The following is a 141317-nucleotide window of genomic DNA, read 5'->3' on the forward strand; positions in this document are numbered from 1 at the left end:
GACTGCGCCCCGGGCCTGAGCGCCGCCGTCCCCGCCTGGCCTGCGCGGCCAGCCCGGCGGGCTCGCCTCCGAGGGGCACTTGCCGCTGAGGTGGAGCCGTTCGCACCAGCCGCTCTTGCTCCTGCCCCCTCCCTCCCCCTCCCCTCCCCTCCCCCGCCCTCCTCCCCTCCGGTCCTGTCTCCAGCGGGAGCGCGAGACGCTGGTCAGGCTCCGCGGCGCAGCTCGAAAATGAATAATCGCCCCCAATTGACTTGAATTCCTCCGAAGCCGACGCCGCGGCCGTCCGCCGCCCGGGATCTGTTCGCTGTGTTTTTTGCTTTCTCCATTCTTCCTTAAAAAAAAAAAAAAAAAAGCAAAACAAAACCAGCCAGCCAGCCAACCAAGACTCCGGTTTGTTGATCGCCTTTTTTTTTTTTTTTTCACCGTTTGCGGGATTTGCAAACCGAGTTACATGCATGTCCAGTGGGGGCAGGTTTAATTTTGACGATGGAGGGTCCTACTGTGGAGGCTGGGAGGACGGCAAGGCGCACGGCCATGGCGTCTGCACCGGCCCCAAGGGCCAAGGCGAATACACCGGCTCGTGGAGCCACGGCTTCGAGGTACTGGGCGTCTACACCTGGCCCAGCGGCAACACGTACCAGGGCACTTGGGCGCAGGGCAAGCGCCACGGCATCGGCCTGGAGAGCAAGGGGAAGTGGGTGTACAAGGGCGAGTGGACGCACGGATTTAAGGGGCGCTACGGGGTGCGGGAGTGCACGGGCAACGGGGCCAAGTACGAAGGGACCTGGAGCAACGGGCTGCAGGACGGCTACGGCACGGAGACCTACTCCGATGGAGGTAGGTGCGCCCGGCGCGCGGGGGCTGGCGGAGGAGGGACCTTCTTCTCTCGCTTCTTCTGTTTTATCTCTGGGGAAGTCGAGCTTCTCCCTCCAGAGGACCGTGGGCACCTGGGGCATTTCCTGGGGCTCCCTGGAGGCCACAGCGGCCTTGGCTACAGGTTGCCTCACTGCCTGGTGGGGGACAGCGCCCCTGTGCCAGCGGAAGGGTGTTGGGGGCTTTCTGGGAGCAGTGCCAGGCCCGGGAGCCTCGGAGCTGAGCCGGGTGTTAGTGCATCGTCCAAGAGCAGGCCGGAAAGGCCAGGCTGGGCCCGCGGCCTCCTCTGGGACCCAGCAAGGGCGCAGGGGGGCTGGGAGAGGGGCCCCCCCCCCCTTGCTGGCCCAGCTCCCTGGGTGTCGGCCTCTGGGAGTCAGGCCCCTGCTCTGCTGCTTGTTTTTCCTGCGGTGCCTCCGGGCCTCTCTTAGTCCTGATCAGCCCAAGCCAATGGAGAGAGAGCGGCTGGGAGGGCTAGAGGCGGGGGACGCGCACCCAAACCGTCACAACAAGGCAATAAACTTCTAGGTGGTTGGACGCGGGGCTAGCGCTGTTGGAGCAGGCTGCTGGCGGGAGGGAGGCAGGGAGGCCCATCTGTTTAGCGTGAGCCCGGGAGTCTCGCCTTCAGCGGCTGAATCATTTTCACCGGTAGTTCAGGGATGCTCCGTGCCTTCATTCCAAGATGCCGCCACATTCCCGGCTGAGCCGGCGCCGGAAGCCAGCGTGCTGCCCGCCCTCCGCGGCTCTAAGATGGTTTCTGTGCAGGGAGCCCTGGCTGTCCCAGACACTCCAGTGTCCACTCCTCGGGGCATCTGAGAGGTGTGGGGCACTTCTGTTCCTGGAAGCCAGACCCCAAGCAAGCCTGCTCCCCGGAGGCCCCCTCCCCCATCTGGGAGCTTATCCTGATGAGTGGCTCCCTCTTGGCGGCTGGCTAATTTTTCAGGCTCGGATGCCTGGGAAAGGAGTGGGGACTGGAGGGGACTTGTGTGCTTCTGCTGGGCACAAGAGTCACAAACATATGTGCGGTCCCCTGCTCGCTCTCTGAGGCTCCTGAAGCTTGTGCTAAACACCTGCTCCCCGGCCACATCCAGGAGTGTCAGAGGGCTGGAGAGTAATTATTATTTTGGCTTATGCAACTGAGAGGCAGGGTTCGTTATTCCTGCGAGGGGAGGAGGCGTGGGGGCAGTTAATTATATAACGCTCCTGCCTGTCAGAGCCATGGCGCCCCGTCCCAAGCGGCCTCTTCTGTGCTGTTGTTCTCCTGGAGTGGGCTGGAGAGTTGCCTTGACCCTGGGGTGCCCGGGGCAGGCCGAACAGACAGCCCTCCTTGGGTTCTAGGCTGTGGGCGTGTGTGTGTGTGTGTGTGTGTGTGTGTGTGTGTGTGTGTGTGTGCAGGCACGGCAAGGCCCAGGCAGCAGATGTGGGTGGCTGAAGTGGGCGGCCAAGCAGCCTGGCGCTCCCAGCTGGGCACTTTGGGAGCCCAGGGCAGCCGTCACCCGCGGCTCTGGTCTGGCTGCTCTGCAGATCCCTCCCTCCGGAGGTTCTGCCAGCTGTGTCTGTGCCTGGAGACTGGAGCCTGGGAGGAGAGGGGCTGGGCCGGTCCCCAGTGGGACTCGGCAGGGTGTCTGCGAGGGAGGTCCAGCACCGTGGTCGGCCCCCCTTCCCCAGAGATCTTCAGTGGCCCATGGAATTCTAGCCTCTGTTCATCAGACACCTCCCAAGTGCCTACCATGAGCAGGTGCTCGGGACCCTGCTGGATGGAAATCTGTGCCCTCACGGAGCTTCCATTTTAGAGGGAAGGGTGGTGGTTTCCCTGGGAGGAGAGGATCCGATCCTGTGGGGGCCACGGGTGTAGGATGGGCTGTGTTGTTGTGAGAAGCGCTGCTGTCATTGGGTGGACGTCCTTGGGTCTCCGTCGGCTACCAACCAGCTCCACTGTGTCCACCCCCTAAAACGCTTTCCTCCACATCATCTTGCTTGAGTCTCACAGGTTGCAGGGGAGGGAGTCATGTCCACCACCTACCGAGCCAAGGGAGGCCCTGGAGCCCATGGGACAGGACTGAGCCCCCAACCTTTGGTGGCAGAGGCGAGGGTTTGAACCCCTAGTCTGTCCAGGGTGGGACCCCCCCCATCCTCACTCACATCCCATCACCTGTGTGCCAGCCAAGGCAGGCACAAGGATGCAGGGTGCCAGGCCAACTTGCTGCCTTTTGGTTGGCGACAAGGCAGCACAGAAAGTCGAACCGACCTTTGTGGCCTGGAATAATCAGGCCAGACGTCTGGGGCTACTGGAACCCAGTCCCCACCCCTCACTAGGAAGGGGGTGGCTGTTGTGAATGTTTGCCCTCAAGCAGTGCGCGGGGCGAGCAGAGTTGACATGATGTTTCGTAATCCACCAGAACTGAGTGATGGTCTCCACGCCTGCTCCCAAGTCAACTGGTGGGCAGCGTGGGTCATGCTTGGAGAGGGCCAGCAGAGTCTTAACGAGCTCATGGTCCTGCCTCCAACCCTGCTTTCCTCTGCACACGGGATGGGGATGTGGGGCGGGCAGCCGCCCAGCTCCCAGTGCTGACTTGGGGAAACGGCGATTTTCATGAATAATGCACCAACGGCAAATGTATTCTACATTTAGCTGGAATTGGTATGGAATCCATTTCAACTGGGGACACTTCTGCCAACTCCTCCTCCTCCAGGTTCATCCTCCCCCAGGCACAAGGCCGGCATTGCTCACTCAACTGAGCTGAGTGTCTTCCACTCTCTGTCGGGTGACCCTGAAGAGATGGTGAGGCCTGAGGGCACAAGGGTGTCAGGAGCACACGCTGTAGGGTCGACACCCATTGGGCTTGAATCCCGGTTGTGCCTTTGTTCTTCTCTGTGACCTTGGGGTGAGTTACTTAACATCTCTGAGCTTCTGTTTCTGAAGCCATACAAAGGGCCAATAGCAACGACTGTGAAGTAGGTGGGGCTTAATTGAGGTGGTATACATGGCAGTGCCAGGAATAGAGTAAGCATTCATTATTATTTAGCACTGTTTTATTGTTAGAGTTCACATGCAATGAATGTCACTTACAATGATCGTTATTAGAACCAAAAGCCAGACATGACGATAATGATCATGAAAATGTTAATAAACGGCCATGCTCAACACTTACTGTGTGCCGGGCATGTGGCGAGTGTCTGCATGACCACAGCACTCAGTCCCTGTTCGTTTCCGGGCTTGGTTTTCTCCTTCCTCCCATTTCCCACTTTGGGAAGCAGAGGCTCAGAGGAGCCCGGTGACTTGATGCTGCACACTGGGCGGCACCTAGAGTCACACTCAGGGCGGCGGTTCCCAAGCTCTTGCTTCTGTGCGGAACACCTCTCCCTGAACTCCCTTGTGCAAAGCTCCATGCTGGTTCTTCCTCTCCCTCCACACCCTCCTTCTCCTCTGGGCGCGCAGAGGAGTTGCAGGCAGGAGCACACGGCCAGATACCCGACCCGGGCCCTCTTCTCCGCTTGATGGACCCCTGCTTTGCTGCACAGGTAAATATTTCCTGTCGGGTGCCATGTGCACAGGATCCCTTGGACCAAAAGTTACCCCCCGCAAATAAAACCCTCCCACAGCCCGAAAGATGTGAGTCATTGCACACACCCGGCCGCTCCCCCTCACATACAGATTCCGTTCACTGGCCCAGATCCCTCGGCCCACACAAATCACACACGCCCACAGTCAAAATTCAGACCCCCTGCGCCTGCGTGCGCGCACACAGTACACCTGTCACTGGAGACGGTTTCCACCCTGTCCCCCAAAACACAGCCACGTGCGCCCTCCAGCTCTGTTCGCTTGCCAGGTACTCCAGGTCCCCCCACCTCCGCTCCTCCCGAGAAGCGGCACTCCCCGTAAAGAGAGGGTGCCAGCCACAGAGCAGGGCTTGGGTACTTATATGGGTCTGCGGCTTTGTTTCCACTTTAAATACACATTTAGGCAGTCAGTACCCCTCCCCCTTTAAGTGGGGGAAACCCTCTATCAAAATAAATGACTTTTGGTGCTTGGAATATGTGAAAAGTGAACTTTTTTTTTTTAATCCAAATGCTTAATTTAGGAGGAAGCAGGTCCTTGGACAGGGATATTGAGCCAGTAGGAAATCATTTCAGAAACAAAAGGCAATTGGAGATGAAAGTGTGTCTTCAGAGAGTCTTTCAGCCCCTTTGGGGAGGGAGAAGGCTCCGTGAGGTGAAAGGAGAAGGGAAAGCAAATAACTAGTTCTTTGTTGCCAGTAATAGCTGAGAGAGGAGTGTTACTGAAAAGTCCCCTCACCCAGCACAGCCCTGGAGCAATTTGACGGGCTTTATATTAGGAAGCCTAACTGAACTGGTGAAGATCAGCACCCTCCGAAAATAGCCATCCACTGGGTAGCTAGTGAGTGGCCCTCGCTGACGCTAACAGTTCATGCAACGAACCCAAGGACAGGGGACTGTGGGTCCATCTTCTGAGGATGCCTGTGGAGAGAGGAAGCCCCCGGGAAAAGGTGGTGATGGTGGCAAGAGGGCAGGGCCAGGAGTGTCTGCCATTTTTCCTCTTCCTCATCTTCCGCCAGGTCTCCACAGCTCTAAAGACAGCTAGCTATCAACCCTGAGCTGATAAGTCTGTATAAAACACTCCTCAGGTCCTTCAATGTCAGTACAGTATTAGATTTGTGAGCCCTGGAAGGACGGGTGATGTTTGAATTTTCTGCAGTGATTCGTCTCCTCTTGGATCAACTGCTCCCCAGATTGTAGTTTCCTGGCTTGGGAAAGGGCACGTGGTTGATGAAAGTGGTGTTATGTGGGGTCCTGGCTTTGCCAAACAGGCTCTGTGGACTAGCGCAAGGGGCCGGCTCACCAGTTGTTCCAGAGACGGGAGCGGCCCCTTCAGCACCATGGAGAGCGCTCCCCTGTTCTGCCTGAGCTGCTGGGAGAGACTGCCTTGCTCCGATTCCCTCTGGGCACTTCGTCCACTAAGACCTTGTCTACTGGCCAGTTGAATGCCTTCTCGGTGTCTCCTTGTGAGCCAAGGGGGCATTTCCCAGCTAGGGTGGGCAGGGTTGGAATGGGGTCCTTTAGTAGAACTCATGCAAATCAAACCTGAGGTTTACTTCTGCCTTGGGTTGTGTGTGTTCAGTTCCCATGGGGTGTACAAGGGTTACAAGTGCACACCAGGGGCTTCCCTGGTCATCCAGTGGCTAAGACTCTGAGCTTTCACTGCAGAGAGTGTGGGTTCAATCCCTGGTCAGGGAACTAAGACCCCACATGCCACGTGGCACGGCCAAATAAAGAGAAAACGTGCACACCAGGAAGTGCACACACGGCAGCAAAGGAAGGATTTTGTCTGTTGCAGACAATGAAAGATGGTCTTGCCTCCGTTCTGTTTAAATCAGCATCAATGGATTAGTCATCTGAAGCAATTCTGCCCAATCTGCATGTGGCCATTTGAATTTAAATTTGAATTAATTGCAATTAAATGAAATTTAGAAACTCAGTGCCTCTGCCATGCTAGCTGCATTCCACACGCTTAAATGCTGCTTGTGACTTGAGGCCACCACCTTGGACAGTGCAGAGACAGAACATTTCTGTCATCGCAGAAAGTCGTCTTGTACAGCACCAGTGTGGAGCATAAGAGTCGTGCAGGAAGGGCTGTGTGTCCCGTCACTAAAGTAGTGCCCACATACAGTGGTCACTCAGTAAATATGTGTGGGATGAATCCATTGGGCAAAGGAAGCAGTATTTGGTAATTTCATTCACTGTCATCATTTCACACATCCATCCTGTTGCAAGAGCTTAGAACTGGATGTAGACAGTTAAAGGGAAATTTAAAAACCCTCTAAAGCATCACTGTTAAAATTCCCTGATTGGTTTTGTTTTGTTATCAGCTCTGTTGTTGCTCATAGACCTGCCAGCGTTTTCCATGAGTAAGATGGATGGTGTTGAATACAGTGAATAATAGAGAAGATGTTCTAATGCTGTGAGGCAGTCATGGCCAGGAGACATTGTTGGAATACTGTCTAATGAACAGCATTCATTGTAAAGTGCTAGGCAAGGGACTTTTCTGGTGGTCCAGGAAAGCCTGGACCCTGGTTGGAGAAATAAGATCCCATGTGCCATGGGGCAAGGAAGTCCATGTGCTGCAACTACTGAGCTCACGCACTCTGGAGCCCGTGTGCCACAACCAAAGAAGCCTGCACGGCACAACAGAGAGCTTGTGTGCTGCAACTGAGACCCAGTGCAGCCAAATAAATAAATATTTTTTTAAGTGCTAGGAAACACAAGCAGAAAAATAAGTACCCTTTCATCTGTCCACTTTCTAATGGTCCCTTTTCCTCAGCTTGATTCGTTCAATAATGGAGCATTTACCAAGTTCCTACTATGCTCACAGCGTAAAGACTAAAACCTCATTTTCAGTGGGTCCACCTGGCAGTATCTGCTGCGCCTGACTCTGTGTCTTTGTCCCATTGGGCTGCTGCAGCGGAAAACCATAGACCAGGTGGGGGATGGGGAGGTTATAAACAACAGCATTCGTTTCTCATGCTTCTGGAAGCTGAGAAGTCCCAGATCAGGGCACTGGCAGATTCAGTGTTTGGTGAGGACCTTCTGGGTTGCAGACCGCTGGCTTCTCTGTGTCCTCACATGGGGGGAGGACAGAGGAGTTCTGTGGGGTCTCCTTCATAAGGGCACCAGTCCCATGATGGTGGGCCCCATCCTCATGACCTCATCACCTCCCAAAGCCCGTACGGTTCTGGGGGTACACAAGCCTAGTCCATAGCACTATGTATACAGTACATAGTTTGAAGTAATGTAGGCTGTTGGAAAAGAAATAAGCAAATAAAATCTAAAACACGAGAAACAGCATGACATGACTTTTACAGAAAAATATGTAGTCTGGGTACAAAACTATAATATGTAAAATAATTAGGAGTTTCTCATGCCAGACTTCGGCATCTCAAAAGGAGATTCCACAGGTGAGGGTTCTGTGAAGGGAAGGGAGAGCCATGTCCGTCCTTAAGTGAGCCCCAGAGGCATCCTCGGAGGGGCACCTGAGCCGAGTCTGAATGGCGGGGGGTAGTGCGGTCGTTACACCAGGACTGAAGTTGCTGGCCTTGAAGGAGGCTTGTCCTCAGCGTCGGTTTTCTCATCTCCATGATGAAAGTGTTCGTCACTTCAGTCGTGTCCGACTCTTTGTGATCCCGTGGCCTGTAGCCTGCCGGGCTCCTCTGTCCTTGGGATTCTCTAGGCAAGAATACTGGAGTGGGCAGCCATTCCCTTCTCCAGGGGATCTTTCCGACCCAGGGATCTCCTGCATTGCAGGCAGATTCTTTGCCATTTGAGCTACCATAGCAATTTTTTCCATGTGTGTCATCTCACGAATTCCCTGGAATGTCAAAGTTATTGATTCGGACACAGGGAGGGCTCCCTGGTGCTTTTGGAGACCTCCGGTTGAATCAGGGCTCAGTCTTGCTGCTGGTGCTGGCCTGTCACTGTCTCTTACCCCAGGCCAGGGTGTCCTCCACCTGACTGTGTGTGAGTCGCCTGGGAGGTGTGTTAAGATAGGTTGCTGACCTCCTGGGTCTGAGAGGTACCCCCAGGAATTTACATTTCTTACAAGTTTCAGTTGATGCTAATGCTACTGGTCCGAGGACCCCACCTCTAGAACCACGGTGCTAGGCAGCCCTTCTCATCCCCAGCCGCACGGTAGCTCCACCAAGGATGGTGTCCGGGGAGACTGTTAGAAATGCAGGCCTCCCATAGACCTGCAGGATCAGAATCGTCGTGCTTGCAAGATGCCCAGGAGGTTCACATGTGGGCAGCTCCATTCAAGTTCCTACCTTGGCTGCATGCAGAGTCATCTGGGCACTATGAAAAATACGTGGTGCCTGGCCCCACCCAGAGATGCTGACGGGGTGATCTGTGTGTGGCCTGGGTATTTGAGTCCTTTTTCAAGCTGCCCAGGTGATTCTGATGTGTGGTTTGGTCAATGGCCTTGCGTCCAGAGCAGCCTCAGCCACACGTTGGGATCACTAGGATGGTTTGAGGGAGGGACGTGTCTGGGCTCCATGCGGCACCTCTCCAGCCAGGATCTCGGATGGTGGCATCCGGCTTGGGTGTGTGACAAAGGAGGCAGGGCTGAGAGTCACCGCTCTGGACAGTGTTTTAAACTCCGGGTCACATGGCTCACGACAATGAAATAGACTAGCATTCCCCAGCACCACATCCATGAGGGTAAGCGATTTTCACTTCTGCCCCATCACCAGCAGCCTCCTTCTCTGTGTCTCCCCTTTGTTTCTTGAAAGGATGCCTCTCATTAGATTTAGGGCTCAGCCAAAGTCCAGGATGATCTCATCTCAAGGACTTTATGTTCGCTGCATCTGCAGAGACCCTTTTTCTAAATAAGAGCACACAGGGGATGTCCCTGACGGTCCAGTGGCTAAGCCTCCATGCTTCCACTGCAGAGGGCATGGGTTTGAGCCCTAGTTGGGGAACTGATATCCCACATGCCACCTGGCCCAGCCCAAAATAAATTAAGATGTTTAAATAAGGGCACATTCCCAGGTATCAGGGTTTAGGACTTGGACATCTCTTAGGGGACATTTTTCAACCCACTGCAATGTCATACCAGTTTTGGTTTGAAAGAGCTCCAAGGTGAATACGTGCTAACTGGAATCCTGAAGCCAGGAGATTCCTTTGGAAGAAAGGTACTCACTGTCTTCACATCCACTTTGTTCCAGGGGCTGAGCTGTGCACTTACCACAAGTGTTATTTCTTTTAGTCCTTTGCTGCTTGTTCAGTCGCTAGCTCACGTCCGACTCTTTGCAGCCCCATGGACTGCAGCACGCCAGGCTTCCCTGTCCTTCACTGTCTCTCAGAGTTTGCTCAAACTCATGTCGATTGAGTTGGTGATGCCATCCAACCATCTCATCCTCTGTCACCCCCTTGCCCTCCTTCTCTCAGTCTTTCCCAGCATCAGGGTCTTTTCCAGTGAGTTGGCTCTTCACATCAGGTGGCCAAATATTGGAGCTTCAGCTTTGGCATCATTCCTTCCAATGAATATTTGGGGTTGGTTTCCTTTAGGATTGACTTATTTGATCTCCTTGCAGTCCAAGGGACTCTCAACAGTCTTCTCTAGTACCACAGTTTGCAAGCATCAATTGTAGTCCTTAAATCAGTGGTTTGAGGTAAGGTGTGCATGCTCAGTTGCTTCAGTCATGCCCGATTTTTTTCAACCCCATGAACTGTAGCCCACCAGGCTCCTCTATCCATGGGATTCCCTCAGGCAGGAATACTTCCATTTCCTTCTCCAGGGGATCTTCCTAACCCAAGGATCAAACCCAAGTCTCCTGTACTGAAGGTGGACTCTTTACCATTGAGCCACCAGGGAAGCCCTTGGGGTAAGGCATGGGGTCTCATTTAGGGGATGAGAAGGTGAAGTGTGCAGTTTCCGTGGCTTTAGGAGGTTGCATGACTGTTGGGTGTTGGGCTCAGCTGGCCCAGAGCCGCCCACAGTCCCAAGCGATGGTGTTCCCCAGTGGAGCCATCATTTCATCTCCCCTTCCTTACAGCTGAGGAAGCTGGGGCCAGAGGAGCCCATATCTCACCGTGAAGCAGAGGCCGGAGAGGGTGACACCATCTTTTGAGCCTGGACCTCCAGTGGGCCTTCGTCCACATTTGTAAACACGTGGGTTCTCCCAGGCCCCGAGAACTCTGGCCCTCTCCCAGGGGCAGGCAAGTCCTGTGACATTTTGTGGGCACCTCTGGGGGTTGCAGACTCCCTGAGGCTTCTCCGTAGACCCCAAATGAGAACCCCGCCATTCTCCATGGGTGTCCGTAGATTTCACAGCTGAGATTTCACAGCCAGTGGGAAGTGGACAGAGGACCTGCAGACTCCTACGGGTCTGAGTCCGAGGCATAGGGCAGGAGTGGGCACTGGGCCTCCCCTGCCACTCCATCCCTCCTTCCTTCTCAGGATGCTCCACTCCAAAGGCCCACAGCCCGAGGCTTCTCCTGGAGGACTCCAGGGCCCACGCTTGCAGCCAGCCTCTGACGCCCTGACCTTACTCCCACCCTGCTCCCTGCAGCTGCCCTCTGTCAGCTACCCTCACTCCCATGCCTGGTGAGTGTCTGGCCTTTTGAGCTGGGGGTGAGCCAGACTCCTTCTTCCTTTTTATAAAAGTTTTGGCTGTGCTGGGTCTTCCCTGCTGCGTGTGGGCTCTTCATTGCGGTGCGGGCTCAGTAGTTGAGGCGCGCAGGCTTAGTTGCCCCTTAGCACGTAGGATCTTAGTTCCCCGACCAGGGATTGAACCCCGCATTGGAAGTGCGGATTCTTAACCACTGAGCCACCAGGGAAGTCCCTGCCCAGGCTTCTTCCCTGTGGTCCTCTTGTGAGATAAGCGTGACCCCTCCATTTTACAGATGGGGGGTGGCCCGAGGCTCAGGGAGATAGGGGAGATGGGAAATGCTGAAACAGGCACTGAACTGCCTGTGGTCTGACCAGGGCCGCCTGGATGGGCTCTCAGAGGAGAGCACAGGGGCCTGCAGGGGGACTGCCTGATGCGGGTGGTCGTGAGGAGCGTGCTGAGAAGACCTGATGCCCACCCCAGCGGGTCTTTGCATCGGGGCTGAGGACGGCTAATGGGGACAGGAGGTGTTTCCATGTGGGCCGGGCGGCACCTGCACTGTGGGAAGCCCTGGAGGGGTTTTCAGTGGGAGGGTTTCAGGGACTAAGGGGGCTTGGGGGGGCCCTGCCAGGAGTGCCAGGTGAGACCCTACGTGCCCGGCCGCTGTCACAAGCCACGCAGGCTTTCTCGGAGACTGGTTGTAGGAGGAAAGTCGGGGCATGAGCTGGGGCCCCACTGCCTACCTGGAGATGTTCAGCCAATGCGTGTGCGTTTCGGGGCCCTGCCCCCAAGCATTGGGTTGTTACTGGTGAGTTTGGAGACCTGGCTGCTCGTGGGTCGCTCTGAGATAAAAAGCAGCAGTTGAAATGCACTTTGGTGAGGACAGTGAGGGTGGTCTGTGGCTTTGCAGGGGTGGCACCCCCTCCCCACCGCTGGCCCCTCGGTGCCCCTGGGCCCTCCCTGTGTACCCGTGCTTGTGCACTGGCTCCTGTGGCATCTTCTGTCCTTGGACTGGAAGCTCCAGAAGGGCAGAGGCCCATCTGTGGTCCTGACTGTGACCCCCAGTCCAGCCACAGCGCCTGCAGCAGGGGGACCTCGGGGGACCATGGTTGGATGGTGAATGAATGACCCCTTAGCAGGGAGCTGGCAATGTGAGAGGGCAGCCCTGTGGAGAGCGAGAGAAGGTGCTGGCGGGGAGGACAGCACGTGCAAAGGCCGGAGGCAGGGCTTGGTCTGCAGCAGAGGGGGCAGAGGGGAACAGTGTCGGGGCTCAGCTTCCGGGCTGTGGGAAGGATGCTGGATTTTGTCCAGAGGCCAGGGAAGGGCTCTGAACGATTTAAGCAGGGCAGCGTGCGATCTGGTGTTTGTGCTTTCGTAATTAAATGTTTGTTTCCAGATAATTGTAGATTCACACGCACTTGTGAGAATGATACAGGGACATCCCCTGAACCTTCCACCACATGCCCCCAGCGGTAACATTTTGCAAAACTCTAGTACAGCGTTACAGTCCGAATGCCAGCCTGGGTACTATCTCAGACAGAGTATCTCGTCACCACCCGGACCCTCCGTCCTCCTTTAGGGCCACATCCGTCCCTCCTCCCCGCTCCCCCTGTACCGGTCTCCTCGGCCTCTGGGACCATAGACCTGCTCTCCACTTCTGTCATTTCTCATTTCAAGAATATTCTACAGATGGAGCCCTTGGGAGCTGCCTTTGTCGCTCGCTGTGGTTCCCTGGAGACCATCCAGGCCATTGTTCGCACCAACAGCTGGTTCCTTTCACTGCCCACTGTGCTTCTCCATGAATGGAGAGGCGCCCTGTCCCTGTTGAGGGGCGTCTAGGGTGTTCCCACGGGGGGCTGCTATGAATACCACCGCTGCACTCTTCCATGCAGAGGCTTTGTGCAAACCTAAGCCTCCATTTCTCTGGGATAAATGCCCAGGTGTGCGCTTGCTGGGCCGTGCAGCAGCTGTCTGGCTGTGTTTGGATGATCACTCTGGCTGCTGGGTGGGGAAGGAAAAGGAGGGGCTAGAGAGGAAGCTGGGGGCTCCCAGGAGGGGTGCAGGTGTCCAGGAGGGAGGGGATGATGGTCTGGGTCTGGGTGGGTACAGTGCACAGGGGAGAACCAGAGGCCTGAGGATTTGGAAGTGGGCAGAGCAGGGGGGTGGAGTGCAGACAGTGCCCAGGAACTGGGGGCTGAGGGGACCCTGGGGAGGAGTGGATGTGGGGTCGGAGGAGGACAGGGTGTGGTGAGGGTTGTGAGTCTGGGTCTCAAGGGACATCGTCCTGTGGGAGGTGATGCTGAAAGTCAGGGGAGGCGTCTTCCCAGAGGGGCCCTAGGACTCAGAATTGGAGGAGGAGGAGGAGGAGGGTGGGGGATGAAGACAGACCGAGGGGGCAGCAGGACAGAGGCGGGCCAGGGACTCGGTCCTCTCTTGTCCCGTCCACATGGCCACCACTTTCCTCCATTAGGCCATCTGATCACTCCCACATAGTGTGCCCATTTACAGACCAGGAAAGCAGGGACAGAGGATAGAGTGACCTGCCCAAGTCATGAGGGAGAGCTGGGTTCCAGAAGCCATGGAATCACAGAGCACAGGGCTGAGTTCAGACCACAGGCCACTGGTTACAAGCCTGCGCGGGCCTTCCTGAAGGTCCATGAGCTCAGGCGACGATTTCCAAGCTCGCACCTGGTACCCACAGATGCTCCATGAATAAACTGCTATTACTGCTGTTGTGGATCCTTCACAAACCCCAAGGGTGGATGGTAGCCTCCATTCTGTGCTTCACATCCTCCCCACTTATCCTATTATATCCCATAGGTGGTCCCAGGTCACGCCTGCGCCCTGAGAGAAGACAAATCGTACTGTTTATTGAGATATAATTTACATAAAATCCACTTTTTTAAAGTGCATAACTCGGTGCTCTTTAGAACGTTCACAAGGTTGTGCAGCTGTCACCACCGCCTAATTCTAGAACATTTTTATCACCCACAAAAGAAACCCTGTTCTGCATTAAGCAGTGACTCCCCACTGCCCCCCGCCCCCCAGCCCTTGACAAGCCCTGTTCTGCTGTCTGTGGACCTGCCTGTTCCGGACATCTCATGTGGATGGAATCCTACACTCTGCATGTGGTTTTCTGGGTTTGGCTTATTTCACTCAGCACCCAGGTCCATCCACATGCCATGTATCAGAAGTTCATTCCTTTTTTTTTGGCTTAAAATTTTTTTTAATTTTATTTTTGGCTGTGCTGGGTCTTCACTGCTACGTGGGCTTTCCTCTAGTTGTGGTGAGCAGCGGCTACTCCTAGCTGTGCTCCACGGGTTTCTCATTGGGATGGCTTCTCTCGTTGCAGAGCACGGGCTCTAGGCATGTGGGCTTCAGTAGTCGCAGCCCATGGGCTCTAAAGCACGGGCTCAGCTGCACAGCATGTGGGATCAGGGATTAAACTCGCGTCTCCTCCATTGGCAAGTGGATTCTTTACCACTGAGCCACCAGGGAAGCCGCTTCTTTCCTTTTTAAGACTGAATAGCAGTCTATATGGATAGACCTCGGTTTGTTTATCCATCCATCCGTCGATGGACGTTTGTATTGGTTCCACCCTTGGACTGCTGTGAATATTGCTGCTGTGAACATTTGTGGACACAGTTTCATGTGGAAATGTTTTCCGTTCTCTTGGGTAAATACCAACAAGTGGAACTGCGAGGTCTGATGGTAGCCGTGTTTCACCTTTTGAGGAGCTGGGGGACTCTTCCAAAGCAGCTGCGTGGTTTTGCAGTCCCATCAGCAGGGGTCTGAGGGTTCCAATCCCTCCACATCCTCTCGAACACCTGTTACGTCTGTCTTTTTGATTATGGCCATCCTGGTGGGTGTGAAGTGGTGTCTCACTGTGGTTTTGATTTGTATTTCCCTGATAACCAGTGAAGGTGGACATCCTTTCACGTGCTTCTTGGCCATTTGTGAGACTTCAGAGAAATGTCTGTCCAGATCCTTGCCCACTTTAAGATGGGGTTATTTGTCTTTATATTATTCGGTTCTAAAGCTTTTTTTATGTATTGTAGATACCACAGTGACTTAAACTGAAGCACCTGACTCTTAGCCACCCCCAGGGTGCCCACTGGCATGCTGCCGCCCCCTTGGGTGACAGATTCCTTGAAATACATTGTGGGTGCCTTTCTCTTGGCCCGAATTCCTAGCACAGTGCCAGGCACACAGCAGGGGCTCAGTAAACATTGGGACCTCAGCACACCAGCTAAGGGGCCAGGCGGTCCTGTCTACCTCAGTGAGGTGGCTGTGATGGGTTCCATTTAGGCTCTGTGTTACCAGCCAAGAGAGCACGGCAGTGGTGTCTGTGGGGAAGCGGGGACCCACGCAGGTATTTACTGAGCACTGACTGTACTGGGCAGTGAGCTAGGCCTGGGGGAGAGAGGGATCCGAGAGCCCCAGGGCAGGGTGTGCGTTTGCACAGGCTGGGGACCTGTGTCAGCAAATCCTGGACAGGACCGGCAGATGTCTGGGCATCTGGGAACACCTTCTAGGGCAGCGCTTTTCCACAGAGACCTGAGAGTTTCAGGAGAGAGGCAGGTGTCAGAGGTGCACAAGGAGGAGATGTTTAATCACCCCCAGAGGCAGAGAGAACAAGGCAGCCCCGGGAAGTACGGATGAGGGGTGGGGGACCAGTGTGGCTATGTCTGGCTGGGCACAACGGGCCGTGCCTAGGGGCCAGACCCCCCGCCCGGTGCATGGGGACCATGGCCTGACCCTTCTGTCTGCACAGAATCAACTCGATGGTCAGGAGAAACGAGCCAGGAGGTAACCCGCTGGGGCCCAAGGTCCTAGTCCACAGCCGGGCCGGATTCTCCCAGCATCCCGCGCTGCCCAGACAGACTGGGGACCCGCGCATCCTGCGTGGGGGCCTGAGCAGCTGTGTCCACAGGGCCGGGCCCAAACGTGGAGGAAATGAATTGAGTCCCCAGCAGAAGTCAGGGTTTTCTTGGGGCTGGAGGCTGCCGTGTTAGTGACTGTATTAGTGGAGAGACAGGAAAGAGGAAGGGAGGAGAGCAGGGGAGAGAGACAGAAGGAAGGAGAGACAGGAAGGGCAGAGAGAGATGGAGGGCAGAGAGGTAGGGTTCAGGGGGAAGAGCCAGGGAGTTGGGGGCGGGCTGCGGGGGCGGCAAGGGAGAATGAGCCCTTCCGCCCCTCCAAGGGCACACATGTTATTTCTCAGTCCCCCCTTGTTCAGAAGCCCAGCGCCCAGCCCCTCCCACGCACCTTCCCGTAAAGCCCCAGCAGCTGTCCCCTGAGGCTGGCTGTCTTGAAGCTCAGAGTAGCCTGAGCAGGGCCGGGGGCGATCGGGGGTGGGTGGTCTGTCCCACTGCCGGCGGCCAGGCTGCTCCCGTGTCCCAGGCAGGCACCTGCCTCAGTGTTCAGCCCTGCGCCCCCTTCTCTGGACAGTGAGGGGCCCTCGGTACAACTGGGTCCCCATCCCCCAAGCAGCCCACGGCCTGATCCCACTTGAGTTGCTGTCAGTTTGGTCCAAAGTCCTGGGGTGAAAACTCAGGGCCGCCTCACCCACCTGTGGAGCAGAACCCCCCGACCTGGGGACACCCCCTCTTTCTGCCCGGAGCCACTCCCTGGGCTATCCTGTAGGAGAACCCCAGGCCTGGACCCCTGCCCAGCAAGCTGCCTGAGGGTCATCGGGGGTGATTCTGAGCCTGGGCCAGTCAGGCTGCAGGGGGCAGCGCTGGGGGCTCCTGGGTCCTCCCAGCGCCCTTGCCTCTCCAGAAGGTCCCCAGGCCCCTTGGGCGTTGAGTTGGAGGGGCGGTGGAGGTGGGGGGTCTGCTGGCCCGTGGACACCATGTGGGCCTCTCCTGCCCCTCCCTCTGCCCTTGGGGTCCACGGGGCGGGTTCAGGGCAGTGGTGCCGCGTGTCCCGGGCCCAGGCCCAGCATCCGGCACGGTGGGCGTGTGAGCCTTGTGTTCAGCTCTCCGGCCGGCGGGCCTGGGTGTAACGCTCTTCCAGGGTGTTTGCAGCCACCCACACTGGACCTGCCATTTCCGGGGGTGACAGAGTCCCGGGTTTGGCGACCACCACCACAGTTTGCTGCCAGTGAAATAAGGATACAGTTTCTTCCCCCACAATCCCCAATGCCTCCCTCCCGCTGGGAGCCCACCGATCCTGGGGTGGGGGGTCCCTGCCCCAGCACCCCCCCACCTCGGGAGCAGATGTATGGCCTGAAATCAGAGAGCCCACCTCCGTGTCCCGTGGGAAGTCCTGATTGGAGCCTTCTCCACACCACTTGCTGCCAGGGCCTCTGGGTTTGGGGGTGTTCTGTGGGAGCTCAGGGCACCGCTTGGAAATACTCCTCAGCTGTGGGCCCCCCCTGGGCTGCAGAGCAGGCTTTCTGGGAGTCTTCATCTGTGGGAGCCCCCATGGAACCCAGTAATCAGAGGGTTTTTTCCTGGCCTTGACAGGAAGTGGTCATGTCCCCACTGGGGTGGTCAGGGTAGCTGTGATGCCTGTCAGTGGTGGTGGGGGGATGTACAGAGACCCCCAGGGCCCTCCCCAAGGCAGAGGAAGGGCGGGGCCAGCTCCCCCCGCCCGGGGCCCACCCTGCTCAGACTGCAGAGGCTCTGCGGAATGAGGCTCTGTTTTTTATAGTTTGAGCTACAGTTTATACAACATACAGTTCCCCCATTTAAGGCGTGTGATCGCGTGACCTCTAGTATATTTGGAGTTGTGTAGCCATCACCAGGCAATTTTAGAGCATTTTCATCACCTCCAAAAGAAGCCCTGTGCACAGCTGTCATCACCCCCTGCTCATCCCCTAGCCCCCGGCAACCAGGAGTCTGCTCTCTGTCTCTGCAGATCTGTCCACCGTGGACAATTCATGGAGCTGGAACCCTGTGCTGTCTGGCTTCTTTCTCTCCCTGTACCGTTTGCGAGGTCCATCCATGTCAGAGCTTGACTACAGGCCACGTGGGTATTAAGACTGGGTAATATTCCAGCGTGTGGAAGGACCACATTCAGTTTATCCAGTCGTCCAGTGAGGGAGCTCCGGGTTGTCTTACACAGTACTGCTGTGTGAACGTTCTTGTACAGGTTTGTGTGTCGACGTGTGTTTTATTCATTTCATTCTTGGGTATCAAGCCAGGAATGAAATTGCTGGGTCAGGCTGGACCTCTCCGCTTAAGAGAAACTGCCAGACTGTTTTCCACAGAGTCTGAACCCTTTTACATTTCAGCTTCTTTTTAAAAGAGTTTCCTGGGAGCTGAGACATCTTTACGAAGCCCCCCACCCCTCACCCAAACCTGAAAATCTGTTCCTGGACATGGTGAAGTTTGTGTTTGGAGAAAATCATTTCTTGAGCACACGGTCTGTGCCGAGCGTGGAGAACGCTCAGTGTCGCCCCCTGCAGGTGGCTGCACCCATGTTCCTCCCCGCCACCCCCAACCCCCGCTGCCCTGCTCTAGCTTTCTTCAGGGTGCGGTTCACCTAGTGTCTCTAAATCTGTCCCCCTAAATCTTAGGTCCGTGAAGTTCTTTGTTCTCTATACCCTCAGCCCCTGGCACTCTGAAGATGTCTGGTGGTTATGGGTTGGGATAACCTGTCATTTAGAGGAGGGGCTGTCCCCAAGCCACAGGAAGCCGGGGAGGGGACAGGGAGGGACCCTGGGGAGGCTCTCACACTGAGCGTGACCAGCAAGCCTGTTCTCCACGTTTGAGGGCTTTGGAAAAAGCCCTGCACACTAGGGCCCAGGCTGGCGGGGGTGTGGGAGCCCCTGCTTTTGGTGGTGGGCTTGGCTGTTTTCCTGTGACAATGGCTCAGAACTCGAGTCACATCTCAGAGGGATCTGACCTGCCTGAGCCCCAATCCTCCATCCTTCCCCGGGTGCTCAGCCTGCAGCCTGGGCCCAGGCCATGGTCCTGGGGTGTCTGGTGTGTGTGTGTAGCACTTGTCCCTGAGAAGAACCGGCAGGGCTCCCCAGAAAGTGTGAAACAGAGGCTGCGGCCTCGGGGGAAGCTGGGAGCTTGACCTCTGGCAGCTCTTCAGCAAAATCTTGGTCCTCAAAAAACGTAACAAAGAAAACAGTTATTGGTCCTGAAATAAGAATCACACGCCAGCTTTTTTTTTTTTTTTTAATGGTTATTTATTTATTTGGCGGCTCTGAGTCTCAGTCATAGCACCATCTTCATTGCGGCATGTGGGATCTAGTTCCCTGACCAGGGATCGAACCCAGGCCCCTTGCATTGGGAATGTGGAGTTCTGGCCACTGGACCTCTAGGGAAGTCCCCCTTGAGTTTTTTAAAACCCACCTCTGCTCAGGCCTTGCCTCTGACCGCTGAATCAGCGTCTCTGGGTGGATGGGGCATCGGTCATTAGTTTAAGGTCCTGCAGGGGTTCTAACAGGACAACCCGGGATCTTGACCTCAAGTGCTGAGAAACCCAGAGGGTGTTATAGCCCTGGTGGTCTGCCCACCCCCACAGTTTCTGCTTTGAGGGGCCCAGGGGAGCCCGAGAATCTGCATTTCATCAAGGTTGTGGATGCTGTTGGAGACCCCAGCCCAGAGCAGCCACGGCCACCACTGTCCTTCACAGCCCCCAAGGCCTCTGCCTGGTCACGTGCTAGACAATCGTGGCTTCTGATGTGATGTACTTAATGCAGAACCTGCCACGCACCATCTTGAGGCGCTTTGCAAGTACAAATCCACTTTCTCCCCTTGAGTGTCCCACAAGGTGGACACTGTTGCTGTCACCTCCACAGAAGGGGACACAGAGTCACAGCCATGTCAGGTGTCTCAGGGCAGCTCTGGAGGCATTGAGTGTCGGTCTGGCTCCAGCTCCTCTCTCCTCCCCCCTTTCTTTAGCCTGAGGGGAAATAATTTTACCCCCATTTTGCAGATAGAGGCCCAGGTCGGGTCATCCTTCCAGGATCTGTGCTCAGACCTGCCTGACTTCCAGCCACTCTGGTGAAGGGCCCTCCCCGAGGAGGGGGCTCCCTTGCTTCCTCCTCCCACTCCTGCCCAATGGCCCCCGCTGCCACACCTCACAATTGCTTCCATGAACCCCTCACTTCTAAGAGGCCAGCCCTGCCAGCCTCTGCAATTGAATCATGATATCCCCTGGGTGACCAGAGAGGGAGGCATGGGCCCAGAAGGAGGCTTCCTGGGTGGCGGGATTGGGAGCCCTGCCTTCTATTCCTGTCTCCCCTGTTCAGGCCCAGGGGGAGGGGCAGGAGAGGTGGGCAGGGGTGGTCCCTGCTCACTGAGGCCCGAGAGGAGGTGGGGCTATGGGAGGGATGCCCAGCTCTCCCCAGCCTGTGCCTTGAAACCGTTGCCCCTAGAGAGGAGGCTGACTTGACATGACTGGGTCAGAAGCAGCAACTGCTGCTGCTGAGCGAAGCCTGGGGCCCTCCCGCCGCCCGGGGCCAGCACCTTAATGCCGGGCGCAGAGCTGCATCCTACAGGGACCTCCTATGGGGTGAGTCGTCCTGCCACCCTGAGTGAGGACCGCTGGGCCAGGGGGCCTGGTGTGGGGGGAGCTGGAGGCTGTGTACTTCGATGCAGACCGCTCTCAGAGTTTCCCGGTGGGCAGTGGAGAAAGGTCGCAGGCCTGAGAATCCGGCACATGTGGCAGGGGTCCTAAGCTGAGCCGCTTCCATCTGGACTCTGGGCAAGAGCCTTAACCTCATCACGCCTCAGTTTTTCTGTCTGTAAAATGGGCAGTGTCTCCCTCGTGGCTCCCTGGGGCCCGCTGTGAGCACTTTGCAGGGAGGTCAGAAGCCCCGCCCTCCCTGGGAGGTCAGAGTGACTGACAGGCGAGCAGAGGGGCTCTCCCCAGGGAGTGCAGCCCAGAGAGAAGCAAGCTCAGGGAAGGGACCGCTGACTGGGGTCTACAGACCAGCCGCTCCTTAGACTCGCCCCAGAGGTGCACGCGTCAGCTGGTGGTGCCGGGGGTGGGCCGGCCCCTCTTCCCCACAGCCCCTTCCAGCTCTGCAGACAGCAGAGGAGGGAGGTTCAGATCTTCACCCCTGCCTGCTGAGTGGCCTCAGACAAGTCACCCCACCGCTCTGAGCTCCCTGATGTGATGGCAGGTCCTGGCCCTCCGTAGATGGTAAGAGCTCAGCAGATGTCAGCGGATGGTGTCCCTGGACGCTGTGGCTGTGGTTCCCGACCTGAGTGCCCTGGAGGGTTTTCTTGGTGCCTCCAACTGAGAAGGCAGCCAGTGCAAGGAAGTTCAGTAGAACCCTGGCTTGACAGTGCTCAGCTGTAAAGAATCCCCCTGCAATGTGGGAGACCTGGGTTCAATCCCTGGGTTGGGAAGATCCCCTGGAGAAGGGAAGGCTACCCACTCCCGAATTCTGGCCTGGAGAATTCCATGGACTGTATGGTCCATGGGGTCGCAAAGAGTCAGACACGACTGAGCCGACTTTCACTTCACTTAACAGTGTTCGTTTATCTGAAGTTAGACCCATCTCTTGTTTTTCTGATGTGGAAAAGACCTTCCATTTATTCGTAATCACCAAAACTTAAGCAGCAAAGGTACTCCTGAGTTGGAGTGGAGGACACAGTATGGTTCAGGCCCACAAAAGGCGCGGAGGTCTGAAGTGCGTGTTGCAACGTGAAAGAAGCCAGTCTGAAAAGGCTTCATACTGAGTCCAACCCCACAACTTTCTGGAAAGGCAGAACGGTGGAGACAGTAAAAACTGGGCGGTGGCCAGGCGCTGGGGGAGGGAGGGTGAGCAGGCCGAGTGGAGAGGGCTTTTAGGGCATGGAGACACTGCATGTCTCGGTAACAGCGGATACAGTTTGCATTTATCCAGAGTCAGGGGATGGGCCACACCAGGGGTGATGAGATGTGTCAGTACTGGCTCGCTGACTGTAATACATGCGCCACACTCGTGTGGGTCTGTACTTGCACTCGCTTTTCTGTAGACTTTATAGTTCAGTTCCGTTGCTCAGTTGCGTCTGACTTTTTGCGACCCCCTGCACTACAGCACACCAGGCCTCCCTGTCCATCACCAACCCCCAAAGCTTGCTCAAACTCAGTTCCATCAAGTCGGTGATGCCATCCATCCTCTGTCATCCCCTCTTGACATTTAATCTTTTTTTAAGCTTTTTCTATTTTAATCCGTAAGAAATATCTTTATTCATCTTAAAAAATAAAAAAAACCCTAAACCTTCCCAGGATGAGTGGATAAGGAGACAGTAAAAGATGAGTGGTGCAGAAGGAGCAATGCTGGTGTGCAGTTGGTCGAGTGGGCACGACCTAGAATGCCGGCTGAGGCTGGCTCTGAGCCTGGTCCTCCCCCAGCCTTTGAGGACCCTGCCCCCCACCGTGGCGGTGGGCCTCCCTGGGTGGCTTCCTGGTCCAAGGCCAGCAGGCCTAAATCCCCTGCCCTCTGGGCAGCACGAGGGCCCATACTCGCTGGTCTCCACGGGCTCTGCTTTTGCTCTCAGCCCCTCCCAGCCTTGGGGTGGCTTCCTGGCTGGTGTCCTGTCCTCAGCGTGGGAATGGCCTTCACCTGCACCCGATGCTCATGGCCTCTGAGGTCACTGACCTTTCCTGCCTCTCATCTGACATATCTGATGCCTTCTCAGGGAGTTTTGTCCCCTCCATCCCTCCAAGACCTCCACCGACCTGCCGCCTGGGCTTCCTCTATGACTTCCTCTACCCACCTGCTAAATACTGGGCTGGGCATCCTCCCGGTCAGCGTCCTCTGTGAGGAGCAGGGCTTAGCTCGACATCCAGGTTCACCTTTGGGCCCCCACGAGACACAGATCCCGAGGCTTAGTTTCTGCAGCTGGGAAACAGGCATAAGACCACTATTGTGAGAATTTTCTCGTCAAAGTCTCATCCCCCTTGAAACATTTAATCTTTGTCACGATGATGTGCCCAGAGTTTAAGACGTCAGTGGGCGCTGCAAACAGTAGCACTTAGAACAAAATCAGCAGGATCCCGACCCCTACTGCGCCCCAGAGCTACAGCTTTAAACTCCTGCAGCCGTGTCTTCAGAGACCCACCTCCGAGTTTCTACATCTGTGTGCTGACTGCTTCTTGGCTCATCGTCTCTTAGCTGTTAGGTACTGACTTCCTAAGGGGCTACAGTCCATTAGGTCGCAAAGAAATCAGACACAACTGAGCGACTGAACACGCGCGCACTGACTTCCTCAGAGTCAGCATGGGACTCTTAGGTGAAGATTCTTAGTCTTGGGACTGGCCTGGTGGTCCAGTGGTTAAGAATCCACCTGCCAGTGCCGGGGACATAGGTTCTATCCCTGATCCGGGAACTAAGATTCCGCGTGCCTGGGGCAGCTAGGGCCACGACCACAGCTACTGAGCCCGTGTGCTGCAACTACTGAAGCCTGCTTGCCCTAGAGCCCGTGCTGTGCAACAAAGAAGCCCCCACGATCAGAAGCCACACCCCACAGCTGGGGAAAGTCTATGTGCAGCAACAAAGAACCACATGGCCTATGTATATTTATGTGTATACTTGAGTCGGACTTAAATAAAAGCTTCTCAGTCTTTTAGAACCACCTTCCTCTTCCCTTTAACTGTTTCAGCATGGTTACAATTCTTCTGTTAAATTCGTTGTGAGTTGTCATTATTACGAGACTATTAAGCATTACTTATTCCTGGGGCGAGCAATGCACTGATTCTGTATACACTCAAGTACTTCTCCTGTGCAGCATAAGTTAGTAACTGCCTCATTTTTCAAATGTATGAAGTGAAAGTCGCTCAGTTGTGTCCAATTCTTTGCAACCCCATCGACTGTAGCCCGCCAGGCTCCTCTGTCCTTGGAATTCTCCGGGCAAGAATATTGGAGTGGGTAGCCATTCCCTTCTCCAGCAGATCTTCCCAACCCAGGGATTGAACCCAGGTCTCCCACACTGCAGGTAGATTCTTTACCACCTAAGCCACCAGGGAAACTCAAGAATACTGGAATGGGTAGCCTATCCCTTTTCCAAAGGATCTTCCTGACCCAGGAATCGAAACGGGGTCTGCTGCCTTACAGACAGATTCTTTACCAGCTGAGCTACTAGGGAAGTCCTGATTCCCCCGTCAGGGAATCAAACCCCTGTCTCCCACATGACAGGCAGGAATACTCACCACTATGCTGGTCATTTCTTTCCCCACCTTCCAAATGCTCAATAAAATACTACTCCATACAGCTTTTTGTCTGAACAAATCCACCAAATTCTCTACATATATACAGTATACACACATTTCATTTTGTATATTTTCTTTCATTGCTTGCTATAAGTTATGTACAGTTGACCCTTGGACAGTGTCAGGATGAGGAGCTCCGCCCCTCCATGAATTTGAAAATCTATGTATAATTGATAGTCAACCTCAGTGTATGTAGTTCTACAGTATATGCAGTTCTGCATCTGGGAATTCGACCACTGTAGGCTTTACCATTGGGAAAAAATCAGTATAACTGGACTCTCAAACCCATGGTATTTTTGTGCGCATATGTAAAACCGCTTCCCCTCATGTTTGTTGGATCCCCCGTGCCCTCCCTCTTCTGTGGTTTGCTTCCTCGTTTTGGTGGAGTACATCGTGCAGTAGCTTCCTAAGAAAGGATGCATGGAAGATAGTTGTGGCTTGATTACTTGATCGATTGGCTGTATATGTAGTTTTAGATTGAAAGTCATTTTTGTTCCGAGTTTAAGTGGGAGAAATTCCCCACCAACGTCTCGGTCTCGGTGTTGCCACAGAAAGGTCTCATGCCATGCTCTCAGCCCTTTGTGTGAAGTCTCTTTTTCTTCTCTGGAAGCGCTTGGGGTCTTCCTTTGCCCACCGAGGTTCTGAAGTTTCACTGGGCTTGGCCTGTGTCTCTCTCCTTGGTCGTGCAGGGTGTCTTGAGCCCTTTCAGCCTGGACTCTCACATCCTTCAATTCTGGGACACTTTCCCATTTTACATATTTGGTAATTTTCCTTCCTTGCTTTCTGGAACTCCTAGTATATAGATTTGAAGCCATCTACATGACTCATGGATGGCTCTAAATTTCTTCTATCTCTCACTACTTTGCCTACTTCTTTTTGTTCTAGTTTCTGAAAGATTTCCTTGACTTTATCATCCAACTCACATCAAAATTTTTATTTTGGCCATTACACTTTTAATTTCCAGGAACTCTTTTTCTCTGATTTCCTTTTCCTTTTTTTAAAAATTGCATTTGATTCTCATTTTGAAGGTGTAGCATCTTATCTCTATGAGGATTTCCTATTTGGTGTCCACACCCTGCATTTCCCATGATTCCCTCCAGTTTTCCCCTAGGTGGGGCTCTTTCTTGCCCCCTCACCGTCAGGTGCCATGGGTGAGCATCCTTCCAGGATGGGGCCCTGGCCTGAGCACCCCCACCGCCCCCCATCTGCTGTGGGCTCCATGCCCTTCCCAGGAAGAACAGTCCCCGTCCTGCCCAGGGCTTGCTCTTGGAGGACACAGCATCTGGCTGGACTGACCTGTCTTGTCCCCAGACTGGTCCCTGAAACTATCACAACATTAACAGTTGAACACGTTGTGTCTGTGATGAACGTGTTGGAAGAACTTCAGTGGATGAGGCTGGGGAGGGGTAAGAAAATACAAGTGTGTGAGAGACGCGAGGGCTCTGGGGAGACCTGAATAAGTCAGCAAGAGCAGACTGTGCACAGTACCCAAGAGGCTGGCAGCGGGGGTGAGGCCTGGATCTCCGCTGGCTGAGGGCCGTGGGGCAGAGCCAGCTTTTGAATTTGGACCTGGTGGTGTTCAGAACCAGACGGCGCCAGTGTCCATGGTGTGCCCAGAGCAACGGTCACAGTGGCGCTCGAGTGGGTCCCTGGGCACAGTGTTGGCCTTCCCGGAAGGCTTGTCAGGAACGCAGGGGCTGTGGCCAGGAGCTCGGGGGATGTTGGACAGCCCCGCAAGCCTGAGACCCGCTGGTGTTCACACCCTATTGGCTTTTCTCTGCAGGCCTGGGTCACTCCAGTTGGCATCTCCCAGGCCGCGTTTGGGAGGTTTGTTTCCTTACCTGAGGTCCACTGAGATCTGGTTCTGAGTTCTGGGTGACGGGGGTCATCCCTTATCTTCATTGCAATGTGCAGAGTCCCTGAGTGGGTCGCCTGTGTGCCACCCTACCCACCCTGAGGTTACCTGCCCCCCCACCCCCAGCTGCCCCCTGGATGATTCATCTTCATCTGGGTGTCTCCCTGTGAGGGGCAGACACAGGGCTTGCAGGGCCCCGGGTCAAGGTACAGAGTGCAAACAGGAAGTTGCCCCTGCCCTGGGGTCTGCGCCACCCAGACTGACCCTGCAGCATCGCAAGGGTGCCCATGCAGGGCCACAAGCGGTCTTCTGTCTGCACTGGGCTGGCTTCTGTCTCTCCACATGCAGGCTGCTTGGCATATAAAACAAAACGGCGGACTTAGTCTTTTTCAAGAACCGACCACATTCAGTGAAACAGCCATGGAGAACCAGGGGTTTGATTTCAACCCGTCCTCTACTGGCCCCAAACAAGAAAGGGAGATGGGAGGAGAAGAAAGGACCTGGCCCTGCGGGGGCCAGCCCAGAGCCCCAGCTTTGGGAGAAGCTGGCTCCTGGCTGAAGGCCTGTCTTCTTTCTCCTGATCTGGACCAGCCTCGAAACTGGGCCCAGCTATCCCAGCAGGTCACAGCAGAGCTGATCAAGAGCGTAATATCGAAATTCATTTTTCTTACTGACATCAGGTGTAAATTCGGAAATGTGTTCCGACTGGGAACGAAAGTGCAAATACAATAAAGCTGCATGCCCTGAGCACGGAAGGCTCAGCTGCCCGCATCACACCGTGTGCAGGAGGCCACACCCAGGGCTCCATGTGTCTAGAGGATGCTCATGGTTGTCACCCCCATGTCACAGGTGAATTAGGAGATCTGAGAGGTGGAGTGAGGTCCCCGGGTCTGGGGTAAGTGGAAAGCCCCAGCTCTGAACTCGGGGCTCCTGACTCCTGGTGCCCACGCCCCAGGCTCCAGCACCGCTGGGCAGGCTGGCCCAGCAGGGCCCCAGCAACCACAGGCATTTGTTTCAAAGCCCCGAGGCCCTCATTCTGCTTAAATCACCTAGAATGTGACCAGTTCATCTTCTGTCTTGATGTTTCTCACTGTGCATGCAAAGTTGTTTCAGTCGTGTCTAACTCTTTGCGACCCTGTGGACGGTAGCCCGCCAGGCTCCTCTGTCCATGGGATTCTGTAGGCCCGAATACTGGAGTGGGTTGCCATGTCCTCCTGTCGGGGATTTTCCCGATCCAGGGATCGAACCAGCGTCTCTTACGTCTCCTGCATTGGCAGGAGGGTTTTCTACCCCTAGCACCACCTGGGAAGCCTGTTTCTCTGCTTGTGCTCATTTTTCTGCTACCAGCTATTACCATGTATCTAATTCCAGACTGTCTTCATCACCCCAAAAGGAACCCTGACCCTGATAGCCATCACTCTCGTCCTCCCTCCCCCAGCCCCTGGCGACCACCAACCTGCTATCTCCCTGGACTGTCCGTTGAGGCTGTGTATTTTAAAGCGGAGGCTGGCTGTGCGGAGCCTTCTCTTTAGCATTTGCTCCTGTCTGGGCACACCCTCTGGACACATCTCTGACCCTCTCCAGCCTCAGCTCACCTGTCCAGGGACCCCTGGAATCATGGAATTCAGGCATAGTATGCCGAGCAGCTTTTTCGCTGATGTGAAAACAGACTCACCTCTGCAGAGCTGCGTGGCTTGTGGAAAGCCAGGGCAGCAGGACTCAGGAACTCAGAGTGGGAGGGAGGCTCGAATCCCTACCTGGGACCCTTGCTTTGCCTGCGCCGATGCTCAGAGCAAGCTGCAGCTTGCCTTTGCCTCCGTGTATGCGATGGACTCCGCGTCCACGTCTGGAAGGTGGAACCACGCCCTCCAGCCTGTGGGGACGTCGTTCAGACTCCAAGATAGACACAGGGAGGCCCACTCCCCGATGCCTCCCTGTTATTACCCTTTTATCTGAGGGAGGGAGTGTGGGCAATCATTTTCTCAGGGATGGAAGTGGCCCGCACCTCACAGGATGCCAGGTGTGGCTTCCAGCCTGGTGCCCTCTGGACGAGGGTAGGCAGGACCTCACTGCGTGCAGAGCCCTGGCAGGGGGAGGATGCGAACCCTGGGGTTGAATCCTGTCCCTCTTTGAGCCTCAGTTTCCTCACCTGCCAGGTAAAGTGCTGTTTATCCCTGAGGTTTTCTTCCTTAACCAACTTTTCTTTCATTTTGTAAACTTTTTGTTTTATATTGGAGTATAGTTGATTTACAGTCTTGTGACAGGTTCAAGTGTACAGCAAAGGGATTCAGTTTTACGTATCCCTAAGGTTTTAATGACGGTGATGAACAATAGTTGCTGATTACTGAGCGTTAACAACCTTTCCACACTTTACATGGATTACCGCATTTAATCGCACAGCCATCTTCCCTGTTTTACAGGTGAGGAAACTGAGGCATGGGAACTTAAAGCAGACATTCCCAAGGTCACAGATGCAGAAAGAATGGAGCTGGGAACTCGATCCCGTGTCTGTCCCCCTCCTAATTCCTCCCTCTACCCCCATACCCACCTCCTCCACAAGGCTGGGTGTGCAGCCCCCATGTGTCCTCAGCTATATGTTCAGCCTGCCTTGAGGGGGTGCAGGGGTGTTGGTGGGGAGGTGGGCTGAGTCTCTTCATGCAAGGGCATCCTCAGCTTTGTGGAGGGCTGCCAGAGAAACCTGGGGTGACATCTTGGGAGACCCCAGCGGGGGCGACTGGATTCAGCAAATAAACACGTGGGACATTTAGTTAACCCTGAATTTCAGGTCATCAGTCTGATCATTTCTGGCCTAAGTATGTCCCATGTAACATTCCCTAAAAATTATTTGTCCATGTGGAATTCAGATTTAACTCGGGGCCCTGTGTTTTATCTGTCCCCAACCCACAAGTGGAAGTGGCAGGAAGCTGGGAGTGAGAGATCCCTGCAACAGCTGCTGGCTCCCAGCTTGAACTGGCCACAGGAAGGCTGCTGTCTGGTGGAAGGGTCTGGCCTTAAAGGGCCAGCTTCACACAGCCACCCACCCAGGAGGGGAGGAGCCATCCAGGACCGAGAGGCTAGTCCAGCGTCCCTCTCACAACCCAGGGTGCGAGTCCTGGCTCTCTGCCCCAGCATGGGCAGCTGTGGCCCGAGGCAGGAAAAGCTGTTGATATTGGGGGGGTGGGAGGATGGAAGAAAGGATGGAGAGCCCCGCCCTGCTGTGTGTGGAGTGTCATTTAATTTGCATAACTACCTAATGCAGGAGAAATGGAGACTCGTCCTGTTAAGAGTCACACAGCCAATAAGCAGAGCAAGAATATGAGCCCAGTGCTGTGATGTTTTAGCTTGATTGTGGTAAGATATATAGATAACATAAAACTCGCCACTTGAACCATTTCTAAGTGCACAGTTCAGTGGCGTCAGTCACTCTTACAGCGTCACACAGCCATCACCTCTGTCTGCTTTCAGGACTACCGTCCCCCCAAACAGTAACTCTGTACCCAATAAGCAATAATTGCCCATTCCCTGCCCCAGCCCCGGCCCCACCATCTACTTTCAGGCTGTCTGGTTTGACTCCTGGATATCTCCTGTGAGAGGAATCAAATAGCGAGTGTCCCTTGTGACATGTTTATTTCACCGAACATGGTATCCTCAGGGTTCATCCATGTTGTAGCAAATGGCAGGATGGCCTTCCTCTTGAAGGCTGCATGAACAATGTTTCATTGTTGGATGGACCACATCTTCTCTGGCTTTAGTGAGTAATGCTGCTGGGCTCGTGCAGGTACGAGTGAGTCTCCACTTTGGATTCTTTTTTTTTTTTTTTTTTAAACTTTACAAATTGTATTAGTTTTGCCAAATATCAAAATGAATCCGCCACAGGTATACATGTGTTCCCCATCCTGAACCCTCCTCCCTCCTCCCTCCCCATACCATCCCTCTGGGTCGTCCCAGTGCACTAGCCCCAAGCATCCAGTATCGTGCATCGAACCTGGACTGGCGACTCGTTTCATACACGATATTTTACATGTTTCAATGCCATTCTTCCAAATCTTCCCACCCTCTCCCTCTCCCACAGAGTCCATAAGACTGTTCTATCACTTTGGATTCTTTTGGAGACATCAGGTCTGCCAGTTCTCATGGCCTTCAGGTGTGGTGGTCTTCCCAACTCTTCTTGGATGCCTCCAGCAATGGAGAACTCACTACCTTCCAAGACTGTCTCGTCAGTACTCAGTCTGTAGCCTGGCTCTGTGTCCTTATATCTGTCACTCATGGGCCCCACGAGGCCAGTGTGGAGCCACTCACCTAGGGTGTGCTTCTTTGTCTCTCCCACACCCTTGTGCCCATGTGCCTGAGGAGCTCTGCGGTTCACTCCTGACGGCATCGGACTCTTACTCCTCTCTCCCTCACCCCAAGCCCTAAGGGAGCAGAATTCAGCTTCGAGAAACAGGAGGGAAGGGTCTTTAAAAATGACCACCTGTGAGTAACATGGAAAATTACTTTACCATATGTAAAATAGATAGCCAACGGAGAAATAGCTGTAAGGCTCAGGAAATTCAAACGGGGCTCTGTATCAACCTAGAAGGGTAAGATGGGGAGGGAGATGAGAAGGAGGATCAAAAGAAAGGGGACATATGTATACCTATGGGTGATTCATGTTGAGTTTTGACAGAAAACACCAAAATTCTGTAAAGGAATTCAGTTCAGTTCAGTTCAGTCGCTCAGTCGTGTCCGACTCTTTGTGACCCCATGAATTGCAGCACGCCAGGCCTCCCTGTGCATCACCAACTCCCAGAGTTCACCCAGACTCACATCCATCGAGTTGGTGGTGCCATCCAGCCATTTCATCCTCTGTCGTCCCCTTCTCCTCCTGCTCCCAATCCCTCCCAGCATCACAGTCTTTTCCAATGAGTCAACTCTTCACGTGAGGTGGCCAAAGTACTGGAGTTTCAGCCTCAGCATCAGTTCTTGCAAAGAAATCCCAGGGCTGGTCTCCTTCAGAATGGACTGGTTGGATCTCCTTGCAGTCCAAGGGACTCTCAAGAGTCTTCTCCAACACCACAGTTCAAAAGCATCAATTCTTCGGCGCTCAGCTTTCTTCACAGTCCAACTCTCACATCCATAGCAATTATCCTTTAATAAAAAATAAACACATTTTAAAAATAAATTTAAAAAAAAGAATGGTATACTTTAGACAGCACTCAAAAAAATGACCACCCCTGATAGAAATCGTCACACCACCTGGGGGCTGACAGTCTGACTGCCTCGATGTAAACCTGGCCGAGTTGCCCCAGGACGGGGTGAACCGTGGCGGCCGTGTCACCCCTCCCGCCCGCAAGCCTCACCCTCTCGTTTGTCTCCGCAGGGACCTACCAGGGCCAGTGGGTCGGCGGCATGCGCCAGGGCTACGGCGTGCGGCAGAGTGTCCCCTACGGCATGGCGGCGGTCATCCGCTCGCCCCTGAGGACCTCCATCAACTCCCTGCGCAGCGAGCACACCAATGGCGCAGCGCTCCACCCCGACGCCTCCCCTGCCGTGGCCGGCAGCCCGGCCGTGTCCCGCGGAGGCTTCGTGCTGGTGGCGCACAGCGACTCTGAGATCCTCAAGAGCAAGAAGAAGGGGCTGTTCCGGCGCTCGCTGCTGAGCGGGCTGAAGCTGCGCAAGTCGGAGTCCAAGAGCAGCCTGGCCAGCCAGCGCAGCAAGCAGAGCTCCTTCCGCAGCGAGGCCGGCATGAGCTCGGTCAGCTCCACGGCCAGCGACATCCACTCCACCATCAGCCTGGGCGAGGGCGAGGCCGAGCTGTCGGCCATCGAGGACGACATCGACGCCACCACCACCGAGACGTACGTGGGCGAGTGGAAGAGCGACAAGCGCTCGGGCTTCGGCGTGAGCCAGCGCTCGGACGGGCTCAAGTACGAGGGCGAGTGGGCGGGCAACCGGCGGCATGGCTACGGCTGCATGACCTTCCCCGACGGCACGAAGGAGGAGGGCAAGTACAAGCAGAACATCCTCGTGAGCGGCAAGCGCAAGAACCTCATCCCGCTGCGCGCCAGCAAGATCCGCGAGAAGGTGGACCGGGCCGTGGAGGCGGCCGAGCGGGCGGCCACCATAGCCAAGCAGAAGGCGGAGATCGCGGCCTCCAGGTAGGCGGGTGAGGGGCGACGTGATGGGGGGTGGGGCACAGGGCGGTTCTGGGTCGCTGGACCTGGTCTGGTTGGTTGTGCTGCCTGGTTCGATGCCTACGTGTGTGTTTCTCAAACTATGCCCTGTGGAACCCTGGGGTTCCTCAGAGGTGGTGCAAGGAGATGGTTGATCTGAGGAGGCCCTGGGTCTTACAACCTCCCCTCAAATGGAGCAAACCTCCCTTCCCCTCTCTTCCTTGTTTTATATGCTGGTGTTTGATGGAGAACAATGTTGGCCATTCTCTTAGGATGCATAGCACAGCTGCTGGCTGAGAGGAAGGTGTGTGCCTCCACGGCCTCATTCCCAGGTGGGCATGGAGTGCTGGGTGCTGCAGGGATGTGGGAGGCTGGGGGTAGCTGTCCCGGCCACCCCAGCCTGAGGCAGATTCTCCACAGGCCCTGGAGATGGCACCAAGTGAACAGGGCTGGGCTGTGGGCGCTCGCCCAGGAGTCACTCACAACTTGGTGCTGTCGGCCATCAGCTGTTCATGGGACACGGGGCTCACTGTGTGGGTTCAGCAGCCTCCAGACCCTAAGCAGGTTCCAGAGTTGACTGTAGGCGGGCGCTGTGTTGGCTACTGAGGTGGCTTTGTATTGGTGCAAGGGTGAGAACTTCAGAACTGGTAGAAGGGGTCCCTGGGTCCTCCCGGGAAGTGCAGATGAAAGTGTGTGAGCCTGGCTCTGCCCCGCGCTGCTGTGGGAGGCCATGGACAGCAGGAACTGCCAGCCCCAGGTTGAAGGGAGCCACCCAGTTGAAAACCAGGGCCCCCAGGTGGCCACGCTCCTGGATTCTCAGGAAACCATTCCCGACTTGAGTGTGTCGAGAGCTTCCTGCCATCTGTGTACTTTCCTGGGTCAGGGTAGGGCCCTGGGGTCAGCCCCGAGGGTCATGGGGCCTGGGACAGGAGTCTGGGGCCCTTTAGATGCCTCAGGCTGCCCAGACAGGAGGTGTCCAGGAGGATAGACACTGAGTCTTTCTGGATGATTCTGAATTCCCGGCCAGGGCAGGCCTGGGATTATTCCAGGGAGACACCCAGCTCAGTTACGGCTCAGGCCTTCCCAACCTCATTGCTAATAAAACTTTAGCCCATTTGGTTCTGGTTTTCAGCGACCTTCCATCCATATTGGAAGAACAAAAAAAGGTGGCTGTGGTTTGTTGGCAGGATATCTGCCACTCACATCCAAGGTCTTAGAGGGGAACAAAACCCATTCCAAGAAGCCAAGGGGAAAAAGGAATTACTGCCTGAATGTCGGGGTCCAGCCCTGCTCTGTTCACCCCTGCCAGTTCCCCCAGAAGTGTTCAACGATAAATAGGAGCAGCGTTTATCACTGCTCCTCTGGTGTTTTACAATCGAATTTGGTTCCCTAGTTATTTTTTCCTTTATGAATATATAACCCTTGCTCCACATAGAAAAACTGGATGATGGAACATGAAGGCAGGGAGCAGCCTAAGGCGGGTCTCGTGCATCACCCAGAGACCCTGCTGGCGTTGGGCATTTTTCTTTCCTTCCAATAGTTCATCTATTTTTTACCTTTTGTGTTTGTTTGTCTTGTTGACCTTAGTGGATACGAGGCACTCTACAGGGCAGGGGGTCAGTGTCGTCAGAGATTTAGGGGCTTGTGAGGCAGAAGCACAAAGGTTTCATGGACAGCATTCCCCGGAATTGGCTATCTTATTTTTGCTAATATTTATTTATCCGCTGCGCCGGGTCTTGGTGGTAGTAACGGGATCTTCAGTCTTTGTTGCGGCTGCAGGGTCTTTAGTTGTGGTGCGCGAACTCTTAGTTGTGGCCTATGTGGGCTCTAGTTCCCTGACCAGGGATTGAACCGGGCCCCCTGCGTTGGAAGTGTGGCGTCTTAGCCTTTGGACCACCAGGGAAGTTCTGATTTTATTTGAAAGTCTGTCACTCAAGTGAACCTCTTGGGACTGGGGACATGGGATGCGGGGCAGTTTTCTGACATACCCCAGAACCTGGGGCTGCTGGTCTCTAAGAAGGAGTACATGGAGGTGGTGGTGTGGGCGGAGCTCAGAGCCAGCTCCCCGAGGACCCCTACCTGGATCCCCGTGTAGCTGCCTGCCTGCTGCAAAGGCCTGAGGGTGGCTCCGTGTATTGCGTGCTGGCTCGCTGAACGTCCAGCCTGGCCCACCACTGCTGAGCAGCCTGGGGAGGGCGCTCACCCTCTGTGGGCCGGGTCCTTGTGGACAGATGGCATGGAGCAGCATGCAGTGCCCTCGGCAAGTGTGGGGCCTGGCTACCCTCCCAGGTGACCCCTGAACCAGGTCGGCCCCTCCCCTCGTGCCCCGGCCTTGCAGGGAGGTGGGTGTGAATGCACACCCTGACGTGGTCTCAGCCTGGCAACCTCGTAGTGCCCTAGGCCACCGTCAGAGGTGGGAGGGGACAGTGTCCTCGGTCCCCAGACACGGTGAGGACGAGCCTCCATTCCAGGCTGCTGCAGGAGCTGCACTTGCCTGCGTTTTCTCAATGGGCTTAGATTAAAAAAAAAAAGAGAGAAGCCAGAGGCTGCCGTCCTGGAGAGCGAAGCCAGTGGACGCCCCGGAGCCCCAAGGCCCGCCCTCCACCGGAGCGTGAAGGCAGCCGCAGCAGCCGCGTGGGGCCGCGGAGTGCCTGGCCCCGGGCAGGCTGTGGTCACTGTCACAGCCAGCAGCCGGCCTGGCGTCAGCAAGCCGTGTCCTCAGGCCTAGGAGGGCGCAGTCGCTGAGCCGAGCCAGCCAGAAACGGTTGTGTGTATGTGCCCTCTCTCCCAGTGCGGGGACCTCCCTGAGGGCGGCTGCCGTGAGGACGGGCACGGGCCTTCCTGGGGAGGGGGGCGGCACGGAGCTTCGGGTCCCAGACGGGGTCCTGCTCCCTCTGTTTCAGGGTGAACCGCACCCACCCTGGCTTCTAGGGCCAGGGCCGGGCCACATGGCTGAGATGGGGAGCTCGGGTTCCTCCTGAGCACCGGGTCTGCAGGCTGGTCCCCATCATCGCTACCCGTCATGCAGGCTGGCATCACCAGGGACACACAGGCAGCCCGCCCAGAGATGCCAAGCTCCTCGACAGGGGTGCCACCTGGGCTCCAGAGCCCTGCCCCAGCCCCCTCAGGACGTGTGTAAAATGCAGATGCCCCCCACCCCCAGAGCTTCTGCCTCAGCAGATCCGGGTGGGGCTTGAGAACCTGCATTCCTGGGGAGCCCCTGGCATGCTGGTGCTGGCTGGGCCCCCATGGGGGGAGCAGACATGCCTGCGGCCGAGGTGAGAGGTGGAGGAGCTTCCTGCCCAGTCAGGTAACGTGGAGCCGGGGCTGAGGGAAAGGTGTGCCAGGCCAGTCGGTCTGCAGAGATAGGCGGGCTCAGAGGCCCCGCCGGCCTACGCTGGGGACTTCTCAGCAATGTCTTGTCTGCACAGAAGCTGGTTCTGAACGAATGAATGAAGATGCTCAGCCCCGCCCCTCCTCATCGTCAGGGGCCTGGCCACCTCCTTCGGTTCTGTGACCTGGAATCAAGGCCGTGGCTACCGTGGGGCTGGGCCAGGTTCCCCAGGAGCCACAGCCACATCGTTCATCCCAGGAGGATCACAGGTCCCCTCTTGCTCCTGGGTGCCCGCAGACTCTCCAGGGCGAGAGACGGACCCGCCGCAGTCCAGCGGGGCAGCGTCCTCGGCAAAGCCCACAGGGTAGAACTGCAAGTTCCCGCGGGCTTGGTCGTCCCTGGCCCGACCTCCCGGAGACGTGGTCAGTCCTGTGGGGCCTGGTGGGTCAGCTGGCTCCATGGGGGAGGAGAGGTAAATTTCCCCCAAGGTCCTGGATTGTAGGGGTTACACCAGAGCCTGAATCTGATGAATGTAACAGCTCGCTGTCCTCACCCCGAGACCCTGCAGGGGCCAGAGAGGGAGGGGCTGGAGGGTGGAACAGTCACTCCTGTCCCCGCCGCCTCTTCTTGGCCAGGCTGCCCTCTGGCGCTAAACCCGCAGCCTGGAGCATGGGGCCAGCTCTGCTTCCTGGGAGTGACTGCTGTGCTCGGGGTTGAGAGGGGAGGAGGTGTGGGCAGGGCGGCCTCACGGTTCCAGGCTGCAGGGTCCCCACGGGGCAGGGGTGTGGGGGCAGGAGGTGCGCCAAGGCTGCCGGTGGTCGTGGTGGTCGGCAGGGCTATGGCCACAGGCCCGCGTGCTGCCCATCAGCTGATACCTCTGTCTCCTGATGCTTTGCTGAGTGAGCAGTTGTGGGCAGGTGGAGCTAGGAGGGACCTTGACCTGACGTTTAGGTGGAAGATGACAAGTTCCTGGCAGGGGGCAGCCATTCCTCCCTCCTGCACCCGTGGGGGGCTGTACACCACATCCTCGCGCCAGGCCGGCCGGCCCTTCTGAAGGACGGGGGTGGTCCCCGCCAGGGAGGTGGGAAAGCGGGCTCCGAGGGCAGCCTGGCTGAGAGTCAGGCCCCCGTGCCGGCAGGGCGGAGCCAGTCTCAGAGTCAGGCGGTGGCCCAGGCAGGACTAGAACTCACATCTCGGCGGTGCCTGCTGCCCTGCACCTGCTCTCAGCCCCTTCAGACCTGGACCCAGACTGGGGGCTCTGTGAATAGAGGGGTGCTGGCTGCCTTCCGTGAAGTGCTCTCGAAATCCAGCCCTGCCCCTGGACAGGAGGGCTTCACGCGTGAAACCTCGGTGAGGTCTGCTCAGGGACAGGCGCCTACCTCCCCAGTCACCTTTTTATGTCGATCCTGGGCTGGCGTCTGTCTGGGCCCCGGGGATACCTGTTTGCTTTAAGCTTTCTGCTGCGGCTTCTCTCTCTCTTTCTTTTTTTTTGCTGTGCGGGCTTCTCTCTAGTTGCCGCGAGCAGGGGCTGCTCTCTAGTTGCGGTGTGCAGGCTTCTCATTGCGGTGGTTTCTCTTGTTGCAGAGAACAGGTTCTAGGGCGTACGGGCTTCAGGAGTTGTGGCTCCTGGGCTCTAGATCGCAGGCTCAATAGTTGTGGCTCACAGGCTTAGTTGCTCCACGACATGTGTGATCTCCCCGGACCAGGGATCGAACCCATGTCTCCTGCTTCCTCAGGTGGATTCTTTACCACTGAGCCACCAGGGAAGCCCTGCTGTGGCTTCTCTGCTCCTGTCAGTTACGTGTCTTCAGCAGGTCATCCCCAGAGCCCTGGGGGCAGGGGGACAGTGCATGAGCCCCATGTGGGTCAAGACAGGGAGGGCGCATTATCTGCAGGGGAGACTGCCTGGGGCTGTCTCACTGGGGCATCTTTCCATCCTAAAGAAAACAAAATATTTAAGGACCTGAAATCAGAGTGGGGGTTGTGGTTTATTATGGGTTTAAAATATGTTCATATCATTTCTTGTTAAAGTATAATACATCCTTATGAAAATACTAAAGCAATAAGGGGGATGGCTTCGCAGGTGACACTAGTGGTAAAGAATCTGCCTGCCAATGCAAGGGATGAGGGTTCAATCCCAGGGTCGGGACGATCCCCTGGAGAAGGAAATGGCAGCCCACTCCAGTGTTCTTGCTGGGAGAATCCCAGGGACGGAGGAGCCTGGTGGGCTACAGTCCCTGGGGTTGTAAAGAGCTGGACACAGCTGAGTAATGGAGCACTCACACGATAAGGCAGACAGTATTGAGCAGCCGTGTCCCACATGGGCTCTCCGTCTCCTTAGAGGAAATCACAGTTTTTTCCACATGTGCGCAGATAACCATATCACACCTACAGGATCCTGGGTCACGGTGAAGGAATTGTACTGTCGACTTGTTCTGTAGCTTGGTTCCCTTTTCCCATCACTTATGTCAGAGACCTCTTTCCTTGTCAGGGTTTTGCCCTGGCATCTGCGTCATGATCTGTGTTACGGGTGCACCACCGTCCAGCTGTTACGTGTGTGCTAAGTCTCTTCAGTCGTGTCTGATTCTTTGCCACCCCAGGGACTGTAGCCCACCAGACTCCTCTGTCCATGGGAATCTCCAGGCAAGAATACTGGAGTGGGTTGCCACGCCCTCCCCCAGGGGATCTTCCCAACCCAGGGATCGGCCCCTCATCTCTTATGTCTCCTGCATTGGCAGGCGGTTCTTTACCATTAGCGCCGCCTGGGAAGCCTGGTCCAAGTCTGCATCCCATCCTGCAGTCTTACAAGGCAGCTAAGACTGTTCTTGTCTGCCTGGCTCCGCGGCTGGCACAGGTCTTTCCCACCACGACCCCCTAGAGCAAGTGTGCGTGGCTGAGTGACGTGTGCAAGGTGCTGCCTCATTGCCTGGCACCAGGCTCCATCACCTTACCTTGGCTGGGAGGGAGGGCTGCAAGAGGAGGCGGTGGGGCGGCCTTGAGTGACTGCTCTGTCGTTGAGGCGTTTCTCCCTGCAGTCAGCCAGTAACAGCCCCCTGCCCCCGACCAAGAAGCCTACATCCTAACCATCCCTGGAACCTGCAGATGTGTGACCTTCCTTGGGAAAAGGGACTTGGCGGATGTGATTACATTCGGCGCTACTCAGGATTGCCTGGGTGGGTGCCCAGTGTCATCACAAGGGTCTTTGTTGGAGGGAGGCGAGAGGGCAGAGTAAGTGATGTTGCAAGTGGAGGTCAGGAAGACGTGGCCACAAGCCAGGGGGTGCTGGTGCCTCCAGACGCTGGAAGAGGGGAGGAGATGGATCTCCCTGGAGCCTCCATCGGGAACCAGCCCCAGTTCAGCCTGTAAGACAGATTCGTTCTGGACTTCTGACTTCTGGAACCGTAGAATAATAAATGTGTGCTGTTCTGGGTTGCTGCAGCTCCGTAGGGAGCCCATGAGCCCCCAGCTCTGGCACTGGGTGGGCTGTGTCACCTGGTGTCCCCCTTCTAGAGGGGGCAGGCCCGGCCCCTTCCCGCCCCCGGCAGGAGACCTGCTCTGCAGCCGTGCTTCCAGGCCCTGCGGAGATGGACTCTCGGTGAGGAGTACGTGCGGCTTCCTGCCTCCGGGGGAGGGCCGGCCACACGCCAGGAGAGGCCTTCTGGTGGGCGACAGCCATCTGTTCCGGCTCTGGCCTCCCAACATTAAAAAAAAAAGGAAGGAGAAGAAGAGGCTGGGGAGTGGGGTGCCAGGTCCTGGAAATGCCCGGGTGAGGGGTCAGCCTGAGGGCTCCTGGGGGTGCAAGGCCACGGAGCCCCCAGACCTGGCTCCACCCCAGAGACCCAGGAGCACTTGGCCTTGGGCCTGCGTGTCGCGTCTGTGAGCCGCTTCCCGGGGCTGGAGGGTGTCGGCTTGGGGTGCCAGCCTGTGCCCACACCTCTGTCACCTCCGGTCCTTGCGCGTGGGGTCGGGGATTCAGGCTGTCAGATGGGATTAGGATCGCTGCCCACTTTGCTCTGGGCCACTTGTCAGACAGACGCGCGGAGCTCTGACTCACCCACGGGCAGCTTTCCCACCTGGCATCAGAAGGCGCCTGGGGTGACCTGGGCCCTGTGTTGGCCGTGTCCAGGAGAGCCCTGGCCCAGGGTTCTGGGCTGGGGGGCTGTTGAACTCGCCCCTTCACAGAGAAGCTGTGGCCTTTTCCACGGCCTGGAGGACGGGCCTCCCTCGTGGCCTTGGTGACCTGTCCCCAGACTTGGTGGCGCAGGGATTTTTCATCCTAATCTAAACCCAAGCCCTCCTGTTACTGCCCGAGCCTGTTTCTTTCCCGTCGTTGAGGGAAATAGTAAACTGATCTGCTGTTAGTAGGTCTGTGGCCTCAGGCAAGGGACAGAAACTCCCTGGGTCTCCAATTTCAACCCTCTGAAATGGGTTGAAGAGGTGATGTGCCCAGTGGGGTCTTTGTGAAGAGTGACATGTCACCGGGAAAGACAGGACCGCAGCTGCCTTCCCTGTGAAGTGTTAGAGCAGGCAAGAGGGGTGAGGGGGTGTAGAGGAGACTCCCCTGCCCTTGACCCCTTTACCCCTGGGCAGCCACGGAGCCTCAGTCTCCCCACCCGAGTGCCTACCTCCCTAGATGTGGAAACGACCATATCCACACTCGTCAGATCCGAGTTTAATTTGAGTTTAAACTGAGGAGTTTCATCAAACCAAAGTTCGCTTCAGTGCAGCCTGGAACAGCCAGGCATGTGTGTAGATTGCATGTTTGTTCCTCACCCCCAGGCCCTTGGCCCTGTGACTGTGGTCCGCCCCCTGGAGGCTCGGCCACGGGCTTTGCCTGGTCCGAGGGACCAGCCTGGAGTGATGGAGGGCCCCGTCCCAGGCTGAGGCCCTGGGAAGCTCTCTGTGTTTCTGCTCACTCTCCTTGTACTTCTGCCGTCGCCGTGACAACACGCCCTGGGAGCCCCCATCCCTGGGGGTGGGGGAGAGGGACACTTGGGGACACCTGGATGCATAAGCAAGAATAATGATTATTTTAAATCACCTCCTTTTGGGGATGGGGGATTGTTGAAAAGCGTTGTTTGGCATCACTGACTGCTACGGCCCTCGTGGGTGATCCTGGATAAAAGGATCACTGTGCTTATTGCACACAGTGTGGGTCCGGCCACGCTAGACCATTAGTCCTCTGGGGGAACATTCCTGATCCTTTGTGTGAGTGTCCTGGGGCTGCCATATCAAAGTGCCACAAATGGGGTGGGCTTAAACAACGGGAATGTTCTCTCACAGTCCTGGAGCCAGAAGCCCACCATCAGGCTGTGGGCAGCATTACCGTCTCTCTGGATTCTCTAGTGGGTGGGGGAGCGGTCCTTCCTGTCTCTGCCAGTTCCTGGGTGTCCAGGCATCCTTGTGGGGTGGCCACATCCGTCCAACCTCTGCTGGTGTCTGTCCTTCCTTCTTATGAGGACATGTCATTGGACTTAGGGCCGCCACCATCCAGTGTCACCTTATTACATCTGCAAAGACCCTGTTCCAAAGAAGGCCCCACTCTGAGATCCCCAGTGGATGTGAGCTTGGGGTCTGCACTCTGCACGGCTGCTGCACGGCCACGGCTCCTGCAGATGTGAATGCCTTCTTCCACTGCCTCACTTTAACTCCTGTGATCACAGCTCCTGCCTCGGAGTTAGGCTGGCCTCCGGAGGGCTTGGAACAAAACTTACTACTCTCTTGGGGAGCTCCCTGCTTCCCTACAAAGTGTCTTTGGGTCTCAGGGTCTTATGTGCTCTGGGTCTTCGTGTCCCAAGCTCTGAGGGGCCACTTTAGCTTTCCCGTGCTTTTTCTAACCTTGAATATCTTCCATAAGAAGCTGCCTTATCCTCATTTAAGGGGTATGTGTTTGAGGGGTGCAGCTTGCAGATGGCTTGGGGAGATAGAAGGGGTTTCCTCGGTCACTGCTTGCTGACCACCCTGTTCTCACAATGCCCAGCCTCTGCTCCAATATGAGCTTCAGGCTTTGTCTGCCAACAGCACCCCCACCTACCCCCGCTGCCACCCCAGACTCTGCCCCAGGCTCCCCTCTGCCTCTCGAAAGATCCACTTATAGGCTCTGCCAGGGCGGAGGGGTCATCTTCTCCCAGCCTGTCTGGTATCCGGAGGTGTCATAAACCGTGTGAGCACTGAAGTTACAGATTTGGAAATTCCCTGGTGGTCCAGTGGTTAAGACCTCATGCTTCCGTTGCAGGGAGACCCAGATTTGATCCCTGCTTGGGGAACTAAGATCCCACATGCTGCATGACACAGGCCAAACAAGTTATGGATTCAGCCTTACCAGCGACAAGGCAGGAAGGAGAAACAGAAGCTGGGAAGAACAGAACATCCGGTGTGTAAGCGCCTCTGAACTTACTGGTGTCTGCTGTTTAAAGACCTATATATTCTGCTCAGTAGAGCCGCTCAGTGTATATACTTTGGGGGATCTTGAAGAGTCATTGTGACCACTTGAAGTTTTCTCTAAACCTAAAGTCTTGTAGAATGTGACTTGGTTCCATTAATCAGGACTCTGTTGCAAGCAGTAGCATCATCATTCAAAGTAGCTCAAGCAGAGAGGCCCTGTGTTGGCTCCCAGTCTCTGGGTTGGCTTCAGGCACAGCTGGATCCAGGGATTCCGATAATGTCAGGGCTCTGTCATTCTCTCCCTTTCTTGGTTCTGCTTTCCTCTGTGTGTTGATTCCACTCTCCAGCAGGTTCTCTGCATGCGGTGGGAAAGGCCACCAGGTCTGCATTCACATACTCCTTAGAGTTCTCGGTCCTGGCGGGGAGGCGAGATGGTTTTCTCCCGGGCCCGTATAGTTATGGTCTGGAAAGGCTCAGCTTGGCTTTGCAGGAGTCACCTGCCTGCTAATTGCCCTTGATGATGGAATTTGCTGATTGGCCACACTGGGTCATGTGCCCACCTGAGATGTGAGGGGTGTGGTCAGAGGATGGACATCCTGACACCCCATCAGGAGTGCAGTGGAGGAGGGAAGGTCCCTGATGAGGGGCACTGGGCAAGCAAACCTCTGTCCAGCTCCAGAAGGGAGCACTCTCAGATCATGTTCTCCCGTCCATGTGGAAGGTTAGAGGTGCCTCAGCCGCGCTTCTTCCCATGAAGACACATTCACATACCATCAGGTCACTCTTTAAAGGGCACGACTCAGTGGTCTCTAGAGTGTTCAGAGTGGTGCAGCTGTCCTTGCTGCTTTCAGAACATTTCCACCACCCCAAAAGAAACCCTTAGCAGCCTCCCCGAGCCCCTGGCAGCCACAGATCTAATTCTTTCTGTTTGCCTGTTCAGGACAGTATGTGGTGCGGCTTGTCTGGCTTCTTCGTTAAGTGCAGTGTTGTCATGCTGTCAGCGTTCAGCCCCGCTGCAGCCTGTGTCTGAGCTTCATCCCTCTCCACCCGAGTGACAGCCCGCCGTGCGCATGGGTCTTGTGTTGTCGATCCCCTCCCCAGCTGATGAGCAGCTGGGTGGTCTCTGCTTCTGTCTGTTATGAATAGTGCCGCTGTGAGCGTTCGTGTAGGAATCTTCGGGTGGGTGTCCATTTTCCGTTCCCCTGGGTGGGTACCTGGGAGAGGAATTGCTGGGCCGAATGGCGACTCCGGGTTTAACGTTCAGAGGTGCTGCCCCGCTGTTTCCCACAGTCTGCTCCTCTGACTTCCCTGTCAGCACTGGGTCCCGTGTCTCAGCATCCTCCCTGACTTGTTCCCGTGCGTCTCTGATTTTAGCCACCCCCGTGGGTGTGGAGTGAATTTCCTTGCATGGTAGTTTTTTCTTAATATTTATTTTATTTGACTCTGCCAGACCTTAGTTGTGGCATGCAGGATCTTCAGTTGCAGCACGTGGGATCTAGTTCCCTGACCAGGGATTGAACCCTGGCCCCTTGCAATTGGAAGCATGGAGTCTTAGCCACTGGACCACCAGGGAAGTCCCTCCTTGTGGTTTCAATTGACATTTCGAGCATCTTTCCCTGCGCTTCTTGGCCATCTGGGCATCTTCTTGGGAGATCTGTCGGCAGCTTGGGTTTTAGTGAATGTTCGTGTCTCTCCCCTGTGGGCTCTGTGTGTTGGTTGGAGGCACCTGCCCCGGAAAGCAGAGCTGCCCCGTGCTCTAGGGTGGGCCTCCCCGGGGTGGTGCCCGGGAGAGCTCTGGGCTGGGTTTGGCGGGCACCAAGGGAGGGACCTCCTCCCCAGCAGGGCTGTGCAGCTGTCTGCACTGACCTGCCTGACTCGGAGCCCTCGGCCACAGTGCTGTCCTGGGGGAGCAGGAGGGCCCTGCTGGGGACAGAACTGACTCGACTCTAGCTGTCACCAGGGAGACCCGGTCCCTCCAGCCCTGAGGCCCCGGTGAGCTCATCTTCCAGAGGGGTTACTGCAGAGCCCTCCCCGGCTGGGGTCCCTCGGGGAAGAGACTGAAGCTGCCCAGGACCCTGACCCCTCCCCGAACCTCAGCTGCCACTGGGCTTCCAGGACCTTGCCGTGTCAGGAATGCTGGCCGCTCTCCCATCCCACCTTGGCTTCTCTGGCTTCTCTCCCTTGAGCTCCTAGCCCTGCCCTGGGCTTCTGGGCTCGGGGGAGGGACGGTGTAGGCAGTAGAGTTCCAGCTGTGAGTCTCAGGTCTCAGTGCTGCCACCCACCGGTGAGGGGCTGGTGAGAGACTGCGTACATCTCTGCAGTGGATAGACGGGCGCATCTGCAGCCGTAGGGTCAGCAGTCTGTTATGCTCTGTCCCAGTGCTTCCAGGCCTCAGGATAAAGTCCAGATCCCCGGCTGGACGGCTGCCCTTGTGTTCTGGCCCTCTGTCCCACACACCCACCCCAACACCCTCTGGGCAGCCTCTTCTTTGCACACGTTGTTCCCTGTGCTCGGAACGCCTCAGCTCCACCAGCCAACTCCTGTGCACCCCTTAAGACCCAGTTCAGATATACCTTTCCAAACTCATCCCTGATTGAGGCAGGGATCAGCTGCTCCCTTTCTGTGATCCCAAAGCACTTTCTCTTCCCCTCTGTGTTGGCGTCTGTCTGGCGGTGCAGTTTTTGTCTGTTTGTTGGGTTATGAGTTCCCTGAAGTTAGGACTGTTTCCTTCTCAGCACCCAGTAGGTAAAGGAGTGAGAAAGGGAAGGAGGGGGCCTCGCTAATAAAGAGAAACATGTCTGAGTAGTAAGGGTTAGGGGCTGTAGGGTCAGGCCAGCCGTGGTGGGCTCTCACGTGAGCTTTCACTGAGCCTTGGTTTCCCTGTCAGTATGTCAGGTGTGATAATAGACCCACTCTTGGGGGCAGTTGGGATGGACCGGGAGAATGCTCAGCATGTCCCTGCCTCCAGGAAACCCTCAGGAATTATATTTCCACCTTGGGATCTTCAGGGTGGTGGGAGCTCACAAGAGGCTACCTAAACACTAACTCAGGAATCAGAAGGATTCTCCTGCCAGACTCTGGTCCTCTCGCTGCCCACAGACACTGTCCTTCAGGTTCTGGTCACCAGTCCACCGTCTTCTTGTGGAAGGGTGACCGCACACATGGACTGGTCACCTGGCACCTCCCAACAAGGACTCAAAATAAATCCCTGCCCTGGTTTGGCTCCAGGAAAACATTGTCACTGCAGACAAGCTGCTGTTTGTTGCCAAGCACCCGAAGGGCGTGGCTACGCGGGCTCCCGTGGCCCACTGTGGACAAGGGCCGTGTGCCACCATTTCCCTCGGGGGTCAGGGGGTGGCACTCCGGGGCTAGAAAGAGCCGTGGCTCATGTCTCCAGCCTCGTCATGGCCCTGGTCTTCCTGCTTCAAAGTCTTGCTGGTGTGTATTCGGCAAGAGGTGGGGACCTCCATCAACAACAGCCCCTCCCGCCAACCCCTGTGAGCACAGAATCCTGCACACGAGGTGCAGAGCTGGCCTCTGGCCAGTGGCCACCTTGGCAGTGTTGCCTCTCCTTGCTGAGCTGGTTTCTCTGTCTGTAGGACAGGATCATTTTCTGTTTTGGTTTTGATTTTCATTTCCTCTTTCCCCTCAACAATCATGACTATTCCCAGGAGTGGCAGTTAGACTACTTACTGCCGATCAGCACAGCATCAGCCGGCGTCCCTACCAGTACGTGGAGAACCGAGCACCTGTCTCCATCCGTGCCTCTGCCCGGCCCGCCTCCTGGGGAGTCGGGGTTAAATGAGGCGGGAGGCAAGTGCGCACAGCACAGGGCCCGAGCACACCTGGAATCTCGGCTGCTCCACTGCCGTCACGGCCCCACCACTGCCCGGCCACCCTCTGCAAGCTGACCTGAGTGGGGCCGCCAAAGGCGGGGCCGTGACAGTGGGGCTTGGATGAGTAGGTCTCTCCAGGGTTGCCGGCAACCCCCAAAGTTAACTCGTCAGTGCCCCGACCGTAAACTGGCCTCCCCGAGCTGGTCAGACGAGCAGGATGCCACTGGTCACGCTGAGGCCTCCGTGTCCCATCTTCACTGGCCCTCAGGGCAGCACAGGAGCCTGTGTGCCTGCTTCACAACTGAGGAAACACAGCACCTTCCTCAGCCTAACCCACTCCTGGCATCCTTGTCCTGCTCCGTCCCTGGTGTCTTAGACATGTGACAAAATCTCGCAGACACAGGCCTTACACGAGACGTGGTCTCTCCCAGGTCTGGAGTCTGCAGTGTTTGAGGTCAGGGTGCCTGTGGGGTCGGCTCTGGCCTCTCTCCCTGGGGGCAGGCAGCACCATCTCTGTGTCCTCACGTGGCATGTCCTCTGTGTATACGGAGAGCTCTCTTCCCCTTCTTATAAGGACACCAGTCCTGCTGGATGGGGACCCCACTTTTATGACCTCATTTATCCATAAGGACCTCCTATAAGTGCTCTCACCAAATATAGTCACATTGCAGTGGTAGGGCTTCACATAAAAATTTCAGGGGGCACAAAACTCAGTCCACAGCACCTGGTGTATTAGGAAGGAGGCAGATTGACAAGACCTAAAATAGCATCGGTTTTAAGGTCTGATACAGGCTGTAACGTGGATGAACCCCGGGGACGTGGTGCTGAGTGACAGAAGCCAGACACAAAAGGACAAGTCCTGTCTGACTCCATTCAAGTGAAATACCTAGAAGAGGAGAAAGGAGAGCAGAGGTTCCCAGGGCTGTGCAGGGGAGGGCAGAGAGTCCCTGGGACTGGTACTGGGATTCTGTTTGGGGCACTGGAAATGGGTTTGAAATAGATTGTGCTGATGGTCACACGACACTGTGGATGTCACCCCTGCTGCCGAATTGCACGCTCCAGAGGGTTAACTCCATATCGTTTGCCACAATAAGAAGCTCATAGCGGTGCAAAGGAGTTGCTTATGTCTTGCATGGAACATCCACACTGTCCCCTCCAAGGTGCACAGGACACTGAGCTCACACCCCATTGGCCAGAACGGAGTCACATGGCCACCCAGCTTCAAGGGAGGCTGGGAAATGTAGTCTTTATTCTGGGCAGCCATGTGCTGCTATGCAGGAGTGGGGCCAGGGTTCCTGGGTGGGCAGCAGCCGTTCCAGGCACACCTGGTCACAGGGCGGTCATTCTTGAGGACCTAGCTTCCACTCTTCTGTGCAGCCTCCCCTGAGCCCCAGGATTCGGGCATTGTGTTGCCCACATTAGGGAGGTGGAACCTGGCTTCCTCCACCCCACCTGCCCCAGACTCTTGCTCTTTGGGTGCAGGGTGCTGCCTGTTTGTTGACTGGCATCTCCAAGGCCAGGTGAGAACCTGGCACTGAGGAGATACTCAGCAAATACTTCACGAGTGAGCAAGAGTGGGTGAAAGTCCCCTCCTGGGGGTCACAGCTATTCAACAGCAGGGCCATGATTTGAACCCCAAACGTGACATCTGGCTGGAGCGTTCTGTGTTTGCCGTTTGCCTTTTTCCCAAAAGCACTGGGACAGGGGTTCCATCTCTGTGTCTCCTTCTGCCTCTGTCTCTCCCTGTGGGTTCTGACACAGACCCTGGGCACAGGGAGGACAGTGAGAAGGGGACTTGCCCTTGACCCCAAATGGTGGGCGCTGGTGGCAGTGAGGTAGGGTGCAGCAGGGCTGTGCTCCCTGTTTCCACTGTGGGGAAGCTGGACAAGCTGCTGGGCGGCTGCTGGCAGAGTCTATGGGAGTCTGAACCCCAGCCTGGTGGGCGGGCAGCTGGGAGCCCTGCTGGCTGCCGGCCTGGAGTGCGGCATCTGCCCCCCCACAGCCCGGCTCCTGCCCTTTCCGACTGAACGTGCCCTTGTTAGCTGTCTGCCCGGCAGGAGACTTGACAGGCCCAGTAACTGTGTGAAGTAGCTGAACAAGGGCGCGATCACAGGCAGGGTGCCACCGTGGCCGTGACCTCGATCATCACTGGCTCTGGAGGAGGCATCTGGCCAGCCAGGGGGCCCAGCCAAGGCCTGAGATGGCCTGCCCTGCGTCTGGGGCCTCGTGCTGGACTGCATGAGTTGTGAGGCCCTGGGGTGAGCACCACCCCCTACCTTGTCTGATGGGCAGAAGCCACCTTGGGCTCCGGGTTGAGAAGGATTCTGAGGCCAAGTCTGGGCTCAATGGAAGGGCCTTGTTAGTGATCCAGACCGTCTGTTGTGGGTTTGGGCAGGGGCTGGGAGGAACACCAGGAGGGGCTGTGGGAGCGGACCGGGGCTCCCACTTGTGGACATGAAGCTCTCCAGAGTGAGCTGCTCACCCTCTCTGGCCCTTGGTGCCTGCAGCACTTTTTTTTTTTTTAATGTAAAAAATTTTTGTAAAACATACATAACATGCTGTGCTTAGGTCACTTAGTCGTGTCCAACTCTCTGTGGCCCATGGACTGTAGTCTGCCGGGCTCCTTTGTCCATGGGATTTCCCAGGCAAGAACAATGGAGTGGGTTGCCATCTCCTACTCTAGGGGATCTTCCCGACCCAGGGATCGAACCCGCGTCTCTTGCATCTCCTGCGTTGGCAAACAGATTCTTGACCAGTAGCACCACCATATGTATGGGCTTCCCCAGTAGTGATAGTGGTAAAGAATCCACCTGCCAATGCAGGAGACGAAAGAGTTGGATCCCCAGTCCTTCCCCAGCCCCTTCCCAATCCCCTCTCCAGCCCCAGCCCCCTCCCCAGCTCCCAGCCACAGCCCTTCTACTCTCTGTGTGAGCCTGGTGGTTCTCGGAACCTCACGAAAGTGGAGTTGTACAGTTGCATCCAGCTTATTTTACTGAGCCTAAGGTCAGGGTACATCCGCGTGGTGATGTGTGTCAGAATCCTCCTTTCTGATGTTGAATGATACTCCGCTGTGTGGATGAACCACGTTTTGTTTATCCACGAGTCTATTGATGGACATGTGGGTCACTTCACGTTTTGGCTGTTGTGAATAATCCTGGAGTGAATGTGGGTGTGCAGATATCCTTTTGAGACCCTGTTTTCAGTTCTTTTGGGTCTATACCCACAAGGGGCAGGTGCCGACAGGCATTGTCTTCAGTGGGAGGTAAGGGGCTCACTGCGAGTGGTCAGACTAGACCCTTCTTCCCCAGGGAGTTCTCAGGGAACCCCGCCATGGACCGTGGGCCTGCCTGGAACCTCCTGTCTCACCTCAGGGGCTGGTCCAAGAAGCCAGGTCAGGGCTGGCAAGGGCTGTGGTCTCTCCCACCTGCTGGTTGGGGTAGAGACCCCTTCCTCCCTGGGCCTTGAGCTTGGGCCTTGCTGTGAGGTTGTGTCCATGATAATGACCATAGGCTGATCCCTGACCGCTGTGGGAATGGTCTCCTGTGAGCCCCTGACGCTAAGCTCTCACCACGCCTTCACCTGTGGCTCCAAGCTGGGAGCAGAGGGGATGGGATACAGGCTGGTCCACTCACCAGCCTCTAAAACTGTCCCCTACCTGCACCTGCCTGCCCGAGTCCGGTTTCTGCCGCATCCCGCCCGGCCCAGCTCACCCTGGCGACCACATCCACACTCCTCCATTTCCTGAGGCTGTTCAAAGTACTTTGTCTCTTGTCCAGAGTGTTCCGTCCCCAGTTGGCAGGTGGGTCATCGTGTCTCCGTCCTCGGCTTTGAGGTTAGATCTAACGGTTGGCCCTGACCCCAGGCAGCCCATGAACCACTACCCCCACACCTGCGTGGAGAACCCGCTCCTGGTCCTGGGTGGTGACAGCTGGGCTCCTGAGCCAGGCACCTCCATCTCAGGGCCTCGGAGCTGGAGTGGTGTGAGTCCTTGGCCTGCGAAGTTCCCCTCCATCAGTGTCGACATGCTTTTCCGTAAAGGATGAGACAGTAAATATCTTAGGCTTTGGTGGCCCTGAGCTCCCTGTCATAGAATCATCTCTCTTTTTTTTTATTTCTTTAAAAAAAAATATTTATTTATTTTTATCTTATTTATTTGGCTGCTCTGGGTTTGGGTTTCGGCACGTGGAATCTAGCTTCCTGACCAGGGATGGGACCCGGGCCTCCTCCGTCGGAGCTTGGAGTGTTAGCACTGGACCGCCGTTGTTGCTGTTCGGTTGCTCAGTCGTGTCCCACTCTTTCCGACCGCGTGGACTGCAGTGTGCCAGGCTTCCCTGTCTTTCACCATCTTTCAGAGTTTGTTCAGACTCATGTCCGTTGAGGCAGTGATGCCATCCAACCAGCTCATCCTCTGATGTCCCCTTCTCCTCCCGCCTTCAATCTTTCCCAGCATCAGGGTCTTTTCTAACGAGTCAGTTCTTCGCATCAGGTGGCCAAAGTATTGGAGATTCAGCTTCAGCATCAGCCCTTCCAATGAATATTCAGGACTGATTTCCTTTAGGATGGACTGGTTGGATCCTCATGCAGTCCAAGGGACTCTCAAGAGTCTTCTTCAACACCATAGTTCAAAAGCATCATTTTTTTGGTGTTCAGCCTTCTTTATGGTCCAACTCTCACATCCATACATGACTACTGGGAAAACCATAGCTTTGACTGTATGGATCTTTGTCGACAAAGTAACATCTCTGCTTTTTAATACACTGTCTAGGTTTGTCATAGCTTTTCTTCCAAGGAGCAAGCGAGGAAGTCATTTTTCCTAAAATCATTGAAAACGCAAAACCCACTCTCAGCTCCAAGCATCAGCTGGATTTGGCTGGTGGGCTGTGAGTGGCAGTGCCCGCCCTAAGAGGGGCCTCTGACTCTGTGTCCAAGTGTCACACCACCCTCTGGCTCCACAGGCACTGGCCCACCAGGGGAGTGTTCAGGCTCTGTCCATCCTGCTTTGGGTGTTTCTTTTCTTTGGCTGTGCATCGGTGAGCGGAGCATGCTGGCCCCCATTTCCTCCAGTGTTTGTTCCTTGTCCTCCCTCTGACTGCTCCAGGTCCTCTGCCTGCAGTGGCACTTCCTCCAGGAAGTCCTGGTCTCCACCCAGACTCCCCACATTTGCTGCCTGAACGCCTGAGAGCTGGGCCTTGGCCGGGGCTGACCTGGCACTTGGGGGCAGCCTTGCTCCAGCACCATGCTGCATTCTCTGATGTGGACACCAGGATTTGGGGTCCCATCAAGCCCCACCCCTCCTACAGGTGTTTGGAGGTGAGGTGCCTGCTCACACCCTTTCTGGTCCATCTCAAATCCGGGCCCCACTGGTGGGACTTGGGTGGGGAGCTGGTGAGCACAGCTGAGCCTTCATTCTGCTTAATTTCATAGAGGAGGTGATAACTTCTCCCTTTCTGTTGTGTGAGGGCTGGGGGTTTCATTTCACGAACAGTGACCTGTCAGACTGGCCCTGCCCAGTATCCAGGGAGAGTCGGAAGAGCCGATGGAGGGGGCAAGGTCTTGTCCTTCCCTCCCTGGCAGTGACTGGGGCTCAATCTCTAAAGAGATCTTTCGTGGCCAGTGCTGAGCCCCTTGTGCCCTCAGATTACCGACTTAAGAGCTAGACGCCAGTGCCATCTCCTCCCCTTCCTCCCCTGGGACCAGGCCTCCGAGCCCCCACCCCCTTGGGCCACCCCGCTGGGCAGGGTTCCTCCTGCCTGCTTCTAGCACTCGCCGGGGATCTGGCCTCCAGGGAGCTCCAGAGTTTTTACAAACATCTCATTAATCCTCTGTGAGGTCCCGCGAGCTTAAGCCCGCGCAGCTGTGCCTTTGGAGAACTGATGATTAGTTATGAAATCTCCCCCAGATTCTCCAGCTGGACGCAGAGCCTTGAGGTGCTGCTGGCGTCTACCGCCTCATGTCCCATAGGACGAGGGACGTCTGCAGTCCAGGGTCGGGGTCCACCCTGGGTCCTCCCTGGTGGAATTGGCTGAAAGCCCCTGGTCCCCCCTGTACACCTGCAGGAAATGTCAGGTCAGTGAGTAGATTCCTGATCCAGGATGCTCACCTGCAGGGTGGGGCTCCGAGCCCAGACCAGGTGTCTTGTTCCACCCACACCTGACTTGGGAGATGCTGAAAAAAGAAAAGGAGAGACTGGTTACTGTTAGACAGAAGCCTGTGCCCAGACTGGAGCTTCATCAGAGTGGGAGGAGCGGGCACCTGAGCTCAGCGGGCAGGATCTTACCCTCTGCCCCGTCTGTCACCTGAAGCAGCTTATCAACCTCCCCTGGGCCACAGCGTCCTCCTCTGTAAAGCGGGGTGATCCTCACACCAGCCACTGGGATGGATGCCACATGGAAAGTGCAGGGCGTCGGGTTGCTGGGACCGGTAGGCCGGATGCCTGAGAGCTGCCAGCCCAGGGGAGGGGGGCAGGCTGGATGGCGCAGAGGGAGGAGGATTAATGACGTTCGTGGCAAGACCGGCAGCTGATCCAGGGCACGACCGTGTGCCCGGCCCTGCAGGGGCCTTCGTGTGCTCACTCTGGCTGAGGAGCTTATGTTTAGGGGCTCTGGGGCTCAGAGAAGCTGGTGGAGACCTGGAGGACTTCCTGAAGGAAGTGCCACTGCAGGCAGAGGACCTGGAGCAGTCGGAGGGAGGACAAGGAACAAACATCAGAGGAAATGGGGGGCCAGCATCACACAGCAAGAATCCAGCTACATGTGGAGCCCAGCCCTGTGTCTAGGAGGCTGTGGGAGTTGTTCCTTTAGCTCTGCCTCCAGCACAGCTCCCTGGTGCCTCAGACGGTTAAGAATCCGCCTGCAATGCAGGAGACCTGGGTTTGATCCCTGCGTGAGGAAGATCCCTTGGAGAAGAAAATGGCTACCCACTCCAGCATTCTTGCCTGGAGAATCCCATGGACAGAGGAGCTTGGTGGGTTACAGTCTGTGGGGTCATAAAGATTTGGACACGACTGAGCGACTGACTTTTTCACCAGCATAGCTCAGCCCTTCCTGGACTGTGGGGGCTTCCTACAGCAAGTCAGGGACTGAACGAGGCCCATCCCACCACTGGCAGCCAGTTCCTACAAGCCTGCGGCCCTGATCGAGCTCGCTGTCACTCTGCAGGAGCAAAAGCAGTGATGGGGTCACCAGTGGCGGTTCCGAATGGGCACGGGTGGGTGATTGCTGCACCCACGGGGGCCCAGGTAGAGGGACCTGGCAGAAAGTTGGCACCACCTCTGAGCGGCCTTTGTCTCCACTCCTCATGGAACTGAGGCCTGGAGGAGGGAGCCCACAGGTTCCACCCACAGGATCTCAGTGCAGGGCCGGCCCGCAGGCCTGGGCACACGTGGCCCACCTGGCCTGGTTTTTGTTTATCAACCAGCCAGCAGCGCCCGTGGGTTCTGCTGTGTGAATGGCCAGGTGCTGGATCCGTGGGTGGACCCTGGACGAAGGCCCACCCCTCACCCACAGCGCCATCCCCCGACTGGCCATGCCGTTACACCCTCTTTTCCATCCGCTCATTCAGCAGGAGAGTGTCTCCTGAGATACCTCTGTGCCCCAGACGGACGCCGGAGACGGGCACAGCCATTCTCAAGGGACTGGGATGGGGCAGGGTTGGGGAGCCAGTGTTCCTGGAGAATCACTCACCTGCACCATCCATCCACCATCTGTTCAGTCCCCGGATGCCTGGTGGGGCCGGTCTGGCCCCTGCCGCTGTCCTTGGTACTTGGCAGGAAGAAGGAAGATGCTGCTCACGGAGCATCCGCGCTGAGGCAGGAACAGGATCTGGTCCCTGAGTGCCAAGGGGAAAGGGTGGGGGGTGCAGGAAGGACTTCCCCACAGAAGTGACTTTGATCAAGAGATCCTAGGGCCAGTGGGATCGGGTCCTGGCCCTCCTGGAGTCAGGACGCAGTCTTGCCATCACAGAGGGGGCCGCGGGGGTAAGCAGGGCACTGGGTGGGCTGTAGGTAGAGTGGTCATCTGGGTCCCCGACCCCAAAGGGCCCTGATGCTCAGCGTCACCATCTTGACATGCCTGATCCTTGGCATCTGTGTTAACTCCGTGCAGTTCGATGGGACAGTGTGTAGGTCTTGTCCTTTATCCCAGGGGCAAGTTTGCGGCCGCTTGCCCCCTGACCTCTCCGGGCCCTGCCTGCCCTTCCAGTCCCACAGTGTGGCCAGTGTTGTTAAGGGGCCCATGTCCCGCCACTGCTTGCTGCTCCGTGGGACCGGGGATGTCGGGCTGGGCACACAGGCCACGCTGAGCTAAGCCGGGTCACAGAAATTTGGTGGGCGACGGGGCGGGCTGCCTCAGGGTTCTTGGAGAGCCATGGGGGCCAGAGTCCTGGGCCCAGTCCAGATGTGGACAGTCTGGTGCCTTGTGAAACTGAACACAACTGAGTTATTTCAAGTTTCAAGCAGTAAGTAGGCAAACCAAAGAGGGCAGGGACCTGCTTCCTTTTAAACTGGTTTTTAAAAAAAAAAAAATTTTTTTTTTTAACTGGGTTTTAAGTGACTGTGGATTCCATGGGGCCTTACCCTGGTCCCCTTCCCTCTGTCCCACCCCTGCCCAGCCCTCTCCCTGGCCCCCACCCTGTCTGGGCACACAGACAACCCCTGGCAGATGCGGCCTGCCCGCTGGAAGGTAGTGCTGGCATCAGCCGTCTCCCCCTCGCTGGGTGGGAATATAGGCTACTCATGGGGCGGCAGCTCGCCTGCTATTCCTGGTGTGCGGGGGCTTGGGGTGCGGGGTGCGGGAGGAGAAGGGGGGTGCTCGCTCTAAACATAGACTGCAGCCTGGAGGGAGGTGGCGGGAAGGAGGGAGAGATGATGGTGGAAAATCAACTCTTCAAGAGACGAGTTTCTAATGAGTGGCAGAGCCTGTGGGTTGCCGTGGCAACTAGGGTGTGCCTCTCCCCACCTCCAGCCCCACCCCCACCCCCTTGATCATGGCCCTTCTCTCTGGGCTTGCCCAGCTCAGGCCACAGGTGGGCTTGTCAACGCACCAGCAGTACCAGCAGGGCCCTACCTGCAGAGGCCTTGGTGTTCTCACCTGTTAAATGGGGAGAGGGGATGGTGCTGGCAGCCTCAACATATCTTTACAAACGGTCCTGAATGAACAACAAACCCACCCTCACTGTTAATAACCAAAGTGCAGGTTCAAACTACAAGGGTATAATATTGTTTCATCTGTCAGCTTGGGAAGGAAAAAAAAAAGTGTCCCACTGAATTGGAGATGTGGGAAATGGGCAGCCACACTTCTGGAAACGTGTCCTGAAGGTGGATTTGTGTGTCAGTACCAAAGGCACAAGGATGTCACTGGCCCTTGATTTGTAAAAAAAAAAAAAACAACTGAGTAGAGAGCAGCCTACCCATCTGTCCGTGGGGCAGGCCCAGTGTGTTTGGCTCAAAAACCACGAAAGAGAACAAGAAAGGCCTGCGTTTGCTGGTGTGGAACAATGTCCAAGACACAGTGGAAGGCAGAGAACAGAAGAGGCGAGAGGCAGAACCAGGTCGGGGGCAGGGCTGGTGCCGGCGTCCAGACTTCCTAGCGTGGGAGCCTGTACAGGCTTCAGAAACAGTGTGGAAAACCACGGGGAACTCATTCGTCGAAATGTGTGTGACATGCGACAGGCAAAAGCAAGTCTCAGGAAATAGTACGTGGAGTGTGACCCCAGTTGTATTCAAACGAGCGTGCCTGTACGTGTGGGTTTCCCCCGCTATCCAAAAGCAGAGCACATGTATGAACTCTCTCCTGAGCTGGAATGATGTGAAGCAAAGAAGTAGGACTTCAGTCCGTGGGGTCACAAAGAGGTGGACACGACTGAGCGACTGAACTACAAGGACCTCGGGGCACATCTGGCTCTCAGATGCACAAGAAAGTCCAGGCAAAGCACAGGGGCTTCCCGGGCAGCTCAGTGGTAGAGAATCTGCCTGCCAGTGCAGGAGACACGGGATCGACCCCTGTTCCAGAAGATCCCATGCGCCACGGAGCAACTAAGCCCGTGAGCCACAACTACTGAAGCCCGAGTGCCTAGACCTGTGCTTCACCGCAGGAGAAGCCGCCGCAGTGAGAAGCCCTCCCACCCCAACTCGACAGTGGCCCCTGCTCGCCGCAACTAGAGAAAAGCCCATGCAGCAAAGACCCAGCACAGCCAAAACAAATAAATAAATCCAATTATATTTTTTAAGAAAACCCCACAGATTCCGATGGAGGTCACAGTGCCAGCGGCTGATGCTGAGACTCTGGCTGTGGCTCCCTGGGAAGGGGCTTGGCCCCTCTCGCCGCACAGCCAGCCCTGAACTCTGTTTTCAGTTTTCCTCTCTTCTCATATGAATGATGGAAAACAGGGATGAATGTAGGTTTTTCTGAAAAACAAAGTGGCATAAAGTGAACTTTGGAGAAGCAAGGGATCCCTTTATGTAGAAGGAGAGCTGGAAGGGCGTCGGCCAGAGTTAATAGTAGTTACTGTGGGGCTGGGGGCTTCCCTGGTGGCTCAGGTGCTAAAGAATCTGCCTGTAACGCAGGAGACTTGAGTTCCATCCCTTGGTTGGGAAGATCCCTTGGAGAAGGGAATGGCTACCCACTCCGGTATTCTTACCTGAAGAATCTAATGGGCAGAGGAGTCTGGTGGGCTACAGTCCATGGGGTCGCAAAGAGTCAGACACAACAGAGCCGCTGTCTACTCAGCACCGTGGAGCTGAGTAGATGGGGAGGGTGGAAGGGGAATTCACACTCATTGTCCACAGTTTTTATTTAAACCTTTTTTAAAAAAAGAACTCACATTTCTATATATACACACATATGTGTGTGTGTGTTTGTGTATGTATATATTGTGTTTTGTTTTTTTTTTTTTAAAGAGAGAGCATCCAGCCACAATAGCCGGGCACTGGAAGATTTTTAAACCTACATCTTCCGGGCTGGTCCCACTGCCCCACTATGAGGCAGACACCCACATCAGCCTCCCCAGCTTCTCCAGCACACGGCATGCTCCCCTGCCCCGGGCCTTGAACACCGCTGCCACTTCATCCCAGGACTGTTTGCCTGGCCAGCTCCTTCCTCTCAGGCTTCGGGAAGACCCATGTCCACTCCAGAGTACGGCCAGCGCACACTGCTCCGTGGTCGTGTCCAAACCAGCCTCCCCATCAGGCCGCCCACTTCCTCAGGGCGGGTCCTCCCCCTGTGCTCGGAGTCCCTGGTGCCCCCACGTGTCCAGCGCGTGGCTGTCAGCCCACCTGGATCGAGGGGACGAGCGAGCCCTGCTCTCCCAGGGGGTGTCTGGCGGTGACGGGGCCCTGCCGTGGGAGGGCGTGTCTGTGTCTGGGTTGAGTTTTATACCTCCTCTCTGCCGTTTCCTCTTTTGATCCAGGAGGGTGGTTTTCTAGAGTTTGGTGTATTTTTTTTATGTATTTATTTTTAATTGGAAGATAATTGCTTTACAGTATTGCATTGGTTTCTGCCATCCACAGAGTTTGTTGTATTTTCTAACTCAGAAAGGAACTGTCCAAAACAAAGGAAGTTCAGAAGTGGCCAGGCACCATGAAGAGCAGGAAGAGGGTTGCAGCGAGGCCCTGCCCCCGGTCTCCCACCCCCTCAGCTGCACCCAGTCAAACACAGCCACCCTTCCCCTGCCAGTGCCGGCCCTTAATTCCTCCCCAGAGAAATACTTCCATCAAAACAACAACAGAACAGCAGACTGGCTGCTGCCGTGAGCCCGGGAACGGCCGTGAGCGCTAATGGGCATGAGATTTCTTAGTGGTGCTGAAAATGCAAAATCCGGTTATGGTGACAGTTACAGGACTAAGTACCCTGAATATCATTGAACTGCACCGTTAAATAGGAGAAGTTATTATGTCATAATTATGATATGTAAATTACCCACCATGCAAACCTCGTCTATGAAATACCCACTAAAAAGGAAAACTGAGCTGTGTGCCATCTACGCCCTGTCTCAGGAACCTTTACTGAGACCCCACAGGATCCTTGTTACTGTACCTTTTTCAGTTGAGACCCAGAGAGGCATAACATGCCCCAGATGGAGAAGGAGGTGGATGGAGACTGGATGCCAACACTCACCCCCATCATACCTTCTTGGGAATTGATGAGGGTCCTGGGAAACTTGGGTTGCTCTCAGAGGGGCAAGTTGTGGGGGCGGGGGTCACTTTCTGGGAGTTATTTTGGCCTGAGATCAAAGGTTTCAGAGAAGTGGAGAATTAATACCCTATAGTGACTACAGGACTATACTCATCTGTAGCATGGTGACTGCAGCCACAAAATTGAAAGACGCCTCGTGGAAGAAAAGCTTTGTAAAACCTAGATAGCATATTAAAAAGCAGAGCCATTACTTTGCTGACAAAGGTCTGTATAGTCAGAGCTGTGGTTTCTCCAGTAGTCACGTATGGATGTGAGAGTTGGACTATAAGGAAGGCTGAGTGTCGAATAATTGATGCTTTCAAATTGTGGTGTCAGAGAAGATTCTTGAGAATCTCTTGGACAACAAGGCAATCCAACTAGTCAATCCTAAAGGAAATCAATCCTGAATATTCATTGGAAGGACTGATGCTGAAGCTGAAGTTGCAATACTTCAGCCACGTGATGTGAAGAGCCAACTCATTGGAGAAGACTCTAATGCTGGGAAAGACTGAAGACAGGAGGAGAAGGAGGTGACAGAGGATGAGATGGTTGGATGGCATCACCAACTGGATGGGCATGAGTTTGAACAAACTCCAGGAGATAGTGACGGACAGGGAAACCTGGCGTGCTGCAGCCCATGGTATCACAGAGAGTCGGACATGACTGAACAGTGACAGCAGTACCTTTCAGTAGGTTAGATGGTGGACCCCAGAAGACTTGTCCAGCTGGAACCTTAGACCATGCCCTTATTGGGAAGAAGGGTTTTTGTAGATGTAATTAAAGATTTTGGCACGGGATCATTCTGGCTTAGGGTGGCCCAAATCCAATGATGAGTGTCTTTATAAGAGGCAGACAAGGAGAGACACAGACACGGGAAGAGGCCACGGGAAGATGGAGGCAGAGACCGGCGCAGCCCCATGACAAGGACTGCCAGGGACCACCAGCCCTGCAGGAACCGGGAGGGAGGCCTGGAACAGCTCTCCAGGGCTTCGGGGTGTGAACTTCCGGCCTCTGGAACTGGGAGAGAATAGGTTTCTCTTTTAAGCCCCCAGTTGGTGGTCACTTGTTACTGCAGCCCCAGGATCTCCTACAGACCCCAAGGCTGCTCACCGGGTGGGGTCTCAGCGTCAGACCCGTGACCTCAGGGCCTCCCCCGCCCCCTCTCGTCTCAGCGCTGGGGCCGGACGTCCCTCTGTGCGGCATCTTGACCCCCGTCTGCTCTGTGCTTTGTGAGTCAGCCTCGCTGGACCTGCTGGGGCACTGGACGGCAGTTCCTTCATCACTTTGAGTTCTCTTTTCTCTTCCTTTGAAGGTTTTTTTAATAGAAAAAAAAGAGGTGGAGGGGGAAGTGGGGAAATATGACAGGAGGAAGAGAGGCCAGCTGTCGCAGTTTGATCCAGAATGTTCCCTGGTTTTCTGGGCTGCTCATCTTAGATGCTCTAACTGGGTCTGACCAGATGAAAGACCCTTTTCAGGGCCTCAGGTGGGATTCAGGCAGTACAGACCCTTACCAGTTTCCTGGCTTCAGTAGAAAATGCCATTAAAATAGCTGCAATAAGGGCCTTGTTTTATTCTGGCTTGTTTTTTGTTTGTTTGCTTTTTTGGCTGCACTGAGCCATAAATGTGCAGCATCTTCAGTTGCGGCCTGTGGGACCTAGTTCCCCAGCCAGGAATTGAACCCAGGCCCCTCATATTGGGAGCGTGGAGTCCTAACCACTGCACCACCAAGGAAGTCCCAGCTACTGTCCTTTTTTGACTTGAGTCATCTTTGAAGATCCTGCCAGCCCCCTGCCTTACTTGTCTGGATGGACTGAGGCAGTGGATGGGGGCTCAAATGGCAGGTTTATTCCTTCCCAGTCCTGGAGGCCGGACGTCTGGCATCGAGTTCTGGGCAGGCTGGTTTGGGGGCGTCTCTCCCTGGCGTGTAGACCCTCCCCCCTCCCTGCGTCCTCACGTGGCCTTCCCTCTTTGTGTGTGTGCTGGTCTCTCTTCTTAAACCGGTCATCAGGGTTTAAGGGTTTAAACTGGATCAGGGCCACCCAAGTGACCTCATTTTAACTCGATGACCTCAGTAAAGACTCGAGGGTGCCCGGGTTAGGGCTTCAGCGTGTATATTTGGGGGAACACAAGTCAGCACACACGTGTTCTCAATGTCTACAACATACGAGTATTCTCTGTAACACACCTGGCCGTGGGGGCTGAGAGCCACGCTTGCCCTGAGGGTGATGCTGGGTCTCCTTTGCCTCGGTTCTCTCCCTTGTGAACTGGGTCATGTGGGGATTTGATGCCCCCCCAATGGTGCTTGCCACAGCCTGGCTCCTGGCTGGCACCGTCGGAGTCCCCATCAGCCAGCAGGCTCTGGTCGGCGCCTCTCCTAGTGAAAAAGCCTCCATTCTCCATTTTCTGCCCCGTCTCTGCTCTCCTCTGTGGCCCGAAGGTGTGGACAGGGAGAGATGACATGAGGGCAGTCCTGAATGGGGAGCCAGCGAGCAGCTGATGGGGCCACATGAGGCCCTGGATGCGGCTTCTGTTCAGAGGGGTTGGGAGTCTGGTCCTCCCCTGGCCTATCCCACGCACCCTGGGCTCTGTACCACCCCTGTGGACCCCAAGCAAGCCTCTCCACCCCTGGGGCCCCAAGTTGTCTTGTCTGTGAGATGGGGGCTTTGCCGACTTCAAGGGGCCATGGGGCTGAAGGGAGGGTGGCCACAGCTTGCAGCGGCTTGAAGTGGGATCTGAGTTCCCTGACGGGGAATTGAACCCGAGCCCTGGAGGTGAGCGCACCGAATCCTAGCCACTAGACCACCAGAGACTGGCAGCTAGAAGTGGGTCTCCAGGTCTTCTCTTCTTTGAAGAAAATGTTCAGCAAAGAGAAGGAAAGTTTGTGAAACAGGTAGAATGTTTATTATAAGTAAAACATGAAGAAGGATATGTGGGCAGGCTCAGGGAGTCTTGCACTTTGGGAGATGGTTTAAATGCTCACATGGCGGGCAGTTTCCAGGTGTTCTCTGGCCAGTCATCTCGCATTGTCTGGCTTCGTGTCCATATTCGATCTGACCCAGGGCCCTCCCAGATACGTGCATCTTTTACCCAAGATGGATTCCAGCACGAGGGTTTTGGGAGGTTGGTGGGACATATTATGGTCTGACACTCCTCCCTCCTCTGATTTCCGCACATGTGTAGTCTGGGAGATCTCCTTGACCCTGGGAATGAGAAATATATGGCCTCCTTACCTTTACTCAAACAGGGCCCAGCTCCTCCCTTCCACCTTACCGTTACCTTGAAGTGTCAGAAGGAGACGAAGCCCAGCTGCTCAGGGGCCTGACTGCCCCACCCTGTCTCCTGGCGACGCAGTGCGGGGGGCCCCTCTGCTGTGTCTGCCCACTCGGGGCTCAGGGCTCAGCCACCTGCCTTTAGCCCAGTCGTCCTGGGGGAGCATCCATGCCTGGGACTGCACTCTCACTGGTGTACACACAGCCTTGCATATTTCCATCTATAGGGATGCACTGCTCCTTGGCTGGAAGCCCTAGCAAGGACCTAACGATGCGAAGGCAAAGGGTTACTGCACGGGCCCTGCCTATGAAAGGAAGGCTTGTGCGCCTCTGTCTCCCCTTCTTTCTCCCCTCGACTCTGGCTTGCCTACCAGCCTCTCTTCAAGGGAACTAAGCCCTGGATTCTGCCCTTAGAGATGCCCACACTCCTCAGGCCACGTGCAGGTGGGGACAGATACAGGTCTGGCTCTGCCCTCCTCCAGGCAGGGGGCGGCCTTGCTCACAACAGTTAGAAAGAAGAGATCCTGTGGCCGGGGTGGGGGCTGGTGGGGCTGGGGCTGGAGGGACAGTGGGGCACCTGCCCTTCCTCCGCCCCGTGTCCCCAGCCTGACATCCCACCCACCAGGGTGGGCTGAGTGGTACCCCTGAGAAGTCACCTCCACCTGCAGACACCCTGGAGACCCAGCGCAGCCCTCTTTGGGGAACAGATCAACCAGAGTGAGGGTCTGGAGACGTAGTCATCCTAGATAGGGGTGGTCTGAGTCCAAGGACAGCGCCCTTACAGAGGTTCGGGGAGGGGATGCCATACATGAGAAGACAGCTCTTGAAGGCAGTCATGGAGGGACATGGATCGACCTCAGTTAAACCGTTATAAAACCAGAGGGAGGAGGTGGTGGTGACGAGGTCAGGTGCCGTCTGCAGGGAGACCTGCTGGGAGGACAGTATAAGGCCAGAGGGCAGGGGCCGTGGGGATGAGAGATGGACGTGGAGCTTGGTCGTGGCCTTGGGCAGCGAGGGCAGGGCCCCAGGTTGTCAGGCGGGCAGGGCCACGATCCTTCTTCCTTGGGCCAAGAACACCTCTTCCTGGACCCGTGGAGGAGCCCTTGGCACCGAGGGCCTCATGCTCAGCTTGGCCATCCCGGCTGGAATCACATGTGGGTGGGCTCCAGAGGCTCCTGGGGGCCCTCAAGAAGGCCGTCAGGAGGAGGAGTGGGGTGGGTGGGAGCCCTAACACCTGGCTTCTGTTTGGCGCCTTCCCCCTGAAGGTGCTCAAGGCACATCTCCACCTCTGAAAGACGGTCCTTCACTGGCTGGAGAAGCGTGTGTACCTGTCCCCTGCCCTGAGCCCCAGAGCGCGCCAGATCCCGGTGCCTCAGTCTCCTGACTGGTCATTGAGGAGTGACCCACACACCGACCTCAGGGTCATCACAGGTGTGGAAACCAGCCAGCTTCCAGGGTCAACAAGGCCCACGACAGTGTGTAGAGGACCCTTGAACCCTGGGCATCCCCACACGCACACAGCAGGCGCTCAACAAGTGCTGAATTGAATCCGGGCATGAGAAGGTCAAGCCTGGACTTGGGGAGGGGGGCTGGTGGCCACGAGTGGGACCACACACCTCCTCCTGAGCAGACAGTGAGCTGGGCGGCCAGGGGCAGCCCTGGGGGTGGGCACGCCTCAGTCTGGGGTGTGGGAACACGTCGAACCAGTTCACTGCAGTGTCAGCTGGGGGCAGAGGGCTGGCTGCAGACAAGCTCAGGTTCCCAGGCCCGCCCAGACCTGCTGAGTCAGACACTTGGAGGGGCTTGGCCATTTGGGGTTTTATCACACACACCCCACCCTCAAATAAGGTGACATTGCCAGTTCCCAGATGGACAGAGCTCGAGGGGACCCAGGCAGGTCACTGCACGCCCCACCCATCTGTCCATCCGTCTGATGCACCTTTGGCCTTGTTTTGTGCAGCCCTGTGTCTGGGAGGTGGTGTCCCCCTGGTTGGCGGGAATGCCCAGCCCTCCTCTCTGGGAGCTGGGGTACAGGGGGCAGAGGTGCAGGGCACCAGGTGGACCTGCCAGGTGGTGGGGACCCAGCACTCCCCAGCCGGCTCACAGTGCCAGCCCGACCCCTGCTCAGCATCCCAGCGGGCAGGTCCCCATGGGGGCCATCACCTCACTGCCAGCCGAGAGCCCTGAATGTCTCACTTCCGGGGAACCTTCGCGATGCCTTGGGAGGTTTCTTCTCTATTAAATGCAGTTGCTTGATTTAATTTTATTTTAGGGTTGCCGCAGCGTGTTCTTTTTATATATGTGTGAACGTATATGTGTAAATATACGTATGATGTTGGGGGATTAATGTCCGTGTGTTTTTACTAAGCAAAGCTGCAGGAACCAGACCGCGGCCCCTCTGGGATGTCTCTCATCCCTCCCTCTCGGGGGGAGGGTGTGTGTGTGTGTGTTCCCGAGCAGGTGGGAACAGCAGGACCTCCTCTCTGGGAGCCTCCGGTCGAGGGGGTGTTCACCAAATAGACCATGAAGGGGGCTGGATATGGGGGTCGGGGTTCAGCCATACCCACCACGCTGGCTTTGAGGCCAGGCCAAGGTGGCTGTCTGAGGATGGGGACCCAGCTCCCGCCGTCCAGCCGGGCCTCCCAGGAGGGTGGGCAGGAGGTGCTTATTCTTAGTTCCATGGGCTCAGAATAAACAGGGAAACAGCCCATCACGCTGGGCCTGATGAAAGCTGGGCCTCCATCAGCCTCTTGGATGAGCCCATCCCCAGAGCTGCTGTCATGTCTGAGCCACGTCTCCCTTGGGACAGAGGGGATGGCACACGCATGTTTACACAGGATGTGTGTGCAGAGATGCGCTAGGTGACGCCTGTTGGCCTGACCTCTGGGGGGATTTGCACTGAGTTCTTCGAGGTGAGCGCTGATACAGTAAGGTTCACGTCGTTCCTCTAATGACGGACCAGCAGCCCCACTAGTTCACAGCGCACAAACCTTCCTTGTGCCACATCCCCCATGGCCCGCAGTCTGGCCCTGCCTCTGCCCCAGGGGCCTGCCCTGCCCACGCTCCCCTGCGGCCCTCTTCCTGCCGCCCCATCCCTGGGCTCCAGCATCGGCATTTGTCACAGTGAGTGTGGGGACCTACCGTTAGCGGGCATCAGGGGATGCTCCCTGGAGGTGGGGGAGGGGTGTCGACATGGAGTCACCAAACCTACTCGGACGTGCACTGTCCCCTCCGGGCCCACAGTGCTGGTCTCTGGGTCATTCCAGCCTTCCACACTTAGTACTGGACTCAGCCTGTGTGGCTCCCCATCCTGCATTGAGGAAGCCTGGAAGCCAAGATGCTTCCTCCAGGCCCAGAGCCCAGGCTGGCCACCTCTCTCTGAGCCGAGGCTTTGATTCTGTCCGGCAAACCCCCTGAATGGGATCGATGCTGTTTCAAGCCTGCCTTGGGCCCCGGGGAGCTCAGAGTCCTTCCCTGGCCCGGGCCCTCCAGCACCCTCTCTGTGCTCAGCCCGCATCCTTCCTTCTTCCTGACCCTAGAATACCCCACTGTCTGTTCATGCATCAGCCTGCTCAGCATGGAAAGAAGTTAGCAAGAGGCAAAGTCATAGATAGGGCTTCCCAGGGGGCACTAGTGGTAAAGAACCCACCTGACAATGTAGGAGACACAAGAGATTCGGGTTCCATCCCTGGATCAAGAAGATCCCCTGGAGGAGGGCCTGGCAACCCACTCCAGCGTTCTTGCCCGGAGAATCCCCATGGACAGGGGAGCCTGGTGGGCTACGGTCCATGGGGTCGCAAAGGGCCAGACACGACTGAAGCAACTTAGCACCCGCGCACGAGCACACAACGTCATAGATAAGAAGCCGCTTATTAGAACAGGAAGCTTGTGAGGCTTACAGGTGGGTGGACGAGAAGGTGGGCTACAGCTCTATAATCAAAGGAAAACTGGGGAGGAGAAAAAGACCACCTTCTTCCTCATTCTTGAGTAGGCGTCAGGCTTCCATCATCAGCTTCTCCTCCAGGTTGGGCAGGGGAGTCTTCTTGGCCCTGCTTGGTCAATCCAGGACTGTTGTGAGGCATTGGAAATGAGCGAAAAAGTGGTAACATATGCTAAAAATGGGACATCATCCCAGGCTTCAGTATCATGTCGCGTTTTCCTTATAGCTTTAATGAACACGTCCTAGGAATCAGTAACTGCCTGAGCCCCCTGGGCAGGGAGCGGGTCTCGTGCCACCACCGTTCTTCTGTTTTAGGGTATGTCTCCTGCTCCTATTGCATTGTTTTGGGGATAAGCAAACCTGGTTTCTGGAGTGACGTGAACATACAGGGTCTCCCATACTTTTTTCTTTGCTTCCAACCCCCAGTGGGAGTAACGATTTAATCACCTACCTTGTCCCTGGAACTCTTAGGGCTTCGAGGCACCCGCTCCAATGACAGGCACACCTGGAGACACACGAGCCCTGTCCCCACCCTCCTGTCCTTGCAGCCTCCTCGCTTGAGGCGCTTCCACTGCTCGGCTCACAACCCGGACACGTTTACTTCTCAGGGTTCCATTGTCTATGACAGGAGCACACTCAACTTGGGGGCCAGGCCCGTCCCGACGTCACGTCTGAGGGCCTTCAGGAGGCTCAGCGTGGACGTCACCGGCTTGGGGGACACTCGTTAGCCAGGTGACGGCCCCGGGTCCCCGGGAGTAGGGACAGCACAGGGTGGTGGCGGCACGCCACTCAGACCCCAGGAGCAGCCCTGGGACTCCCCCCGCCACTCCACCCAGGAGGGGGTCACCGTCTCCATGCAGCGATGGGAGGGGCTGAACTGAGGCTCAGACCCCTTGTGCTGGGCTGGGGGTGCAGGTGGGAGTGACTGCCCTGGGGAGGCAGCTGTTTGGGGCTGGTGCGAAGGTCCCGGCACTGGACAGGGGTGGTGGCTGCGTGGCCTGTGGACGTGCCGGACACCCCTGCCCCGCAACCTCCCAGGCGGCGCCCTTGTGACGTGCGTCTCCCTCGGTCAACTCAAACATGCATGAAACATCCACAGAGGGAACCCTGCTGACCACCGAGGGCTGGTGGGGAGGCTCTGGGGGAGATGGGGGTGACTGATAGAGGGAGCGGCGTCTTTGGGGGTGGGTAGAAGATTCTAAGATTGACTGCAGTGGTTGTAGTACAGCTCCACAAATGGACTAAAACCACCGAATTGTACTCCTCAGATGGGCGAGTTATATATGTATATATTATGTGTATATAGTCACTATTATATGTATGAAAGTGAAAGTGAAGTCGCTCAGTCGTGTCCGACTCTTTGCGACCCCATGGATGGTAACCTACCAGGCTCTGCGGTCCATGGGATTTTCCAGGCAAGAAAACTGGAGTGGGCTGCCATTTCCTTCTCCAGGGGATCTTCCACACACACTATTACATATATATTATATACAACACACTGTAACACTGTTACATAGATACACAGTATTTTATATATAATAGTGGGTGTATATACAATAGTTGTGTGTATATAATATATATACTATATATCCATGTATATATACACACACATATGTACACACACTAATGTATATATACAGTTTTTTTAATTTATTTTTTAATTGAAGGATAATTGCTTGACAGAATTTTATTGTTTTCTGTCAAACCTCAGCATCAATCAGCCATAGGTATACATATATCCCCAGCCTCTTGAACCTCCCTCCCATGTTCCTCCCCATCCCACCCCTCTGGGTTGATACAGAGCCCCTGTTTTAGTTTCCTGAGCCATACACCAAATTCCCATTGGCTATCTATTTTAGATATGGTATACACACTATTATATATACACACGCTATTATATAGATACAAACACTATTATATGCATACACTATTATATATACTGACATTATTATATAGATACAATTTTGTAGACACACTATTATATAGACAGTATTATAGACATGCACACTATTATAAACACACATATATACACAAACTATTATAGATACACACTATTATATACAATTATATATGCACCCTATTATATATATACACACATTTTTATATATACATATTGTGTGTGTGTGTGCGTGTGTGTGTATATATATATATATGGGCTTCACTGGTGGCTCAGATGGTAGAGTCTGCCTGCAGTGCAGGAGACCCAGGTTCAATCCCTGGGTGGGGAAGATCCCCTGGAGGAGGAAATGGCAACCCACTCCAGTATTCTTGCCTGAAAAATCCCATGGCCGGAGGAGCCAGGTGGGCTACTGTCCATGGGGTCGTACAGAGTCGGACATGACTGGGCAGCTCTGCTTTCTTCACTTTCACTTAACTATATATATGTATACAGACACTGTTATATATACAAACTCACATAGACACACACTATTATAGATACACAGTGTTATATATACACACACACTGTTACAGATACATACATATACACACACATATACACATGTGCATGTATTATACAGACACTCACTGTTACATACGTATTGTTGTTTAGTCACTAAGTCATGTCCGACTCGTTTGTGACCCCAAGGACTCTAGCCAGCCAGGCTCCTCTAAGCATGGGATTTTCCAGGCAAGAAGACTGGAGTAGGTTGCATTTCCTTCTCCAGGGGCTCTTACCACCCAAGAGACTGAACCCACGTCTCCTGCATTGACAGGCAGATCCTTTGCCACTGAGCCACCAGGGAAGCCCTTTTATATATATACATATACTATTATATTTATACATACACACACACTATTATAGATATACACACAATTATACATATTCACACACTGTTATAGATACCCTATTACAGATACACATGCGATTTTATATATACACACTACAGTATATACATGCACACTATTATATACACACAATACATATATATATACACACACTATTAAATAATACACTAACATACAATATACACACACTAATGTGTATACACAGACACTGTTATATAGACACACACACATTACTATATACATGTGTGTGTGGATGTGTGCTCAGTCGTGTCCGACTCTTTTGTGACCCCATAGACTGTAGCCCACCAGGCTCCTCTGTCCATGGGATTCTCCAGACAAGAATACTGCAGTGGGTTGCATTTCCTCCTCCAGGGGATCTTCTCAACCCAGGGATTGAACCTCATCTCTTGCGTCTCTTGCATTGGCAGGCAGATTCTTTACCACTGCTGCTGCTAAGTCACATCAGTCGTGTCCGACCCTGTGCGGCCCCATAGACGGAAGCCCACCAGACTCCCCCACCATCCCTGGGATTCTCCAGGCAAGAACACTGGAGTGGGTTGCCATTTCCTTCTCCAATGCATGAAAGTGAAAAGTGAAAGTGAAGTCACTCAGTCGTGTCCAACTCTTAGCGGCCCCATGGACTGCAGCCTACCAGGCTCCTCCGTCCATGGGATTTTCCAGGCGAGAGTACTGGAGTGGGGTGCCATTGCCTTCTCCGCTTTACCACTGCACTACTTATTATATATATACATACACACTATTATACACACACACATGCTATTATATATGAATACACACAATTATATATACACACACCGATATATATATTCACACACTGTTCTATGTATATACACACTATTACATATATATTATATATATATACATTATTATATATATAATATATATATATATATACACACACACACTCTGAGTTATATCTCAATAAAGTGTTACTACAAAAGCCAGCCCCTGGCACATTCTGGAGAAGCTGCAGCATCAGCTGAGGCAAGCCCCGGCCCAAGGGCAGGTTCCAAGGGAGCTGGCCTCCTGCCCCGACCGCAGCCCTCTCAGCTACGGGAGCTGCCTTACAGGAACCAGGTCACACCGTCAGTCCAAGACGGTGTGAGTCTTGGACCATCGGTCCAGTCCAGCGTGTGTGGGGCTGTGGGGCCTCACGGGGTCAGACGAAAACTGTGGGCCCCTGCTGAGGGGAAGGAGGAAGAAGGTGGAGCACTTCGAGTAAGATTTCAGGGTGCCCTGGTCTCCAGGTCGGGGTTTCCATGAAGGGGTTGCTCACCGGGTCCCATGCGGCAGACGGGCAGAGAAGGAGGGGGAGACGTGGAGGGGAGCTGGCTCACCGGATGGGACCCCCGCGGCCGGAAACCCTGCCTCGGTTCTTGCCCCTCTGTCCCCAGGGCTCTGGCCCCAAGATGGGCCTGGGCGGCCAGGGCTTCACAGTGGCCCTCGCCGGGTCTGACGCAACCCTGCCAGTCCTCAAAGTGAACACGGGCCTCGGCCAGCTGTGCCCCCATCAGGGCGGACGGGACAGCCCCTGAGGGCCACAGACACGCCCTGTGCCTTCAGGGGTGCAGGTGGGGGACACCCCGCGGGAGCCCGTGGGCTGCAGCCATGGCTTATCAACTGATGACAACCGATGAGCTCCGTGTTCGAAATTGGTCCCGCGTTACTGGCTCTGCTGCCCCCCAAGCTTCCTGCCCCTCGTCTGTCATGATGACAACCACGGGTTCCCCTAGGGATCGTCCACGGGGCGCTGCTTCTCCACTTCCACTCCGAGGGGCCCGGGCAGCAGCCACACTGAGGGACTCTGTCTTTCCCCGTTGTTCGGAAACCGTGTGGAAGGGAAGAATTTCCCCAACACTGCGCTTTTACGGTTAATTCTGTCTTAGCGGCCGGCTCCCAGGTGAGGCGGCGGGCTGGCGGGCAGGGGGAGCCTGGAGGCGGCTGCTCTGGGTCCTGCACTCCTGCTCACGTGATGACGTGCACACTCTCTGTGTATGTCACACCCTGTTTTCTTCTGTAAACTCATCCTGGTTAGCACAGGGGCATTCTGAAAAAAACAGAACCCTGTGGCTTACAAGGAGTGAGGGGTCTCCAGGTGGAACCCATGGAGCGGGTCCCATGGGCGCTGAGGGGTGTGTGGCCAGGCTGCTCAGAGCGCTCCAGGGGAGGGAGCAGGCCCCTGGAGGGGCAGGCTGCAATCGTCTCAGGGGACTGGCAGTTGGGAAGCAGGCCCCTGGAGCCAGGACAGGAGGCAGGAACAAGTGGAACCCAGAGGCAGGTGAGACCCTCCGTCTGGGTGACCCAGCCCTGCCCCCAGGGTGTCTCATGCGGACTCAGCTGGGGAGGGACAGGTCCAAGCGTTGGGCCGGAGGCTGTCCTTCTGGAAGTTTCTGGGCCGTACATCAAGCTTGTTTGGAGTCGTGGCTCCCGTGTCCACCCTGGGGTGTGAGGTCCCCACGCTGGGCCTGTGCCCCCACATGAGGGCAGTGCCATCACCAAATCCAAGTGACTGCAGAGAACCATCACCCTGAGTGCTAAGGGGAGTCAGGCCTCGCCTTCTTTCAGCACCTGGAGACCACGGCTCCCACCCACGTTGGGAGGTTTTCTCAGACCCCCTGGGTGTGTCTCCTCCACGTCCACAGGGTTGGTGGCACCAGCCTGCAGAGACACTGTGGTGGCCGGGACAGGGTCTGGGGGGAAGAAATGCTGGGCTGGGGGCCAGGGGCCAGCAAACCCATCCTGGCCTGTGTCCTGGGAACGGGAGCTGTGCAGCTCTTGGCTCAGCTGGGTTGAGTGAGGGCCCTTCACACAGGGTGGGACAGAGGCTAAGCGGTCACCTGGGGCAGGTCAGAGCTGGTATGCAGGCAGGCCACACTCCTTGGGCCCTGGCACACTCTCTATGCCAGGCTGGTGGGTCCCGCCCCTTCCTACTCCAGGCCGGCCACCTGGAGCACGGCCCACTCTGAGCGCTGGTGGCGGTGGCATCAGTTCAGTTCAGTTCAGTCGCTCAGTCATGTCCAGCTCTTTGCGACCCCATGGACTGCAGCATACCAGGCTGCCCTGTTCATCAGGGAATAGCCACCCCCAGAATCCCCGTCTCTGGTCAGGGCCACACTGAGGACCAGCCCACCCCTGGAGGCTGAGACAAGTCAGCCAGGGGTCTAGTCTGTGGCCAGGACCCGGGGAGGATGAACACTCCTCAGGCAGGACTGGGCTCGTCCCAGGCCAGGTTCTGCTCTCGAGTGTGGCCTGCCCTGTGCCCGCAGCGGCTGGAGGACACCGAGGCCCTGGTGGGACTGTGTGGGTGAGTGAGGTGTCGGGCACCCTGTCCTGGCCCATCCCGGGCCCTCATTGCCCTCCCGTCTCCCCCACCCAGGACTTCCCACTCCCGGGCCAAGGCGGAGGCAGCCCTCACCGCAGCCCAGAAGGCCCAGGAGGAGGCGCGCATCGCCCGGATCACTGCCAAAGAGTTCTCCCCTTCCTTCCAGCACCGGGAAAATGGTGAGTCCGCGCGGCTGGGGTCCCTGGACGTCTCCCACAGGCTGTGCCCCAGAGCCCCCTGCCAGCCCACTGCATCCCTCCTGCCTGCCTGTCCCCCAAGACTCCGGTGTGCTCCGCATCCCCCAGGGCTGTTCTAAAACTCTGTCCCTGCTCTGCCCGACCAGGTGGCTGCCCGCCACGCAGAAACTGTGACCATTGAAGCCCCTAGCCTGCTCTTCAGTCCACATTTAAACATCAGCAGCCACACATGACCGAGCTGGTGGCCGAGCTGGTCAGTGAAGCTTGGAGACACTCAGGGGATGCCCACCTGTGCTCTCGGAGCGGGAAGCGGATGAAAGGAGTTAGAAGCCCCTCGAGTCAGCCAGACCGGGGACCCTCCTCCCTCCTCGGGAGCAGGGGGGTGACTGGTCCAAGGGCCTGCCGAGGCTGAGGTCCTGGCAGCCCACCAGCCACCCTCCTCACGCAGCTCAGGGTCACTCCTCTAGATGCACGTCTCCCAGAGCGACTTGAGGCTCTTGAGGTGCTGGGGTCGGATCCGTCCTGGGACCACCCTCTGGAGCTCTGCTCTCAGTCCTACCTTCACAGCGGCCTGGAGAACCCCAGGACCCAGGATGGGGCAGGGGCAGTGGGACTGTCACTTAAACTCCACGTCCTGCCTTGCGGAGGGTCACCCAGCACAAGACACTCTGTCCTCAGCAGGAACACATGGGGGTGCAGCCTGGGGATGCACTCTCGGACCTCGGGTCACCTCTGCAGCTGGGGGCCACCCCATCATCCTGATCCGGTCACCCTCAAAAGTGCCCACAGATGGGGATGGGGGTCTCCTCGGGACTTTGAGAACACTGTCCTCCCACTTTCTGTGCCCCCCCGCCACCCGCTGGCAGGCAGTGAGTGCTGCCTGGCCCAATCCTGGTCCCCTCTGGGCCTGAGCACAGAACCCCCCGAGTAACCTGCCCGCCGGCACCTGTCTCCTCCCTGCCACAGGGCTCGAGTACCAGCGGCCCAAGCATCAGCTTTCCAGCGACGACATCGAGGTGACCTCCACGGGGACGCCCCCGCAGCAGGAGAGCCCCGAGCTGTACCGCAAGGGCACCACCCCCTCGGACCTGACCCCCGACGACAGCCCCCTGCAGAGCTTCCCCGCCAGCCCCACGGCCACCCCACCCCCAGCCCCCTCCGCGAGGAACAAGATGGCCCACTTCTCCCGGCAGGTCTCGGTGGACGAGGAGCGGGGCGGGGACATCCAGATGCTGCTGGAGGGCAGGGGAGGGGACTACACCCGCAACAGCTGGGCCGAGGAGAAGGCCGGAGGCTCCCGCGGCGTCCGCAGCGGCGTTCTCCGCAGCGGCCAGCCGGCCGATGACTTCCGCACCCGGGGCGTGGGCCACAAGCAGTCCGGCAACCCCAAGCCCCGGGAGCGGCGGACGGAGTCCCCCACCACGTTCTCCTGGACTTCCCACCACCGGGCTGGCAACCCCGGCCCCGGGGGCCCCAAGCTGCTGGAGCTGGACGAGGAGAAGCTGAGCAACTACGAGATGGAGATGAAGCCCCTGCTGAGGATGGACTCCTACGCACAGGACATGCACCCCCCGAAAAGACGCTACAGCAAGGGGGGCGCCGGCCGGGGCCCCGGGGAGGACCACCGCCCCGAGGACCGGGCCTTCGGGGCCCAGAGACTGCGGTCCAAGTCCCAGAACAAGGAGCACGCCAGGCCGGCCCCCTGCGCGGAGCCCGCAGTGCAGAGGCTGGAGAGCCTGAGGCTGGGGGACAGGGCGGAGCCGCGGCTGCTGCGCTGGGACTTGACCTTCTCCCCGCCCCAGAGGTCCTCGCCCGTAGCGCTGGAGTCTGACGATGAGAACGGGGACGAGCTCAAGGCCAGCACAGTGAGTGGGCACCAGCTGTCCGGGGCAGGGTCGGGGATGGGGGGTGGACAGCGAGAGCCCGACCCCGCCCATCCAGCTCTCAGTACCCTCCCCCGCAGGAAGCCCACCTACGGGGATTCCCCAACTGCCTCTGACAGCTCCACGAGAGGGTTACTCCCCCGGGCCATCTTTCCAGCAAAAGCACCTGGGTGGTTCTGAAAGCTCCCCCAAAAGAAATGGGCATCCTGGAACACCCATCCCCAGACCTTACTCCAGCTTTCTCAGACCTCTCCCCCTGCTGTCCTCACCTTTAAGAAAAGTTCTGTGTCTTGGACGGAAACCCAGAGGCCAGACAGAGCAGGTGGGACACAGGCGTGTCCGCTCCTACGTGGGTGAGATGGATATAGTGCCTCAGGCCCCTGGGATCAGATACCCGGGGCGGGGCTGTGACCCAGGTTCCTCGGGCCTGTTGGGGGTGGGGCGCCTCCTGCTCAGCTGTGAAGTCCACGTTGTCTCCTGCACACCCACTGCGGAGGGCAGGCGGTTTGGAGGAGAGGACAGAGACCTGGGCCAGACTGAGCGCTGGGGCTCTTGCACCCCGGAGGGACCCCCCAGGTCCCTTGCTCCCCCCACCCCTGGCTCCCACCTGGAAGTAGACATTCCCTGCTTCCTCGACCGCATGGCGGCAGGCAGGACCCATGAAACTTCTCCGACCACGGCCCAGCGGCTGACAGACGCCCCGTGTGACCAGCCCTCAGGGCCCCTCGCAGCGTGCCCAGTCCCCAGCAGCCAGTGTGAGCCTGTGTCCAAGTGGAGGGCTGTCCTGAGACACGCCTGCCCTCTCTGAACCCAGGTGGTCCTCGCGGACTGAGCACCCAGCTGTCCTTCAGAAACATGTGTGGTGTGTGTGCACGCGCACGCGGTTAGTTTAGGAAGCCAAGCAATGGGCAGAGTGGGAGATGCAGGAAGGGCTTTATACTTAGCCCCCTGAACCGTGCTCCTGCTTTAAAACCTTTTAAAGCGCGTCTTGGGTGCTTTAAGACAAAGCTACTTATGGGAGCACCACCACTGCCGAACCCTTCCATGGAAGGGCTTCCCACAGAGACCTGGGGTGGCGGGGGCAGCCGCTCTGTTTGTCCCTGTACAGCCCTGGGGCCTGCAGAGGGTTGAGGTCCAGGGAGGGAAGGGCTGGGGTCGCGTGCCCTGGTGGGCTTCGTGTCCCAGGATTGCACAGGGGGCTCCCAGTGGCTGCACGCCACAAGCCTGTGGAGAGGACTGGGAGAGCTCTGCCCTCCCTGGGTTGGGGCCACTCTTGGGTGGAGGGGCCACTTCTGAAGCCTGGTTGTGCAGAGCTGGAGGCAGCGACACCATGCCAGGGGGCGACCGTGTTCAGAGACCCGGGGCAGGAGAGGTGCGGGCCTGAAGGGCTTCAGAGTCCAGACTTGGACGCTCGAGGGAGCCTCTGAATGGTTCCTCAGTGATCCATGTCCGTCCCCCCGCAGCCTCCTGGAACCCCTAGTTTGGCTCAGGAGGAGGGGAGCGGCCTCAGGCTCACCTCACCTTTTCTCCTTCTGTTCCAGGGCTCTGCGCCGATCCTGGTTGCCATGGTGATCTTGCTAAACATCGGAGTCGCCATTTTGTTTATTAACTTTTTCATCTGAGGAGATTGTCACGTTCGCAAAAAACAGTTGGGGTACAAACGGGAGACGTTTCAAAGCGAAACAACAAAAGGGAAGGCTCGTCGCTTGGACACCCAATGACAACTTCCGAGTCTTTTCACAGAACCACACGATTGGGTATTACTCACAGTTTGCCTTTTTTTCTGGGTAATGTTTTTTGGATTTTAGCCACAGTTCCTTGCTTGTATAACACTATGCTGTGTGGCATGGCAGAAGGAGGCCAGCACGCCGACCCTCCAGCTTGACGTGGAAAGAAAAGGGATCCCGGCAAGTCCGCGGCAAAAAAAAAAAAATCGTCGTCGTCATCACACTCCATCTGGGACGTGGAGGGGGCAGCCTGGGCAGAGGATCTGGTGGTCCAGCCGTGGGGGGCTGGGGCGGGGTGGGGCGGGGGCCAGCGGCTGGGGACGGGCCGCACACAGGGAGTCCAGTAACCCTGCGTTCCTGTTCTGGACGAGCGGGTGATAGGCGTGGGCATCCCCCCAGGCCTTGTTCCGTCTCAGACCTCTGCTGCACACCAGGAGGGGGGGCAGGCATCTGCCCTCTCTCCTGCCCGTGAAGCCATCACACCCCGGTCCCTGGCACTGCCCCACGGCCCTCCTCACAAGGCCACCTCCCCACACCGAGTCTTATAGCCAAGTCCTTATTTTTCTCACTGTCTCTCCCTCTCCCACCGACCCAGGCCCCCAGGGCTGCTGTGCAGTGGGCGTCCAGGGGACTGGCACTGGGGGCAGGAGAGAGGGAGCACTGTGGTTGGGGATGGGGGAGAGGCCTCATGGGGACAACCTGCCGTTGGGCCTGGGCCCCAGCACGTGGCGCTCGTGCACTGCGGGCGCAAGATGACTGTCCAGGCTCCTGCCGAGGTCCACAGTCCAGGCTCCTGCTGAGGTCCACAGCACGGTCGGCCCCCACGCCACGTGGTCCTCTCTGGCTGTCTCTGAGCCCGCAGTCTCCACATTCTCGTCCTGTGCCTGCCTCCACTGCCCCGGCAGACACGTGTTTTCTTCCTAGATGCCTCACGCGCACTTGGGGGCTGGTCGGGTCCCAGGACAGGAATGTGGTCGCAACCCAGGGGGGCTTGACAGCTCCTGAGCAGTCATGACATATCCACCTCCAGAATATGCAACGTACTTGTTTCAGCCCCACAAGACCAGGTTCTGGTGTGTCTGCCGCCAGCGCTGTCCACCATCCAAACTAAACACCAAGGTCCCAGACCGTCTGGGTGCCCGCCTGGCGGGCCGCGTGCGCGGATGCGTGTGTGGGGCCCGCGCTCAGCCTGGGAAGGCCCAGGGCTCGGCGCCCGTGGGCTCTGCTTGCTCTGCTTCTGTTCAGCTGTCTCTCTGCTGCGTTTCGAGCAGATTTCTTTACTACACTGCACTGGATTGCTATATTTTTAACCAGAAATAAACTAAAGATTAGAGCATGTTCCAGTTAAATTCAGTTCTTTTTTTTTTTTTTTCTGTTACAGACTCACCCCCTGTTCCTTTTTCCCAGTTGGGTTGAGTTTGGGGGTCTTCTTTGGGGGAGTAGGGGACACAGGAGAGGGAGGGAGGATCTGCAGAAGATACATTTCTGATGCTGTTACATTCTAAAGGGATGTTCCATGTTTTTGTACATCTTTGGTTCTTTTTTTTTTTTTTTTACTACCGCGTGGTTGCCGCAGCCCTGGAGAGAACCAAATAAACATGCCTGCTCCTCGCAGCTCTGCGCGTCGTCTGTGCTGGGTGTGTGTCCTGTGATTCCATCCGCGACACTTGGTAAAGGTCAGAGACCTCTGGTACATTCTGGGCACTGCAGGACACAGATGGTACCCGCGCAGGCAGGTACCCGCACAGGTTTTCATTCACATGCAAACACCCTGAGCCGCGTGCAAGACAGCGGCAGCACAAACGCCCATCATTCGAGGCAGGGGTCTCACCGCAGGCAGGCTGGCATCCCATCCCGCGTCCGGCTGCCGGCAGCACCCCTGAAAAACGGAGCAGCGCCTGCTTGAATGGGGAATCCCAGGTGGGTTCCGCCAAGACCATCACACCCTGGGGCTGACGGGCTCTGCAAGCTAGTTTTTAACCGGTTTCCAGATGGTGGTCAAAGACGGGACTGCCTCGCAGGCCGGCCGGCCAACCTGTTGGCACCCCGGGTTTCCCAACAAGCACATCCACGGGCTCCCTCCGGGCCAGGCCGGCTGACCCGCCACTGCCAGACACGTCCTGGGTGGACACGCGGGACGGAGAAGAACAGGAGTGGTGGCAGCACCAGTGGTGCGGAGCGCTGGCAGGCTTTAATTAACCCCAGAGCAGCCTCGCGAGAGGCATCTTGTCCCCTGACAGCTGCTTCCGAGCTCGAGATGTGAAAACCAGGGCAGAGAAACCGAGAGACCTGGGCTGCTCGGCTAGGCTGTGGAGAACGGGGTGGGGCGCCCCCAGGCTGGGAGCTGGAGCTGCACCCGGACAACCGACGGGGAAGACGGGGTCCGTGCAGAAGAGCTCGGCGTGGCTGCAGGAACGCAACTGTGGGCCCACTTCCCTGCTGGACGCCCTCCGTGGGGGCTCTGTGGGAGCGTAAGGGCACTCTCCACTTTCCTACCTTCAGGAAGCCCACAACTCCCTCAGGAAGTGTGCAGAGTGCAAGGCGGGTGCCCAGACTCCTGGACGGTCCGGTGAAAGTCCCCCAGCATGCCGGCCTGCTCATCAAACGGCTCCCCTTTGTTTCTAGAGTCCCACTTTGGACAGTAAGTCATATGGCCACCCCACTTAAAAACCCAAGAGAACATTCCCGAGAGCCCCAGGGAAAGGTCCAGGTAACAAGCTCGGGACATGACGGACTTGTTGAAGCCGACGAATGTTGGGGAGAGTGAAACGAGCTGCTTCTGTCTTTCGCCCTTTCTTAGTTTGGGTTTTCCTGACCCAGCAGCAGGACCAGGCCTGCGGGTCCCCCCAGGCCCCTGGGCGGAGGCCATCTCCTCTGGGTGAAGCTCAGCTCACCCAAGGGCTTGCCTCCAGCTCTTCCTGCTTTTGTCTCGGAAACTTGATGTACAGTGCCTGCCACACATCACAACCCCTGTGCCCACGGCCACACGTGGCCAGCTCACGACACCCAGCTCATACTGTCCTGGCGTCATGAGTCTCATGGGGGATGCGGGTTTTCTACCAGGCAGTTTGGTAAGAGGAGGACCCCATACAAGGGCGGAGTGACGGGCAGCCAGGCTCAGGCTGGCCGGTCTTGCTCTGCCCAGAGTTGCCCACATCAGGAACCCGGCAGGAAGCAAGCCAAGAAACCACAGGCCCCAGTTACCAACCATGTCTCTGACTCAGCCTGAAAGGAAGCAAGCACAGCTGCCTTTGTCTCTGTAAAACTAGAGACAAAGCTGTGCTTGTACTACGTGTGCATGAGCCCAGGAACACTACCTCTGGGACACTGTGCGCCCGCACTGGGGATGTGAAGGCATGGGCACAGACACATTGGGGTACTGGCCACCCAAGGGAGCAGCAGGACAGAGACAGCCAGGCCAGGCAGGGGAGACCAGAACAGGAGGACCCCATGAGGGCGATGGAAGGAGGACACTGCACTGACCCTGTCCCATGAAGGGAAGCCCGTGTTCTGTACAGGAGAGCCCCAGTTCAAACCAGGCAAATCCCCTCTCCTTCCAGGAGAATCCCCTCTCCTCCAGGGGAAGCCCCTCTCCTTCAGGGGAAGCCCTTCTCCTCCAGGAAAACCATCACCTTCCAGGAGAATCCCCTCTCCTTCCAGGGGAAGCCCCTTTCCTCTAGGGCAAGCCCCTCTCATCCAGGAGAACCCTCAGATTCCAGGACAATCCCCTCTCCTTCCAGGGGAAGCCCCTCTCTGCCAGGAGAAGCCCCTCTCCTGAAGGAAAACCCTCAGATTCCAGGAGAAACCCCTCTCCTTCCAGGGGAAGCCCCTCTCCTCCAGGAAAACCCTCACCTTCCAGGAGAACTGCTCTCTTTCCAGGAGAAGACCCTCTCCTCCAGGAGAACCCTCACCTTCCAGGAGAATCCCATCTCCTTCCATGGGAAGCCCCTCTATTGCCAGGGGAAGACCCTCACCTTCCAAAGGAAGCCCCTCTCCGCCAGGAGAACTGTCACATTCCAGGGGAATCACCTCTCCTACCAAGGGAAGCCCCTCTCCTCCAGGAGAATCCCCTCCGCTTCCAGGGGAAGCCCCTCTCCTCCAGTAAAACCCTCACCTTCCAGGAGAATCCCCTCTCCTTCCAGGGGAAGCCCCTCTCCACCAGGGGAAGCCCCTCACCTGCAGGAAAACCCGCACCTTCCAAGAGAATCCCCTCTGCTTCCAGGGGAAGCCCCTCTCCTACCAGGGGAAGCCCCTCCCCTCAGGAGAATCCCCTCTGCTTCCAGGGGAAGCCCCTCTCCTTCCAGGAGAATCCCCTCACCTTCCAGGGGAAGCCCCACTCCTACCAGGGGAAGCCCCTCTCCTCCAGGAGAATCCCCTCTCCTTCCAGGGGAAGCCCCTCTCCTCCAGGAGAATCCCCTCTCCTTCCAGGGGAAGCCCCTCTCCTCCAGGAGAATCCCCTCTCCTTCCAGGGGAAGCCCCTCTCCTCCAGGAGAATCCCCTCTCCTTCCAGGGGAAGCCCCTCTCCTCCAGGAGAATCCCCTCTCCTTCCAGGGGAAGCCCCTCTCCTCCAGGAGAATCCCCTCTCCTTCCAGGGGAAGCCCCTCTCCTCCAGGAGAATCCCCTCTCCTTCCAGGGCAAGTCCCTCTCCTACAGTAGAACCCCCACTTTCCAGGAGAATCCCTTCTCCTACCAGAGGAAGACACTCTCCTTCCAGGGGAAGCCCCTCTCCTCCAGGAGAATCCCCTCACCTTCCAGGGGAAGCCCCTCACCTTTGATGGGAAGCCCCTGTCCTCCAGTAGAACCCTCACCTTCCAGGAGAATCCCCTCTCCTTCCAGGGGAAGCCCCTCTGCTTCCAGAGGAAGCTCCTCTCCTCCAGGGGAAGCCCCCCCCTCTCCTCCAGGGGAATCCCCTTGGCTTCCAGGGGAAGCCCCTCTCCTACAGTAGAACCCCCACTTTCCAGGAGAATCCCTTCTCCTACCAGGGGAAGTCCCTGACCTTCCAGGGGAAGCCCTTCTCCTCCAGGAGAATCACCTCTCCTTCCAGGGAAAGCCCCTCTCCTCCAGGAGAATCCCATCTGCTGCCAAGGGAAGACCCTTTCCTTGAGGAGATTCACCTCTCATTCCAGGGGAAGCCCTTCTCCTCCAGGAGAATCCCCTCTCCTTCCAGAGGAAGCCCCTCTGCTCCAGGAGAACCCTCACCTTCCAGGAGAATCGCCTCTCCTCCAGGAGAATCCCCTCACCTTCCAGGGGAAGCCCCTCACCTTCGAGGGGAAGCCCCTGTCCTCCAGTAGAACCCTCACCTTACAGGAGAATCCTCTCTCCTCCAGGAGAATCCCCTCTCCTTCCAGGGGAAGCCCTTCTCCAGGAGATCCCCTCTCCTTCCAGGGGAAGCCCCTCTGCTGCCAGGAGAATCCCCTCACCTTTCAGGAGAAGCCCCTCTCCTCCAGGAGAATCCCCTCTCCTTCCAGGGGAAGCCCCTCTCCTCCAGGAGAATCCCCTCTCCTCCAGGGGAAGCCCCTCCCCTTCCAGGGGAAACCCCTCTCCTCCAGAATACCCTCTCCTTCCAGGGGAAGCCCCTCTCCTCCAGGAGAATCCCCTCTCCTTCCAGGGGAAGCCCCTCTCCTCCAGGACAAGCCCCTCTCATCCAGAAGAATCCCCTCCCCTTCCAGGGGAAGCCCCTCTCCTCCAGAATACCCTCTCCTTCCAGGGGGAGCCCCTCTCCTCCAGGAGAATCCCCTCTCCTTCCAGGGGGAAGCCCCTCTCCTTCCAGGGGAAACCCCTCTCCTCCAGCATACCCTCTCCTTCCAGGGGAAGCCCCTCTCCTCCAGGAGAATCCCCTCTCCTTCCAGGGGAAGCCCCTCTCCTCCAGGACAAGCCCCTCTCATCCAGAAGAATCCCCTCCCCTTCCAGGGGAAGCCCCTCTCCTCCAGGAGAATCCCCTCTGCATCAAGAGAAGCTCCTCTCCTCCAGGAGAATCTCCCCCCCCTTTCCAGGGAAGCCCCTCTCCTTCCAGGAGAATCCCCTCACCTTCCTGGGGAAGCCCCTCACCTTCCAAGAGAATCCCCCCTCCTCCAGGAGAATCCACTCTCCTTCCAGGGGAAGCCTCTCTGCTCCCAAGAGAATACCCTCTCCTTCCAGGGCATGCCCCTCTCCTTCTAGGAGAATTCCCTCCCCTTCCAAGGGAAGCCCCTCTCCTTCCAGGAGAATCCCCTCACCTTCCAGGGGAAGCCCCTCTCCATCCCAAGGAACTCCTACTCCATCCTGGGTAATTCTGTCTGTCCAGGGGAGCCTTCAATCTGTCTAGGGTGTCCCCCTTCATCCCAGGTTACCCCTTCTGTGCAAGGGAGCCTCCTGTCACTCCAGCGGAGCCCCTTTCCTGTCCCAGGTACCCCCTCTCAGTCTAGGGGACCCCCACCCTATCCAAGGGAGCCCCATCTTTTCAGGGGAGACCCACATCCATCCAGGGGAGTCCCCTGAGTCCCCTCTCCGTCCAGGGGCCCTGCATCCGTTCCAGGGAGCCCCTTCACGGGAGGACCACTTCTCCATCCAGGGGCCCTTCTCCACCCAGGGAGTCCCCCCTGTCTAAGGGAGTCCCCTCACTGTCCAGGGCAGTTCCCCCTCAATCCAAGGAGAGATTCCTCTGTCCATGGGCACCCCCTCCCCACCTGGGGGCCCTGCTCCATCCAGGGGATCCCCTCTCCACCCTGGAGTGCCCCCACTCCATCCAGGGGAGCCCCGTCTCCACCCTGGGGCATCCCCTCTCCACCCTGGGGAACACCACTCCATCCAGGGGAACTCCCTCTTCAAACAGGGGAGCCCCTCCCCACCCTGGGGAGCCTCCACTCCACCCTGGGGAGGCCCCTCTCCGTCCTGGGGTACCCCCTCTCCACCCTGGGGAGCCCCCGCTCCATCCTGGGTTGCTCCCTCTCCACCGAGAGGAGCCCCCTGCCGCCCTGGGGAGCCCCCACTCCATCCAGGGGAGATCCTCTCCATCCAGGAGGCCCCCACTCCGTCCTGGGGAGCCCCCTCTCCACCCTCTGGAGCCCCCTCTCCATCCTGGGGAGCGCCCACTCCATCCAGGAGAGCCCCCTCTCCACCCTGGGGCACCCTCTCTCCACCCTGGGGAGCCCCCGCTCCATCCTGGGGTGCTCCCTCTCCACAGAGAGGAGCCCCCCTCCATCCTTGGGAGCCCCACTCCATCCAGGGGAGATCCTCTCCATCCAGGGGTCCCCATTCCATCCTGGGCAGCCCCCTCTCCATCCAGGGGAGCCCTCTCTCCACCCTGGGGGACCCCCTCTCCACCCAGGGGAGCACCCCCTCCATCCTGGGGAGCCCCCTCTCCACCCTAGGGTGACCCCTCTCTACCCTGGGGAGCTCCCCTCCATCCTGGGGAGCCCCCACTCCATCCAGGGCAGATCATCTCCATCCAGGGGGCCCCCACTCCATCCAGGGGAGCCCCCCTCCACCCAGGGAAGCCCCCACTCCACCCAGGCGAGCCCCCTCTCCTTCCTGGGGAGCCAGTGAGAGAAAGGGGTGGAGCCCATCCAAAGGTGGGGAGGGGAGGTGGGCTCACCAGCCAGCCAGCACAGCACGGAGCAGGCAGGAGGCCCACGGAGGGCCCAGGCAACCCGGACACGGCAGACACACCAGGAGACCCCAGGCCAGGCCCAACGGCATAGCAATCAGACCACCCACCGACAGGCACTTTATTTTCCAAAGAACCAAGAAAACTGTACAGCAAGCGGTAGGAGGCTACCGGCACCTTTTAGACACGAATGAGACGGCTGACTGTGCAGTCAGGCAGAGCTGGACTCCTGCTCCAGCCGAGGGAAGCCCCGTGGGCCCCGCGTCCCACCAGGTGCTGCACTGTGGACGCAGCTCACCCTCGCCCTCAGTCCGGCCCCGACCTGCCAGAGGCCCAGCCAGATGTGCAGCACAGAAGAGGGGCAGCGCCTCGGGCCAGGCCAGTTTATTTTAAGCCACAGGGAACCGCGCCTCCCTCGGTCCATCTTCCGGCCGAGCCGTCGTAGAAGGCCTGGGCCAGGGCCTGCGCGGCCCTCAGCACCCTCCTCTCCGGGGCGCCAGGCCCGACGCTGTCCCGCGCACACCTCAGCCAGTGCTGCTCCGTCCTGGGCAGGTAGTCTGCGAACAGCTCGCCAGGTGCCACCGAGGGGTGCTCCTCTGGTGGGGAAGGAGAGAGAAATATGTTCAGTGAGGAAGGGGCCCACGTCCTGCGGAGCGAGCGTGTGAGCACCCCACTTCCATGGAGGACTGCACGAGGAAAGAGCACAGGCCCCGCTCACAGCAAGCGCTCACACGCCCTCCGCACAGTGAGACACGCACACCGGCTGCCTGCCTCGGGGGCACGTCTACACAGCAAAGTGAAAGAAGTTAGTTGCTCGGTTGTGTCCAACTCTGTGCGACCCTGTGGTCTGTAGCCCACCAGGCTTCTCTGTCCATGGGAGTCTCCAGGCAAGAATACTGGGGTGGGTTGCCATTTACTTCTCCAGGGAATCTTCCCGACCCAGCGATCGGACCCGGGTCTCCTGCATTGCAGGCAGATTCTTTACCATCTAAGCTGCACAGCAAAGTAAGCTTTAACAAAAACCTAGTAAACTTTAAAATCTTGTTACCAAAAAAAAGGAGGGGAGCTGTGAGCTCGGGGGAGCGGACCCCTCCCCTGGCCCCACGCTCCTCCCCTCCCCCTCCTCCCAGTGCCCCAGCACTCACCCCCGCCCTCCTCGCCGCTTTCCTCCTCCTCCTCCTCCTCGTCCTCGTCCTCCTCCCCGCCACCTTCGGCACCCTCAGCCTCCTCACTGTCCTCGTCCGAGTCGGTCTCCTCCAGCCACTCCTGAGATTCTTTAGGCAAAGGGGAGAACCAGTGTCAGTGCGGCTGCCCTGAGGACGCCACCCTCTGCCTAAACACTGGGACGTGAGCGCAGGGCCCACCCAGCACGTCTGGGGCTCAAGGCCAACACCTCATCCCTGCCTGTCACAGCAGGGCTGGGCAGGGAGGCTGTGCTCCGAGACAGGAGGGTCTCTCAGCCACTCCAAGCCTCTCCCCAGACTGAAGATCTGAAGGTACTTCAGCCTCAGCTCAGGACTCAGCAGTGGCCTGCCTGTGGTATGACAGGGCAGTGGGGAGGAGGGTCCACTCCGGGCACACAGGGCCCCTTGGGGAGAACAGGTGTCCAGGCCACACTGCCTGGTGTGAGTCCGGGGCTCACGAGTGGTGTTGGGGTGAGCCCACGCCCTCCCCGGGCCTGCAGGCACTCTCTGTGGGCGCGGGGTGGACGGCGCTCCCCCTCACCTGGGTCTGTCTCTACCAAGACCATCCACTCTTCCATCTTATGGAGGTCCAGGCAGTAGAGGTCGCTGAGGGTCACCTGGCGGTCGCCAGCCTCAAACATGCCACCGTAGAGGTAGAGGCGCCCGTGCTTCACGGCCAGCATGGCATTGGAGCGGGGGCTGGGCTCCACCGGGGCGACACCTGCTTCCTCGGGGCCGTCGTCGTCATCCGACTCCAGCTGTCCTGCCACTCCCGGGGCAGCAAGCACCTGTTTGATGGTGACCACGGTCCCGTCCTCTGAGACCACCTCCCTGACCACCTCCAGGGGCTCCTGGGCACTGGGCCCCTTCGCCGCCTGCTTGTCGGCGCCCCCAGGCTCCGCCTTTCTGCCCCGCCTGCGCCTCCTCTTCTCCGCCTTGGGCCCCTGCGGACGGAGAGCGGGCAGCATGATGGGCGAGCGCCCAGGTGTCAGAGGACCCCCGCCCCCACGCCCGCCCCTCGTCCCGGGCCACACCCTGCCAGGGTGACCTCTCGGAGGGCCGAGCCACAGCACAGCACTCACGCCGTCCGACCCCCATCAGAGGCGCCAGGGGACTTCGCCCGGAGCCAGTCTTCCCCACAGGGTGGACCGCCCTCCTTTTTGGCCCTAGGGCTGTGTTTCTGAGGCCCCCGACCTGACGCAGCCCCAGGGAGCTGAGCCCCGGAACAGCAGCCCCTGAGCCATGCTCCCAGCCTGTGCTGGCATCAAGGGCAGGGGCGACCTGCTCCCCACCTTCAGTGATGGTGAAGACGGTGACGATGGTGCCACAGAGCTCCACAGACCCAGGGACAGGGGAGGCCCTGAGGTGAGGGAGGTGTCGCAGGCCGGGGGCCCACGCTACCTTCAGCTGCCCTGCGAACCAGCGGTTCCTGATGGGGTCGTAGAAGTGCAGGTCGTTGAGGAAGTCCCCCTCCAGGCTCTCCTCCTCCTCCTCGTCACACACCCCTCCAAAGAGCAGCGTCTGGTGGTTTGGGGCCACAGCCACTGAGAATCCGGACCTCGGCGTGGGCTTGGCTCCAGAAGGGTTAATCCGTGTCCACGACCACTTGCCTGCCAAGGAGAGGAGGTAGGGACCCATGGACCTGCAGGAGGGCACAGCCGTGGTCTGTGCCTCCCGGGCCAGCCTCCCCAGGGCCGGTCTACGCAGAGGTCGCCCGTCCACACAGCCTCCCCACATTCGCCTGGCATACTGAGCAGGTGCTGTGAAGGCAGGGGTGAAGAGGAGGCCGGCCTACTGGCTCTGGGACCCCTCATACCACGCCCTGGGGCAGGCCAGCACTGCAGTCCTTTTTTGAGAAAAGCCAGTATAAAGCACTGTTATAGCAATAAAAAAAACCTAAACTCGTATGTAGTGCAGGAGATGGCTGTAGGGTGGGTGGGGAGGAGGCAGTGGTTTCTCTCACCGAATCACTAGTTTTTGAGCTTTAAAAAATGAACAATGGGAAGACACCTAAGTGACTACCGACAGAAGAAATGGATGAAGCAAGATGCGATACACATACACAGTGGAATATGACTCAGTCATTAAAAGGAATGAAATAGCGCCATTTACAGCAACGCGGATGGACCTAGAGATGATCATCTGAGACAATATCATATGATATCATTTACGTGTGGAATCTAAAAAGAACAATATAAGTAAACTTACCCACAAAACAGAACAGACTCACAGACAGAAAACAAATTCAGGATTACCAAAGGGGAAAGTGTGGAGGGACAGATTCGGAGGGCGGGATTAACAGACACGTCACTGTGTGTAAAATCAATAGAGACCTACTGTGAGCACAAGACCTCATTCAGTATTTTACAACCTATAAGGAAAACCCATCTGAAAAGCAACAGAGATACTTAGCTATAACTGAATCACTCTGCTGAGTACCTGAAACTACACAACACTGAACATTAACTATACTTGAATTAACAAAAAAGAACAGTGGTGACTTCACCCCACCACAGGCTTTCCAGGAGTCTACTTCCCACCACTGAGCAGGAGGAGTGAGAGATGACACAGGCACCGTGAATGGGCCGACACCACCAGGGTTTTTAACTCTGCATCCTCGGTGCCCCGGAGGGGATGTGGGAACTGTTTGAGAGGTGTCCGCAGGCCTGCCCGTGGGTTAGGGGGCACGTGCAGGGGCTCCCCACCAGCCCCAAACCCTCTGCCCACCTTCCCGCCGACACACAGCCGCCCACGTGGCTTGTCCCTGGCACAGCGCACACACCTTTGCTCCCATCCTCAGCCTTCAGCAGGAACATGTCGGAGTGCTGGGTGCCTCTGTCCACATCTTTCCTGACTCTCTGCAAAAGGAACAGGGAGCCGTGAGAACAAGTGCCACACCACGCCATGCACAGCCCCTCAAGCTCGTGGTCCCAGCTCCTGTGGAGGCGACTCGGGAGCCTTCACTCAGATCAGCTTCAAAATCTGAAACACGACAGGTTCCCTCCAAGCCCATCCGCACAGACAGAGCCCTCTGCTCAGGGCTACACCTGCGGCCGAGAGGCGAGCGCTGCTCGGGGTGGACGGGCTGGCGCGGGGACCTCTCCTGTCATCACACAGCCACCCTCTGCCTTCACCCCACGTGCCCTCCACCCCCATCACCTCCGAATATCAGGACTCGAGCTGTGGTCCAAGGACCGGATGAAACTGCAGACGCCGGCACAGCCGCTCGGAGGCTGCGCCGAGCTCTCAGCAGCACCGCCTGCCTCACACCAGGCCCACGGCCCGGGCAGACATGTGGCTCTCTAGAGCACACCCAGTGTGCACACTGCGCCTCCCGTCAGGGCACAGGCGTCTGGACGGCAACCTGGCAGGTTGGCTCTCCTGGGGGCTCCAGCTGCTGGGGCAACAGCTTTTACTTCCAGGTCTTTGTCCTTCAAACTCCCGATTTTTAATAAACTCTTAACTTCAGAGTATTTCTACATGTACAGAAAACCTGAGCAGCTGGTACGGAGAGTTCCCATATGCCCTGCACCGTTCTCCTTCCTGTGATCCCGACTGCGTGGGTGCGTGTGGCACCATCAATGAGCCACACTTGAGCCCATGGCTCACTCACACTCCTGTTCTCCCCAACGTCCTTCTCCTGTCCCAGAGCCCACCAGGCTGTCGTGGATCCTAAGGCCTCCTGGGCCATGAAGACTGCTCAGACTGGCCTGTTTCTGGTGACTCTGAGGTTGAGGAGTGCTGGTTGTGTGTCCTGTAGAGCGCCCTCCACTGGGACCCGTCCGACACTGTTCTCATGACTGGACAGGCTGTGGGTTCCGGGTGGGCTCTCAGAGGTCAAGTGCCCCTCCATCCCACCCCACCAGGGGTGCGTGCTGTCACCGTGGCCACCATCGCAGACGTGGACCTGGGCCACCTGGCTGAGGTGCTCACCAGGTTTCTCCATGGTCCAGTCACCGCCCCCACCCCAACTTTCCAGCCTGTCCTCGTGGGAGGAGCGTCCCTCTGTGCAGCCCCTCTAACGGGGGCTGCGGGTCGTGTTCCACCTCCTGGAAGGTGGAGGGTCTGCCTCGGGGTGGAACAGTGCACAGGGCGTCTGCCTCTCCTCCTCGTGTATGAATTTATTCAGTCACTGGCTTGTCATCTGGCTTGCACCCATGCACCATCGGGTCTCCTCTGGACTACAATCCGACACCACCTGATTCACTCCGCTGCTCACACGCCTCCAGCTCTGCCCCTGGGGACCCTCTAGGGCGGGTCCCAGGCCCATGATGTGCCCCACTGGCTCAGATTTCTTGAGTTTCCTGGGCTCCGGCACCGTTCACACACTCCCTGCCCCAGTTCTGGAATTGGCCGCTTCCCCGCAGAGCCCTGGGACTTCACTGGACAGTCCTTGAATCCCAGGTCTGGGTGCGAGGCCTTATCACTGGGCAGTATGGTTTTGTTCTCTCAGCTGAAGTGCACACGTAATTCATCTTGTCTTGTTTACTAATGAGTATGCGTTGTGTTTACTGTAAAGGGAAAAGCTATTTTCCTTTTAGAAAACGAAACAATCCCCATTCCGTGACTGGACTATGGCCTGAGCGTCCTAGAACCAAGGACGAGGCCAGGCCCCTGCCTCCTCTTTTATCCGTGGGGAAACTCACAGTCAGGCGGCCAGCCTCTGCGTGCCACAGTCCTCAAGATGGACAGTCCTCCCGTCCTGCAGGCTGACCAGGAAGTGGCTGCCACTCCCAGGCCCACCCTCCAGGCCAATGCCCCCCACTCACGGGAGCTAAGCCCACACCGAGGCCTCACCCACAGGGGCACATAGGGGAAGTCGGCGCCGCAGGCAGGTCACTAGAAACCAGTTACAGCCGGCGCAGCCCTCCCCCTCGTCCCCTTACACCTGCGGTATCCATGGTATTGCTCCACCGACAGCAACCATCCTTCCTAGACCAATGAGCGGAGCGGGTCTTCCTCACCGTCACGTGTAAATACGCCCCCTGTGGCCTGTGAGCCAGAGCCCCTCCCAAGCAGGCGCTCTGCCCACCGGGTCAATGGCTTCCACATAGCGGCCAGGGTGCAAGGATGCTGCAGCCGTCAGGGCTCCTCCTGGTGTGCAACGCCCCCATTCCACCCCCTGATCCTCACGGGGGTGACTGGAGCCCACCCTGCGCTGGTCTCTCTCGTGGTGGCCTGTGCTGTCCTTCCCAGTGACGCCCAGCATGCTGGCACAACACTCAGCCCTCCCACTGGAAGACACGGGGTGGGCATGACGCCCGGGGGCTGTGGCACGTCCACCTGGGGTCTCGGCTGTTCTCAAGGGTGAGCGGATGTTGACTCCACAGAGTGGTGACTCGGGCGTGCACTTCACACACAATTCCTTCCTCTGCTCACACGGACATCTGAGAGACGTGTGCCAAGTGTGACAGCACTAAGCTGTCACAGCACAACCGTCAGTGACCCCAGAGCCCAGGACAGCCTGTGCACGTGCCCCCACGTCCTCCTGCCTGGACCACGAGCTCTGGACCATGTCCTGAGTCTCCTGCTGCCCCAGCCTCACACTCAGAGCCAGGCCCTTCAACTGTCAGCAGGAGACAGCCCTGGCGGCTCCCAACTTCGGTGCGCCTGGTCCCAGCAGGGGGCACGCTCTGGCACTCCAAGGTGGCACTGCAGCGGACCGGACTCCCGGCCACTCTGAGAAAGGACTCCCAACAGCACTGGGGGAGGACTGGAGCGGGGGTATGGGGGCACCAAGCTGAAGGACACAGAGCTGCCAGGGAGGGGCCAAGGGCCCCCACGTCACTCCCGGCCTGAGCACTGAGACACAGCAGCAGCCTGACAGCAGAGCAGAAGGCCTGGTCAGCACAGGGGACACCAGGGCAGGTCAAGGGCACGCTGGGCCGCCTCGCAGCAGGTGGACAAACAACCCTACTGTGTGTGCTGGGGGCGCCCTCTGGACAGGCCAGGACGCACTGCCATAAACCTGCCAGGACTGCTTCTTGGCTCCACGTCCGAAGAGTGAGGCACACGGGGCCTTCCTTCTCCGCCTGCCAGCACGACTGCCGGCCAGAGGCCGCCCTCAGCACCTTGGCAACAGAGGTCAGTCTTTATCACCACTTCACACTGGTTCTGCTGGACTGACAATGGCAGGGATTTTTCAGAACTGGGGTTGATGATGGCTGAGGTCCCCAGATGGACTGTTTGTGGAACGCAGAAGCCACCAAGAGGTCTATTCCCATGAGCTAAGGGCTTGCTGACACAGGCTGCCTCCCTGGATGCTGCCTAGCTCAACCAGACACCCCAGGATGGGTGGTAAGGGCAGGAGGAGCCATGCGCTGCTCCTGTGATGGGTGTCCCCACCCAGACGAACCACACCATCACACCCGCGTCTTTCATCAATTCTGGTAAACCCCCAAGAAGGCAAACAGACCAGCTTCTCATTCCATCCAATGCCAAGGCCTGGCATCAGTGGGCTCTGAATCGTGGTGCTAGGACTGCCCCCTGGCTGTCTGTGCAGTTGTAGAAGCAGCGGTGGGGAATGAGATCCTGTCTTGATTAAAGTGGGGTCAGCCTAAGGCGGCTTGCTGTTCATCATCTTGTTTGGCTCTGTGGAGCATGTGCTGTGATTAAGAGGCAGCCCTGGCCACAGCCCACGTCTCTCACATCTAGATGAGGCCCGGGCAGATCACAACTACAGAAAACTGACTGTTTTCCTTTCCAGAGCAAGGGCTGACCACTGGCTTAGTGGGGGTGGAGCAGAGAGGAAGGAGGGGGGGTGCACCTAGTGGCACACGGATGAGAACGCAGCAAGGCTGTACAGGACCTCAGTGTGTTCACAGAGGAGCAGACCACACACCTCTGTCCATGTCTCATCTAAACAACAGAAAAGACTCACGTTAAACTAACGTGCAATCTTATTTGAGGTTCTCATCGTTGGCAAGACTGAAAGCACAGCAGACAGAAGCCCCGCTGTGTCCCGCACGTCTTACCTGTTTTGAGTAGCCACCATAGATGATGATGTTGCCCTGAGGGGTGATGGTCATCTGGCAGCCCGACCGGGGTGTGGGTCCAGTCCCGGATGGGGACAGCTTGCTCCATGTAAAAGTGTCCAGGTTGAAGGCATACACATCATTGTAATAGATGTAATCTCTGTTGTAACACAGGGACAAAACAAAGGGGTGGCAACATGAAAACGTGAACTTCACTTAAAATAAAGGTGCCTTTCCTACACACTGTGCCTTCTGAGGCATTCCAAAAGGCACAGTGGCCCTGCTCACGCCACGCTCCCGGGACTTCAGGGGCAAAGCACTCAAAACACAGATGGGGCCTTGAGAAGGAAGACGAACGGGGCAGGGTGGGTCTGCCCAAGTCACACACGGGGAATGGTGCCCTGAAGGCAGGTCACAGGCAGCCGTGGGCAAGGGGCTCGGGTCAGAGTCACATGATGAGAGGTGGGCCTGCTTCCGCAGGAAGGACAAACGGACATGCGGAAGGAGCAAGCGGCTCCACCGTCGGACACGATTCCTGCCACTCCTCCTGCACTCAGGCACCCTGTCTGGGGCCCTGCGCCCACAGGCAGGCCACTGTGGCGATGGGAGACCCATCCACAGCAGGGCACTGGGAACGGGACGGGGGCGCATGTGGACTCTCTGACCCGCTCCCACCACCAAATGCACCCTTCCGTGGGAGCAAGGCTTTCAGTAGGTGAACTAAGGAAGCCGGGGGCTCGGTTCTTAAAGGACTTCATCACATCCCACTGTTTTCTCAGACTTCACGTGGCAGATATCTAGCAAAAAAATTCTACATGTAAGATAAATAAAACTGTAATTGAGTTCTCAAGGTCGAACTAATTTGTTTGATACAGATGATGACCACACAGATTACTCTTCACAAAACTTTAAGTTTTTTTGTACTCCTGAAACACTTCATAAACAGTCATTTTAACAATTATGAAGAATTCCACAACAGGGATAGCAGAGCAGTAAACCAAGCTCGGGGCCCTCCTGTGCGACTGCCCAAGCAATGTGCCCATGCCGTCAGCCCTTGCTTTAGGGATGGGCAGTGTCCTGCAAGTGTGTTCTAAGCGGCTCTTCCCAGAGAGCCCCCTCCTTACTACACTAGGAAAAGAGGACCCTCCTGTTGGTACTGACCTTGTACTCTCATGGAAGCCACCGAAAAGGATTAACTGTCTCTTCCAGGCCACCATTCGATGTCCACTTCGGCCTGAAGGACCACCTGGTGATCTAAAATTGAAAATATACAAAAAATAGGCACTTGGCAGGTGGAGGAGGAGGACGTGGAGCTCGTGAGCTCCCACAGACACATCAAAGCACATCTACGAGTAGAACGACTCACACAGAACATCTACTAAATGCCAGGCAGAAGACCTCAGACTTCCAAAAGCGCAAGAAAACCTCCACGTAACCAGGCAAGAGAAAGAAAAAGCAAACAAAATGAACGGATGTGAAAGGGGACCCACACCCATGAAGGGGCTGAGGAGCGGGAGAGGCTCTGCACCCAGGGCAGGCCCCAAGCGCTGCCCCCGCCACATGACCCACAAGCAGGCCCCAAGCGCTGCCCCCGCCACATGACCCACAAGCAGCCCCAGGTGCTGCCCCACCACATGACCCACGAGCAGGCCCAGGCGCTGCCCCACCACATGACCCACGAGCAGCCCCAGGCGCTGCCCCCACCACATGACCCACGAGCAGCCCCAGGCGCTGCCCCCGCTGTACGAGGAGGACACAGTCCACCACTACCACCAAGAGACCGCGAGCACCTGACAAGAGCTGCCCCCCAATCTGGGGAGCGCATGGGTGGCACTGGGCGCCAGCCACTGTCCTTGCCATCTCAGGAGCTCGCAAGCTGCCACCGCTAAGAAATTCAGAAGCAGGCACCGAGCACTGTCCCTACTGTTCCACAGGCCCACGGGCCCAGCGGCCGCCACCACTGCGGGGACCCACAAGCAGGCACTGATCACTGCCCCGTCATACCAGGCGTGTGCATGGGCCACAACACCCGCATGCCCCGTATCCAGGGAATAACAGGCAGCACACACGAGGAAAGGGGCAGAAGGCATCCAAGCCCGTATGTCGCAACAAAGACCAGGCGCAGCCCAATAAATACACATTTTTTCAAGAGTTTTACAGACAAGCAAGTTCAGTTCAGTTGCTCAGCCATGCGACCCCCACGGACTGCAGCACGCCAGGCCTCCCTGTCCATCACCAACTCCCAGAGCTTACTCAAACTCACGTCCATCAAGTCAGAGATGCCATCCAAAAGCTAAGGTAATTCAGCACCACCAAACCAGCTTTACGACAAATGTTAAAAGAACTTCTCTAAGCAGAAAAGGCCGTGAACTAGAAACAAGAAAGTTATGAACAGAAAAGCTCATCAGTAAAGGCAAACACACGGTAAAGGTAGGAAAGACCACACACAAATATGACACCAAACTCAGCAACCATGAGGAGCATATAAGTGTAGGATATTAGAAGTGCATTTGAAATTAACACCAGCAACTTGAAACAATCTTGTACATATAGACACAGACTGCTTTATCAAAGCCTCACAAGGGAGACTCCCTGGTGGCACAGTGGACAGGAATCCCCCTGCCAATGCAGGGACACAGGTTCGATCCCTGGTCTGGGAAGATCCCACGTGCCGCAGAGCAACTGAGCCCAGGTACCGCAACTACCGAAGCCCACGCACTCTGGAGCCCGTGTGCTGCGACTACTGAGCCCACACACCGCAGCTGGAGAGTCCACACGCCACATCTGAGGTCCAAACCAGCCAAATACATGAACAATTGTTTACAAAACTCACTCATATAACAAATTGCCAGCCACAGGTGTTAGCTTCTGCAAAAATCCCCCAGTGCGTTAAATGACACATTAGAGTAGATGGGCTTAAGTGATATTTGTACAACATCCCACCTGAAAGCAGCAGAATACACATTCCTCTCAAGTGCACATAGAACATTCTCCAGGACAGATCACAAGCTGGGTCACAAAGCAAGCTGCAGTAATTTTAAGAAAACCTGAAATCATATCAAGCATCTTTTCAGACCGTAACACTATGAGACAAAAATCAGTCATAAGAACTTTAAATAGCACAAACATGTGGAGGCTAAACAATGTTATTAAACAACCAATGTATCACTGAAGAATCAAAGAGTAAAAAAAAAAAAAAAAAAAACCTAGAAACAAATGACAACAAAAACACGGCAATCCAAAACTGATGGACATGGCAAAAGCAGTTCTAAGAGGGAAGTTCACAGCAATACAATCTTATCTCAGGAAACAAGAAGTGTCTTGAACAAAAAAACCTAACCTTACACTGAAAGCAACTAGAGAAAGAAGTAGAAACAAAACCCAAAGTTAGCAAAAGGGGAAAGAAATCATAAAGAACAGAGCAGAGACAAATGTAATAAAAAGGAAAACAACAGAAAAGATTAATGAAACTAAAAGCTGATTCTTTGAAAAGATAAACAAAATTGATAAGCCTTTAGCCAGACTCACCAAAAAAAAAAATGGGAGAGGGGTCAAATCAATAAAATTAGAAACTAAAAAGGAGAAGTTACAACTGACATCATGAAATATAAAGACTCACAAGAGACTACTACAAGCAATTATATGCCAATAAAATAAGACAACCTAGAAGAAATGGACAGATTCTTAGAAAGGTTCTGCTTTTCAAGACTGAACCAGGAAGAAGTAGAAAATATGAGCAGACCAATCACAAGTCCTGAAATTGAAACTGCGACTTAAAAACTTCCAACAAACAATAGTCTAGGACCAGATGGCTCCACAGACAAATTTTACAAAACATTTGGAGAAGAGTTAACACCTACCCTTCTGAAACTATTTCAAAAAACCGCAGAAGAAACACTCCAAACTCATTCCATGGGGCCACCATCACTCTAATACCAAAATTAGACAAAGATACCATAAAAGAAAATTACAGGCCAGTATCACTGATGAACACAGACACAAAAATTCTCAACACAATACTAGCAAACTAAATACAACAACATATTAAAAGGATCACACACCATAATCAAGTGGGATTTATCCCAAGAATGCAAGGATTCTTCAACATTTGCAAATCAACCAGTGTGATACACCACATTAGCAAACTGATGAATAAAAACCATATAATCGTCTCAACAGACACAGAAAAAGCTTTTGACAAAACACCCATTTATGACTAAAAATCTTCAGAAAGTGGGCACAGAGGGAACCTAATTCAACATAATAAAGGCCATATATGACAAGCTCAAAGCTAACATCATTTCCTCTCAAATCAGGTACAGAACAAGGATGTCCACTCTTGCCACTTTTATTCAACACATTTTGGAAGCCCTAGCCATGGTAATCAGAGAAGAAAAAGAAAAGGAATCCAAATTGGAAGAGAAGTGATTATCTGTCATTGTTTGCAGATGACATGCAACTATATACAGGAAATCGTAAACATGATAACAGAAAACCATGAAAAAAAAGAAAGAAGACTACTAGAGCTCATCAGTGAATTTGGTACGGTTGTAGGATACAAAATTAATACATAAAAACCTGCTGCGTTTCTATATACTACAATGAAAGATCAGAAAGAGAAATTAACGAAGCAGTCCCATTTATTACATCAAAAAATAAATAAATAAAATACCTAGGAATAAATTTACCTAAGGAGACAAGAGACCTGTACTCAGAATATAAGACGGAGATTAAAGAAACTGAAGATGGGGGGGAAGGGGAGGAATTGAAACTAACATAAACAGATGGAAAGACATACCACGTTCTTTGGAAGAATCAACGTTGTCAAAAAAGGATACTACCCAAGGCAATCTACAGATTCAGTGCAATCCCCATCAAATTATCAATGGCATTTTTCATAGAACTAAGATTTTTATAATTGTATGAAAACATAGAAGACCTCAAATAGCCAAAACAATCCCAAGAAAGAAAAACGGAGCTGGAGGAACCAGACTTCCTGACACCAGACTACACTACAAAGCTATGGTAACCAAAGCAGTGGGGTATTGGTGAAAGAATAAACAAGTAGGTCAGTGGAACAGAAAAGACAGCCCAGAAACAGATCTCCTAAGTACAGTCAACCAGGACTTCCCTTGTGCTCCAGTGGCTGAGTCAGCCTGCCACGGTTTCAGGGAAGACCATGCACTCCATGGGGCAACAACTAAACCCATGTGCCACACCTACTGAGCCCACGCGCAGCAACTGCTGACGCTCACTCGCCCTAGAGCCCGTGCCCCGCAGCAAGGCAAGCCACTGCAACGAGAAGCCTGCACGCCTGTGCACCGCAATGAAAAATGGTCCCCGCTCGATGCAATGAGAGAAAGCCTGTGTGCAGCAAAGGACTCAGCACAGCCAAAACCTAATTAATCAATTTTTTTTTAAAGTACAGCCAACTGATCTTTGACAAAAGAGCAAAGGCAATACAATGGAGCAAAGACAGTCTCTTCAACAAATGGTGCTGGATCAACTGGACGTCCAAATGCAAAAGAATGAACCTGGACACAAACCTTACGTGTCCTTTTGCAAAAAATACTCAAAATGGATCCCAGGCCTACATGTAAAATGACTGACAGACAAGCTGGCCTCCCAGGCTGCAGTGAAGAATTCACCTGCCAACGCAGGAGACATGGTTCAATCCCTGCGTAGGGAAGCTCCCCTGGAGGAAGAAACGGCAACCCACTCCGTATTGCTGCCTGGAGAACCCCATGGACAGAGGAGCCTGGTACGCTATAGTCTACAGGGTCGCAGAGAGTCGGACACGACTGAGTGACTGAGCACGCATGCAAGCTGGGCTGTATTAAAATTTAAAACTTATGCTCTGCAAAAGATGTATCAAGAGAATTAGAAGTCAGTCTGGAAGAAAATATTTGCAAAGAACACACCTGATAAAGGGCTGTTATCCAAAATAAACAACCCTTAAAACTCAAGAGTACAGAAACAAGTGACCCGATTTAAAAAGTGCTGACGTGGTCAAGCCAGGCCCATCTGCCAGCTACCTCTGCTCACCCTGTTCTGCGCTGGTGCTGTCTCCATCTGGCTCTCCCACCAACACAATCCAACCACCAAGTCCAGGCTACAAAGGATGGTTACAACCTGAGCCCCCCAGTCCAGCTCCTCTCTACAATTTCCACTTTTTTCTACAAAGCTTTCCCCCAAACCACGGGCCCTAAAAGATACAACAGAGACTCAAAATGAAAGAGAAGCTCGAGCTGCCCATCCCAGCATCTCCCCACCAGCAAATCTCAGATGAATGACTCATCATACGTGGCCATGAGGACCCCCAGGGTCCTTCCTTATTCCAATCTAGAACAAATCCCTTTCTCTCACCTTTCCTCGAAAGCCTCAGCATCCCAGTCTCTCTCTCCTAATGCCCGGTTTACTAACATTCCTTTTAACATGTCATTCAAACTGACCAATGTACTCAGCCATGGAAAGTCAACCAAAAACTATCTGTCCCCGTCAACTATATCCTGCTAATCCAATCTTTAAGCATCAGCCTTGGGGTAGAGTCACCATATGCAGATGACGACCAGGATTTCAACTTACTAAATCCTTCTTCCCTTCTACCATGGGCAGTTCTTCCAAATGCAACCTACAAGGAAAACTCAGCCCCACTTCAATTTCATCCTGCTTGATTTGGTCCACAAAGATGACTCTGAAAGCTGAATTTGCCAACCAACTTATTTGCTTTCCCCCCTAGCTTTTTATCACCCACAAACCGACTAAGTATGTTTTCTCATGTAAATTCATGATAAAAAACACCAGAAGGACAAGTTCAGAAGGAGGGGCTGTGCCAGGCCGCGACACCACAGGTCCACGCCTGTACTCTCTGCAGAGAGGAAGCAGCACTGTCCTCGGAGCGGGCTGCAGGCCACACCACCGCCCCATGCCCCCGTGCTGGGTGCCACGGTGACAAGCCCCAACATACAGCTACCTACACAACAGAGAAAGTGAATGAGAAGAACACCACCTTGCTGGGTGTGCAGCAGACTGCCTTTCTGAGGAACTTTCTGTTATAACACTTTACAAATATACAACCTGGGAAACAGGTTTTCATTCAAAAGCTAGTAGATTCGCTTCCAATTCTACTTCCGAAAAGGTACACAGGAGAGCACAAATGTTCCCAGTGCTACTCTAGTAACTGTGACTGCAGAGGCCCAGTGACCTACAGAAACAGTGCCAGCAAGCCAAGCCCCTAGATGACCCCCAGGGTGGCCAGGTCAGGGCCTCCCACCCAAGAATCTGAAGGGCATGTCATCCTTCCGTGGGCCAGGCACGGAGGACTCAATTAACTTTCCTGGCAGTAGCCAAGTACGGCTGTGTTTTGTAACCAAAATGGGAATTTTTTCCTATAAAAAGGCTCTATATACCCCATCAGAAAAATAAACTCACCCAAAAAAACCTGTTTATATTTCAATCTTCGACAGGCACTTTTCAACTGCCGTCACTCCTAAATATGGAGTCTTAAAAAATTCACATGTCCTACTCAGCCAGATCTATAAGCAGCACAAAAATACATGTGTCCTGCCGTGGGAGGGAGAGCTTTCAGCACATCCGAGTTACGTGTGGTGCGGCGCTCTGGCAGGGCATGCTGCCACTCAGCATCACCCAGGCCCTTTCCAACCCACCGCTGCAGTGACATTTACAGAAAATGCACACACATCAAGTAACTCCATGGGCTTCGGATACAAACAGAGCGTTAGGCACTCAGTATGCAAATGCGTCCCTGAGTTATTTTAAAGTTTACACCTTACAAAAGATATGCCATAGTACCACGCTGTTCCTGAGACATTTACTGAGCAGAGGGAAAAATTTCTCTCGTAACCCCAGAGATTCAAGGCCACACAGGCTGAGCTGATGGGTAACGATCTAGCGGCCCATCCTCAGAAAAAGAAGGGACCTTTCTGCAAGACTGGTTCTGACGTGGCCGGAAGCCGGACTCAAACCACAGGGAACAGCATCTTCCCCATAACCAAATAGGTACCTTCAGAATCTGGCCCCACTTTTCCAAGCACCACTCAAAAAATAGATTTGGGGAGTTATTAAGTATTTAATCACATTGCACAGAATAATTAGCAGCAGTTTCTAGAATCCAGGCAGCCTATCAGAGCTGTATCCTTCTTTAACTATTACGATCAGTACCGAAACCACCATTCGTGGGGGTGTTCATATAATAATAAACTACCACAGAGAAGTCTGTGCTGTGAGAGACAGGTGCTCAGTAGCTCAGCAGTGTCCTACTCTTTGTGACCCCATGGGCTATAGCCTGCCAGGTAGCTCCATCCATGGAATGTTTCAGGCAAGAATACTGGAGCAGATTGCCATTTCTTCCTCCAGGAAAGGCAGGAGACAGGACAGGTGGATAAATGTCAACTGCTGCCTTTGCACGTCCACAGAGCACAGCCCACTCTTCTCCCCTACTTTCTGGAGGAAATGCAGCTGAGCATAGGGAGACAGGCTGTATGTTATGAAAGTAAAAACAGGATTCGTAGACAGAATCTTAAAATCAGGTCAGTTGTGCAGGCACCTACCACCGAAGGCAGAGACTGAAGGGACTCTCAAAACATCTAGTAAAGCTGGTCACGCTTGCCGAACGTAAATCGGGAGGCTGTGCTGACATTTAACCTCTGGTCTCCTTGACATTAGTAACACCAGGACTTTTCCTCTTGTTTTCAAACTGTCGTGACGTCTATTAAACATTGCTAGAATGAAGAGCGTGCATAAAGGAAGACAGCCAAGTCTCCAAAGGGGCTACTCGTAAACGTGCTACAGACACATGGGTAGGGCAAACAGGAAGGACGAGGCAGACGTCTGGGAATCACCTGCTTCCCAGGAGAAAAGCCTGCTTAGAAGCCAAGAAGGGACTTCCCTGGTGGTCCAGTGATGAAGACTACGCACTCCCAACACAAGGGCATGGGTTCGAACACTGGTCGGGGAACTAAGATCCCACACCGTGTGGCGTGGCCCAAACAACAACGAAAAGAACTATGACCCTCAAACACTTCTCAGGACCATCAGGCTTAAGCCCACTCCCCGCCCCTATTCTCCATACACGCTCTGGGAGACCAGCAACACTGTGATAAGGCCAAGGCTGTGGGTATCCCCCATGTTGACATCAAGGCACTAAAGGAATTCAACAGGAATAAGAAGCTGGCCAAGAAGTATGATGTGGTTTTGGCTTCAGAGTCTGATCAAGTAGACCCCACAAATGTGGGGCCCAGGCCTGAAGAAAGCTGGCAGGTTCCCTTCCTTGCAGACCCACAATGAGGACACGGAGACCAAAGTGGATGAAGTGAAGCCCAGGATCAAGTTCCAGATGGAGATGGTGCTGGGTCTGGCAGTGGCTCCTGGCCCCATGGAGATGACAGACGAGGAGCTCGGGCATAATATCCACTTAGCTGTCAAGTTCCTGGTGTCATTGCTCAAGAAAAACTGGCGGAAACGTCCAGGCTTCATACATTAAGAGCACTGTGGATCAGCCCCCGTGCCAGTACTCAGGCATGGCTCCATAAACGCTAATTCACAAGCTGAAAAAGGTTCTACAGACCCCAGTGCCGATATAACCTGTCCTTGCTGCCTTCACTGTTGGGTGAACTTTTCTCTCTCTCTCTTTCCCTCAAACTACACCCAGAAGAGTAAAAAACATTTCCTAGAAAACGAAACTTTTCTAGGGGTTCTAATACTTTTCTAGAGAGCGGGGCCAAATCCTGGAGTCTGGAGAAACTCAGTTCACAGTGAACTCCTGTTGCACTTTTCCCAGGACTGGAGCCCACACCGTGTGGATTCCCCCGGGCTCAGCAATATTCCCCAGAAATAGCAAAACCAGCCTTCATTTTGGCCGCAGCTCCTTCCCTTTGCTTCTCGGTCACTAAGAAAAAATCACAGAGAAGCTGCCAGCAGTCACCGCTCTCCCCACCATGGCCCTTATGTCGGCGTGTTAATAACCAGGCCCAGTGACCAGCAGCAGCAGCCCCAAGACAAAGCCCACCCAGAGTAATCAGTCCACCGGCTTCTCTGCAGCTATGCTGGGCCTTCGTCAATTAGGCCCTCATGTCCCTGCCACACAAGTGGGGAGGTGCTTCCATTTTGCAATAAGTAGTAAATCACAGAAGCCATATCCACACTCTTTTTCATTGTGAAGGATCTAAGAGGCATTTTACGTGAGTTTTCTTACAGGGCAGCAGACGTTTTTCACATCAGTGAACAGTGCCTAAGATAAGCATGAGACCCGCTGGTAGGCGAAGCCTCCAGCTGAGATCCAAGGCCGTCTGCATCAGGGTCACTGAGGAGTGGGGAGGGGCTGCTGTCAAATGCAGATTCCTGAGCCCATTTTAAAGAGGCTCTGGATCAGATGACGTCTGGAGGGAGGAGGGCAAGAAGATGCATCTTCAGAGCTCCCCAGGCATCGCAGTCCAAGAATCACCAACACAGGTGTCCGCTCGGCTCTGAGCCCTCCTCACAGGCTGACAAGTCTCCCAGCCACTCCACCACCAACTTGTGTTATCAAACCTCCTGAGTCCTATAGGACACCCCCTCTTAGTGCAGACGAGGCAGCCGCCCCGCGGTAGTGCCTGCTGCTGTGAAGCAAGGATGGAGCCTGAAAACATGTAGAAACACCCCAGACAAGACCCCTGGGTGCTGCTCAGAGCTGTGCCCACAGTGCCACAGGAGAAGGCTCTAGGAACACACGCCCTCTGACTGGAAAGTCTACTTCTGGGCTAGTTTAAAGGTTACTGAATGACAAAAAATAAACTTAAGACTCCTAAGAGCAGGTATGTGAAACGTTCCTGGGGTATGGCGTGGGAGGGGGGGCCCTGAGGATTAGAAAGGTGTTAATTCTCCCTAGGTGCAATCTACAAACTGCAATCCAATCGAAATCCCATTAGAATGGTTAAGGACAGAACCTGAAAAATTGATCCTAAAGCTCTTATGAAAACAATGAGTGCATGGCAGAGTAATTTTAAGTAAATGAGAAAAACCTGGCTGTAAAACCATATAGCAATTAAAATGGAGCACGATACTAGAACAGGTACAAACAGAAGATCTAGGAGTCAGAAGAAAACTTGGAAACATCCAGACCTTTCTGGACCGTGTGTACACAAATGCACTTGTGTGTGCGTGTATGTGTGCACACATGTGGCCTGCAGCTCACTCTGGCCCACTCTGCAGGCACGTGTGTGTGCACATACACTCAGGCATGTGTTGCTCCGCATCTTCGTTTCTCGTGCATATACTGTATTTCCATATATGCTTTTCTGTATGAAATGAAAAGCAGTATCTCTTTAGGGTCTGTTCCTAAAGGTGAATGGGGTGGATGGCAGGCGTGCAACAGGAAGCTGCCAGCGCTCTAGCCAGCATAACCTTGCTTGCCTCGCCCACCCCACCAGACTGCCCCAACCTGCTCTGGGAGCCCTCGAGGCTGCTGTCTTACATCCAAGAGCTTGCTGCTGACCGCTCGACAGAAAGTCTCTATTCTGGACACAAGCTCACTCTCTGCTGTACAGCTGCCATGACTCCCCACTATCCTGGTGGCGTCATCCCCGCGAGACCGCGAGAGAAGGCTTCCTACTTACCATGCTCAGGCAGTCCCTCTCCTGTGGCTTCTGGAGTGTGGCTCACTGAGGACCCCTCCCTGAGACACCTGCCCCCTACCCATGGTGTCCGCAGACCCTGTAACAGCAAGAAAAGAGGCCACACAAGACACGCTGTCCTGGCCATTTTATGGACCACGCTGGGCTGGGCGGCACGGGGGCTCCAGCCCAGCGCCATAACAAGGGGAATGGAGGCAAAGAGAGGAAGAGGCGAAGCCAGGGACACAGCCTCCGTGCCCTGACTTCCACCCCGCAGAGACCAGGGCTCTGGTCAGTCGCACAGCTGCGCCCTGCCACTGAGCTCTTCCTAGAGCTCAGCACAGCTCTGCCCCTCTGCTCATCTCCTCACGAAGAACCAGAGACCATGGCCCAGGAGGCCGGCTTGGAAAAAAATCCATCAGACAAAAAGACAAGAAATAAAGCACCTGACACTTTCCCTGCCACACCACTCTACCCAGGCTGGAACAGAGGCTGAGCTGTGTCTGCACTTCCGTATTAGCATAGAGCAGCCTCCACAGTATTTCTTACAGAATTCTCCGCCTTCAGTTACAATCAACAATGAAGTAAAGACCTGCTCAGCAGGAACAACTTCTGACTCAGGACGGAGGCTTCAAATGCTTTGCAAGCGTCACTGAGCTAACAGCAGCAGAGCGCAGCTTGAGTGGGACTCTCAGCTGGGGCTGGAGTCCGTGGCCACGGGGAGCCCTGCAAAGGGCAGTGACTGTACATCTCCGGTGCCTCCCTGCTTCCTTGGAACGAACACCTGTCACAGACCTGGCAAGGCTGAAGGCCACAAGGCAGCACGTGTCACACACAGCCTGGCAGGCCACCGCGGGACATGCCACCACATGCCACCGCCATCACCATCAGGCCTGCACAATGTGCTTTCCCAGAGCCACGTGCTGTGAGCTCCAAATGCTGGCAGGGGACAGGCGTGGGCCCAGGGGTTGGGCTCATCACCCAGCACTTTACCTGACTTGCTCCCAGGTCTTGGTGGCCAAATGCAGCACCCAGAGGTCCTTGTAGTGGTAAAACTGCTCTCCGTCAGGAGAGGCAAACTCCCCACCAAAGATCCACAGCTGCCCACCACCCTGGGGCACCACCACGGCCTGTTGAGAGAATGGTGATGGGTCAGGGCACAGCCAGACAGCTTTCAGTCCAACTGGAGACCTCTCCCTGGTCACTCGGTTCCAAGCCCACACCCCAGCCTCAAAGGCGTGCCCCTCTGGTTCTGAAGGCCCAGGACTCACAGGTCACACGGGACTATGCAGGACTGCCTGGGCCGACAGAGCCACAGTCATTGGAGGCCAGTGGGCAATGGAGCCCCTCCCTGGAGGGCCCCCCACCCAGGGAGGGCATGGCTGGGGGAGACTCAACTTGGCTGCTCTTATGTGAATCACGTTGAGGGGACAGACTTCACAGAAATCACTTCTGCCAGTACCCCAAAAATGTGGGGGTGCTACCTAGTCAGTGAATGCCTGTAGGGGGCAGACGGAGAGCCACCCTGCCCTGGTGTCACCAGTCCCAGGGCTCTGGCAGCAGGGCAGGCCACTGGGCACATCTTCACACCAAGTGGCCGAGTAGCTCCTGGCCGGGGGCTCAGAAGCAGTGTCCAACGCAGCAGGCACTGTGTGGCTGGGACAGGAGAAGTGGGCTGGGGCAGCTGGATACGAGGCACGCCCAAGCATTCTGGGTGAACGCCTCCTGCCCCAGCAAACCTCCACGGACAAGCACACACTGGGCGGTCAGACAGTGGTTCCCAGGACGCCGCCTCCAGGCACCCTCGGAGCACCCCAGGCTTTCACTGCAGCACAGGCTGTCACTTAACTAAGCTTAATGCCGCAGAATTGTGGCTCCATCACCATGCCGCCCCTGCCCTGGACTAACTGGAGGGTCCCGGTGACACATGGAGGGTGATGTGGCCCCCCATGCCATTTCCACTCAGTTCTGTGCACCCTCTCAGCATTGACCTATCAGAAGACAAATCAACTTCCTGTGACTCTAAAACCCCAGTGATTGTAAGGAACTATTTCAAATCTTCAAACCAGACATGAAAATTAGCTTAGGCCCAAACATAACACATTTTTCTGAGTTTAAAGAAGTTTGGGTGGTATATTCACGCTTTGCGATACAACGCAGTTTTGAAATATCTTATTATAGAAGCTATTTAATGCCTGGGATAGAATTACAAACAATGCATCAACTGGGAAGAACAGTACAAAGAAAACACACACATATGCGCTCAGTTGTGTCCAACTCTTTGCAACCCCATCGACTGTAGCCTGCCGGGCTCCTCTGTCCATGGGATTCTCCAGGCAAGAATACAGGAGTGGGTTGCCATCTCCTCCTCCAGGGGATCTTCCCAATGAGGGAAGGAACCCCCAGCTTTTGTGTCTCCTGCACTGCAGGCAGATTTTTTACCACTGAGCCCCCTGGCCCACTTTGGAGTGATTAATTTATGTATTTGAAAATAAAGCAATAAATTCCTTTACAAACACATGTTCACACACACATATACATACTCACAGTTGTTTTGAAGTAATGGTTTGAACGGACTGAAGGCCACCGTTCCCTGGACCTAACAAAGGTCGAACACCGTCCAGTGGCCAAAGCAGGACAGCTCTGCTCCCAGGCCGAGGCAGGGCTTCCCCTACCAGTGTCTACCTTCCTACGTGTCACACAAGGCTGTACGCTTCCCAGGCATTTGGGTTTCTGTGTTGTTGTCTTCAATGGAATAAAGTCATGTCCAGAAAACCTTAAGGTCACAACTCTCCCTCCAAAGGCCAAAAAAAAAAAAGGCACAATGGAGTCCAAAACAACACACAGACTCTGTGAGTGGATTCTGATGTCAGCCACATGCACCCACTTTGGGAAAGCCGAGTCCTAACAACTTGCCAGGCCACCAGGACCAAAGAAAACAACCCAGGAGACATAATAAAAAATGGTAAATGGGTCCTTTTGTTGGTGCATCTCAGCCCTGGAAGTACGCCTCGCGTGTAAAAGATGTCCAGTTCCCAGTGAGCAAGCCACCCCTGCTGCTCAGGTGGAACGTGACAGAGCTGTGACTGAGCTGCAAGGAAATGCCTTCTGCAGCTCCCCTGGGCACTGTGGGCACAATTCCAATCACCCAGGAGTAGGCATTCTGTAAACACCGACTACTCACTGCTCATGCACACACAAAGGCTGACGAGAACAGAGGTGACTCTTTATTTAAACCATAGGGAACTGTTTGTTCTACTGTTTGCAAGAACGTGTTTTGTTTCAAGTGAGTTGTTGCTTCGGGAAAAACAAACCATCAGATGAGTAAGAAGAGGTGAACTTCAGCTGCGCCCAAACCCCTCCTCCCCCGCCCTTCAACTCTCAACAGTCCTGCTCAGTGCACCCAGACAGGAGCATCTGAACATTCTACCCAGGGAGGGTCCCGGGAGGGGAGCACCAGGCAGACCTGATGAGTGAGGTCCACGAGGCTGCTGGGCACACCTTCGGGGGCCTTGTGGCCTTTTCCTTTCTCTCACCAGCTGTATTAATTTTAGAAAATGGCATTAAATTTTCAAATTACCTGCTAAAATAAACTTCACCCCCAAAAATCTAGGATCTCAGAGAAATGACAGAATGATGGGTGCACATATAAGATTTCTTTCTACTCCTTCTACCCGTGATTGATTAAAGAGAAGATAAAGAACGTGGCTTCTGTTACCACATTCATTAAACTAGTCCAAAATGAGGAAATTTTTACATCTCAAAATATAATGCAGTGGAATTTGAACTATAATGATCTCTAGGCAAAAGACTTCACCCCCAATTTTCTGTTTCCCATAGCTCTGATTTGTTGGAAAATTCACAGAGTAAATAGCAAGCCAACCTTACCTACAGGGATAAAGTTAAGTCCTAGACTCAAGAAGTACTCACAAGATATACGTATGAATCAGAGCCTGCCCAAATGACTGAACCAAAATCTCAAAGACTCTTATGATACTAGTTCTTCAAGGACAGTTAATAACTAATTGAAACAGATAAGAAAACACCACCAAAGAAGCCCCTCAGCCTGCATGCCTGGGGCCCGGGAACTGGCCGGGCATCGGGCGGGGGCACTTAGAGTACTCCTGGACCAGGACAGGACTCGGTGCTTAGCCTGGAGGCCGGGGTGCACACGTTCTCAGAGCTGGAGTAGGCTCAGGTGAATGGACTCGAACTTATCAAGAGCCATTTACTAATTAAAACCCAGGCTTACTAAGATCTAGGTTCTAAATCAAAAAGCAGTGCACGCTTCTCTTCCAAAATATGAACCAGTCCAAATGGCTGCAAGCCTTGCTATGCACGAGACGTCGATGTAGTTCAGGCAGGCAGGTCCCCCTTGTGGACCCAATTTCAAGTGAGGAGGCTACTTCTGAGCACTGAATTAGGAGGAGAACCACAGTGTGGAGGAATGTTTCAGTCACGCCCTGGGAGGCTGACACTGGAGAGGTTTCACTCTTTCAAACTACCTTTTGAGCCCCAACACTGTTTCAAATACTTAGTTATAAGAATGAACAAGAGAACTTCTCTGGTGGTCCAGTGGGAGTCCGCCTGCCAATGCAAGGAACATGGGTTCTAGTCCTGGTCTGGGAAGACCTCACATGATGTGGAGCAATTGAGGCCGTGCGCCACAACTACTGAGCCGCATGCCCCAGGGACTCTGCTCTGTGATGAGAGAGGCCACCGCAACTAGAGAGCAGCCCTCGCTCTTCTCAACTAGAGAAAAGCCCATGTGGTAACGAAGACCCAGCACAGCCAAAAAATAGAAAAAACACATTCCAGGCGAAGACAGCAGAGTGAGGAGGTTGCCAGCTCGAAAGTCCGTCACGGAATCCTGCGTCAGGACCCCAACATGAGAAGAGGGGAGGCCGACGGTCACACACACGTACCTGGTGAGCACAGCGCCTTGGAGGTGGGTTGGGGATCTCCACTTTGGTCCAGCTGTCCTTCCTGATGTTGTAGACGTAGAGTTCGTTATACAGAAAAGTCTGCAGGAAGGAAGAGGAACTTCACGAACGATGCTTCCACACAAGCAATGGCAAGCAGAAGGTAGAGCTCAATCACTAGCTCTCCCTGGGCAGTGTGCTTCCTAAGGCCAGTTCCCGGACCCTCCAGGATGCTGACACAAAGACAAAGACCACCTCTGGACTGCCATGCAGGGAAGCTGAACTCAGGACTCTGGAACTATTTCATCTGTAGCTCTGAAACACAGGGCTACCTGGTCTGCTCAAAAATAAAACTTACAGTTTTTATGATGTTATCAATTGCTCTACCATGTATCAGCACTTTGCCTATTCAAACACCTCTGGGAACTTATCACGAGGAAGGACAGCAGGGCGTGGCCCACCTCATGCAGGCAGGAAGAGCCGTGACCCTCAAGGGCCCGCAAGGACCCTGGTGGCTTGTCAAGGACCACACCCCAGGCCAGTCCTGCCATGTGGAGGCAGGACACGTGACGGGGAGTTAAAGAACAATGGGAATTTGACATCAGTGCCTAAAAAGAATTTTCCTCTAAATGAGACTCAGGAAAATTTGAAGGGAAAGAATAAAATATATACTTTACTTTTTGGCCATTGAAATATTCACCTCCGAAAAGGATTAATTCATCTTTCTCAGGATGAGTGGAGAGGGAGGCATTTAACCTGCAAGAGACACAAGCAGCAGCTCAACACAAAATCAAACCACGTGACGCCCAAACTGAGGGCCTGTCTCCCTCCCTCCACAGGCTGCACCACCGGGGACCAGCTTGTCCTGAACTTCTGGGAAAGAGGAGCCAGGCTGAGGACGGAAGCTGAGGCACGGCCCTTAATGGCAGCCTCACCCTCAGGACACTGACACCCAGGCTAGCCTCCCAGGAGGGCCCAGCGCCTCTCACACAGCATCTGGCGAAACATCATCAGGCGGGGGGGAGTCGGGGGCTCCTACTCCTGTGCCACTCTCCCCAGAGCCGTCCTGCTTCACAGCTCTGTCCTCCTACATCACAATCTAACTGTCTTCAGAGGTCCACTATTCAAGCATTTCAATACACATCCCAGACTGCTTCCATGTGGAAAATGTACACACCTTTCTGCTTACTTTCACACATGAGGATGAGGCAACAGCTCTGCAGGAGTTTTAAGTGAGCCCTGACATCTCAGCAGGAAGCACTGAAGGGTATGGCCAGGGGGAGGGAAAACATTCTCTGTGCAGAAGCCCCTGGGGCAGTGTTCCCAAGATGTCCTCTACCACATCAATGCCAAACAATGCCTCTCAAAGGGAAAGGGAAAACTGTTTTTTTTTGTTGTTGTCGTTGTTAACTGGGGATTTATTATACACAGAGACATTCTATAGGCTGAGAAACTCTGTAGTCAAACCCTCAAGTCAAAATAGTGCACCCTGGTCTCCAATACAACCGAGCACCCTGCCCTCACGCTCCCATTAAATCATCTCTGAGCAAAGACGTGGGGATACACACACTTAAACTTGGTGATTTTCATGGATTTTTCCTGTAACTTGATGGCGTGGTAGGAAGTGAGACGGTACTGAGGTGACCCCTGAAAGGTCTGTGTCCCAGCAGATCTCAGCTCTAGCACCTGCCCTTGTCCTTCAGGAGGCTGCCCAGTGACCTGTGACGTAGGGCACTGCCAAGGTTTCAAATTATACTGGAACATTACACCTGACTTGTAGAGCAACATACTTTAAGGCAAACGTCATCCCCCCCCCCCCCAAAAAAAATCAACCCGCATTCAAAGCGAGTTCCCTCAGGGGCCCTGCACAGGTAAAGCCTTCACGATCTCATGGATTTATCTGCTTCAACAATTCAGATGAACATGTCCACCTACCATATGTGACCCTTAGGCTTGACCCAAAGATAACATGACAAATAAAATGAAAATAAACCCTGACTCCCAGGGGAATTTATGAACCGAAGGACAGGAGGAACCTTTGGGAGCCTAGGGAAAGCCCCTGGTGTCCGCTCAGAAGTAAGCACACTGCTCCTGACCCTGAAAGGCAACGACCACATGCCGGGGGCAAGGTCGTGGGATTCAGGCCATGTCCTGCACCCCACTGAGGCGGAGGGGACACTCCACCACCTCCCTTTGTGATGTGCTGGGCCAAGGCCTCCACTCAGGCCTGAAGGAAATGAAGCAAATCATTTCTCAGCTTAACAAGACAGCCCTGGATGCTTGGGAAGTTAGGGATTTCCCCTTCTCCGAAGGACATGCATCTCCTCATCAGGGTCACTTGGCCTCCCTGGGCTCCTAGCTCGAGGAGCTCTGTGTCCTGGCCATGCTCTGCCTGGAGCAGGGATAAGAATGACGGAGCCCTGGGTCCTGCATCAAACCAGAGAACTGCTGGCATTTGCTGAGGAGGCAAGAACGAAGGGATAAGGAGCCAAGGAAAAAACCACAGCCTGCTCCTTCCTCCTCCTTCCACCGGGTCTGAAACCCTAAAAACAGACACTGGAGCTCCTCACATAAACTACAAACCCATCTAAAATGGCTTACAGTTTTATGTTTAATGGTCACACTTTCCACGTGAGAACATAAAAGCGCTATGAATGAGCACAGTGAAAAGCATCTTGATTTTTTAACTTTTGTACCTCTGAGGAGCCTTTAAAAATCTCAGACACATGGAGAAGGAAATGGCAACCCACTCCAGTACTCTTGCCTGGGAAATCCCATGGACAGAGGAGCCTGGCAGGCTACAGTCCATGGGGTCACAAAGGGTTGGACATGACTTAGCAACTAAACAACAACAACATTTATGTATGCATGCACAACTGAGGCACTTTGTTGTATGGCAGAAACTAACACAACACTGTCTACAAAAAAACCCTCAACACAGGTTGTCACCAGGTGGGGTTTCAAACCCGCATAACCTCCCTGATGAGCAGCAGGGCTGGCGGACCTCCTCTCCGTGTTTCCATGCAACAACAGAGCTGAACTGCCTCCCTCCCACCCGTCAGAGGCAGAGGTGAAAAAAGCGCCTTGTCTAGTAGGAGCTGATCTAGTGGGTTCTAATGATGGAAATGCCCAAGTGCCCGGTTACTTATGAAAACATGGTGCCTGTTTCAAGCAGCTTTCCAATTTCTACCAGAAAACTGTCAGAAGCTACCCTGTAGCTTACTTACCGTGGGGAAGGTGGCGAGCAGGGTGTCTCCACGACCTGAGTCTTTCTGGCATCGAGAGTCTGGAAGTGGGCTATGAGGGCTTCCAGGTCCTCCTGCAGACAGACAAGCAGTTACACATGGCCAAATGCCTGGGTCAGCTCTCCTCAGACCCCCTGACCTGACAGAAATTAGAACTGTTCCTTCCACTTAAAAGTCACAGAAGCTGACACAGGACAAACACTCAGCACCTGAGCTCCGGCACACGGCACATGCGTCATCTCAGTCCAAACCCTCACTCCCCACACCCACCAAAGGCCTTCTTCTCAGACAAGCCCACCCAATTTCACGCCAACACCTTCAATCACCGCCAGAAACCGAAGCCCGGGCCACCACACCAGCCTGCTTTGTTGTCCGCAGAGCAGGGTCTGACATTTCTAAGTTCATTTATCTAGTTTCCACCTTCTACCAACATAACAAAATGAAGTTCCAAGTGACCCAGACATGTCAGTCTGCTTACTGACATGTGCCTGCACACTGCGGGGGGGTCGTCAACTACCAGCTGCAGCCAACCCGTGTAAGAACATCTCCACTGTTACAACTACAGATTTAGAGGTTAAGGTGCCTATTTCTGCACACGGCTGGGCAGTGCTGGAACTCAGACTTCCCACCCTCAGTCCCTGAATTTACACTAGTGTCCCCCAGCCCACAGGGATGCTGACCCGTCTGTCACAGCAAAGTCTCCCACCTGCCTGTCAATGCTCATCCTAGCACCTGGCTCATGCTGACACCTGGCATCTGTCCCCCATCGTTTCTCCCCACTTCACCTCATGCCAGCTCTTGCCCAGCTTCCACACTCTGCAGGGCCTGAAAGTCGGAGAGGCGTCCTTCCTGCACCTACAAATACTTCCAGGCCATTCTTCCTCCCTCGCCCACCTCATGTCTCACCCTACCTCCTCACTCTCCAGCTGCCCAGGCTCCCTCTTGGCTTCTTTCAGCAGAACATCACTTGCCCTGGGCTTGAACAGCCACCTGCAACCCCCCTCCCCATGGTACCCCCTTCACCTCCCGGAAGCAGCCGCTGTCTGGAACTGAGGGCTCCTGACTCTCAGGCATCTTTCTATATGCTTTCACTACCTGTTAACGTATCTCTAAGCTCTGTACATTACTGTTTCAAGTTTTCCAATTCCATGTAAATGTCATCACACTGAATATTCCCTTGCAACTTGCTTCTTTGCTTTACCCTGCTGAAAGAGCAGCCTGATGCCCTGAGTCTGTTCGCTGTCATGGTGGCAGTGCCACACAGCTTCTCCACCCATTCCACTGCTGCTGAACATCTGATTCAACTCCAAAACTCTACAAGCAATACTACCATGGCTGTTGGAGGACCTGTCTTTGCAGAGCTGGGGGTAATTTTTCCAAGCTAAATCTTTATGTGTGCAACTGCTATGTTGTATCTGCCATTTTTGTATGTACTGACAATTTAAGACCCAACTGACTCTACCAATTTGCACCCTCACAAGAGTCCACAGAAACACCTGTCATCCTATTACTTCTGTGTAACAGCTGACCTGCTGACTCCAAGTCCCGAGTGCAAAACATGCTCCTTTAGGTACTAAAGACAAGTTACTGAACCACTGGCTCTTTCCAGGAAGGGACAGGTGAACAAGGGACTAGTGCAACCTTGACGAACTCAGAGGTTCCAGTCCAGTGTCATTACCTTCCTTAAGGCAGAAGGGAAGACGGGATCAAGGTGGGAGGAAGGCATGGTTGCGACAAGCAGGCCTGCAGGGAGAGCTGCTGTATCAGTCATGGGGCAAGTATCAGTCATGGCACTGACACACGCTGGGCGAGGTTAGCAGGAAGCACTGAACACCCTGTCACTCGAGAACAGGAGCGACCATGATGTCTGTGGTTGGGAGCAGGTCTGGTCGCCCCCTTTGTTAGAAGCACAGGCCGTGCCGTCTTCTAACCAAGACTTTGGGGTCTTTGGGGTCTTCCCAGGACAGAACAACCCCATCCCACCCCACCGCACACGCCCGCCATGTCCCCCGCCTGACTCTTGTCTGTAGAAAAACTTTAGCCTCCCAGGCCTTCTCAAGTTCCAAAGAATAAATTTAATCAGAAGAGTGGGAAATTGCAGAAAAAAGTCAAGAAAGACAAAATAAAAGTAACTTAGCCTTAAAGTCAGGACTTTTCTGACTTTAAGCCATGGACATTCTGAGCCATGTCCATTGAGCTGTTTTGCAGATACTGAAAACCCTACCAAGTGGAAGAAGTTAACTGCATGCTGCCCACAAGGATGGAGACTCCAGACCAGCTGAAATCAGAAGGTTGATGACGTTGATTCCCAACTACTTCACTATCAACCAAACAGAAGAATGTCCATGAGCTGATGCTGCGACAGCCCCCTCTGTCACCCTGTCTTTAAAAACCTTCCCTGCAAGCCCTTGGGGAGTGAGCTGCTGAGGAGGCAGAGCCCAGGAGATGCAGGTCGCCCAGACAGGGTGAAGAAATGGGGCTTCAGCAGGACCGTGCAGAAGGGAAGGAATCAATCTGTGTGACCGCCACCTGTGTGCAGATGTCACCAGGTATCTGAGACATGAGTTCTGTGCTGAGCGGAACTCTAAGTTGTCCCTAAAGACCTCCAACGTAGTCACCCACCCCAACCCCAACTGAAAAATGACGGGAGATGGAGAGAGAAAGAGCCCAACCTCATTATTTGATAGATGATGAAACAGACACACGAATGCCTTACGAAGAAAAGGGACAGGGTATGTGGTCAATAGCTCTGGATGTGAGATGTCTGGTCAAATTTCAGCTCCCGGCCACCTCACAGCTGACCTGCGTAACCTGTTAGCTTCTGATTTCCTGACTGTCAGGTGGAGACGCCAAAGCTACCTAACTCAACTGGCTGTGAGAAAGCCCAGGGAGCACAAAGCCTGGAGGCAGCAAACACTCATTAACCATTATAAACTGTCCTGGGTTAGGGAGTCCCTGAGCAATAGTCAATTAGGAACAGAGCGCTCGCCTCTAAGTTTAGTACTGAGTCATCTGCAGACCCTGCTAAAGACGTGAAAAGATAAAGAGGGTAGGAGAGGAAGGAGGGAGGGAGAGGAAGGGAGAGACAGAGGGAAACAGGGACAGACACAGAGAAATATCCCTGGTCACCATCAACAGTTACGGAACTTCCCACAGTCCCACTCCCTCCACCGATGCTCACTGCTCAGGGCTGCCCTGAGGGTCACGTGCCCCGTTTAAAGCGGAGGACTGGGGCTTGCAGAGGTGCCCCGGATCAGCCCGGCCGCCGCCAGCGCCCCTCAAGAGGGGGCCCGGATACGCCCGCGACCCCGGACGAAAGAAGCCTGCCCGCCCCCCGGGCCCGCACACCTCCTCCTTCCGCGAGCGCTTGGACACTTTCTTCTCCATCTTAGCGGCCGTCTTCTCCGCCCCGCGGCCCTTCTTCTCTTTCTTGCCCTTTTTGCCCATCGCGCCGGATCCAAGGAGGCTTCTGAACCGCCTGTGAGACTCTAGCGGCGCGCCGCGCGCGGCGCGCAGGAAATACGTGCTGGGGGCGCGTAGAGAGTGCGTCACTTCCGGTTCGCCTCTCGCGCGTTTCCGGGCGAATGGTGGGGCCTGTTCCTGGGGATGGCTGCTTCCGTAGTCCTTCATGGTCCGTTTATACAAACCGGCCTGGGCCTTCGGGCTCGGGGTGGTGTCCGCCTAGAAGCAGCGAGGCCGCGCCCCTTCCTCTTCCCCCTTCAGCTGTGCCGGGGACGCGGCGCCTGTCGCTCCGCCGTGTTTGTTCAACAGTGCTGAGCCCCGTGCACAGTGGCTTAGTTGGCTTACTCGGTAGCACGAACCCTTGAGCAAATTAAATGGTTGCTGTGGCTTCCTGCCCTGGAGAGACGGTCATGCTCTTAAAGGATTCGCAGACCCCGAGCGAAGGTGTAAAACGCACTAGATACTGTTAGGGGCTGAGGATACTGTGCTCGGCAAGAAAAACAGCCCTGCCCACCCGCCTTCTAGGTGACTGTCCTCAAGTATACTGTGTGAGGGGACTTGCTCTCTCCATCATGGCGCAGGGCTAATGACCCCGCTCCAAGAGCAGTCAGTTTCCAAGTCTGGAAAACCGAAACTGCCCGCTAGCTTTTGACTAAACGTAATAAATGCGAAAAAATACGTATAGTACGTGGACTGCTAAGGTTTGGACAGAGCAGAGTGAAAATGCCTCTCATTGCTTAGAAGGCATAATTTCATGCTCAGAATCAGGAAATAGAACAAATTAAGGACAAGGACAAGCAAACACACAGCAAAGGGAAAGCATAAACGAGGAAATAATCTTTCCTGCTTTGTGAGTGAAACACCACAAGACTCAGCCTTAAAGAAATTGAGACAGGCTGGGACCTGGGACCCTTTCCTCAGTGCTTGCACCTGGACAAATGCCTCCTCCATAAACAAAATGCAAAGAAACTATAAAGGATTAAAAACAACTGCACGCATACATGCACAGTTGGGGCAAATTATGAACAAGATACAAAAAGACAAAAACCCCAACTGCCACTTCTGAGAAGTCAGAAACAAAAGCATGGTTACTGTACATGATCCTTGCACACAGCACCACTAAGGGAGTGAGCAAGCCACCACCACCCCATCCCCCCCACCTCTGGACCAACCCTACCCTCACCTGTATAAGGGACCAGCTCACCTGCCCCATCCCCGATCTGGGAGCAAGCAAGGGAACCTGCTACTTGGTTTCGCTCCCTCCTGCTGCAGCAGAAGTCCCAATAAAGCCTTGCTGAATTTCTTCTCTGGCCTCATCAATTTCTGTTGATTATGAGTGCTGTGCTAAGTCATTTCAGTTGTGTCCAACTCTGCAATCCCATGGACTGTAGCCCACCAACCTCTGATGTTCGTGAGATTCTCCAGGCAAGAATACTGGAGTGGGTTGCCAAAGAATCCAAGAATCCTGATGGGTAGCAAAATCAACTTAGATCCAATCAATTTATTAATCAGTGAGCAGCCAGGGAGGAGTGCTTTTTCAGCCAGCTCCAAGCTTTGTCCATAAACCTAGTCTTCAGGAAGGAAAATATAATTGGGGAACTATGAGGGCGGGGGTAGACTAGGATTCAGGCTGCTGCTGTCCCCAGCACTGATGGTAGGAGAATGGGAGGACATTCCAGATGCCAGAGAAAAGAACCAGCTAGCAGTCAGTCAGAAGGGAATGCAGAATTTCACAGGAACCTGGCCCCTGAGCCTGCAGACATAATAACCCTCAACGGTGAGCAACAAGGGGTCAAAGCCTCAATACTGCCTCTCAGAAATTGTTACATTCCCTCTAGTGCAATATGGCTAAGAACATACCTAATCCTTGTATTCTTTTCTGAGAATTGGGTAGTCTGGAGGCAATGCACTTGAAGCAAGATGGCCCTTCAGTCACAGCATGTCTGTTTGCAACACATTATAGTTGTCGCCTCTTCAGAGCTACCAAAGGGGGATCCTATTCCCTACTGAAGATTTGGAAGGATCTGGTAGATGCAGGATTTAATACTTCAATTATCTGAAAGAATCTTGAAGCTAAATTGGAAGGTTCTTGGAATTAATAGTGTCATGGTGATTTACGTGAGATTGAAACTCTCGTTACCAAAAAAGAAGGAGAAGAGAACATTTAAAATGAGATCAGAATCCAAAAATAGTAGAAAGATGAAGTACAGAGTCCTATTTTAGTGAAATTCACATTTTTGAAACTTTAATGAATAATCTTAAATCTAACCTATCATTACCATTTAGAGCGTACCTTTCATGTAGTCAGGCGCCCTCTGCTGTCTTCAAGTTGAAATCCAGAAGAGAAAAAAAGATTAACAAGGCGTCTAACTTCTAATCATCCTTACCAGGAACAATCAGTATAACAGGAGAGATATTCCAAGCGTGTTACAGATGAAGTGGATCTCTGTACTTAACCACCTGGAAAGTGATCATATTAAACCTGTCCACCTACTGCACAGAACTCCTGAGAGAATCCAATGAAATAAAAGTTTTTCAAAAGCTTAGAGAAATACAAAGCAAAATACAAATTTAAGAGATTCTGTGTGCTGCCAAGTGGGGTCACAATGGTTGTGGACTAACAGACGATCATTTCATTTAACAACATCCAGTGGTCACAATGGTTGTGGACTAACAGACGATCATTTCATTTAACAACATCCGTTTCATTTAACAACATCCAATATACTACAACTTGGCGACGTTGTACCAGGACACATGAGATACAAAACAGAAGACCCAGCCACCAGCTTCGAGGAGATTTTGTTCTAATGAGACAAGCCTGATGGCATTCCTCAAATGCTTTGTGAAATTAAGCTGGGAATAAGAACAGAAGGAGGGGATGGGGGAGAAGGGGAAGAGGGAAGGGAAGGGAAGGAGTGACTTCAAAACCTTTGTTTCATATGTTTTGTCTGGTTTTCTAGACATTTGAGGGGAAAGGGTAAATACAGACTCTTTGCTTCATCATGGGTGATAGCACAATTTTCTCCTTTCTGGGATTAAAGTGTTTAATTTCTAAACATTTGGAGATCTCTTTGTTATTTATTTGTAATTCAATTCATTGATTTGAGAGCTCTTCATTTCCCTTTAATTCTGTTTCAGCTGCATCCTACAAAATTTAATATTTGTGCTTTGATTTTCATTCTGCTCGAGATACTTCCTAATTCCCTTTTTGATTTCTTCCTTGGCCCTTGGGTTGCTTAGAAGTGTTAGTTTGTTTCCAGATATTTGGAGATGTTCTAAAGATCCTTCTGGAAAATAATTTTCTTTTTCTCTAACCGCTTTTTATTTTACCTTCCTCTCTATTATCCTGCCGTTTCACTAAGATATGTTTGTTTATTTCTTTTTATTCACCTTGCTTGGAAATGGCTGGTCCCCGTGAAGCCATGCGTGGCAGGATTTCTCTGTCACTCTCCCTTCAGAAGATGCTGTTACTCCTTTCTCTTCTGGGGCTCCTTTCTCCTTTCCTTTGGCTTTCTTAACCTCTCTTCATTTCCCCCATTTTCCCTCTGTGCTGCACTTCTGGATAATCCGTCCTTCTGGAAAATTCCTCCTACTGGTTCATGGATTGTTTGCTGAACCCCATCAAATCTGTCTAATTTGTCCATATAACTTTTGATTATGATTAGTAATTTTCAAAGGGTCTATTTTTCTCAGATCTGTTGGATCACTTTTACAGCTTTCAGTTCCCTGCAGACATTTTCGAGCGTGTCTCGTCCTTAGAGGAAATATATCAATCCGTTTGTGCTGCAGTGACGCTGCTTCTGTCTTGAAGAACTGCTTGTGAATAACCTTTGAAAGACTTCAGCCAGAGCATCTTTCTCCCAAGGGGAATTGCTTTTGCTGCTGCCAGACAGCCATGGGCACTGCCAGCTCGTGACATCCAGTCCAGATTGTCTTTTGGACAATCCAGGTGATGCAAATTGAGGCTGAAAATCCAAGGAAGGGCTGGGATGTGGTCACAGTTTCTCAGGGACCTTGCCTTCCCACCCTCCTTGGCACTGGGGTGACCTCCCCAGTTGCTGGGGTTCTGGGGAGCCGGCTTACTTCTGCTGTGTCAGGATCCTCAGGGAATCTCTGTTCGTCTGCAATGTATCTCCTCTCAGATCCACCCCCCTGCCCCCGAGGATTTGCCGAGCTCTCCTTGCACTTCAGGGCTTCCCTGTTGGTTCAGATGGTAAAGAATCTGCCCGCAATGTGGGAGACCTGGGTTCAATCCCTGGGTTGGGAAGATCCCCTGGAGGAGGGCAACCCACTCCAGTATTCTTGCCCAGAGAATCCCCATGGACAGAGGAGCCTGGTGGGCTATGGTCCCTGGGATTGCAAAAAGTCGGAACCACTGAGCAACTAACAACACTCCTTGCACTTCAAGCTTGTTGAACTGAAGTAAAGTGTGGCAATGCCTGCTTGTGCCCAGAAGAGACTCATCCCTGAGCCCAGCCTCTACCCAATTTTTTTCATATGTACTTCTGGTTAGGTTCCCATTTGGTGATTCTGACTCCTTGTTAGCTTTCCAATGCCACTAAGAAGACTCATTTCAACGTTTATCCATCATTTTCTAGTTTGAATAGGAGGATTGGTCCAAATAACCTAGTCTACCATACTACAGCACTGCTCAGTCTTTAAATGGTATTTTTCAGTGTGTCATTAATATATACTAAGTTTAAAATTTGGAAAATGTAGGCACGTATGATGAAGGAAACCCCAAAGTCACCCACAGTCTTCCTTCCACTCACAAGCATGCTTAGCATGGAGGAAATTTCCTGCTGACTGATACTAAGCAAAGATCTGGGGCTCCCCTGGTGGTCCAGCAGTTAAGAATCCACCTGCCAATGCAGGGGACACAGGTTCAATCCCTGGTCTGGGAAGATTACATGCTGTGGGACAACTAAGCCCGTGTGTCACAGCTACTGAGCCCTCACTCTAGAGCCCACGCTTTGCAACAAGAGGAACCACGACAATGAGAAGCCTGCACAGGTGCAACTAGAGGGCAGCCCCTGATCACTGCAACTAGAGAAAGCCCGCATGCAGCAATGAAAACCCAGCACCCAGCACAGCCAAAAATGAACGAATAATGCATTAATTTAGAAAGCAAAGCTCCATGTTGTAGTTTCACTCAGCTGCTTGGCTCTCAAGTGCAGGGCCCGCTTCATTCTTGCTTTTACCAGGCAATAGTGCAGGAAATGGAACAGAAGACAGAGCCATGCGGCTTTGCTAACTGCAGCATCACAGCGAGTCCGGGAGCAAGCAGGGTGTGAGGAAGCTGAGGATCTTGCACGCTGCCCTGTGAGCCTGCAGCCGTGCATCTGTTTACCAGCCACTGTATCCCCTAAACCTACCCAGATGCAGCCTGAAGCCAGCTCCCCCGGACATGGGATTCGGAGGCACCAGCCTAGAGGACATGCGGTCTGTGAAACTGCACATCTGTTCCTAAGGTTAAATTTGTTTTTAAAAAGGTCAAACTCCTTGACCAAATAGTTGGCGATATTGGTGGTTTTTGAGTTTTTAAATCCCTCTAACATCACATGGTCTTCCCAGGTGGTTCAGTGGTAAAGAATCCCACAGCCAATGCAGGACATGTGGGTTCGATCCCTGAGTCCCAGGAGAAGGAAATGACAATCCACTCTGGTATTCTTGCCTGGGAAATCCCATGGACAGAAGGAGCGTGGCGGACTACAGTCCGTGGGGTCACAAAAAGTTGGACACAACTTACTGTCAGCAACAACAATATCACTGTCACAACAATTCTGAGCCTCTGGCCCTTTAATCCTCCCTGACCCAGGAACCAGCTCAGCTTTCAAGCTTGACCATCTCACAGTCAACAACTTATGCTCAGGGTTCATAGCTGTAGCCCCTTAAGTTTCAGCTGCCAGGTTTTGAAAACAGATGGCATTCACTAACCCTCCTAATTCTCCAGAAGGACTATTCTGAGTACCTTCTCCATCTGGGAGGAGGCCACTTTCTAAAACCCTTCGCGGAAACAAAGCTCAGAAACCCAAGTTGTGGGTGCATCCTCCCGTCCTGGGCCACATTCATGAATGATGCAATTAATAGAAAATATGTAAAATGCAACAAAGACAGCTTCTACATCAACACCTACCTGAGGGTTGGAATGTTTTTAGAAGCATTTAGAAACTGGATAGGAGAATTGACTAAGTATTGCCTGGTATTTCAAAGGCGTGCCAGGAGTAATGATCATGTTATCTGATTTCTGAGAAAATAAAGATTTCCCATTAACGCATTTCCTCAAACCGTATGAGCACACGTAAGAGCTTATTGCATCAGGCATCTGTGTACTGTCTCTTTCGTCCACTAGATGTCAGTTCCGCAGGCTGTGTCTTACTCTGTATCCCCAGGACAAAAATGTTGCTCTCTGTGTTAAACGTTAATAAATTATGAATAAACAGTGAGTGAATAAAACTCCCCAAATGACAGTACAACTTAATGCAGAGAATGTTTGTCCAGCACAGTCAGAGTGAGGGTATGTTTCATTTGGTTAAATATTTCAGAGTAACGACCTGTATATAGACCATTCGTTCCCCAAAGATGGAGAACCACACACATTTGAAACGAAAACTCAAGGGAGGTAAAAATGAAGATCAAGAAAGACCTATTAGAGAGGAATGTAGTGCTACTGAGTAAAGGGAACATAGGGCCCTTTGAATAAGATGCCCGTCCTACCCACCCTGTGAAGCAGCTTTGATGGCAAGCTTGATCCTCGCATTGCAAACTTTAAACTCTGCTCCTTAACATCCCCTCTAAGGGATCCGGGGTCAGCTCTCACTCCAATTCCTGTCTCATCAGTTCAGTTCAGTTCAGTTCAGCCGCTCAGTCATGTCCAACTCTTTCCAACCCCATGCACTGTGGCACACCAAGCTTCCCTGTCCATCACCAACTCCCACAGCTTAATCAAACTCATGTCCTTTGAGTTGGTGATGCCATCCAACCATCTCATCCTCTGTCATCCCCTTCTCCTCCTGCCTTTAATCTTTCCCAGAATCAGCATCTTTTCTAACGAGTTGGCTGTTTGCATCAGGTGGCCAAAGTATTGGAGTTTCAGCTTCAGCATCAGTCCTTCCAATGACTATTCAGGACTGATTTCCTTTAGGATGGACTGGCTGGACCTCCTTGCAGTCCAAGGGACTCTCAAGAGTCTTCTCCAACACCAACTCAATGTTAAAGCATCAATTCTTCAGCGCTCAGCTTTCTTTATAGTCCAACTCTCACATCCATACATGACTACTGGAAAAACCATAGCTTTGACTAGATGGACCTTTGTTGGCAAAGTAATGTCTGCTTTTTGATACCCTGTCTAGGTTTGTCATAGCTTTTCTTCCAAGGAGCGAGTGTCTTTTAATTTCATGGCTGCAGTCACCGTCTGCAATGATTTTGGAGCCTAAGAAATAAAGTCTCTCACTGTTTCCATGTTTCCCCATCTATTTGCCATGAAATAATGGGACCATATACCATGATCTTAGTTTTCTGAATGTTGAGTTTTAAGTCAACTTCTTCACTCTCCTCTTTCATTTTCATCAAGAGACTCTTTATTTCTTCTTCACTTTCTGCCATAAGGGTGGTGTCATCTGCATACCTGCTATTTTTCCTTCCTCACTTCTGTTGACCAAAAGTAAAGGACACAACATAAACGTTGTCAGTTAAGTTTTATTTCCAAAAACATGGAGTTTTTAAAGTACCCTTGACATCACTTCTCATATAAATTCTTTCTTCTTTGCAATCACCCTCTGTGTTTTTACAGTCTTTTAACTTTATTGAGGTTTTCAACAACTAAATCAAAAATTTCTTGGTAAATGTCACATTGCATTTGAAAATATCTGGGTTATTTTCACTTATTTTTTGATAATGATTTCTAACATAATTCCACAGTGATAATAGAAAGACTCTGTATGATTTCAACACCTTGAGACTATGAAATTTTTGCACCTTGCTTTATGTCCCTGGATATGTTCCAGTGTCTCCTGGTCTATAGTCTGTAGGAATTTGAATAGAATTTGTATCTTGCTGTGTTGTGAAAACTGTATAAATCTTAGTTATGTTGAATGGGTCCATAGTGCTTTTAAGGTCTCCTATATTCTACTTTTCTGTGTGTTCATTCGATCAATTTTGAGAGTTTGACATTCAAACTCCAACTAGAAATCTTAATTCACCTACTTAAAAAAATAACTGTAATATATAGTGGAACTACACATAACTTTGTTCTGTCGTTCCCAAGTCTCCTGTAAATGTGTTATCATACTTTCATAATTTAAAAAATAAAAAGAAAGTTTTTTCGGAGACCTTCATGAGGACTACACCTCTCTCTCACAGGGCTCTGAAGAACTACTCCAAAGAGGTAAGGGAAGGGCCAAGATATATAAGCACTTTTTTACTGGAAAAACATGTAATCAAGCACACAAAGACTGCGGCTAATCACAAAGGACAGCCGCCTCAAGTTAATGGTTTTACTGTGCTTTTCTCTGTAGGAAAAGATGTGAGACTCTAGGGTCACTGAAGGTTTTCCTTAGAAATTTAACTCAACTGTCTGGGAGGCCTGCATTCCCATCGCAGAGCACTTTCTGTTTTTCTCCACCTGATTCCCACCGGCCCCACCCAGCTCTGTTGGTGGGCGACTGCCAAAGGCTTGATCCCCATAGAACTGGAGTGGCGGGAGACTGTTTTTTTTTTTTTTTTACTCTCCTTTCCTCTTTTTCTTCTCTCTTTTCCTTTCTTTCTCCGCCACCCTTCCTTCCTTAGTATTTTTTGCTCTGGCCTGAGAAGGAAGGCCTGGGGTGGGCAGAGGGGAACTCCACCTCGATGGGCCCTGCGAGCACTGCCGATGCTGAGAGTGAAAATATGTGTGTGTGCTAAGTTGCTTCAGTTGCGTCCCACTCTTTGAGACCCTCTGGGCCGTAGCCCATCAGGCTCCTCTGTACATAGGATTCTCCAAGCAGGAATGCTGGAGGGGGTTGCCATGACCTCCTCCAGGGAATCTTCCTGGCCCAGAGATTGAACCTGCATCTCCTGCATTGGCTTGTGGATTCTTTACCACTGAGCTACCTGGGAAGTCCCCGTGGCTGAGTAAAAATGAAAAAAGTAGATTATTCGGGGAAATGGGTGTGAAGCAGGAAGGCAGGGGTGCAACCTTTGAAAGAATGAAAGAATATTGCGTCTGAGGACACAACATAACCTGGTTAGAACCAATGGGTCCGAGTTGGTGGACAAGCTGACTTCCACTAGATCTCGAGCCTCATTATATACTCATTGTAACACACCAGTAAATGACACACCCACAGGCCCTGTGACAGTTCCAAAGCTGACTGTCAAAGACCAAAAGTGGGTGGTGGCCCAATTCTTGGGAATCTCTGCCTCTTCTCCAAAATAGTTGGAATAATCCTCCCACTCATTGGCCTATGAAATTATTTATACAAGTTAACAACACCATATTTGGAGGCCAATCTACAATGGCCCACACTCTTGTCTTGGAATGTGTTTCTCTCTAAATAAATCCACTCCTTACCTAAGACTTCGTCTCTCACTGACTTCTTTCTCCAAGGAGACATCAAGAACCTGCGCGTCATTAAGTCTTAAAAGCAGGTGAATGATCTCGGAAGACAGTGGGATTTGGCCAGGTTCTGTTAGGGGGGGACACTGACTGAAACCTCCCACCCCGACAGGCACCATAATAACCATTTGCATGAGTTATTTTATGACAGGAAGTCCTGGTAAGGAACACAGAACTTGTAGAGGAAAATGTCTTCCCCAACATTATTTATGTAAAAATATGTAACACCTCCTCACCAGCCTTGGGTGTTAGTGTCCTGGGTCTGGGGCATTCTGATCGGTGTGTGGGAGTGTCTCCCAGCTGCTGTAACCTGTAACACTGAACATAATTCAGTTCAGTTCAGTTCAGTCGCTCAGTTGTGTCTGACTCTTTGTGACCCCATGAACTGCAGCACGCCAGGCCTCCCTGTCCATCACCAACACTCAGACTTCATTCAAACTCTTGTCCATCGAGTCAGTGATGCCATCCAGCCATCTCATCCTCTGTTGTCCCCTTCTCCTCCTGCCCCCAATCCCTCCCAGCATCAGAGTCTTTTCCAATGAGTCCACTCTTCTCATGAGGTAGCCAAAGTATTGGAGTTTCAGCTTTCGCATCAATCCTTCCAAAGAACACCCAGGACTCATCTCCTTTAGAATGGACTGGTTGGATCTCCTTGCAGTCCAAGGGACTATTAGCTACCACCAACCAAAAGAATTCAGGAAAAGTCAAAAGGAGATGCCATGTGTCCAACCATCTCCCAGAATCCTTCTTGCTTGGCTGAGCAATGCGTGTGCCACCAGGAAGGACCCTGAGTCAGAGTGATTGGCCAAAGAAAACCCGGAAACTACTCCTATCACCATAAAACCTGAGACTGTGAGCTATGTGGCAGAGCAGTTCTCCTGGGTTCCCTTACCCTGCTACTTCCTGTCGGGCGTTCTTCCCAATAGTCTCTTGCTTTGTCAGCTCATGGGTCTCCTCGGACAATTCATTTCCCAGTGTTAGACAAGGGCCCGCTCTCCAGCTCCAGAAGGGGTCCCCCTTCCTGCAACAGTTCGAGTCCCAGCCCCATGGGTTCAAGTTCCAACCTGAGGAACATGGTTTCAGGTGGAGGCTGATCAAAGCAAATGCCAGTGACATTGCTGTGAAGTTGTGCAAGGCCCCTGCGTTCCCCTGCCACCTGGACCCTCCCTCCGAAGCGGGACTCCACTCTAAGCTCTTGAATTCCACTGAAATGTCTGCCATCCCAGCCTCTCAAATAGCCTCTCTCCAGGATGCCACCATCAACTAATGGTTTTATAAATAATGCAGATGCTGTGCATCACATGTCATCAGGGAAACACAGGTTACAGCAGCTGGGAGACACCCCCACACACCGATCAGAATGCCCCAGACCCAGGACACTAACACCCAAGGCTGGTAAGGAGGTGTTACATATTTTTACATAAATAATGTTGGGGAAGACATTTTCCTCTACAACTTCTAGGTTCTTCTGGCTGGTCTATGAATCAGATTAACAGGAGAAATATCAAAGTTTAATAACATGTGTACATAGGAGAGATCCAGAAAAACTGCACAGCTCACGAAAATGACCAAAACCCTCACCTTAAATACCATCTTCAGCTACAGATAGAATAGGATGATGAGTGGAGTGGTCTGGGTCATCGGAGGGGCAGAAGATAATTCACCTGGACTGTTTGCTGGGCCAGCAGAGACAATGGGACATGGAGTGGACTCTGATCGCAGGCCCCGCTGAGTCCCCTACCCCACCCAACCATATTCTCGAGACATCTTTATTGACAGTCCTATTCTGGGAACAAGCCCTCTATCTAAATCCTTTGGGCAGTTGGATAAAGGTCAAAGTTTCTTCCTGAGGCTTTTAGGCCTTGATTGTCTTCAATTTGAAGTGATTTGCAGGTCAGAGACATTTTGGGTGGCAAATCTAGTTCCCCTACAGTAATGTATTTAAAAGAAAATACATAAAAAGAAAGCAAAAGTCGCTCAGTTGTGCCTGACTCTTTGGGACCCTGTGGACTGTATCCCGCCAGGCTTCTCGGTCCATGGGATTCTCCAGGCAGGAATACTGGAGTAGGTTGCCATTTCCATCTCCAGGGGATCCTCTCAACCCAGGGATCAAACCTGCATACGCTGCTTTTCAGGCAGATTCTTACCATCTGAGCCACCAGGGGGCCCAGTGTATTTAATGTTACAATCCACTCATCCGAAAAGAGAAGCAAACCTGGAGCAATGCTGTGAAGTCAGGGCACAGTGGGTGGGGTCTCGAGAGCCAATGCCCACCTCCCAGAAGGTAGGTTTAGGGTGCTGTCTCTGGGACACAGACTTGAACCTGCATGCTTGAGTGTGTGGCACTAAGGCTCACGGCGTCACTATAACCCACCTGCCAACCAACTGCTGTGCATTCGACACTAACAGTTGCTTCCTGGCTGGCAGGAGACCTCGTCTTCCTGGGATATCTCTGAGGCTCCCTGATAAAGACATGGAAACTTCTCTCCCAGCCTGGACCGGTGAGCAGGGCCTACAGGCACACCACGAGGAAGTCAGCTCCACCCACAGCACACAGGGAAGTGTTCATATTGGTGTATGTTTAGTAACAGTAATAAGAGAACAAGCAAAAAGAGAGAAAACCTGGTCACCAGACTTACCACGTTAAAAATTACCGGGCACTGGCAGTCCACTATTTAAGACTCTGAGCTTCCACTGCACGGGACATGGGTTCAATCCCTGGTCAGGGAACTAAGATCTCGCATGCCCCATAGTATGGGAAAAAAAAAAAAAAATTACCAGGTACGATGTGAAGCAGGCATCCTCTCCATGCCCCAACTCCTCCTTACTTCTGACCCTTGACAAGAGGAGACATCGAAGTGTCCGCTTTCAGCATTTCCTGGGTATAATAATAATGACTTGGTGATGATATTCTTAAAAGCAGAAGGGGGTGTCTTGTTTTGTCTGAGCACCAGACCACTTTGGTCCAAGGCTGGGCACCTCCTGGCCATCACAGAGCCAGAGACAACCAGACCTTCTCCTGGGCCGGGGAATGAAGGACAGGAGGTGGACAAAGACTGAGAGAGCTGGGCTCAGTGAGAGCAGACGGGGCCCCCTTAGGGTTGAGGAGCAGCCCTGTGGTCCCAGGGTGTCACCAGCTCCCACAGCTGGAAGCCAGGCCCTGGACCCCTGCTGTGGACACAGTCCCCACAGGTGAAAGGGGCCTGAGGGGTGAGCTCACCCCACAGCATACGCCCTCAGGACCCCCAGCCTGCAAAGGCGCCCGGGGATAGGAAGGGCCTGAGGCTCCCGTGGGGCACACAGACGGCATAGAAGCTGGGAGGAGCATTCAGTTCAGTTCAGTTCAGTTCAGTCGCTCAGTCGTGTCCAACTCTTTGCGACCCCGTGGATTGCAGCATGCCAGACTTCCCTGTCCATCACCAACTCCCAGAGCTTGCTTAAACTCATGTCCATCGAGTCAGTGATGCCATCCAACCATCTCATCCTCTGTCATCCCCTTCTCCTCTTGCCTTCAATCTTTCCCAACATCAGGGTCTTTTCCAATGAGTCAGTTCTTCGCATGAGGTGGCCAAAGTATTGGAGCTTCTGCATCAGTCCTTTCAGTGAATATTCAGGACTGATTTCCCTTAGGATGGACTGGTTGGATCGCCTTGCAGTCCAAGGAACTCTCAAGAGTCTTCTCCAAAACCAACTCAATGTTAAAGCATCAATTCTTCAGCACTCAGCTTTCTTTATAGTCCAACTCTCACATCCATGCATGACTACTGGAAAAACCATAGCTTTGACTAGATGGACCTTTGTTGGCAAAGGAATGTATCTGCTTTTTAATATGCTGTCTAGGTTGGTCATAACTTTTTTCCCAAGGAGCAAGAGTCTTTTAATTTCATGGCTGCTGTCACCAACTGCAGTGATTTTGGAACCCAAGAAAAATAAAGCCTTTCGCTGTTTCTGTTGTTTCTCCATTTGCCATGAAGTGATGCAATACAGGAATCTGCCACCAGAGGTCAGCCCTTCCCCACTGACGGCCTCTGGCCATCTGACAATGGCCTTGCATGATCCCCGCATGGCATCAAGGAAGAGCCTGCTGGAAAGCTCCCGGCATCAGAAACAGAAGCACCCGCAGCCTTCCATGGCTGGAACTATTTCCCCCGTGGCCATCACACTGAAGGTGGCCGGTCCCCAGGCAGGCAGCCAAGAGGGACCAGACAGAAGGGGCTGGACTAGAGGTGGCTGGAAAAAGTGTCTTTTCAGAACTCACTTTCACCTCCCCAATGTGTTAGGAGAAGCGTAGGTTTTTTCTGACTGCACTGTGTGGCTTGTGGGATCTTACTTCCTGGGCCAGGGGTCAAACCTAGGCCCTCAACATCAGCTTCAGCAGCTCCGGGTCCTAACCATTGGACTGCCTGGAATTCCCAGAAGGTGTGTTTTTAAGAGGGACTTCCATGCTGGCTTTGGGGTCATTTTACAGGGTGAACTGAGGTCAGACGGGCCTGCCAGCCTTCACACATATAGAACACAGGGGAAGGCCCGGCCCGAGCCCTGGGGCCCCAGGGGAGTGGAAAGATGGTGGAAAAAATTGTTTGTGATCCCTAGCGTCAGAAGCCCAGTGTCCTCAGGCGTCCATGGAAACCTGTAAATGATTGTTTGCTCAACTGTTCTGAAAACAGATAGGCACCGGAACAGTTCTCCCTGCTGCCCGCCAGGTGAGGAGAGCCCAGCCGGGGCTGGATGGAGGCCAACTGCTCGTTCTTAAAATGTTAACCTTCATCTCCACCATCAAAGTGTGGAGAACAAGAGCCGACATGCCTCTCTGCTTCTGGGGCTCAAACCCACGCAGCTCTACCCATGGGGTCTAAGATGGGCTCCTGGCCCTGCCTCCTGCCCTCCTGCCCTCCTGCCCTCCGCCCTGCACCTGCATTTTCCCCTCCCCACACCTATTGCTTTCACCTTTGGCCTCCTTTTTTTTTTTAAATCAGATACACATTTTTTTTCTTTTGGAATACTTTTAGATTTACAAAAAAGTTGCAAAGATAGTTCTGAGTTTTCGTATGTTCATCTTCCAGGACATCGGTAAATCGGTAGAAATGGAGAAACCAACACGGGGACACAGGTGTGTGACCACCAACTCAACTACAGACGCTGTTTGGATTCAGCTGGCTTCCCCATGAATGCCTGGTCCCGCTCAAGATCTCACGCAGGTCACGATGCTGCATTTAGAGGCCATTCACTTCTCAGGATGTGGTCTCTAAAGCACCCCGTGCCCATCAGATGTGCACTGCACACATCCCCGCCCCCCGCCTCCCCGCCTCCCCCGCCATATTCCACCATTGCTGCTCTGGGGAGAAAACACATCCTTGAGTTAAAGTCCAGGTTGTCTCTGAAATGCCTCAGGGCTCCAGATGGAGAGCTGAACCTCGCTTTGCCTGCTCCCAGCAGTCCCCACACTGGCCTTCCTCCATCCATCCCTCTGGGGTCCCCTTGGCCTCCTCTCAGCTCCCAGAGATGCAAAGATGAGGAGTTTTCCAGAACGGGAATAGTCTCGAGTCTTGGGTGGCATTAGGGATTAAAGCTTTTCTGAGAGTCCCAATGCTTGGAGGTCACTCCTGTGACTCTGGCCCTTTCTACCCTGCCCACCCCTGCAGAGTCTCCCCTGAATCCCACAGCTGGAGCGCTGACACAGGGCGTCATTTGAGACTCACTTGCATACAGCAAGACAGGTCTGTACTATAGTAAACGGGAGGGAATCTGTAAGTCTTGCTCAGGCTGAGTCTCCGGGTAACCTTGATGCCTTGGCCAGGGGATCAGAACAACCCCTGGGATAAGGGATACAGAAATCAAAACAACCCCACCAGGCACCAAAGTGACTTGTCTCTCCCGCTCACTCGGGGGCCACCAGCCGCAGGGCGCCGGAACGTTAGCGATTGCATCCATTCGATCCTGACTTCATTGTGATTGTGAAATGAGGCCAAAGCCAGGGATGAGAGGAGCACTGCTTTTCTGAATCAGTGACCGCAGTGGAAGGCGCAGTGACCTCGCGGGGCCATGTCACTAACCGAGTCCCTGGCTCGGAGCCTCTTGGGTGGCTCAAACTTGGACAGACTGGACTGTCTCCTTCCTAGTCTTTCTGTGGTGGCCTCTGAACAGTATTGGGGTGGGAAAACCAACACCCCTGCACACCTGGGAGGGCGGGGCTTGGGGAGGCAATGAGGCTGAGGGGCTGTGTCCCGTGCCCACCCAGGGGCAGAGGCTCCACCTGTGAGCTCCATGCCCACAGCTGTCCCTCTCCTCCCTGCTCCTCCCCAGGCCCCAGACAGTTCATTCCGCACGGCTGCCCCCGCAGTCATCTTTCCATTTCCCTTCCCCCGTGCTGGCCCCGCAGAATACCCCTGGCTTTACTTTGTAAATCTGGGAACCTCCGGAAACAGCACAAAGAGCTGCTGAGTCTGCAGCCAGGACCCGGGGTCCCAAGCCCCGGGCTGCAGGGTCCTCACCCGGGCAGATTCCGGACCCGGGAGAGGTCGGGAGCACAGTGACACCTGTGGCAGCTTCCAGCTCCTGCTCAGCTGTCCCCTGGCTCAGGGACTGTCCCTTCTCCTGGTTTCCTATGGTTACCCCACTCTCACTTCCATCTACTCAGGACAATGAGACCCAACAAACCCTTTCCTACCACGTGGCAGTGAAGCAGAAATTACCCCCAAACCCGGTGGTACGTGGCCTGGGTGACAGTGACACGTCCGTGCGGGCTCCTGATGGTGATGGGTGCAGGGCTGTGGGACCCAAAGTTCCCCATGGGGCAGGCTGAATGGGGCCTCTGGGAACGTCTAACTGCTTAAAAAATGAAGGCTAGTTTTCTTTTCTTTGGCTGCATTTGCAGCATGTGGGATCTTAGTTCTCTGCTCAGGGATCAACTCCAGGCCCCCTGCACTGGGATTGCAGAGCAAAAGTCAACACACTACCATAGATAAAATAGATAACTAAAGGGAGTTTTGTACTCAGTATTCTGTAACAACCTACAGGGAAAAGAATCTATGTATTCCAAAAAGCCAACCTCTGTAGCTTGAGCGGCCTCATTTCCTCCAGGAGCTCACTAGGGGCCTCAAGGACCCCTGGGATGACAAAATTAAAATGTCCCATAATTAATTTGTCCCACAATCTTTGTTTCCTTTTCAGTTTTAAAAAACTTCTCTTTACCTTCTACTTCTCTTGGAGCATTATTTATTGTGTTTATTTCCTCTTGCATTCCTTGTAATTTAGTCTTCACGTAGGAAATGATTTTTTATTTTCTTTTTTCTTTTGGCCACGCAGCATCTTCATTCTCCAACCAGGGGCAGAACCTTGGCCCCTGCCTTGGAAGCAAGGAGTCCTATCCACTGTACTGCCTGTCAGGGAAGTTTCTTTCCTGTTTTAAATTCTTTTCTTGAGTCTATCATTTCTGAGTTTTAAAAAATTGACTTACAATGGTGTTTTTCTCAGGCTTTGTATCATTGTGTGAAACTTTTTAGCTCATTTTGAGACAGCGAGTTTCGGGTTTATCTCTTTTCAGATGCCTCCTTCTAAGTCTTCTGGTTCCTCCTCTGTAAGGAGTGTCACTCTGCTGCTTATTCGGGTTTTTCTTGTAGTAACTTGTATATGGAATTTGACCTTGATACTTTTCTGTTGCTTCTTATGTGAATTTAATGTTCATGAGCTTTTAGCAGGAGGCCTGGTACAAAGGCTTTTCCTGTTTCGCAGACACCCTCCTGCTGTTGACCTCATGTGCTTGTAACACACACACACACACACACACACACACACACACACCCTCCCCTCCCCCTCATTTGTCTCCATCACCCCTAAGGAGCTATGGTTCCTCAACTTCATTTCTAAAAGCTGGATGGATCTGTGGACCACAGTGCGGTGTCCGGCGCTGCTCGCGCTCTCTCCTCCTGTCCTGCACACCCCACAAGCCTGCAATATGCGCTTTCCTTGATTCCAACGCGGGACTCAGGCCTGGGAGGCAAGAGGAACCAAGACCAGCGGGGGCGTGAAGCTGGAAAGATGCAGCCTCTCAGACTTGTCCGGTCGGGTTGAGTGGGCCATTAATCCACTGGAACGAGAGCCCAGCATTCTTGGGTCCCTCCGGCTATTTCATTCTTTGGGAATTAACACATAGGATCCTGCAAGTTTCAACAGACGAGGCCAGAAGAGGGGAGCGGGTCATGCCCCGAGCATCCGAGGCCGTGGTCCCTGGTGGAACCCGAGGTCCCTGCATCCACGAGACAGTCACGGGTCAGTTTCAAATGTCCACCCTGCGCCATAAAGGAGGCTTAACGAGGAGGCAGACATTCACTGCGCGAAACCTGTCATGTGCTCTCTGTGAGTGGGGAGTGCAGGTGAGCGGCTTCTGACAGCAGACCCCCACAGCAGCCCCCAGCCTCTCAGAGGCTACATGTGATCATTCCGGGCACCTTGGACCCTCTCCCGTGGAAGCTTGCTCTTGGCCTCTTTGCCGGGCACTGGGGTCTCCAGATCTCTATGTTGTTTTCCATTTCTCTGCAGAACCCGGAGAAGACTCGCCTCACTGGCCTTCCATCTGCTTGGCTGGTGAGCACATCTCTTCAGCCGTAAGCAAAAATCCTGGAACAGTGCATTCTCCGGAGATAATCTTCTAACTCACTGTAATTAACAAGCACGCCAGACTGTGTGAAGGTCCCTGGGCCTCGGGGTAGGCACAGCGAATGTGTTGGGACCTGGCCGTGGCTGCTTCCTGGGCTTGGCTGCCACTGGTCTCCAAGCATCATACCCTCTGGCTCCCCAAGGCTCTCCCACCCAGGAGGAACGGACTACACTCTGCTGCCAAGATGTGGGTGTTATTTGTCTCGCGGTCACAGAGCTGAGCCAGGCTGGCACCCCACCAATAAATATTATCGTCCGCTGCCTGTAGCCAAGACCAAGTTGGGATCTGGGAGTGGAGGTCAGAGGATCAAGATTCTCAGATGGCACAGGGTTTGGGGGGGACATGGGAGAAGCAGGCGCCTCCCTCCCTGGGTCACTGGTGAGAGTTGGCGGGAACGGCTTCTGCTGAAACGGCAGAATGAAAGTCCAGGGGCCGAGACTTGGGCCCCGGCGCCAACACTGCCCCTTCTATTGTCCCCAGCCGAGCCCAAGAGCCCTTTGTGTGTCTGAATAACTGGCCAAGGACCGGATGGCACACTGTGCCAAGACCTGCGACGGGCCAGCTTGAGCTGGGCGGCCTCTGCTGGAATCCTTCGGCACTTTACAACATTTGGCGAGCGTGGTCAGCGGGCTCCGGGCACTCAGAGGCCTAGGTGTTCACAGAACTCACAGCTGGTCCTCAGAGGGGGACGGACAGGAACAGGTGCATGGACCCACAGGTAACCGGGGGCAACGAGAAGTGTGTGAATAAAGTAAACAGGTCAGCCCGGTAGGCAGGATGGGGTCTTCCGCGGGGCAGAGGCCAGAGGGGCCCTGCTGGGGTGACCAGGTCTCAGACACGCTGTGCCCTGAAAGGGGGCTCGGGGAGACGCAGGACAGCTTCCCACAGGGCAGTGGGCATGAGGAGGGGTTTGGACCAGGGCAGTACACCAGGCTGTGACACAGAGGGACCTGCCACCTAGAGAAAAGTCACTCTGGCCACTGCGGAGACACAGGAGTCTGGGGAGGTGGGTAGGGTAACCACGACCTGACCCAGGGGACCTGTGGATGTGCAGCCTCACGTGGCAAAAGAAGCTCTGCAGGTGGGATGAAGTGAGGCCCTGGAGGTGAGAAATGCCCAGGGACCTGTGGATGTGCAGCCTCACGTGGCAAAAGAAGCTCTGCAGGTGGGATGAAGTGAGGCCCTTGAGGTGAGAAATGGCCCTGGATCATCTGAGGGCCCCGATGTCATCATGTGGATCTTTATCAGGGAGATAGGAGGTCAAGGTCAGAGGAGGAGAGGCAACAACAGAAGCAGAGGTCAGACATGGGGCCTCTAAAAGCTCGAGGAGAGGGTCCATTTTTAACTCTCCAGCTTCTGGTGGCCAGTAGGCCTTGACATCTGGGCTTGTAACTGTACCTTTCCAACCTCTGTCCAACTTCACATGGTCTTCTCCTCTCTGGGTCTCCATGTCTTCACATAAAGTCGCCAGTCACTGGATTTAGGGCTCACCCTCACCCAGCATGTGGCAGAATAGTGTCCCTCCCCAAAAAAACATGTCCAAGTCCTGACCCCAGAGACCTGGGAATGTGACCTTATTTGAAAACAGGGTCTTTGCAGATCTAATTAAGTTACGAACTCCAATGATGGATATCCATAAAGAGGCAAAAGAGGCAGATTTGAGACGCACAGATGCTGACTCTTCCAGTGACCATGTGAGCACAGAAGCAGATGTTGGAGTGATACAGCATAAGCCAGGAAACACCGGGAGCCCCAGGAGCTTGAAGAAACTGCGAGTGTTAGTCGCTCAGTCATGTCCAACTCTTTGTGGCCCCATGGACTGTAGCCTGCCAGGCTCCCCTGTCCCTGGAATTCTCCAGACAAGAATACTGGAGTGGGTCGCCGTGCCCTTCTTGAGGGGATCTTCCCAACCCAGGGATCGAACCTGGGTGTCCTGCATTGCAGACAGATTCTTTACCATCTTGAGCCACCAGGGTGAAAATGGAAGAAGCAGGAAAAGTTCGAGGATTAATCTTATTTATGTCAGCTTGACTGGGCCACAGCTTTGTGTTCCAACACAATTCTAAGTATTTCTCTGAGGATGTCTTTGGATGAAAGTAACATGTAAATTTGTGGACTGAGTATGCAGATTGCCTTCTGTAGTGTGGGTGGGCCTCATCTAATCTGTCAACGGCCTGAATAGAACAAAAAGGCCAACCTCTTCTGAGTAAGAGAGAGTTCTTCCTGCTCAGTGGCCTTGGAACTGGGACAACAGTTTTCCAGTGAACCTGGAGGAAGTGACTTGGTGCCTGTGGTGACCAGACCATAGCAGGTTGGTAGCTTCCATTTCCTGTCCTGGGACAGTCACTCCTGGACCCCAGAATTTCCCTGTAAGGCCTCTGACCACAGGGAGACCCTCAGGGTCTGGGCAGCCCCATGGAAAGGCTGCATGGAGAGAAAGATGTCCGTCCAGCCCCCAAAACTCCAGCCACACCAGCCCAGGACCAAGAAGCAGGAGATGATTCTAGACTCTAGGTCTACCTGCCCCGTGATTGCAGCTATGTGACACCCTGGGCAAGAAGCGCCTGCTGAGCCCAACTGCCTGGAGCCAGGAGCCCTCATAACAAATTGTTTTAAGCTGTTAACCTTGGGGCTGATTTTGTAACCAAGCAGGGGCCCTCTGGGGAGAGGCCTTCCCCTTTATCCTCTGCTTTAGCTCCTCTCTGAAGTACCTGTTGAATAGATAACAATATCTGATGCACATTTCCTGAGTTGTTTTGTAGACATGAAAACCCTCCACCAAATGGAAGATGTAACTACTTGATGACCATGAGCACACAGCCCTAGGCTTCCTGGAGCCTAAGGACTGGTAACGTTAACTCCTGTGATACTACCCTGATTACCTCACCACCAACCGATCAGAGGATTTTGCACAAGCTGATCACAGACCCTGCGACCTGCCTCCTGGCTTTGTAAAAGGCTTTGCCAAAAACCCTTCAGAGACTTTGGGGCTTTTTAAGGCCCAAGCCACCTGTCTCCTTGCTTGGCCCTGCCATAAACCTTTCTCTGCTTTAAACTCCCACATTTCAGTAGGTTTGGCCTCCTCACCGTACGTTGGGCACAGGAACTTGTGCTAACAATTTGTTCCACGGCGATAGCAGGAGCAAGTAAGTGGCTTGGTGAGAACTTGAAGTCTTCCCCACTGGGGAGATGCTTTAGGCAGGGACAACCCCACTGGGAGGCTTGGCTCATGGATGGCCTCTCTGATGGACACCCCGTCCTCTGCTGGAGGAAGTCCCGGCCAGGGTGCCTTTGTGCAGTGCATGAACTGTGGCACTGTAACGTGGCAGCCCCGAGTGGGGGCCTCACCACACACAGAAGGAAGTGGGAACTGTCTCCACCAGTGTCCCCACCACTCCCCCACTGCGTCCATCACTCACTCATCACAGGGCCCCTCCCTCATCCTGGCCTGTTTTGGCTGCCAGGGAGCTTAGCCAAACATGGAGCCAGGGGAAGGTGCCAGTAGAGGCAGGCCTGGGTGCCAGGAGAGGGAGGAGGAGGTGTAGGGAAGGTGCCAGCAAGGCCACGGGGCCCGTGGGCCAGGACTTGACCCCTCCTCTCGGGCACAGGTCTGTAGTCTCTGCTTGTCCCGGCCTTGTCTAGCCCAAGGTGAGCCCTTTTGAAGTCTGTTGCTGGGGACAATTAACAGGCGCCCCGATCCAGAACCCAGCAGCACTCCCCCGCCCCGCACCCTCTCCTGAAGGGGAGTGTGCCTCCTGCTGCCCTCTTCCTGGCCTCGCTGGCCCCTGGTGTCGCAATCCAGTCTGTTGTCTGGGCCTGAGAAGATGGTGCTGGCGCCTCTCTCCGCCCCTCCAGATCCCGACCCCGCTCCCCACCCTCTGCAGACATCCCAGGGTGGCCTTGCCTTGGGCGGTCCTCATCTTGGAGGGTGACCCCTAGGCTGCCCTCTGTGGGCACCGCCTGCTCTACCAAGCCCCTGCCAGTGGGGAGCTGAAGGGAGAACAACAGCTTTGAGCACAGGTGAGAAGAGCCTCGTCCTCACTCTGACTCCAGAAAACCCTCAAGAGATGTGGAGTAAGGGGCCTCCACCAGGAGACAGTTGTCTGCATTCCACATCCTCAGGCCCGATGGGGGTTTGCAGGGCAGAAAGAGGAAACCTGCCCCCTCATCCCTCCTCACCGGACGCCAACGCCTCATGGTTCACATCAGGGCCTCGCGTGACCTTTCCGGCCTCATCTGCCTGCCTGCTGTGGCAGCGGGGACCTGGGGCAGGAGACCCAGCCTCCCCAGAGTCTCACATCCTTCCGTGTAGTGACGACAGCAGAGTGTAACTAATGCCCACCGCTCGGCGACAGAGGCTGTCCCCTGACCAGACCCCAGGCAGGTTCCTCTGAGCACATTTTCGACGAGGCCTCATCCCTGGGCATGCGCTCAGGGGCCGATTCCAGCAAGAAGTCTGCTTAGTCAGCTCAGCCAGCTTCCCCCACCTTGGTATCTGACCCCCTCAATATACAACCCAACCAACTCCTCCTCCCTCCCCTTCCCGGAGGAGGTCTCTGACGCCCTGGGCTGCCTCCAGCAGGAGGCCCGTTGGCCAGAGTCCCCTCCTCTCCCCCTTGTCCCCTCCCATGACTTTTCTACCCAGTGACCCCACCTGGCCCTCAGCTGTGACCCTCCCTTCCTGACGCTGTTTTCCAGGCTGAACCCATTCTCTCTCCCTCTGCAAATCCCTCCCCATATCCACTGTCTGGAGGGGCACCCCCCACAACCTTAGCACGTGTGATGAGCCATGCTTTCCTTGGTGACCAACCATGGTTCCCTTTGGAGGAAAGGGAGTCAGAGTCCCTGGTGCCTCGAGCTGGAGGCAGCAGCCTCTCTCCCCACCTTCCTGGTAAACTCTGACTTCTGAGAGGGAGACTTCTGTGCTCGGGACACCAGAGCAGCTGCTGGGGGCCCCTCAGGAGACCTCCAAGAGGACCCATATGAGCCCACCTGGCCCAGGAATATGTATTCACGTAGGGTGGTGGGGAGTAGCTTCCACTCCTGGGGAGCCCCTTCCCTGCAGCCCGACCTCGAGGAGGGCAGCAGAGCCAGACCGAGGGCAGCCAGCCTCCAAAGAAGCCACAGTGGAGAAGCCCGAGGGCTGGGGCGATGTGGGCGTGGCACTGGACGCCAGAGCTGCAGGACCAGACCAGACAGGACTGGATAGGAGGTCTGCTGGGCAGAGCAGGGGAGGAGAGCTAGTGGTCTCCAGGCCGGCACCCTCAGGATGGAGGGCGACGGCAGGCGGCAGTTTTGATTACCAACACCTGTGAGGGGCAGTGCTGTGGCACCTGGGAGGTGGAGACCGCACGCTACTTGACAGCCTACAGTGCACAGGACCCCCCTCAGACCCCCAAGTTCATGTGGAGGTCAGGAACCCCTGCCATTGCCACGTGCTCTTCATACAGGCAACCATGACACCAGGACATTCGTGTGGTCAGCGCCCCCACCCTGGGCACAGCTAGGCAAAGGCGCCCTCGCTCTGCAGTCACCCTGCTCCCACATCTCGGAAGCCTCGCAGAGCCCAGGGCCTTGTAGTCCCTCCCAGAGTCCCCGGCACTGCTGAAGCAGGGTTTCTGTCCCTCCTGGGGACCTGCCTCCTCCCTGACAGAGGGCATCTGGGGAGATGCTCCTGTGGTCACTGGGGTCTCCCCTCACCCTCTGCACCTGCACAGTTGCTCGGGGCTCCAGGAGGGGGCAGGCTCCTTCTGAGGGTACCCCTCCCCCTCCCGCAGAATTCCAGCCTGCCCGCCAGCTCCCCACCAAGCAGAGCGCTGGGCGGCGCCACCTCCCGCTGGCTCTTTCCGAGACCGCTGCGGCAGCCTGCTCACACTTCCCACTTGAACGGCTGTTCTGGGAGGCGGCGCAATCCGAGATCATCTTGCATCAGCCGCCAGCCTCAGCATGAGGGGGAGGGGCGGGGAGCGTGCCCCTGGATTCACTGATGCCAGGAGACCAATGTGTCCCTGGGGGCTTCTTTCTCAACAGAACATGCTCCATCTTTTCTGCCCGGTCCAGCCCTTGTGTAACCAGAGACCAGGCTGCGATGGGCCAGCGCTGCAGCTTGGAGCGGCTCCCAGGTGCCCACCTCCACCTGGCTCTGAGTCACCTCCCTGCACAGAAGGGCAGGGCAGGGCAGGGCAGGGCCGGGAGGATCCGGGAGCCAAGCCTGGTGTCTACAACTTGGTCTGATGCAATGGGGTCTTGGAGAAGGCAACTGTGTTAGAGCGCGGATGTGCAAACCAGGACGCAGGCACCACAGGGATGAAGAAGAGACCTCTCCTGGGGAGCAGTTCTGATCAACCCCTGAAAGGCATGAGGGGAGGGCAATGCTTGGCAGTGCCTGGAGATACTTTTGGTTGTCACAGCTTGGCGGGGCGGGGGGGGGGGGGGGCGGGGGGAGTTGTTACTGGCATCTAGTGGGTGCAGCTCAGAGATGCTGCTCAGCAGCCTCCATCTCAGGCCTACCTGGATGACAGCGATCCATTCATTCCCCCTTCCCTCTGTCTCTCTCTGGGGCCTTTACACCTATAGGGCCCCTTTGTGATGCCAGCTGCAGGCAGGCCCTAGGGAGCACTTGTGTTTAGACCAGGGCTTGTGTCACCCTATTCTAGGGGTTCTCTGATGCGGTGGCCTTATGTGGGTTACTTCGTTCTCAGGGATGGTCTGTATACCGGCCAGGAGTTGAAATCTTATGTCTCCAGGAGCTGGAGACGAAAGAGAAAGGAGTTGACTGGATGGGTGAAGGTGATGGTTACATGCCCAGGTAGCTGCTGGGCTCACCAGCCAATTCAGTCCCTGGGGAAGGAGACTCTGACTTTGCTAGATCCTTGGGTGGGTGTTTTGTTTTTTTTTTTTAAGAAAAACAATTAGAAATTTTATTATTTTTTAATGTGAAGTTTACTGATTTTTTAAAATCACAAATAAGGCTTTTCATTATTTAGCTTCTTACAGTACTCACATAACAGAAACTGACAAATCCATGCTGCTGTTTAGTCGCTAAGTCAAGTCCGATTCTTTGCTACCCCATGGACTGTAGTCACCGGGCCCAGGAGAAAGGAGCAAGAGACTGACCCAGACTTGCCTGTGAGTGTCCAGGAGTCTCCGGTGGAGGCGTGGGTCGGGTCACTGAGTGCAGCAGTGCATGCACCAGACAATTTGAGGGAGGCGCCATTATCTTCATACCTCCACCATAGTTTGGTCTCAGGTCAAACAACAGGGAGGGAACACGGTCCCACCCATCAACAGAAAATTGGATTAAAGATCTACTGAGAATGTCCCCGCCCATCAGAACAAGACCCCACTGTTTCTCCCACAGTCAGTCTCTCCCATCAGGAAGCTTCCATAAGCCTCTTATCCTTCTCCATCAGAGGGCAGACAGAATGAAAACCACAATCACAGAAAACTAATCAAACTGATCACATGGCCCATAGCCTTGTCTAGCTCAATGAAACTATGAGCCGTGCCTTGTAGGGCCACCCAAAACAGAGGGGTCATGGTGGAGAGTTCTGACAAAATGTGGTCCACTGGAGAAGGGAATGGCAAACCACTTCAGTATTCTTGCCTTGAGAACCCCATGAACAACAGTATGAAAAGGCAAAAAGATAGGACACTGAAAGATGAACTCCCCAGGTCGGAAGGTGCCCAATATGCTACTGTAGAAGAGTGGAGAAATAACTCCAGAAAGAATGAAGAGGCGGAATCAAAGCAAAAACAACTCCCAGTTGTGGATGTGACTGGTGATGGAAGTAAAGTCCAATGCTGTAATATTGCATAGGAACCTGGAATGTTAGGTCCATGAATCAAGGTAAATTGGAAGTGGTCAAACAGGAGATGGCAAGAGTGAACATTGACATTTTAGGTATCAGTGAACTGAAATGGACTGGAATGGGTGAATTTAATTCAGATGACCATTGCATTTACTACTGTGGGCAAAAATCCCTTAGAAGAAAGGGAGTAGCCCTCATAGACAACAAAAAGTCCAAAATGCGGTTGCTGCTAAGTCACTTCAGTCGTGTCCGACTCTGTGCGACCCCATAGACAGAAGCCCACCAGGCTCCCCCATCCCTGGAATTCTCCAGGCAAGAACACTGGAGTGGGTTGCCATTTCCTTCTCCAATGCATGAAAGTGAAAAGTGAAAGGGAAGTCGTTCAGTCGTGTCCGACTCTTTGCGACCCCATGGACTGCAGCCTACCAGGCTCCTCCATCCATGGGATTTTCCAGGCAAAAGTACTGGAGTGGGGTGCCATTACCTTCTCTGATACTTGGGTGCAATCTCAAAAATGACAGAATGATCTCTGTTCATTTCCAAACCATTCAATATCACAGTAATCCAAGTCTATGCCCCAACCAGTAATGCTGAAGAAGCTGAAGTTGAATGGTTCTGTGAAGACCTACAAGACCTTCTAGAACTAACACCCCCAAAATGGTGCTTTTGGGCGTTGGATGGATGGATGTCCTTTCATTATAAGGGACTGGAATGCTAAAGTAGGAAGTCAAAAAATACCTGGAGAACAGGCAAATTTTGCCTTAGAGTACAGAATGAAGCAGGGCAAAGGCTAACAGAGTTTTGCCAAGAGAAGTCACTGGTCACAGCAAACACCCTCTTCCAACAACACAAGAGAAAACTCTACACACGGACATCACTAGATGGTAAATACAAAAATCAGATTGATTATATTTTTTGGAGCCAAAAATGGAGAAGCTCTATACAGTAAGCAAAAACAAGACCAGGAGCTAACTGGGGCTCAGATCATGAGCTCCTTGTTGTCAAATTCACACTTAAGTTGAAGAAAGTAGGGAAAACCACTAGACGATTCAGGTATGACCTAAATCAAATCCCTTATGATTAATCAGTGGAAGTGACAAATAGATTCAAGGGATTAGATCTGATAGACAGAGTGCCTGAAGAACTATGGACAGAGGTTCATGACATTGTATAGGAGGCAGTGATCAAGACCATTCCCCCAAAAAAGAAATGTGAAAAGGCAAAATGGTTGTCTGA

The 141317-nt window shown here is 54.5% G+C and overlaps 2 protein-coding genes and 1 pseudogene across 6 annotated transcripts; 2 read left to right on the forward strand and 1 right to left on the reverse strand.

Annotated features, from left to right (window-relative positions):
- The first annotated feature begins 455 nt into the window (after positions 1-455).
- Positions 456-75685, forward strand: JPH3 (junctophilin 3). Its single transcript, NM_001205619.1, has 5 exons — positions 456-837; positions 31376-32153; positions 71283-71407; positions 72392-73290; positions 74850-75685. Exons 1-5 carry the CDS (start codon positions 456-458, stop codon positions 74928-74930), a joined length of 2265 nt encoding a protein of 754 aa, NP_001192548.1. The 3' UTR covers positions 74931-75685.
- A 7026-nt stretch (positions 75686-82711) lies between these two features.
- On the reverse strand, positions 82712-114047 carry KLHDC4 (kelch domain containing 4). Of its 5 annotated transcripts, XM_002694759.6 has the most exons (12): positions 113903-114047; positions 110537-110628; positions 107987-108065; positions 107313-107411; positions 103381-103517; positions 91940-92032; positions 90779-90938; positions 86587-86662; positions 85206-85414; positions 84346-84748; positions 83766-83894; positions 82712-83216 (listed from the first exon to the last, which is right to left on the reverse strand). In XM_002694759.6, exons 1-12 carry the CDS (start codon positions 113999-114001, stop codon positions 83005-83007), a joined length of 1788 nt encoding a protein of 595 aa, XP_002694805.1. In that variant the 5' UTR covers positions 114002-114047; the 3' UTR covers positions 82712-83004. The 5 variants fall into 5 exon arrangements, with proteins under 5 accessions (XP_002694805.1, XP_059733374.1, XP_059733375.1 ...); XM_059877391.1 differs by lacking the exons at positions 103381-103517; positions 110537-110628; positions 113903-114047; XM_059877392.1 differs by lacking the exons at positions 103381-103517; positions 107313-107411; positions 107987-108065; positions 110537-110628; positions 113903-114047 and adding an exon at positions 102391-103374.
- On the forward strand, positions 92377-100568 carry LOC107133324 (large ribosomal subunit protein uL1-like; annotated as a pseudogene).
- Positions 114048-141317: the final 27270 nt, after the last annotated feature.

Source organism: Bos taurus, chromosome 18, assembly GCF_002263795.3.
Source record: "Bos taurus isolate L1 Dominette 01449 registration number 42190680 breed Hereford chromosome 18, ARS-UCD2.0, whole genome shotgun sequence".
NCBI lineage: Eukaryota > Metazoa > Chordata > Mammalia > Artiodactyla > Bovidae > Bos > Bos taurus.

Bases quoted from the DNA above. Each gene is read 5' to 3' on its own strand.
- JPH3 (NM_001205619.1), top strand. From the start codon at position 456: ATGTCCAGTGGGGGCAGGTTTAATTTTGACGATGGAGGGTCCTACTGT. The intron at 838-31,375 runs GTAGGTGCGCCC...TTGTCTCCGCAG, and splicing joins GGAGACCTACTCCGATGGAG to GGACCTACCAGGGCCAGTGG. The intron at 73,291-74,849 runs GTGAGTGGGCAC...CTTCTGTTCCAG, and splicing joins ACGAGCTCAAGGCCAGCACA to GGCTCTGCGCCGATCCTGGT.
- KLHDC4 (XM_002694759.6), bottom strand. From the start codon at position 114,001: ATGGGCAAAAAGGGCAAGAAAGAGAAGAAGGGCCGCGGGGCGGAGAAG. The intron at 107,412-107,986 runs GTAAAGTATATA...TCCTTCCTGCAG, and splicing joins AATATTTCAATGGCCAAAAA to ACTTTTCTGTATAACGAACT. The intron at 103,518-107,312 runs GTACGTGTGTGT...TTCTCTCAACAG, and splicing joins CAAGGCGCTGTGCTCACCAG to GCCGTGGTGGTGCCCCAGGG.